Source organism: Sturnira hondurensis, unplaced genomic scaffold, assembly GCF_014824575.4.
Source record: "Sturnira hondurensis isolate 20B ecotype Veracruz unplaced genomic scaffold, ASM1482457v3 Scaffold0001509, whole genome shotgun sequence".
In the NCBI taxonomy this organism is placed as follows: domain Eukaryota; kingdom Metazoa; phylum Chordata; class Mammalia; order Chiroptera; family Phyllostomidae; genus Sturnira; species Sturnira hondurensis.
In genome coordinates, this window is record NW_028074140.1 from 1525885 (window position 1) to 1670063 (window position 144179).

Below are 144179 nucleotides of genomic sequence, written 5' to 3' on the forward strand. Positions count from 1 at the left end.
ATGCCCTGGTGGCCAATGCTAATTGCCCTATATCCTCTTTAGGTTATTAGAGTTGAAGCCAAGATGTCTCCTGTGGCTCTGTTGCCCAGGAGGTTCTGGTACAAGGATGTTTATAATCTTCTGCAGTGATGCTGCAGCCTGAGCAGCAGCTCTGTTGGCTTTCTGCAGTGCCTGTGGACTGGTACCCCATCTGCGTTCAGAGCACGTGCCCATGAGGGCATCATCCTTCTTGTTTGCCTTTGCTGCAAGCTGACACGTTAGCTCTCTGTGACTGCTGACTGTTCCGAGGGATGATTGTGAAACCCATTGCGATCCATATTTTGGGTAAGAAGTAACAGATTGGAGAGTGATGTTAGGTGTCAATGTTAAGAATTCAGAATGTAAGCAGATAATCACTCAAATAATTGATAACAACTGTGAACAGGCCTATGAGGAAAGGTACAGAGCCCCCTGGAAACGCATAACAGGGGCTACCTGGCTTGGCCTGGTAATGTTGAAATCCAAGATTTTAACCGTTCTAGTTTATAAGGTGGGAGAGGGGAGTGTTTCACATTTATGAAGGGGCCCAAGACACCCACTCCTGAGTAGCTGAATAGAGTACAATGGGTAATTTCCAGAGCAGTTATCAGCTTCCTTGGCAGAGAAATGTATGATTAATCCTTTTGTCAAGCAGTCACAGAAAGGAGTCACAGAGAATGAGGATTCCATTTCAGAGGCCAATCCTGATTCATCAAAGAGGGACTTAGTACTGGGTGAAAATTAACTTTCTAAGTGAAAATGAAAATTGTGGTTTCCTGTTCATGGCTGTATACAGATTTGACATGGCCCGTGGCTCATCTTTTTTCGTACAACAATTGGGAGGGAAAGTCTAAAATGACAGGTTGAGCCCATTTGCTGGCAAAGCAACGGATTTGAAAGCACATTTGGGCAATAAAGATTTAAAAGGTAAGAAGTGATTACCAATGATTTGGGAATGGGATCTAGGTCTCCGAACCAGGGTTGCAAATAATAGCGAGACAGACTTTTACCCTGGGGGTGGGGCACATCTTATTAGCATAGAGAGGCACGCATTTGCCCGGTCTACAATTCTTTGAATTAAATATGGAAGGGATGAAGAGAAACATCCAGCCTCCCGAGAAAGACTTGGTTGACAAGAAAGAATTGTGGGAGTGGCTCAGATTTTTGACAAGTGACAGGAGGCCAGATATAGCTCCTGAAGCCTTAGACATCCATCCCTTGTGTAATATGGATAAAGATAGCAAATGAGGTGAATGAAAGGGGCCTGGACCATAACCAGCAGAGAATTCAGGTGCATCACTTGGACAACTGTAGCAGAGCCCCACTGGAAAAGGGCACTGGCACGGTGGGGAGAGAGTAGAGGTGATGTGTGTCAAGAAGCTAAAAGAATCAGTTTACCTACTGATGAAAGCATACTGAAGAAAAGGAGAGAGGATGAAGGAAAATAAAGCATGGAAAGCATCTTATTGCTCTACAAGCAGAGCTGGGGCCATCTGGTGAGATAGAGAAAATGAATAATGCATTCCTGAAACAGGTCATAAAAATGAGAAAATGTATGGTGCAAATGGAGGGTCTCGGTTAGCTTGTCATCCACCTTGATGTCTCACTTAAATAAAGTTAACCAAGTTTTGGTCTGGCCTTATTGACAATAACATTCACCCCCAAAGTTATTTCTATAAACTTTTCCTCATCCAGTGGGGATAATTTGATGGTTTTAGCCCATTGGAACAATATTCTCTACCTGGAGAACCGTAAGTCAAACACCAAATTGTAACTGTCCCAGAATTTAAATAAAACGTGTCTAAGAGTCAACTGAAATAATCTAAAATGCTACTTTCCTTGTTTAGTAAATCCTTTTGTTTGTTGTTCAGATAGTTTCTGCAGTTGCTTTCCTCCTCCTTTTTTTTTAACTGAATGGATGAGGGGTTGTCATTTTCCTTGCAACGTTACATAAAATTTGGAGAAAAGAATAGGGCACTGCAAGAAGGGGAAATGCGAGACATGGTTCTTCAAAATAGAGTGTTGATAAGAAGGTGAAGTGAAGAGGCCAGTTTAGCTCTAGTGGCTGCAGTGTTGGTTCAAGCAGGGAAGTGGTGAGAAAGCATCTTGGGCAGGTAGGAGGCAGTCAGATGCACCAAGCCTTGAGTGCTAAATTAAGTCAGTTGAATTTTATTTTCAAAGTATTGGATGTCTGGAAATGTGTAAGCAGGAAGTATCAAGATGAGAATGATTTTTAGGATCATTAACTGGGTTGTCATAGCGAGGGTAAATTTGAGGGCTAAGGGGGTTGGGGAGATAACGAAGGCAGGGCAAGCAGGTAGGAGAACAGTGTAATAGTTCCAGCATGAACTGGCAGAGGCCCGAAGTGGACTGATGCTCGTGTCAATGGGAAAGAGGGATTATGGGAAAGAGCTGTCAGGACTTGGTAAGGGAGAAAGAGGAAAGTCAACTTGTGCTGCAATTTTGAGTTCAGATGACCAGGATAATGAGAGAGAAGATGAAAAATAAAGTTATTGCTGTATGACTTCCTAGTGCTGGCAGGAAGTCCAACTGTAGAAGTCCAGGAAACAATTTGCGATAAGAGAAGGCAGCAAGGGTCAGAAGTGGAAAGTAGAAATACACTTTGAGTTCATTTTCACAGAGCTAATAGCTAAAGCTGCAAGAATATGAGCTTTAACCCAAACATCCACGGTGATAAGACTATTTTTGCTAACAATTTCTCTTCCAGCAAATGTGGTTTAAGGTATTGTCATGCCTTTGTTAGTCAGAGTTCAGTTGTAGGCAACAGAGTCTAGCCTGTTTCAGCAGAAAGATGATTTCATAATCAAGAGGTTTGTGAAATCATTGTGGAGGAGGGAACTGAAGAAACAGACTCTAGCTTGAGCTTCTAGGAATGACTCCCCACACTGCACTGCAGAACCGGGCAGCCTTCCTCCACTGGGGCCAGCCTGTCCCTGGATCAGGCAGTCCCTGCCATGCTGCTGACTATGGACAATGCTGTGTCTGTCACCAACTTTGCCAGGAAAATGTACACAAAGAACCCTGCCTCCTCTCCATGGTGGTCTTTCTGAATCAAAATTTGAAGGAAACCCTAGATTTAAAGGGACCAGGAGATGTTGTTTCTTGGCTTTACAGCTTCTGAATTCTAGGAGGGAGTTGGTGTGAATGTTGACTAAGCTAGTCCTCAATGTACAGGCTAGTTGAACCTTGGGTTTGTCTGTATGAGTTTTGTTGTTGTTGTTGTTGAGAGAAAGAATGCAAGTTTTATTTCAGCAGAGAGAAAGAATGAGGCCAGGACTTGGGTTCCTGGAGACCAAATCAGGGAGTCAGCCTGGGACAGCCTTCGCCCCGCGGCTCCCCTGGAGGTAAGTCTCCCAGGCCACTGCTGTGAACGAAGGAAAAGTGCATGGATGCCAGGGAACTTGTGAGTGAGTCGCTGTGTACAAGTCATTTTTAAAAATACTTTATTTATTTCTTTTTAGAGAGAGGGAGGGAGGAGATAGAGTGAGAAACATCCATGTGTGGTTGCCTCTTGCACACATGCCCCCAACTGGGGACCTGGCCCACAACCTGGGCATGTGCCCTGACTGGGAATTGAACAGTGACCCTTTGGTTCGCAGGTCAGCACTCAATCCACTGAGCCACACCAGCCAGGGCTCGTTTCATAATACCAGTGAGTCTGCATTCCTAATCTTTCTGTTGGCATAATATAATGATCTTCATATTTTTATTTATTTATTTATTTTTTAAGAAAAATGTTCTCCACAGAGCTACTAGTTCAGGCATGACAGAGAGGGCCAAGATGATAATGTCGAGTCCAGGCTCAGTGGGAAAACGTGCTGAGATTGGTTAATAATTGGTCTACCCAGGGATGGGGAGAGGGCAATGGTGCCTTCTATTTGCCGTCTTCACACTAGCTCATTGTTTCATTAGTGATAAACTTACTGCATTGTGACTATAGATTCTTATACGTAAGAAGAAACGGCCACTCCAATAGTTCTCCCTGCTTCCTCCTATGACTCATCCTCTACCTCAGGGGTTCAGGCCCCTCAGTGTGTACTTTCGGGAGTGGGAAGAAAAGCCACCCAGAACCAGGAAGTGTTGGGTAAAGTTGGAAATGGCCAGCACCTGTGCAACAACTTCCAGTTTCCAAGACCAAGAGCATCACCAGCCTGAAAGAATGAGTGTTTCTGCTGCTACTGGGAGAGGTTTCTTACTTTTCAGGGACCTGGTGAATTCAGATTTAGCTCTTCTGAATGTCTCTCCTTGCCCCTCTATTCATACTGCAGGGTCACTGGCCCTTTAATGCTTTATTATGACCTTCCCCCACCTGACTCCAGACAGAATTAGCCACTTCCCTCTCTGTAGTCTCATATAACAACCATATTGTTTGGTTCATACACTCTCTGTTGTAGCACATACCATATTACATTTTCGTTTTTTATATACTTGTCATATATTCAGATTGAGCTATTCAAAGGCAGAGTCTTTCTTTTAAAAGCCCACCGTTTATTATTTCACATATGTTATCTCGTTCAGTTTTTACAGTAACCCTAAGAGGAAACAGAGGCTCAGAGGGGTTAAATGTCACGCCTCACTGTCAGGTAAATACTTATCAGAAACAGGCTTGAAACTAGGTCCTATTTTATACCTAGCACAGTGCGTGGCCCGAGGTGTGTGAGGGGAAAGTCAATAAATTCTCATCACATGAGTAAGTAGTTAAAGGAATAAACTGTATGCTACGAAATACAAGGAAGCCTTTTGGCCACCAGCTGAAAACAAGTCCTTTCAGTCATTCTCACAGTTCAGGGCATGCTGTACGTGTTAATTCAAACCAGACCTTGATTCCTAGGAGAAGAGGGATAGATCCCAAAGCCAAATTACTGGAAACCGTGTGGCTGACTACCTCACTTAAGGTCATCTACTGAGCCTGGCTTCCCAATAATGTGGTTCTCATTAGGATGATTAGTTAAAGATTCCATTTAAAATGCTAATACAGCAGTGTCAGAAATGTACAAACCTAAAGGAAAGATGGAATCAAGTAAGCTTTTGTTCCATCGTCCGATTGAACTTTGTCATGCCTTGGGTTCATAAGAGGTTTTCTTTTGCTAAATAAGTTCTACCTAAGGAACTTGGACAGAACCACCTCCTTCCCTGTTTGTGTAGTCTTCATTGATTGCTACTTTTTGGTACGACGAGCTTCCAGTTTCCTGAAGGAGTTCCTTGCTGTGATTTTAATGAATGAAGGCATTGTCCAACTAGACCGGTTTTAGGTCTAACAATTCTGTCTGCTGGCATAATTAATAAATGGCAGGCAGGTGCCTGAGTTATTTTTCGGCTTTCCTTTTCAGCTGCGAAGTGGGTTTTTCCGTTACATTTGCTATCTGTAGGAGCTGGGGAGTGGCCATGCACTTCCAGGGTGCCGCACTGGAAATGCTGGCCTCTGTTCCCCTGGGTTCATGAGCTCACCCGGTTTCCATGTGTCACCGCACATGTGTTGGATCTTGGCGGAAAAATAGTTGGGTTTGAGTGGAAATAGTAGGGGGTGGGACAGCTGCATTTCAAAGCCTTTCATTTCCTTTTCCTCTGCATCCAGCATATGGCCCGAATAGGGTTGCTGAGTATAGCGTTCTGGGCAGTTTCCCCCTTCACTTAGTTTTCTCTCTCACCTTTGTGCAAACAACCATCCCTAACCTTAAAAGCCAAATAGCATCCCCCTGTCTGTCTCTGGGAATAATGTTTCATTTTGATTACAAGCAATTAATAAACAACTTAGGTTCTTGGAATTACACTCGTGTAACCGAGGGTTATTTTTCAATGTGATCATCCACTCTGAGATTTTTCTCTTTATCTTCTTTGATAGGAGGGTGGGGGAGGGGTACAGGTTTGGGAAGAGACAGTGTGATATGTGATGGTCATGTGACAGTGGGAATGAAGATTTGTTTTCTGGTCCCAGTTCTGCCTCTGGCAAAACAACTATTTCAGACAAGTCACTTAAACTTGTTGTAGAACAATAAAGGTTAAAACTGATTGGATGGTCTTTGAAATCTCTTCCAGATTCTTTTTTTAAAAAAAGACTCTTGGATTTTATCCATCTGGCTTCAGAATTCTTTCTTTTTTCAGATTTCTCAGAATTTGAGTGAAATAGAATTTGGAGGAAGTACAAAGTGTGAACAGGACTATTTTTATACAGCAAGGATTTTCTCCATTGATTTATTCTTCTGTACTGTGAATCAAATTATTCAAAATTCTCTGTAGTTCACATATTAGAACCATTGGAATGTTATTAGACCCACTCAACAGACTCTCAGACTGACCATTAATGTCTCTGGGACTAAATTAGTTTATTGAAAACAGGGCCTTAGTATTTTCTTAAGAAGATACAGAATCACTTATCTTAGGAAGAAACCTGCCAGAATGGATTAATCTAGGAATCTGTGCTCAGGATTCTAGCTTCTACTTCCCCTCTCCTTATCTTTATTTTTGTATTTGTTTACTACTTAAGGCTTCATCTCTCAAGGCTACAGATTGTCCAACTAATGAACAGTGGTATCATTTCAGAATTATCTAGAATTTAAGGGTTAAATTCTATAACATGTTTTAAGATATTCTGATAAAAGGTGATAAAGACATCTGATGTGAATCTCATTTTCCTCTTCCTGGCCTTAAAAATATTCAATGTGAGAAATGGCATTTCTGGTTTCCAAGCAGAAATCTTGAAAGTGTTGATGGTAAATAGCAACAGTTTAAAAAAAAAATCAATCAGATATTTACTAAGCATAAGCATGAATATCATTTATTACGCTTCCGTCATTAACATTAAGTTTCTCCCTTTTTCTCAGGGAGCGATCCAATTTCTTGGCATATCGTGATCATTAAAGGTATCCTATATCCACTAACAAGAAGGCAACTTCATTTTGTGCCAGAGAGAAACTCTAATTCTCCCTAGAGAGTTCAAAATGTTTCATTTGGTGTAGAGCAGATCAGAAGGATGTTTTTCTTGGTTCTGTGAAGGTCACTTTTATCCAAGGACCTTTATTCCCTGGCCTATTTAGCCATCCACATCCTGTAAAATAGAATAGTATCAGTGATTGATAAATATAATTTGTATAACTAGATATGACTAGTAATAATCCAAAGACTTTGTTCTTTATCTTTGGCAGTGGAATTACAAATCCACAGGTCTTTCCAGATTAATTACTTATCTCAGGAGACGAATAATTTGAAACATCAAAAACTTATTTTGCTTTGAAATGGCTGGTGTGTGAACTAACAGCATGATGGTCATCTCGATCCTTTACTGTTTTATTTTTTTCACGGATTTCAAAAGTTACATCAATTGAAGTTCTGAAGTTATGTCAGTAAGGTGGGCATTTTATTGGCTGATGTACATCCGAGTAAGGGTGAATCCAGGTTTTGGGGGCCAGTTGGAGTCCATTTGCACTGTTCTCACTGAATACCACAAGCTGGGTGGCTTATAAACAACAGAAATTTGTTCCTCACAGTTCTGGAGTCTGGGAAGTCAAAGCCCAAGGCGCTAGCAGAGGGCCTGCTTCTTTGTTCATAGGTGGCTGTCCTGTCATCGTGTCCTAACGTGGTGGAAGGGGCAAGGGAGCTCTCTGAGGTGTCTTTCATCAGGGCACTAATCCCATCCATGAGGCCCCCCGTCACCACCTAATCACCTTCCAAAGCCCCACCTCCTCATGCTGGGGATTAGGCTTCAATATATGAATTGGGGGTGTGGGATGGACACAAACAGTCTGGAGCAGGCCTAATGCTTATATGCTTGGAGGACTCGAAAACACAGAGTAGGTACGATGATGAATATATGTTAATGAAATAGCTTAAAAAACTGATAAATAGCACCAATTAAATTAAATGAAATACCTGAAATTTAACTGACCTTTCTTAAATATTTTTGGATATATGCCTTTTGATTTCCTCTTCATATATCAATAATTTAAAATTTTTATATCATTTTTTAATATATAGTTTTGATTATGCTAATTGTAAGTTGTCCCAAATTTTTCCTTTGCCCCCCTCTACCCAGCACCCCCTACTCCCTCAGGCAATCCCTGTCTCTTTGCTCAGGTCCGTGGGTCATGCATATAAGTTCTTTGGCTGCTCCATTTCCTGTGCTGTACTTTACATTCCCATGGCTATTCTGTAACCACCTATTTGTACTCCTTAATCCCTCATCTCTTTACTCATTCCCCCACACCTGCTCCCAGCCGGCAAAATCAAAACACTTGGTTTCTGATGGGACACTCCAAAGTTGGAATATTTTAGTTTAAATAATAGCTAATGAGCTTAGTAATCAATGCTTGTAAAAGCTATTGTTCCAGGAACTGAAGGTATGACCCACCCTGACTTTGGGAGACCATAAGCAGTTCCACCTTTGGTGACTTAGGAGGGCTGAGAGCATTTGGAGATGGTATCTGAGCCATTGTGCTCCGAAGTGAGATGACCACCACCCAGGACACAGCTAAAGACCTCGGCCTGGGGCACAGCTGAAGACCACCACCCAGGGCAAGAATGCTGCAGTTTTTTAATCCAATTAACTTCTCCCTGAATTTTATACCCTTTATTTACACTTTGTTCTTACAAAAAGGGCCATTAAAATAAAATTTTAAAAAACATTTCATTTTTAGACAGAGGGGAAGGGAGGGGGAAAAACGGAGAGAAACATCAATGTGTGGTTGTCTCTCATGTGCCCCCCACTAGAGACTTGGTAATTTTAAAATGGAATTTAAGACAGTCTGTCAGGGCACACACCCACTGTCTTTCTTCTCAGATCGACAGCCATCTGACTAAAACGCCTACAAAGATCCAATCCTTGTCTCTGTTTATTGGGTCTGGTAGGGAACAGGGAGCATGAACACTGGCTTTTCTGGTTACATATCCATGATTCTGTCTCTGTTCTGCTTGTTCACTTAGTTTGTTTTTTAGATTCAATTGTTGATTGATATGTATTCATTGCCATTTTATTGTTCGTAGTTTTGATCTTCTTTTTCTTAAATAAGTCCCTATTACGTTTCATATAATAATGGTTTGGTGAAGATGAACTCCTTTAGCTTTTTCTTGTCTGGGGAACTCTTAATCTGCCCTTAGGCGAGGTCCTTACTAAGTTCCTTGAGCATCCTTATAACCACTATTTTGAACTCTGCATCGATAGATTGCTTATCTCCACCTTGTTTGGCTCTTTTTCTGGATTTTGTTCTTTTATTTCATTTGGGCCATGTTTGTTTGTCTCTTCACTTTGGCAGCTTCACTGTGTTTGTTTCTATGTATCAGATAGAGCTTCTTTGACTCCCTGTCTTGGTACTATGGCCTAATATAGCAGGTGTCTTGTAGGGTCCAGTGGCACAGCCTCTCCTATCATCCAGGCTGGGTACTTGAGGTGTGCCCTTTGTGTCAGCTGAGTACACCCTCCTCTTATAGATGAGCCTTGATTGCTGTTGGCAGGCCAGCAGGAAGGATTTATCCAGGCCAGTCAGCTGTAAGGACAGGCTGTGACTACTGACCACCAACCTCTGCCCTCTGTGGATGAGAAGCTGTTTAGGGCCCTGCTCCATAGAGCATAACTTATGGGCTCTGGAGCCCGCTGACTCTGCCCCTTGAGTGTTTGCTTGTGAATGTCATTGGGCAATGGTGTTCCAATGTGGTCTATATCTGTCCACTGGGTGAGCAGGTTCTGGGGGTTCCCAGGTGGTGTAGGCCAAGGTTAGCCACTACTTGTGTCCTGTTTGGGGCTACTTGGTATAAGCTGTAAAGTAATCTGCAGATGGCTGCTACTTGTGCTGGGCTTGCTGGTGCCCAAGCAAGACCAGGCTGTGAACCAAGGCCAGCTGTTGTTAGTGCCCAGCCTGGGGCCACTTGGCAAGAGGTATGGGGGCTGGGGACTCACTGAGACAGGATGTTGCTAGTTTGAGAGGATTTAGGAAGATGTGAAACATGAGCCAAGACAAGCCATTCATACGGAAAAGCCACAGTTAACAGCTTGGGTGGGCCTGTAAGCTGGGTGGGGCAGAGCTTCAGGAGATCACCAGGGCAAGGCAAACAGTGTGAGCCAGCTTGATGGAGTCTCAGATATGGCACCTGCCTGCTGCTCTGTTGCTCTGTGGAGGGAGGGTTCAAAAAGGAACAATGGTCTCTGCCCAATATTCTGTTTGGAAGAAAGTTATTTTCCAGCTCTTGCCCTGATGCCAGACACTTTGGTTCCTCCCTTTATGCCACTTGTGCTTTTCAAGCTGCTACCCCAGATGGAGTTCAGAGGGAGTGAGTCTGAGTAAGTCTGTGCACTGGCCCTTTAAGAGGAACTGCTCAGAAATTCAACAGTTTCTCCCACTATCTCCATCCCCACTGGTTTTTACTGCCAGAAGTTATGGGGACTTCCATTCCTGGCACTGGAACCCTGGGCTGGTGGGCCTGGTGTGGCGCTGGGACTCCTCTCTCCCCAAATATCCCTTCTAATTTTTATGTACCCCATGTGGGTGTGGGACCAGCCTGTTCTATGTCTATACATCTCTGTGTCTCTGTTTCCACTCCTCCTACAAGCCTGGATGGGTTTGGTTTCTTTTAATTCTGTAATTATCAGACATCCATTCAACTTGATTTCTGATGGTTCTTAGTCATGGTTATTCTACAGTTAAGCTGTAATTTTGATGTGGTTGTATAAGAAGGTGAGCTGGGTTTACCTATGCCTCCATCTTGACTAGAAGTAGAAGTCTCTATGTGATTTTCTGTAGAGAAAATAGAATAAATTAATTTTTTCACTAGTGTGATTTATTATTTTATTTAGTATTGATAGCGTAAAGTTTGTTTGATTTCCACAACCCATTATTAGTCATGAAGGTTGTTGTCAATTTTGGAAACCTCTAAAAGTTTCATTCACATATGTATTTTCTTAGTATTTCTTCAACTGCAGAAATTGTAATAATTTAATTTCATGCAATTGCCATCAAAATAAAAAAAATTATGGTGGGTTTACAATTGTATATGTTGCATTATTGAGAATATTCCTGACAGAAGGAGAGTTTCTACTTTGACTAGACATTTATGTTTTAATGTTTTATACTGGAACTGCATGTTTTACACAATTTTACCAGTGTGATGATTAGGAGAATTTTCCAAAGATTAGCTCTGACTCCCTATGTTTCCTTCTTCAGCTATTTACTTTTGTCATAGGTGTCATAGGACGTGTTCATGTCACAGGACTACCTCTAGCTCTGCACATTTGTGTGGTGGTGTCAGATGAGTCAACACTGTAGGCATTAGGGATATTCTTGAAAGCCATTCCTTATAGTATGAGGCTAGCAATAATTTATTTATACATGGAAATGATCATGAATCATATGAATATCTCATTTATGCTACAATAAATATGTACTGTATTCAATTTCTCCTTAACTAAATCTTAAACCTGCCTACAGGAAGGTTACCACCATCATCATAAAGAGTTAAGTGACAGTCAAGACATAGTAATGGAAAGAGACTGTGGTCTTCACTGCTGCCATAAGATGTTGAAACTGCCCTGCCTGGTTTCAGGAGCTGTAACCCCGCCCCACCTCCCCCATTGGCTAAGGCTGAGTGAGCGACCTTCAGACCATAAGCCATTAAGGAGACAAAGCTTTTCTTTCTGTCAGAGGCACCGCATCTACTCCTTTTACTTCACCGTGCGTGGCCCCAATGCTTGATCGATTAGCCAATGGCAGGTATGATTCCTTTAGGGAGGGATGACCTAAGACAAGTATGATCATGGAAGGCCCCCAGGGAAGGACATGGGGGGCTAAAGCAAAAAGGGGTGATGGACCCTCACCCCTCGGCTTTGACATAGCCTGAGTCCTCATTCTGTCTTCGAGAAGTCCCCTAAGAAGTCTTGGCTGCCTTCCTTCCCCTGCCTGACTTAAGCCTGAAACAATGCTGGAGGTGGGTGTGGCTCTGTGCTGGAAGGGCAGGTTTCCTCAGGAGATTAGGCCTAAGGATGCATAAAATCCTATGAAACCTACTTTGCTTATACCCTGAATTTAAATAATAAGGGACCAAGTAGGAAGTCAGTTTGTTCCTCAAAGTTTTATGGCCCTTTAGCTATCTGACCCTGACTCAAAATAGGCCCTCAGAGTTCTATGAGTGTTATCTATTGTTTAATAATTTTTGCCTGACAATGATTGGTGAGCTTTACATATACACCCTGTATTCCTGTGCAAATTGAACCCAATAAAAGTGTGTCAAGGCAAGGGTTGGGGTGCTCTTCCCTTGAGAGAGAAGCCTCGCTATCTCTTTTCCTCCACAGGACCTGGCAGTCCGTGTGAATTTTCTCATATCTCATCTATAACACCTAGGGCACTGTGGGCCGGTGTCCGCATCAGTAAGATATCACTTTTCCATATTTGATAGATACTACACTCAATCTTAGCCACAAGGCTGAGAAGTGATTCCTATGTTTTACAGAAATATGATATTCTCTGCGTGCAGTGCTGACATCTGTCCTAGGACCTTGGAAGGTGCCTATGAAAGTGACATTCTGAAACTTAAATGCTGTTAACTTCACAGAAAACCTGACTCTGACCAAGTGCTTGAGTTTTTGCCTTTGGAAATGCTGTTCTCTCTATCTCACTCACAAGGGCTAACACCCTCTCCAGGCACCAGAGGGTGGGGCTGATGGCAGTATCTGCTGTCATGGTAACAGAAGTGGACCTCTCCTCCTTTCCCATTTGTTTCTGCTATTTCCTGAGCACAGCATTATATTCAGCACCCAACGTGTGGAGAAGCAAGAAGATGGGCCCATTCCAGAGTTCAAATCTCACTTTTGCCATTGAATTTTTAAAAATTTGTTTATCTTTATGAGCCTTAATTATAAATTAGAGTTAATAATACATACCTTTAACTATTTCTGTGAGAATCTGAGATAATACATGCAAGTTAGTTCAATTTTTGTGTGCCTTGGTTTACTCATTTATGAAGTGAAATTAGTAACACATATAGATTTATGTGTTTATTAAAAATTTTATTTATTTATTTTTAGAGAGAGGAGAAGAGAGGGAGAAAGAAAGGTAGTGAGCATTGATGTGAGAGAAACACCAGTTGATTGCTTCTTATAAGTACTCCTACCAGAGAACAAACCCACAACCCAGGCACATGCCTCCACCGGAAATCAAACTGGCCATCCTTTGCTCTGTGGAACAATACCCAGCCAACTGAGCCACACTGGTCAGGGCAGTAACACGTGTCTGGAAAGTTTGTTTCCAGAGGATCTGAGAAAATGCACGTAAATTAACTATCACAGTGCTTGGAATATAGATAGATAGTATTGACCAATTAATCATCTGTACTTGTGGGAAAGGCTCACCAAATAGTCTATGTTCTTGTATACTGCCCAGTCTACCTTGTATAATAGTGAGATTGGAGTCATGTGACTAGCTCTGGCCAATGAACTGTAAGGGGGAAGTGGCATTTATAGGCCAAGACAGTGAGAAGCCAGTGTATTTCCTGCATCTCCTGCCTCTGCAGCAGCTGCCTTAGTGACAGTGTAGCTGTAACAGGGGAGGATTCTGGAGAAATGAGTCACTTGCCAAGGAGAACTTCTCAGGACGGATTCTGGACTATATGGGACTGTAAACATGAAATACAAGTTGATTGTGCTACGGCACTAAGATTTTTGTTTGTTTTTTCATTACTACAGCTTAGCTTAGAATCATATCATCATTATTATTGTTGTTGTTTTTATTCTCATTACTATTGCATTGAACAGTACTACTCACAAACATTGTCTCTTTTAGTGGGGCATGAAGCTAAAGTATTGGTTTCTGCCCTCAGAAACCAATAATGGGACACAAAAATATTACTGTTACACATAAAACTCCTAGTTTCTCCCCAAGCACAGGCTCCAGGAAGGTCAACCTAAAAGGAAATAGGAAGGAGAAAAAAGTGCATTAAATTTTCCATTTTTCACCAGCTAATCCTCTTTATTCAGGCCACCTTATTTCCATGAAGCCCTGACACTGAGTCAATGTATATTTTCATGACATTTAGAAACAATATCCTTTTCTGTTAAAGGTTTAGAAATTATGTTTCCTTTCTTCCAGGTTACCTTTAGCCACCAACAGGCAGAGCATCGAGTGAATATTTCTGTTTTTATTTTTGTAGGAACCATCACTTAAACTATATGGAAAACCTCTATCTAACCACTTTTCTTCTTTAAGGTGTGACTCTAAAAATGGTTCCCGCTGCCAGCTCTCTTTAGGAAGACAGGTGGAAATGCTGGCTTGATGGGATGGATGTTTCCTAGATATTGTGCAGTTGTTACCAGGAACGTCCAGAATTAGACATAATTCAAGGAGCCAGTGCAAATCGCCACAAGGGCACCTGAAAGGGTCTAGCACATGCCACCCCAAAACGTGCTGCTTTGGCATACTGATTATTTTGAGCTGAAGGCACTTAAAACATAGCAGATGCAGGAAGAGTTCTCTGACCTACCCCTTTCTACTTAAAAACCAGCCATACAATTACCCATAAAAGATGCCCTTTCTGAACCGTGAGGAGGAGAATGTCCTTATCAGTAGAGACTCAATGCTGAAATGGATCAGTAGGAACTGGTCTTGACATGGATTAGTACAAACAAATTACTAAAATAACCTCATCTTCCAAGTTTTGCCCCTCCATAAATCTAGCCATTTCCCACATTGTACTGTGTCTATCCCAAACCCTTTGCTTTGTTTCTTACAATTTATTATTTGTCTAAAAGGTATAAAATCTTTCTGCTTCAGTTACTTCTTTAGGTCTTCATTGTGTTGTGAAGGCCCCCGTGCGTGTGTGAAATTGTAATAAAACTTGCATGCTTTTCTCCTGTTAATTTGTCTTTTGCCAGTTTAATTCTTAAACCTGGTCAGAGACCCCACGTGTGTACAGGAGCATTTTTCCTCTCCTATGTGCCCCCAAAAATATTAACAATGTCAGGATATGGAAATTGGTGTCAAGCTCTAAAGAAGCGACAAGACCACAGGCCAAAAGGTTGGAAAATAAGGTGGAACACGAGGTGATTCAAGAAGTAGTTCGTGAACCAAGAAAGAGCACTGGGCCTTGTTCTTCCTGGTGCAGCCTACACATCTGGGAAGGGGCAGGTCCATGGACTTAAAAATGGGAAATTATGCTAGACTTTCAATCCAGCTTGAGAAAAGTGAGAATGCCTTTAACATAACAGAAAAATGCTAGAGTTCACTGAACTAAAAGTTGTTATAAAAGAACTATATGCACATGGATTTCGTAAAGTAACATTTGACAGCATTTTTGAGGTTAAGGGGGTTTCATAACCCTACAAGTTTATGTATGGTTCTTGTTTCCAGACAGTTTACGACAGAAAAAAGAGCAATGTATTAAAAAGACCACACATCTGATGAGACTCTTTAAATCTGCAGCTGAACCACTGTGTTGTACAAATACAGGTGCACCATGGCAATATTGCGAATTCAGTTCCAGACAAGGGTAATAAAGTGAGTATCACACTAAATCAAGTCGTAATCTTTATACTGGCAGAGGGTCTTGCCCTCAATTTGTAAAACATGCAACATCTGTGAAGCCCAATAAAGCGAAGTGCAAGAAAAAAATGAGGTGTGCCTGTACTTGGAGAGTCAAAACAGGTGAGCCTCATTTGAAAAGTCTGGACAATGGTAAGATATGAAAACACATTCTGAAAGGCTGAAGAAACCTCCATAATAAATTGCAGATACAGTCTCAATAAGGAGAAATGCAGAGGAAAAGGAGAGGGAGCAGGTACTCGAGAAGCAGGAAGAGTCCTTATGCTGTCTCATTAGCAGATTATTGTTCGCATTTCTCTGCAGCTCTGGTTCACTAACTCTAGCAACGGACAAGAAGTTCCCCTGGGTCAAACGAGAACGTCTCCTGGGGGAGGAGAAGGACACCCTCCCTGGGGCTTCAGTGTTTTCCCCACTTTCCTGAGCAGCTGCCTCCAGCAAGAAGCCTGCCCGTGGTCCTCCCTAGGGTTGTCTCTTTAACCATCTGCGGGCCTGGCTAACTACCTCTGTTCCAGTTCTTTCTGAAGGCCCTGGCTCTCAAATTTTAGCATTAGAATCACCTGAAGGGTCTGTGAAAACAGATTGCTGACCCCACTTCCTGAGTTTCCTAGTCAGTAGCTCTGGGGCGAGGCCTGGGAACTGGCCTTCGGAACAAGTCCCTGGAGGTGCTTGTGCTGCTGGTCTGCTTTCACAAATACAGTGAAGGTATTTTTTTTTATAGTAAATTCTTTGCTAACAAACGTAAATCCTTTTCTGTGACCCTGGAGTATGCTTACCCATCGCTTTTTACTGTGTGTTTTAAAAGTTTCTAAAAATCTTCCCCCAGTTTCCCAAATTGCCGAATCTCAGGTGTTGAACAAACATTCTAGGGCCAGATTTTCTAATTTCTGCTGTGTTGCCTCTTTCTTGGGCTTTAGATACTATTTTACACTTTGCGCTTTAACCCCGTATCCTTGGACTTTGTGGTGCAGACTCTGTTTTCCTCTTCAGTCAGCTGTGACAGTCCCTTCCTTGTTTTTCCTCATCACAGGTAAGGGTGATTGTCTAAGGAATACAGTCAGTTTAAGAAAAGTACTGCAAATACACAAGATATTATTTCATCAGTCCTAATTACGGTCACCTCCCATCTCAAAGTAGCACTACTCAATGCTAGCTGATTTTCTCTTTTGTTTTTTTCCTGGGTGGAAAACATGATGTAATTCTGCAGATGAGAATCTAGTTTTATTTTGTCTTTGTTCTAGTTCTGAAATTTTTTTTTCTTTTTCCCAGGTTCCTTTTAATATCAGTCACTTTCTGTGAGAGGATCTTCCTGCTTGCTCTTGTTGTGTGCTTACATTTGTTTTCATTATACGTATTGATTGTGGTAAAATACACACAATACAATTTACCTTTTCAAACCAATGTAAAGTGTACGGTTCAGGGGCACTAAGTACGTTTGCAGTGTTGTACTACTACCAGCACTGTCCACTTTCAGAACTTTCTCATCATCCTGAACAAACTGTGCGCATTGAACTTCCCATTCTCCTCCTTCCCTGGTCCCTGGTAGCCTCCATCCTATACTTTCTGAATCTATGAATCTGCCAGGTCTAGGTACCTCTTATCAGTGGAATCCGATGATATTTGTTCTTTTTTGTCTGGCTTATTTCAACAATAACATGTTCAGTTCATCTTTGCTTCTTTTTATAATTTACATTTCTTCTTAGACCTCTGCAACACAGCTTGCATTCTCTCTAGTGCCCTTTCCAAAAGGAAGCTCTTCTTTTATATTAACATTTTATTAGTTATATGACAACCTCCTCTCCTCCCACCCTTTAAAAAAAAAAACTAAGGGTGATTATCATGAAGATAAGAACTCTAGGATCATTTCTTTTGCTTGGCTTTTGCTAGCAGGTGAATAGAGTTTTGTGTGCTGGTTTGAATTCACTCTGTGACTAATGTGTGGGCGTCACTGAACTCTCTGCTACAGTCTTGTTCCATGACCGGCCGTAGCAAGTAGCGTTCCAGAACCACTTTCGGTGCCTTAGGATTTTGCCAAGAGCTCTCTTTGTAGATCCTTTCAGGAGTAATTTTTAAAGCCAACAGCCTCAAAAATAGGAAACCACAAAAGTAGCTATTAGAGGTTGTACGGATTAGAATTTATATGCCAGGAAACTACCCCTTGCGTTCTGTCATTAACAAGTCTGTTGTTTTTTCTCATATAATGACTGAGAAAGTAGGTACTAGGGTTGTGAAACAGTTTAAAAGACAGAAGAATCTTTTCATCATCGTTACTTGTACATATCTGGTTTCATAGGCCTGTGCCGTATGTCGAGCAGGGCAGCAGCACAGGACTCTGCCAAAGTGGGAAAGAAAACAACCATCTGATAGCTATGGTTAGAACAGGCGATGGCATGATCTTTGGTTACAGCAGTGTCCAGGATGTGTGGAGAATTTAAAGTTTCCCCCAAGGAAAGTAAAATGTGTAACCAAAGTACCAGATCAAAAGAAATCAAATTTTTACTGATAACAGTGGATTCATTTTTCATCATTTGAAAACTATATGAACTTATAAGCTGCTTGAAAAATAGGCTTGTGTTTGTTCAATTAGTGCTCAGCTGTCAAGTTAGATGATATCAAACATCCAGTCAATCACGTGTATTTGTTTCTAATAATCTCATTAACATATATTCAGCTGCGCACCCATGACTTTAAAAATCTCGAGACCTACTATTTTCTTTTCTTCTTTTAAAAAATTGCTTATTGGCACTAATTAGTGAATGATGCTTTAACAAATAACTGTCGTTTCTTTCCTTTGGTATATGATAAACTCCGTGCATTTAGAAAGAATAGAGACTACTTTGTTTTTATGGATTTGCAATTTAATAGGCTAAGCTTAGCTTCATTTTGAAGTTCAAAATTACTTAAGCAAACTGGGAAAAATAACGTTGCATATACCTTCCGTAGGCAAATGAAATAGAAAGTACTTTTATAGAAATACCAGGCTTAGATATTCATTTTGCCTCAACGCTTGATACTAGCTACCCCCACCCATCATCATGCACTTAGAAAATTATGTTTGAAGAACGGCTCACACTGCAGAATCGAGGAATGAAGGGATGATTGTAGGGATGGAACTTTAACCCCTCTGCCTACCATGAAACTCCACTTCTGGTGAAGAGCTTGAAGCATTCAATCTGCCTTGCTGCTATATTTTCCCACATGGGACTTCTTAATGCAGCCATACCTCAGAGAGATTGCAGATTCGGTTCCAGACCACTGCAATGAAGCAAGTATCATGATAAAGGGAGTCACACAAATTTCAGGGTGTCCCAGTGCATATATTAAAGTTATGTTTAAACTATATTGTAGTCTATTAAGTGTGCAATAGCATTATGCTTAAGATATGTGTATACCTTAATTTAAAAAGTTCTTTATCTCTGAAGAATGCTAACTACCACCTGGACCTGTTGGAAAAATGGTGCCAATGGACTTACTCTACACAGAGTTGCCGTAAACCTTCAATTTGTAAAAAATAATGTCTGCAAAGTGCAATAAACTTGAGCACAATAAAATGAGGTATGCCTGCAGGCATTAAAAAGAAAGTTTTCCCTCTATTTCTAGTTCTTTATTAAGTCTCTTAATACTTTGAGTACTAAAATAATTTGTTTTTTTAATTTTTAAATATATTTTATTGATTATGCCATTACAGTTGTTCTATTTCCCCCTTCATTCCCCTCCACCCCGCACACCCCTCCCCCACCCTACCCCCTTTGGTTTATGTCCACCTGTCTAAAGTTCTTTAGATTCTATATTTCCCCTACTATCCTTGCCCTCCCCCCTATCTATTTTCTACCTACCGTCTATGCTACTTATTCTCTGTATCTTCTCCCCCCTTCTCCTCCTCCCACTCCCCTCTTGCTAACCCTCCATGTGTTCTTCATTTCTATGGTTCCACTCCTGATCTAGCTGTCCTCATGGTTTGCTTTTGTTTTAGGTGTGGTTGTTAATAACTGTGAGTTTGCTGTCCTTTCACTGTTCCTATTTTTTATCTTCTTTTTCTTAGATAAGTCCCTTTAACATTTCATATAATAAGGGCTTGGTGATGATGAACTCCTTGAACTTGACATTATCTGAGAAGCACTTTATCTGCCCTTCCATTCTAAATGAAAGCTTTGCTGAATTGAGCAGTCTTGGATGTAGGTCTTTGGATTTCATGACTTGGAATACTTCTTTCCAGCCCCTTCTTGCCTATAAGGTCTCTTTTGAGAAATCCACCAACAGTCTGATGGGAATTCCTTTGTAGGTAACTGTCCCCTTATCTCTTGCTGCATCTAGAATTCTCTCCTTCATTTTAATCTTGGCTAATGTACTTATGATGTGCCTTGGTGTGTTCCTTCTCGGGTCCAACTTCTTTGGGACTCTCTGAGCTTCCTGGATTTCCTGGAAGTCTATTTCCTTTGCCAGATTGGGGAAGTTCTCCTTTATTACTTGGTCAAATAAGTTTTCCACTTGTTGCTGTTCCTCTTCCCCTTCTGGTAGCCCTATAATTCGGATGTTGGAACATTTCAAGATGTCCTTGAGATTTTTAAGCTTCTCCTAATTTTTTTTTTAATTCATGTTTCTTCATTCTGTTCTGGTTGAATTTTTATTTCTTCTTTCTGGTCCACACTATTGATTGGAGTCCTGGTTTCCTTCCTGCCACTGTTGGTTCCTGTACATTTTCCTTTATTTCACTTAACATAGCCTTTATTTTGTCATCTAATTTGTGACCATATTTAACTGAGTCTGTGAGTATCCTGATTACCAGTGTTTTGAACTGTGCATCTGATAGGTTGGCCCTTTGTCATTAGCTGTATTTTTTCTGAAGCTTTGATCTGTTCTTTCATTTAGGCCATTTTTTTTGGTGTCTGCACATCTATTACATAGTAAGGGGCAGAATCTTAGGTGTTCACCAGGGCAGGGCAACCTATGACATTGTGTTGTGCTGCTGTCTGTGTGGGAGGGGACCGAGAGGGAATGGTGCTGCTTGCTCTGCTCTCTACTGGTTTTCAGTCACTTCCCCCACTACTCACAAACAAATTGAGCCCTTCTGGTGCTGATTCCCGGGTGGGTGGGTTTATGTACATTCTAGGACCCTGTGGGTCTTTCCAATGGACTCTCCTGTGAGGCTGAGCATTTCTCTTGCTGGGGCCTCAACCCTCACAGGTGTTTTCAGTCAGAGGCTTTAAGGCTTTATTTCCCGGCACCAGAACCCTGGGTTTGCATGCTCTGTCTCACTCCCAGTTGTTCCTCCTGGTTTATCTGCACACAAATGTGGGACTGCCCACTCCACCAGCCACCACCTTGCCCTGCCTCAGTCCTCCAGCCGCTGCCTAGCCACAAGCCCTCTCTGCCTGGCTGCCTGTCTGCCTGTCTGCCTGTTTGCCTGTCTGCCTGTCTCTGCTTCTGCTACTGGTCTGGATGAATGTTTCTTCTTTAACTCCTTGGTTTTCAGACTTTCATACAGTTCAATTTTCTATCAGTTCTAGTTGTTTTTTGTTTTTAAATTTGTTATCCTTCTTTTGGTTGTGTGAGGAGACACAGTGTGTCTACCTATGCCTCCAGCTTGGCTAAAAGTCAAGAATGAGCAAATTTGAGAGGCAAGAAACTGAAGAGCACTTTAAATAATAATAACTATTATTATTATTTTGAGTTATTTTAATGCTGCCAATGAGGAGATTACCAGTAAATTTCAGAGACGTTAAAGAACTTGCTTAAAGTCACAGCGCTAGCTCAGAGTCAGGATTTGAACCCATGGAGGCAACAACCCAGATAATTATGTCTAACTGCTATAATTCTTAGTAGGAAGCAGTTCATCTTAGTGCACACAGGCATTTTGGGGGGCAGTAATGAAAATTAAGGCTTTGCATGGAGGTTGCATCTATACTTCAGAGGACTTAAATGCCAGGGTATGGAATTTGGTACTTAGGCTGTTAATGGATATGTATTGACAATTTTGATCAGGATTAATGGAATAGAAATGTATCAGTTTGGCCAAAAAGTCCATTATGTTTTTTATGTACCATGGCTCTAGTAGTGCTTAGTTGTCTAACTTCATTTGAAACAATTTTGTTAGATTGTATTGTGACAGCTCTCATATCAGCATGCGCTTTAAAAAACTTATCAAAAATGGTGAATTTTTGTGAAGCCATTTTAATATTGAAGGTAAAAGAAAATATGCAACATCTTTAGTGTGTTATGCTTTATTATTTCAAGAAAGGTAAAAACACAGCTGAAACACACACGAAAGGATCTGTGCAGTATACGGAGAAGGTGCTGTGACTGACCAAATGTGTCAAAAGTGGTTTGAGAAGTCTTTTGGTACTATTGACATTTTGGCCAAGTAATTCTTTGCTGCGGGGCTGTCTTACGCATTGGGAGGTACTTAGCAGCACCCCTGGCCTCACCCTACTAGAAGCCAATAGCAGGAAATAGCCAACGTGCTCAAAATATCCAGATCAATAAAGTTATTGGTGAAAATGAAAATGTGTTTTTATTTTGTGGAAAAAGCATAATGGACTTTTCGGCCAACCCAATATATAATTAAAAGAGGCAAAAGGGTGGAAGCCTAGTTTCAAGTCTTTTATAACAGCCCAAATGAAAGGAAGTAAACGAGGCGATAGCCATTGAAATGGGCTGAGGCAAATGGAGGCAAGAACAACTTTGCAGGTCGGCTGTGTTGGCAGTTCCCCATCTTTCTACCAACTGTGATTCCGTGATTTGTAATATTGGTTTATGAAGCAAGCTGAATTTAAACAAAGAGAAATGTGTTCCACATGAGGTCATTGTTTTCCTCGTTATAACATATCCAGGTTGTAACTAACAGTTCCCAACCATCAAAGGCTCGGTCCTGGTTGTGAGAAGCACCAAACTGGAGCAAGTGAGTAGATGTTTGAAAATATTTTACTGCTTTCAGTGGCAGGCCGTTGTCACTGTGCCCATATCCCAGGTCAGTCACATGATGAACATTTTAAATTGAAATCCGATCTACATTCATGTTTCAGGAATTCTTCTGATGCCATCAAAAGCCAGTGGAATATTTTCATGGTCCTGAGATAAGTCACCATACTGATGTAAACTAATTCCAGGCAAAACAAAGAAATACATGTGCTTTAATGGGTAAGCATGGCATTTCCATTCAGTGTTGGAAAAAAATGAGTGTGTCTTTCCTGTCTTTACAGTTCTAAACATGCAGGATTTTGCTGCCCGACAAGGTGTGTGGGTGGGTGCCTGTGAGCAGGAGTCAAGGAAGACTCTGCAGGTTCAGGTCTGGACACTTTGGAGGACTGGGGCGTATTGACCAAGACAGGAAGTTTGGAAAGAGGCCCCACGGGGTAGAGTTGTTGAGGATGAGGTAGATGTGGACAGGCATGTTGGGATGTCTTTTTAACTCAGGAACTCAAGACAGGAGTGTGTTACAAATAAGCCCTTATGAAAACATGAAGTACTGAAACTTTCATGAGGCCAGAAAACCCTCATTGATATTTCTCTCCACTGTGAGATCTATTAACCCGATAAACTTCAATCAACTCAGCTAACTGGCCAGGGTCCTGATAAAATTTTAGAATGCAACTTTCAGGTAAAATAAAAGTTTTCTAATGCTGATCTGAGAGTTCCACTTAAACTTTTTGTCAGTGCTCATACCCCTAAGCCCTGTGGAAAACAATTAAAAAGATTGAGGTTTCTTTTAGACATAACAGGAGTAACTGGTTGCAAAGTAGTTAAACAATAGGCCCACGGTAGCTATAGCTGGTGAAAGTGCTCCACAAAGTGATCCATCCGTGCACGATATATCTATTTTCCCCCTCACAGTAATGTCTGGCCTGGAAGTCATTCTCAAAAGCCAGGGAGCCTGGGAGAAGAGCCATTCCCAGAAGCAAATACTTAACAGAGAGCCCAGGAGGGGAGGGGTATGTTTCTCTTAAGTGTCAGTATCTGTTCCATAGCAAATTAAGAAGAGCAATGGCAAAAAAATAACTGAAAAAAAGCAACTGAAAAAAGAGGATACACCTAAGAACAAAGCTTTTATATTATTCTTAGTTACACATAGCTAAATGAGTCACCATTCTCTAATGATGAAAACTTAGAATTTTTAAAGGAAGTAATTCCAAACTTTACATTACTTACAGTGAATATATGTAGGTATGCATGTATTTGCTTAAATTAGCTGCTCGGGAAGCTCTCTTTACTTTATTCCTCAGTGGAGGCTGAGTCATCAACAATTATATTTTCAGTCTCTGTATAGAGGCCATGAGGAGCAGAATCTTTAGGATGTTGCTAACCAGAACTAGGTGGATTCAAGCAGCAATTTGCAGCCAAGCCTTGCTTGGTACCCAGCACAGAGAAATCAGGGAACATCCCCCCAACACCTAAAGCTGCAGGAGCACTCACCCAGAGTCCCTGCAGCCCTGGCAGCTGGTAGGGCACAGCCTGGGACAAGTGGGAGCTTTAGGAATAAACTTTAGTTCAAGGTTAACCAGAGAAACTACAGCTGGGTAGTGCAAGCTGTTATATCTTGTAATTAAACGGGTTTCTGTATAGTTCCTTGACATAGTTGCTAAATGGCTTGCATGAAATAACATGCAGTATTTTGCAGTTGCTGGGCAATTACCTTATATTATCACCGTGCAGTCAAAATACAAAGAGAAAGTACAGGGAAAAACTTTCAACAGCAATTTGTAGCAAAGTGGTTTGGAGTAAGAACACATGGCTTGTTACCACTAGCTCTTATGTTAATCACCTAATTGCAAATTGGCTTTCATTAATGCCTGGATACCATTAAAATTGTCTTATACCTTCTCTATTCTGATATCGTGCTATTTACACTTACGGTGAACATGACTGTACATTCAGATTTTAAAAAAACATTTCCACAGGCATGTAGCAGCTCCATTTATTCCTTTCTGTTTGGAGGCAGGGAAACAAGATTAGTGAACCACGAGTCTGTATTCTGAACCCATAGCTCATGGATGGAATACAACATAAAAACAGAAGTGTTCTGAAAAGCAGTAGATATACACCTTTTTTTTTTCCCCACAGAAATGCCTACCTCCAAGTCCAAAGTCCTAGAAAAGATGCGTATTTGCTGCCTTGAAAGCTGCTTTTTTTCTATCATGGTCCATCCCAGCCCGTGGCCCTCTCTCCTTAGAGAGAGCCAGGCGTAAAGCCACACTTTTCTGGTTATGTTCTAAATGGGACTGGCATCTTCTGTTAGTGGAAACGGACACTAACTATCCATTGCTCATGGCCCTTGTCAGTGTAGGAAACCGAGAGAGCAGCCCGCAGGGTCCTCCCTGGCCCCTGCATGCGGGGCCTTACAGACACTGCCGTGGAACAGAGCATCAACACCTGAATGAGTAGGTGTTTGTTCTGTGGGCGCTAGTTCTTCCAGTGCTCTTCCGAAGGAGGGGAGCACACACAGCAGCGGGTCTGGGCAGGTCTTCTTTTCTTTCTCTTCTATTGAAAACCTGTTCGATACAGAAAAAAATCATGTAGTAGTGGGGTGTAAAAAAGAAAACAAAAATTACCCTTTCCTCTACCCCGAGATAACTGCTATAAATGCTTTGCCGTTCTTTTAGCCATTCTTTTTCAAGATTTATTATTTATATTTTTGATGCTTCTGAATGTAGTTACTATTTCCTTATTTAAAATGAATGCATGTGTTTACCAGAGAAAGGCTTCCAAGCCTATAAGGACTAGATTTTTTAAAACCAAAATTTAGTTCAATATAGCATATAGATATATGGTCCTTTTATGAACTACTGAAAGAGAAAAGGAAGAATTGCATGCTCCATTTGTTGTATAAGATAGTACAAATGTATATCCTTCTAATTTTTATTTTATTTTTCAGCAAGTTGAAATACCCTGGTCATCTTCTTTTCCCATAATTTTGTTTTTCTTAGCACTGGGTTATATATTTGAACTAATTTTCTTAATGAATTTATCTTAGAGAGAACTTAATTTAAAATTTATCTTTTTATAAAAAAATTAAATTATAAAATGCAACCTTAAGGAAATGAATACACTACAGCCAAGCAACGAGTAAGTATGGTGAATGAAAAAGCTGTGAGTGCAGTTTGAGTTCACAGTCTTTTTTAAAAATATATTTTATTGATTATGCTATTATAGTTGTCCCATTTTCCCCCTTCATTCCCCTCCACCCTGCACACTCCCTCCCCCCATATTTTCCCTTTTAGTTCATGTCCATGTGTCATAAGTTCTTTAGCTTCTACATTTCCCATACTATTCTTGCCCTCCCCCTCTCTATTTCCTACCTACTATCTATGCTACTTATTCTCTGTACATTTTCCCTCTCTCTCCTCCTCCCACTCCCCTGTTGCTAACCCTCCATGTGATCTTCATTTCTATGGTTCTGCTCCCGATCTAGCTGTCCTCTTAGTTTGTTTTTGTTTTAGGTGTGGTTGTTAATAGCTGTGAGTTTGCTGTCTTTTTACTGTTTATATTTTTTAATCTTCATTTTTTTAGATAAGTCCCTTTAACATTTCATATAATAAGGCCTTGGTGATGATGAACTCCTTGAACTTGACATTATCTGAGAAGCACATTATCTGTCCTTCCATTCTAAATGAAAGTTTTGCTGGGTAGAGCAATCTTAGATGTAGGTCCTTGCCTTTCATGACTTGGAATACTTCTTTCCAGCCCCTTCTTGCCTATAAGGTCTCTTTTGAGAAATCCACCGACAATCTGATGGGAAGTCCTTTGTAGGTGACTGTCTCCTTATCTCTTGCTGCTTCTAGGATTCTCTCCTTCATTTTAATCTTGAGTAATGTAATTATGATGTACCTTGGTGTGTTCCTCCTTGGGTCCAACTTTTTTGGGACTCTCTGGGCTTCCTGGACTTCCTGGAAGTCTGTTTCCTTTGCCAGATTGGGGAAGTTCTTTATTATTTGTTCAAATAACTTTCCCACTTGTTGCTCTTCCTCTTCCGGTACCCCTATAATTCAGCTGTTGCAACGTGTAAAGATGTCCTGGAGGTTCCTAAGCCTCTCCTTATTGCTTTTGAATTCTTGTTTCTTCATATTTTTCTGTTTGGTCATTTTTTCTTCCTTCTGGTGCACTCCCTTGATTTGAGTCCCAGTTTTATTCCCATCTCTATTGGTTTCCTGTGCATTTTCCTTCATTCCACTTAGTGTTGCCTTCATTTTTTCATGTAATTTGCAACCAAAATCAACCAATTCTGTGAGCATCCTGATCACCAGTGTTTTGAACTGTGCATCTGCTAGCTTGGCTATCTCTTGGTTGCTTAGGTGTATTGGCTCTGGGTCTTTGATCTGTTGTTCCGTTTGAGCCATTTTTTTTGGTCTGGTCGTGCCTATTACATAGTGAGGGGCAGAGCCTTAGCTGTTGACCAGGATGGGGCAACCTCCCCCCACCCCCCGCCATCACTGGGTTGTGACGCTGTATGTGGGGTTGGGGTCAGAGAGGGAACAATGGTTCTTGCTCTGCTCTCTCTTGGATTTCAGTTCCTTCTGTCACTTCCCACAAGCACATTGGGCTCGTCTCATGCTGGTTCCCAGGTGAGTGGGCTTGTGTGCATTCTAGGACCCTGTGGGTCTCTCCAGCAAACTCTCTTGTGAGGCTGGGAGTCTCTCCTGGCACCTCAATCCCTACAAGAGTTTTCAGTCAGCGTTTTTAGGCTTTATTTCCTGACGCTGGGACCCTGGGGTGTGCGATCTGTCTCACTGCCCTTTTTTGCCTGGTTTATCTACACATGAATGTGTGACCTTGGTCAGCCAGCCGCCTTGCACGCCTCAATGGGTCTGCTTACTGCCACCCCATGCCTGTGGTCTGCCAACCCTTGCCTGTGTACCCAGGTCAGCAGCCACCGTTTTCCTGCATCGACTCCTCTCCCCAGGGGCTGCCTCTGCCTCTCTTAGTGGTCTGGATGAATGGTTGTTGGACTTCCATACAGTTCAGTTTTCTGTCAGTTCTGGTTGGTTTTTTGTTTCTAAATTTTTGTTGTTCTTAATTTTGATTGTGCGAGGAGGCACAGTGTGTCTACCTATACCTCCATCTTGGCCGGAAGAGAGTTCACAGTCATAATTGTTTAGTTAAAACCTTCTTTACACTCTGAACTATAGCAAAGGAGCTATTTTTGTTATTTTAAAATCACAGCTGAACATAATACCCACAAAATACTTTCATTCCTTGTAACTAAGAAATCTGGTTTCTCTGAAGGAAATTTTTCTCTTTCTTCCTTATAATGGGTTGACCTTGTAATGATATATTTCAAAGGCTTTCTGAAAAAATAACCTACTGAATAAGGTGTTAAACCCATTTGGTTTGAACTGAAAAATTTATATCTGAAATGTTGAAGGCAGGAAATAGGTTTTGGTTGATAAATTCTAGTGCGACGAATGAAAAAATTCCATTTTTGATGTCTGTGCTTTTCCCAAGTTAGGCTTTCCAGGCTTCCTGGTGACTTTCGCAAATAGATATTATTCTGGAGGTACATGGGTTGACCTGGTTCCCAGACTAGTTTTCTTAGGATACCCGTAAGTCAGGGGTCTTAGGTTAAGCCTAAATTTACTCAGCATTTAGGCACAGATGAGAATGAGTCTGAAACACTTGCAAAAGGAGGTAGGGAAAATGCTGTGTTCACGAGTCCCCTGGGCAAAATTTTATTCCCAGGAAGAAAGGGAGATCAATACCAGAAAAGAGGGGTGATGTGGCGGGTGCCCCCTCAAATCAACCCCTAATACGGGGCTCTGACTAGTCAGTCCCTGCCTCCTATGGAGCGGTTCCGGCAGATTTGCCCAGAGGGGCCTCGCAGCTTCAGACCGCGGCCTTGGCTTGGAGGTCTGCCCGGTCAGCGTGGGGCCTGTGCGCGCTCAGTGCGCATTGCGGCTGGCTGCTGCTTTCGGCGCCCACGGTTGCGGTCCATGGATATTTCCCTCTTTCTAGGACAAGAGGAGCAGGGCACCGACCAGGGACCATCATGGAGACTGGTTTGTGGAATGCAGAGGGAGCAATTTTGGAGACTTTTCATAGTTACTAGGAAGAGCTGAGGCTGACTGGGGCAGAGTCAGAAAATATTGTTTTGTGATCATTGTTTTGACTCTTCATTTTCTGGGTGCAGTGACCTAGGAAACATGAGTCTTCCTCCAACTCAGAGTGTGTGCTAGAATGAAAATGAGCCAAGGTGGGCCCTGGCCGGTGTGACTCCGTCGGAGCATTGTTCTGGAAACTGAAAGGTTGCAGGTTTGATCCCTTGTCAGGGCACATGCCTCAGTTACAGGTATGCCCTGACCAGGACATATATGAGGGACATATATGACTGATATTTCTCTCGAACATTGATGTTTCTCTCTTTCCCTTGTTCCCCTCTTCCCCACTCTCTAAAATCTATGATCATGTTCTCTGGTGAAGGTAAACAAAAAAATGGGCCAAGGTAGGAGGAAAAAAGCATGTGAGTATGCAAATATAATTAGATGTGCATTTATTGTCCAATTTTTATTTAAGTGAATTGCTTGTATTGAAACCAGAAAAAAAAGTTGCAGCATTTGTGTTGCCTGTCACCTACCAGACTCAACAAGAAGAGACAGGGATTGAATCTTTATGAGTGCTTTATTCAGATAGCCACGATCTGAGACGACGATGGGTTTGTGTTCTAATGGACTATCTTAAATTCCATTTTTAAAACGGCCCTTTTTTTTAAGGAGAGCAAAGGGCAGGCAAGGGGTTTGGAATTCAAGGAAAAGTTCATTGGGTTAAAGACAGCAGCATTCTCACCCTGGGCCGTGGTTATCTCACTCCGGAACATGGAGGCTCAGATACCACGTGAATTGCTTGCCGTCCTCCTAAGGCACAAAGGTGGAGCTGTTTGTGGTCTCCAGGGGTCAGGGTGGGTCATATCTTCAGTTCCTGGAATAATAGCTTTAACATATGCATTACCTACTAGGTTTATAACTATTTACCTTAAACTAACATTTTCCAGCCCTTGAGTCCCCTTTCAGTATGTTACTGATCTTTGTGGTCAAGATCTAGTTGGATGCTGGGCAGGAAGTGGCACATTGGAATGTTTATCAGCTAATAAAATATGATTTATTAAAACTTTATGGTACAAGGAACACTATTAAATGCCATAGATCATATGTATTATAGGGATGGAAGCAAGGTATGTGCCCATAACTGTGTTCCACAGTTGTTTTGATGATAGGTGCTGCCTCTTACACAAGTGTGTCTTTCAGTCTTCCCATGAAAAGGCTGTCTAGTCCTGGGTCCCCATAAGCAAGAGCTTAGATGGGGATTCAGAGCCCAGGTAGCTAGTAGAAGGGCTCGAAAGGTCAGCTCTGTAGTTAGGGAGATTCAGCTTTCAAGGAGAGTGTGCTAGATGTATGCTCCCGAAGCCACGGGCCTTATTAGTGTTGTTCACTGTGTACCCCCAGCACTGAGAACAGTGGCGCTCACTCAATATTTGTTAAGTGAATGAATTAGTGAACATGTAACTGGGACATCTCCCACAACTCAGGCAGGAGGGAAACCAGCTTAAAGCAAATCATGGTTCATCTTCAACTGAAATTAGGTGTCAAACTAGAAAAGGACGACACAGTCTTCCCCAGGAGGCAGGAAGATGGTTTAGGTCCAGGGGTAGCTGGACAGAAATATTTAAACCAGGTTCACAGAGAAAAATTTGTAACCCTGTTGGACTTGTCCTCGGCTGTTTGTATCCCCAGTTGCCTCTCTCATGCCTGTAGTCCAGAGAGTCTTGTAGAATATCTACTATGAAAAGGAGTAAAGGCTCTGTAGTTTTGTGAGTTATCCGTTACTGAGTAACAAGGTTGCTCTAAAATGTAGCAGCTTATTTGGAATTCGGGCGCAGCTATACTGGGTGGCTCTGGCTCAGTCTCTCAGGAGAGTGCTGCCAGGCACTTGGCCAGGGCTGCAGTCCTGTCAGGGCTTCCCTGGTCACTCACATGGCTGGCGTTGGCCCTCTGCTCCTCACTGCTGCGGGTAGGTCTGCAGGGTCTGGTCCTGTGGACCTCTCTGGCTGCTCAGACAATGTGCACTGCTTTCCCCCCAGAGCAAGTGTGTGTGTGCGTGCGCACGTGTGAGATGATAGATAGATAGATACTGGGAGACTGTGAAAGGGAGAGAGAGAACGAAAAGTAAGCCATCGTCTTTTATAACCTAATCTCCGAAACGGCATTCTTTTACTTCCGCTGCACTCTACTGCTCACACAAACCAACTTGGGAACAATGTGGGGGACAGCTGTCGCAGTGCAGGGTACAGGGGGTGGGGCCCGGGGTCATCTTTGAGGCTGGCTCAAAGATGAGTAATGGCCATGGGCACTGTTCAGAGGAGTTCAAGGCCATACAGGGGAAGGAGTGGCTTAATCTGAACCCTCGAGAAGTGTACAGTCTATGTTCGGTTATGGAAATATTTGAATAATATTTTTGTAAAAGAGTAAGCTGTCTACAAGTATGAAATTAAATCCAAAGTTCTCACCCGTAGGTTTCTGCTGCAGTATGGAGTGTACCATAGGTACGGAATGCCCCCAAAGCCATCTAATTTTGGGCCCATGGTCAGAAATTTATTGCTACTCTAGCATCTTGGGGTCACTCTTGTCTATTCAACCTTCAGAAGGGGCAGGAAGAAGTCGCCTTTTCAGTTCGGCTTCTATTAGTCACTTTTGTGGGCAGGAGTAAGGGTGACTACTTGATCACTCGGGACCTCCTTTTCTGGCTTGCACCCCCCTCTTTCTGACATTAGGATCATCTTTACTGGAGGGACTTCCTTGAGCCTCTAGTACAGTCTCTGAAAAAATAAGTCTATTTCCATCGAGGCAGGGTTACATCCACATAGTCTTACACCTTTCACAGATAATTCAAAAGCCATCTGCGTAGTGAGGATCTGGCCCTGTGTCACCTGGTGCGCCTGGAGAGATGTCTGAGTTAGAATAAGCAGGGCATAGCAGGGCCCTCCGTGGGCTGAACTCGGTGGACGGTCCCCTGTGTGGGGTGTTTCCATCTTCTCGGGGCTTGGAGAGTGTTGCTCCTGTGGCTACATTTCCCGAGGGGGAAAGTTCTGCAAAATAACAGTCCCAGGAGGTCCTGTTTAAGATCCACTATGAAGCACACCCCCAGGCTAAGTGCAGCCTTCAGCTTGGGCAGACCCCCTACCCCCCTGCCCCACCATCAGACACACAGGCTGGATTGACAGCATTCTATCTCTCACCCCAGCCAACCTGGCTACACCCCAAGGAGTTAAGGCCGTCCCTCCCCACAGAGCCAAGAGCAAGCTTGAAGCAGTGGGAGCAGGGGAGGCTCTAATTGCTTCTCTACAACTGGCAGGGGGATGGGTACGCGCAGTGACCTAATGGTTTTTTTCCACAGCTATTGTTCTGATCACATGAGAGCTATCAGTAGTCCTTATAATCTAAATTTTCCAAACCCTGGCAGTTGTCATGATTTGAGTTTCAATTAATCTTTAAACCACTTTGTTCCTCAGGTCTCTGAAGCCATTAGACAATAAAAGTGCAAGTTGCTAAACTTTGCCTGTTTTGTAAAACCACATTGTAGATAATCATTACAGTGGCCTTTCCCATTGCTCAGATAAGCTCTGCTGGTACGGATTAATAAACTTGATCTCAGCATTCCAGCGAGGGAGCGGCTTTTCAAACCACCGAGTTTGATGCTGGCAACATAATTCGTCATGGTAAAGTTAATGTAGGAAAATCCAATTTTTGCTTAAAGGGATAGTGAGATTCCTTATCAAAATTTTATGTTGATCTAAATTCCAATGTACTTAATACACAGTCTTCAATAGACCTGATCTTAAGGACATTGTCCAAATTATAGACGCTAGATACAGAAACCAGTTCTGCCAAATCTCTAGCTGCTAAGAAAGTCATGATTTAAAGGACAGTTTTAATGTAGGGCTCTGATGAGACAGGAAATAGTGCCTTTACATAACAAATGGGGGGAAAGTGAGTGTTTTTTGGTGACTATGTTCTTTTGTTCTTTGTCTCCAGTAGTTTATTTCTTATGATTTTACACTTGGCCTGAGGTGGGACTGCTTGTCAAAAGCCATTCTGTAGTTTCCAAGGGAATTACACAAAGGTTGTCCTATCATTAATGGAAGTTACTTAGCCCTTGATGTAATGCTCTAAGAACTCTAGGCAAAGCATGACAAAATGACTCGCAGCCCTGGCTGGTGTGGCTCAGTGAACTGAGTGCTGGCCTGCAAACCAAAGGGTCACCCGTTCGATTCCCAGTCAGGGTACATGCCTGAGTTGTGGGCCAGGTTCCCAGTTGGGGACATGTGAGAGGCAACCACACATTGATGTCTCTCTCTCTCTCTCTTTCCCTCCTTTCCCCTCTCTCTAAAAATAAATTAAAAAGCCCTGGCTGGCGTAGCTCAGTGGATTGAGCACAGGCCTGCGAACCACACGATCGCAGTTCAATTCCCAGTCAGGTCACATGCCTGGGTTGCAGGCCAGTTCCCAGCAGGGGACGCACGAGAGGCAACCATACATTGATATTTCTCTCCCTCTCTCCTTCCCTTCCCCTCTAAAGATAAATAAATAAAATCTTTTTAAAAATAAATAAATAAATTTAAAAAAAATGACTGTGGACCTCTGGCCAAGATGGAGGCGTAGGTGGAAACACTGTGCTTCCTTGCACAACCAAATTTAAAGACAGCAAAGTTTTAGTAACAAAAACACAACCAAAACACAGAAAGTTGAACTGTAGGGAAGTCTGACAACAATGAACCATTCAGCCAGACTGGTAAGAGGGGCAAAGTCAGTGGCTGGCAGAGTGAGGTTGCACAGGAAAAAGTGGCCAGACCAACCACAGGCGGTGGTTGACAGATCCCAGGTGTGGGGTGGCAATGAGCAGACCCAGTGAGGGCACAAGGCAGCTGGCTAACTGAGGTCACACATTCACGCGCAGATGAACCAGGCAAAGGAACGAGTAGTGAGACAGACCAGGCAGGCTAGGGCCCCAGCAATGGGAATTAAAGCCTAAAAGCACCAATTGGAAAAACTTTCGAGGTCAAGGTGCCAGGAGAAGCTCCCAAGCTCACAGAGAGTTTGTTGGAGAAACCCACAGGGTCCTGGAGGGTGCACAGGCCCACACACCTGGGAGCCAGCACCAGGGGGGCCCTATTTCCTTGCGGGAAGCAGCAGAGGAGACCAAAATCTGAGAGAGAGCATGGAACAAATGCCATTGCCCCTCTCTGACCCCACCCTCACATACACCATCATAACCCAGCAACTGGGTTGCCCAGCCATGGTGAACACCTAAGGCTCCGCCCCTCATATATAACAGGCACAAACAGACCAAAACATATGGCTCAAGAAGAACAGCTAAAATCCCCAGAGCCAATACTTCTAAGAGACAGAGAGATAGCCAACCTACCAGATGCACAGTTCAAAATACTGGTGATCAGGATGCTCACAGAATTGGATGATTTTAGTCATAAATTAGAGGAACATATGAAGGCTAAACTAGTTGAAATGAAGGGAAATGCACAGGAGACCAACAGTGATGGAAAGGAAACTGGGACTCAAATCAATGGAGTGGACCAGAAGGAAGAAACAAACAACCAAATAGAAAAGAATGAAGAAACAAGAATTCAAAAAAATGAGAAGCTTAGGAACCTCCAGGACACCTTTAAATGTTTCAAGATCTGAATTATAGGGTTACCAGAAGGGGAAGAGGAACAGCCATGAGTGGAAAACTTATTTGAACAAATAATAAAGAAGAACTTCCCCAGTCTGGCAAAGGAAATAGACTTCCAGGAAGTCCAGGAAGCTCAGAGAGTCCCAAAGAAGTTGGACCCGAGGAGGAACACACCAAGGCACATCATAATTATGTTAGCCAAAATTAAAATGAAGGAGAGAATCCTAGAAGCAGCAAGAGATAAGAGGACAGTCACCTACAAAGGAGTTCCCATCAGACTGTCAGTGGATTTCTCAAAAGAGACCTTATAGGCAAGAAGGGGCTGGAAAGAAGTATTCCAAGTCATGAAATCCAAAGACCTACATCCAAGATTGCTCTATCTAGCAAAGCTTTGATTGAGAATGGAAGGGCAGATAAAGTGCTTCTCAGATAAGGTCAAGTTCAAAGAGTTCATCATCACCACACCCTATTATATGAAATGTTAAAGGGACTTATCTAAGAAAAAGAAGATAAAAAATAGGAACAATGAAAGAACAGCAAACTCAGTTATTAACAACCACACCTAAAACAAAAGCAAACTAAGCAAACAACTAGATCAGGAACAGAACCATAGAAATGAAGATAACATGAAGGGTTAGCAAGAGGGGAGTGGGAGGAGGAGAACGGGGAGAAGGTACAGAGAATAAGTAGCATAGACAGTAGGTAGAAAATAGACAGGGGGCACACAAGAATAGTATGGGAAATGCAGAATCTAAAGAACTTGTGACACATGGACATAGACTAAAGGGGAGAGGAATGGTGGGGGAGGGAGTGTGCAGGGTGGAGGGGAATGAAGGGGAGGAATGGGACAACAATAATGGTATAATCAATAAAGTATATTAAAAAGGAAAAAATGACTGCATTTGTGAGTGTGGCTGCATGGATCCTCCACTACTGCCACCATGACTTTGAAAAATGTACCACTTGGTTGCTACCAATGCCTTCATGAAGGTCACTTTATTTATCTGCTAACATTTAATAAGTACTCGTTGAATTCTATGTTGTGCCAGGCAGAGTAGGTGCATTTAACAACAGCTGTGTAGCTTACTTTTAAGAGCTTGGATTTTGGACACTAATTGCACAAATAAGTTCATCTGTCCGACATGTTCCCCGTGTGGCCTTGGACAAGTTACATCACTGTGTGTTGGTTTCTTCAACTATTAAATGGGGATAAGAATGGTATCTGTGTCCTGGAGTTGAGGTGAGGATTAAATGAGTTAACAGAGGTAATGCATTTAGAACAGTGCCTGTCATACAGTAATGCTATATGCTTTCATTATTCTTGCTATTGTGTTATTATTAAAAATCAACATAGTCTCATAGACTATTTTCATCTAAGTATTTTCCCACCCACTCTTTGTATAGCATTTCTCAGGTTACTTTTTGTTTAGTCTAAAGCATGGGTAGCAAACACAAGGCCTGTGGGCCGAATCCGGCCCTTGTTTTATCTGGCCTGGCACCTCGTCTCTACCTGGGGGCAGCACCAAGCTCCTTGCCCCTAGTTAAGGAGTGGTTACATTTGCACAGTCCTAAAATTACCTTCAGCCCTTTGAAGGTGACAGTGAGGCTGATGTGGCCCCTGGTGAACATGAGTTTGACACCCCTGGTAAATTTTCATGAGAGCTTCAAGAATTGCAACTCTTTGCAGCATGAGACCTTACTTTATTGGTGACAGACAGTCAGTCCTGGAAAGACTGTGTGAATGGCTCAAAGTCACAACCTAGTAGGTTGCAATGCCAGGCCTAATATCCTGTTTACAGCTCTAATATCTTAACTGTGGCTTACAGGTCAGGATGGTGTAGCTTCAGGGGCCTGAGCTCTGACCGAGGTCAGAGAGCCGCAGCCTCAATTCCCTCTTGCAATCAACACAGCTCTGTCAAAAAATCAGCATCCATCCCTCCTCCAAGAAAGCCAGGGACTGTGGCCTTGAATCTCCCTAACAGAAGACGTCTGGCCCCTTTCACAGCTCAAGCCTTGCTATAGGTAGCCTTAATCCAAAAGCAAAACGCATGTGAGTGTCTCTGCCTATTCTATGGGCCAGCCATTGCACTGGTGACAGAAACCAACCCAAATTAGCTCACACATACATAAAGGGACGAGAACTGGGGGCAGATGTGGGTAACAAGGCCTGAGAAGTCTCCGGAAGACTAGAACTAGTTCACACTCCATTGGAATTCTCTTTGTCTCCCATCCCTGCTGGAGAAGCAGAGCATTACTTAACTCTCCCAGCCCAGCCGTCTTCACATGGTAGAGATACAGCTGCTGTAGCTCCGCTCTCCCCACTCTAAAACTCTGACGATGTGACATAAGAGGCCTGGCTTGCACTAGGTGCCCATCGCTGATGGGGGGGAGGGGTAGCATTTCAAGGGCTCATTTTATGGGCAGTAGAGCAAAGGAGAAGATGGAATCATCAGTCACCCCTGTCTCTATAACGAGGCTTTCTCCCACATCCGTCAGTCTGGGATTTAAGAGCCCTTCTATAATCGATGAAAAAAAAAAACATAGTAACTTCATATTTATCACCACTTATAATTTTATAAGTGCTTTTTTTCCATCCAACACAGGACAGTCATTGACAAGACATTTTACACATGAGAAAACCCAGGATCTAACTTGCTCACGGTCACAGACTTAATAAGTGATCGAGCATGAGTTAGAACTGCATCATTTTGTCTTGGCAGAGGTTCTTTCCACATGTTGCTAAACCGAGGCAAGCAGGGGCATTTGTTTTTCCCATTTACCAACACACGTTTGTCGGACAAATGAGTGACTTGCCCACACCACAGAGTGAAGCCTCAAGGAGAGGAGGAGTGGAAATGAGGATCTGTGCAGTGGGGAGCCTCCTGCCAGCTTCCCTCGCCGCGCTTCTACGAGGACTGGCACGCTTCTTCAGCACTGGCGGAGGGAAGCTTTCTCTTACTTTCTTTCCTGATTCAGACTGCCAGATCCTAGTGTTTGACTTTAAATTAATCATGACAGCACATCCTGTTTACTTGGATTAGTTCACAATTATTCTTTTTTTCTTCTGTCCTATAACACAAGGTTACTTATTTCACAGCTCACCGGATGCTTAACATGTCCTTTATGTGTTTGAGTTTGTTTAGTTTTTGCAAATATATTTCGCAACTGTATTATTGAACAACTCAATTCATAGGATCAGGGCGGGGGTTGGTGAGTAGAGGAAATTCTACAAGCTCTTTTGCTTGGCTATTAAAGAGATGATTCATTCTTTATTAAGTATTACTTAGAACAATTCTTAAAGGGATCCAATTCACTAATTAGATTAACCATGATGTTTTCACAGAGTTTTTGATTTCCAAAATCAGAACTTGATGCGGTGGGGTCTTGAGAATATAGTTTTGCAAAGAACCTACTTCTGTTTCAAACCTGAGAAACTGCTGACCAGATCTCAGAGAAGTTAGAACTTCTCTGAGATTGTCAGTGAAACCAGTTTTCACTGGTTTAATTATCAGTGAAACCAGTTTTTAAAAATGACACCCTCACCACCAAACAGCCAACAATAGAAGCATTTCATAATTGGCAGCACCTAATCCTTTTCAACTTTGATGGAGATGAGATGAGATTAAAGCTGTAGTTTTTCCTTTGAGGTCACTAAGCTCTTTGTAAAGAACCGAAGTTACTTTTCATTGGCACGAGGGCCCAGTCTATAGGCAATGGAAAATTTCTGCGTACCATCTGGTAGACCCGTTCACTTCGGGACTAGAGAATTTACTATACACAGCGACCGGGTCTGTGACTGTTTGCACGGGTGACTCAGTGCCATCTCATGCATTACATAGCTAGAAATGGACACACTGGGTTGTATACATACCAGCCTTGTACTCAAAAGGAAAACATGTTAGCTCTACGCATAGGGTCTCATTCTAAGATTCTCAATCAATTTTTTTCTTTCAGTGGAAATACATTCACACCTCTTGGCTATCCCTTTGTTTTGAGGAGTTTTCCCCTAAAATCATGGTGGGGTATCAGTAGTTTCCTCAGAGCATGTGGCCCATTTGGGGTGCCTGTTCGGTTCTTTCCACCTTCCTTGTCCTGTATAATTTTACCCTGCATTCCTTTCTTTGTTCTTTTAGTTAGTCTTCCTCACATGTATCCTTTCAGCAAATCTTCTAGTGCTGTTGTTTTTCACCCATCCTTCCTTGAGAGTCATGCTGTCTCTAAAGAGCTCTCTTCAGAATGGTAAGTGGTGATAGAGACGCTTATTCCCAGTAGCCCTGGTAGGTGTGAATTTTGGTTTCCAGAGTCTTAGTTTTTCTTGTAGCCATTCTGATAATACCTCTATGTGTAGAAAAAACTCAGTTTCTGATGGTCCTCAAACAATTGCAGCTCTATAAACCCTGTCATTTTCCTGAAACTTCCAAGAATCAATATTTTTTCATCAGCCTAGTTCTTTTTTGGGGGGTGGGCACAATAAAAAGACTGCACTCTGGTCTCCATGATCAAGTCCAGGGCTAACTCAGAGCGAGTTGTTTGGAAGTGAAACACACTGGCCATGGCCTGCTGTTGGTGCTCAAGTACATCACGTGCCCACGGGTCAGCAGGCCACCCCGGGGGGTCGAACAAGTCCAGGTGTGGACAGTCCGTCTGTGCACGAGACACCCTTCTCAAAATGTGGGGGTGAGCAGGAGTAGGTTCACAGTTGTGAGTACACGAAACAGAGTTTATATTTGTATTATTTATTAGCCATACAAACAACTGTAAAGTTACTTTTTGTCCAGCCATGTATCCCCTAGAATTGCTTGTAACTCGGGCCCTATTCTTTTCATCTGTCTTGGCTGAATTCTCCTGCAAACTCGGTATTAACTTAAAGCCACCATTCTTTTATTCTTTTCCAACAATCTCTTGAGTGTGCATCTGCTCTTTGAGTCTCTAAGAACACTGGGAAGCAAGGAGAGGTAAGAGCTTGGCTTTCCTATCTAAGTAGGGAGGGAAAATGAGTCCAATCAGCTCTCATTGCCTCTGACTGTCATGGGATGTCACAGTTGCTGACTGCTCCCAAGAGAGGTGGTGACTGTCACATCTGCGATGGTTCTACAGTTCCAGACTGGTCTGGATCCCGCCTATGTTGTAGGGGTCCTTCGAGGGAGGCCTATACCACCCACCCTTCAAAAGTAGTTCTAGACTCAGAACTACATCTTCCCTCTCACCGGCGGAATCATTTAAAGAGTCTGATTTCTCTCATACTGAAACAAACAAACAAACAAACAAACACTTGCTCAGTCTCTCTTCTGGGGGAGAATACCTCGGTAACTCAGAGGGGTTTGTCCTCTAAGAAGGTTTCAGAGTGTCCAAGCTAGTCACAGGCATCCTCTTTCAGCTGGGGAGGATCACTGTCCTCAGGGCACGATCTCTGGTGATACCAGGGTGATTGAATGGCACTTTTTAAAGTGATTATATAGTTTGTTTAATTTGTTTTCTAAACTGGGACATTGTTAAAAGGGCTCTATTAATATTTACATCAGGACTTATCATAAAACGAGGCAGAGGAGGATGTTTGGTCAGTATGAACTTTTTGCATTAGCGAGGGAAAGGAAAAGCAAATTTAACCTCTGATGGGCATTCTACTACAATAAACAAACACATACAACTTTTAAAACTTGACAGAAAAAACAAAGTTTGTCAGAGCATGTGGCCCATTTGGGGTGCCTGTTAGGTTCTTTCCACCTTCCTTGTCCTGTATAATTTTACCCTGCATTCCTTTCTTTGTTCGTTTAGTTAGTCTTCCTCACATGTATCCTTTCAGCAAATCTTCTAGTGCTGTTGTTTTTCACCCATCCTTCCTTGAGAGTCATGCTGTCTCTAAAGAGACAAATAAAGGTGGATGTTGTGCTAACCTCACAATGTCCCATAACTAAGTATTCTTTATTTACATAATGGACATTTACTGAACATCAGCTACATGCCAGGTTATGCCAGCCATGGAGGATGTGAATAGACAGTTACTGTCCACTTTTTTGAGTAAAAAAATCACATCACCCTCTACATCTATTGCTTCTCCTGTGAAATTACTAGTATCCCTTACAGTAGATGGTATTAAAATTAGAATTTTATGTTTGGTGCCTTAGTGAATTCCTTCTTTGTTATTATTTTAAATGTGCCTTTATACAAACAGCAGTTGCATCCATAGTTTGGATTGGGGATATGCCAATATTTTATTCCCCTCAGAATTACAGAATGTGATGACTCAAAGTGTACACTCTGGCTTAGCTAGGCTTCAGTAATTGGTTGTTGTGGCTGCATTCAGTGTAAATCTTGCCCAACCTTCCAGCTAAAAGATTAAATGCTCCCAGTTATATTTGACAGAATCCGGAGGCTTAACATTGTACCTCAGGCTGCTTCTGAGTCACTTGTAGGCAGACACCTTGTGTCTGTGGTGAAATTAGATTTAAGAGAGGATAAAAATGTCTGTGTTTATGATACAATAACTCTTGGGAACATTAATAAGCAGTAGGGGCCCTTGTGTTTGCACCCCACAAAGGATGATCTTTTTGTAGAGCTTGCTGTGCAGGGAAGAGTTGGGGGCTCTCTTCCAAGGGGACTCAGCTCTTGACTGGCTGTCCTATGAAATCAGTTACCTGGAAAATAATGTAAATTGCAGTGGGAAGTTACAAGTAGGGACAATGAGCACAGAGGTCATTTGGAATTCGTACCAGCCCTACCTATTAAGTTAGGCATTTAGGTCAACTGGTGACGTCGCTGTAGTGTTCAAGTATGAGCACATCACACTCAAAGGGGCACGGTGCCCACGGGCACTGACTGAAGCCCTACCTCTGCAAGGCATCGGCAGGCAGTGGGACAAGAAGAGCATAAATTTACCACCACTCCTGAAAAAAAAAACAACTTGAAGCTCCCCAAATTCTAGAATATGCCATGCGGTTAAAGAGCTAATTACATGCTGCCTCTTGTTCTCCTTAACTTGTTTCACATATAATAGTCTTAGTTCCCCAAATAGATTGTTAAAAGGCATAGTCCCTGAAGAAACGTGGAAGCGTGAGTCCTCCCCTTCTCTCTCGTGAAGTTCTTTGCCACCCTGGTGGCCCCCAGAGTTGCTGTCTTGAGTCATGTCCTCTTTTCTCTAGCCGAACACTGTACTCCAGTGTGACCTTTCCAGTTAGGCAAACCTGGTAGAATTCCAGCTCGGTACCTACTGGGTAACCCCTGGCAATTACTTATCTCCAGGTTCCCTCCTTCTTATTCAGCTAAAGACATGGGGTAGTTGTGAAGATTAAACAAAATAAGGTGCTGAGATGCTTACATAATGCCCACCACATATTAACAATGTAACAAGCGCTCCTTTTTGTTTCTCCTTCCTCATGTCTCTCAGTCAAATCCTACCTACGGGTAACACTGCGCTCAGGGGGGCTTTCATTGGGCTGGTTCTCATAAACTACATCTAGTAAGTGAAAATTATGCACTTTTATTTTTGAAAGGGCTTTAGAAATGATCTGGACGAGAGGTTTTCAAGGGGTGTTCTGTGAGGCCGTAGCTACCCTGGGAAGCCCGCTGTGTGGCCCAAGGAGAGGGGCGGTGGCACTCTGGCCCTTGACTTGCTTTCACCAAAGAAATGCTGCTTTTATGAGTTTTAAACAGTGCCATTTTCCTAAGATTGCATTTGCAGGGCACAAAAGTGTTCTTTTCAAAACACCAAAAAGTTTGCAAAGCTGCTTTCCCCAGTAGTTCATTTTGTAGACAAGGAAAAGGAGACTCAGAGAGGTTAGCGATCCCTGCCCTTATCCTTCCCTCTCTGGACTCTGTCGTGTAGCCCTTCTGTGATGGCCCTTGACCAAACCCTGCAGTGTTCGAATGTGAGCCTTGGTCAGTACAGATTGATAAAAGTCTAAATAAATAAATAAATTTAAATCTGCACTCCCCACCCCCCCTGGAGTTTCATAACTGTTTAGCATTAAGGCCCCTTCTATGAGTGTTGACAGAATTCGTTCTGAGGCATTGGTGATTGCCAAGGCTCCAAGTTTCATCACCCAAGGTATTTAGATTTTAAAAAGTGAATAAGTCTTTAAAAACATTTAAAGATGATTACTCAGCAATACACAAATACATGGTAGTAGATATTCACACAATGTAGAAATGTTGGGGTGAGGAACCGGAGTGCTTCTGTGGCCCCCAGCTTTCCCCTGAGCAAGACCAGCTAGTGCCCTACCGCAGTGCTGAACCACTGTTGAGTGTCCGCTGCATGGCTTACAAGGTGCTCTTCCATGTGTCTATGTACATTCATGGACAGTTTTAGTTTTCTTCACAAAAATGAAACCAGACTCTATATATTGTCTTATGACTTGATTTTTTCCCTCCTAACAAAAGGTAGAGATGTTTTTGACAAATACATTGCACATCAATGCCACTTTTTTTTATAACACTGACACACTACCTACTGCCCAATGAGGCACCTCAAGGCCACTCTTTTTTTTTTTTTAAGGTTTTATTTATCTATTTATTTATCTTCAGAGGGGAAGGAGAGAGGGAGAGAAACATCAATGTATGGTTGCCTTTCGTGTGTTCCCTGCTGGAAGTTGGCCTGCAGGGAACTGGCCTGCAACCCAGGCATGTGCCCTGACTGGGAATTGAACCCCGATCCTCTGGTTCGCAGGCCTGTGCTCAGTCCACTGAGCTACAAGAGCCAGGGCTTCAAGGCCACCCTTTTAACTGTCTTCACAGTATTTCCATTGTATTTCATGATGTGTCACTAAAAACAAGCAAGTAAATGGTTTCTTTTTCCTCCATTACAAGTATCCTTGCAATGAATATTCTTTTCTATACTTCTGTATGTGTATACATTTGAAAATATGTGTATACATTTGAAAATATATTTACCTGGAAAATTGCAAAGTAAATTTAAAAAATTGGTAGATGTAGTCATACTGCTTTCCGAATATTGACATTCATTTATTGTCCCACTTGTAGATTATGAGTACATTTCTTCACAGTCCCAACCAATACACAATATTGAAACTTGTGTATTTTTCTCTTTTGTTATGTCTTCAATTTCATATCTTTTAGTTTTTCCACTCAGAATGCCTAAAATGATGTCTTCTCAACTTATGTCTTTGTTTATTGGTGAATTGAATGTTTTTGTTTTTGTGTATGCTATTTTCCTTTGTAATTTTTCTGTAAATTATCTGTTTATATTGCCACACATTTTTCTATTGGGTTGTTTCTCTTTTTCTTATTGATTTATAACTTCTTTATATATTTTGGATATGAATCCTTTTTAAAAATATATATACCATATACTTTTTACCTTAATCATTTGTTATATGTTATACATATTTTCCCTTAATTTAACTTTTAACTTTATGGTCCTTTTGACATACATGATTTACATTTCCATATAGCCCTATAATCAGTTTTTCCCTTTCTGTTTTCTGCAAGCCCTGTCATCTCCATCTCAAGCTGAAACACTTCTCTCCATCTTTCTCTCTGACATTCTTGCCCAGGACACTATCCCCTCTTGTAAGGACCACTGCAATAGCCTCCCAACTGATCAGCCAGCCTTTAGTCTTGCTTCTCCACGCCGTATTCTCTACACCTCTTCCACTGAAAAATGTCTATCAGATATCACTCCTCTCCTTAGAAGTCTTTAATTGCTTCACATTACATTTACGATGAAATCCATACTTTTTACTGTAGCTTATCAAACCCTGAATGGTCTGGCCTACCTCTCAGACTTCATCTTGTATGGGTGCAATGCTTCAGCTACATAAGCATAAAGTTCTCAGACAAGTTAAGTTTATTTCTAGTTTATGGTCTTTGCAGTAATTATTCTCCCGGAATAGAAAGCATGTTTTCCAGTTCTCTGAATGATTTGCTTCTTGCCATTCATGTCACAATTTAAATTTAATCTCTTCTGAGATCTTGCTCCAAAAATAGTCAAGGCACATTTTTCTTTTTTCCCCAAATGGGAGCTTTTAAATCCTATTCTTGTCCTTTAGAAATTATTTTAATAATTAAATTCATTGGGGTGACATTAGTTAATAAAAGCATATAGGTTTAAGGTGTATATTTCTATGATACATTATCTTCATACTGTGTTTTATGCCCACCACCCAAGGTCAAATCTCCTTCTATCACCATATATTTGACCCCCTTTACCCTTTTCTACCCTCCCCCAACTCCCTTTCCTGTGGCCAAAATATGGAAACAACCAAAGCAGCTTTTGATCATCACATCTAGCTTTAATTCTCACAACACAGATCACCATTTGATTCTCTTTTTTATTGGTTTGTTGTTGACTGACTGACTAATCTACATTTTACCTACATTGCCACTCAATTACCTATCTACCCATTCATTTACATATCTATTCACCTATATATGTGTTTTCCCAGTGATCTGTCCATTTCTTTTGTTTGACTAATATTTTAAAAGTATATTTGCTGCCATTTAAGTGGAATTTGGGGAGGGAGTAGAGATAGATACAGGGTGGGGAAAAAGTAGGTTTGGGGTGTATAGAAAATGATACAATACTCAATAGACAATATTGCAAGCATAAACACTGTTTTGCATACTCATAGCTGTAAACCTACTTTTGTCCCACCCTATACATGTGATTAATTATAGAATATTTGTAAAATTCATCGTTCAAACCAAAACACTTTCCGGAGTGAAGGGGATTATAATTACACTGGGACAAGAGGTATAACCTGGGACTGTCTCAGGTATATGGTTACCCCACGAACTCTCAGAAGTTTTTTTATTTAAATTATTGAAGTTTTATAACACTTTAAGGTATTTATATTGATCATGCTATTACAGTTTACCCAGTTTCCCCCCTTTATCCCCCCTCCCCTTGCCCCCCAACCCTGCAGCATCCCCTCCTTAGTTCATGTCCATGGGTTGTACATGTAAGTTCTTTGAGTCCTCTGTTTCCTATGCCACTTTTTATCTCTCCCTGTCTATTTTATGCCTACTAATTATACTTCTTCTTCCCTGCACCTTTCCCCCCCATTCCTCTCTTCCCCCTCCCCACTGAAATCCCTACATATGATGTCCATTTCTCTGATTCTGTTCCTGTTCCAGTTGTTTGCTTAGTTTCTGTTTTCATTGCTTTTCTTTTCTTTTACGTTCATTTGTTGATAGTTGTGAGGTTGTGTCATTTTATTTTTTGTATTTTTTATCTTTATTTCTTAGATAAGTCCCTTTAACATTTCTTTTTTTTTTTAATTTTTTAGATTTTTTATTTATTTATCTTTAGAGGGGAAGGAGAGAGGGAGAGAAAAACATCAATGTATGGTTGCCTTTCGTGAGTCCCCTGCTGGGAGTTGGCCTGCAGGGAACCAGCCTGCAACCCAGGCATGTGCCCTGACTGGGAATCGAACCGCGATCCTCTGGTTCACAGGCTCGTGCTCAATCCACTGAGCTACGCCAGCCAGGGCTTTAACATTTCTTATAATAATGGCTTAGTGTCTTGGCTGGTGTGGCTCAGTGGATTGAGCACAGGCTGCACACCAAGGGGTTGACCGTTCGATTCCCAGTCAGGGCACATGCCTGGGTTGTAGGCTGAGTCCTCAGTGGGGGCCACATGAGAGGCAACCACATATTGCTGTTTTTCTCCCTTTCTCCCTCCCTTCCCCTCTCTCTAAAAAGAAATAAAATCTTAAAAATAATAATGGCTTGGTGATGATAAACTCCTTTAACTTGACCTTATCTGGGAAGCACTTTATCTGCCTTTCCATTCTAAATAAAAACTTTGCTGGGTAGAGTAATCTTGGATATAGGTCCTTGTCTTTTATGATTTCAAATACTTCTTTCCAGCCCCTTCTTGCTTGCGAGGTTCCTTTTGAGAAATCACCTGACAGTCTAATGGGCAGTCCTTTGTGGGTAACTCTCACCTTTCCCCTTGCTTATTTTAGGATTTTCTCTTTATATTTAATCTTGGGTAACTTAATGATGTTGTGCTTCGGTGTGTTCCTTATGGGGTCCAACTTCTTTGGGACTCTCTGGACTTCCTGGACTTTCTGGAAGTCTATTTCCTTTGCCAGATTGGCGAAGTTTTTCTTTATTATTTGTTCCAATAAGTTTTCAATTTCTTGCTCTTGTTCTTCTCCTTCTGGCACCCCTATGATTCAGATATTGGAATGTCTCAGGCTGTTTTAGAGGTTTGTAAGTCTTTGTTCACTTTTTTGAATTCTTGTTTCTTCATTCTGTTCTGGTTGGGTGTTTATTTCTCCCTATTGTTCCAAGTCATCGCTTTGAGTCTTGGTTTCCTTCCTGTCACTGTTGGTTCCATGAATATTTTGCTTTATTTCATTTTGGGTATCTTTCATGTGTTTTTTCATTTTTCAGCCAAGCTCAATCAGTTCTGTGAACAGTTCAATTATTAGGGTTCTAAATTCTCCATCAGATAGGTTAGCTATCTCCTCATCGCTTAGCTCTCTTTCTGAGGTTTTGCTGTGTTGTTTCATTTGGGCCATATTTCTTTGTCTCCACACCTGATAGGTTGTAAGGGGGCGGGGCCTTAGACATTTACCAGGGCAGGGCAAACCTCTGCTGCCTGTGGGGGAAGAGCCAGAGAGAAAACAGTGCAGCTGCTTGCTCTCCTCTGGCACAGTTTCCACGGACTCTTGTGTGAGACTGGTAGTTTCTACCACTGTGGCAACTGCCGTAGCTCAAAGTCAACTCTGAGTCTCAGTTTCCCCATAAGTCAGCCCTGCCCGAGCAGTCCCCTGAGCTTGGCACACAGCACCTCCCCCAAGATGCATCCCCGTGGTTTTTCTCAGCTGGCTCCTCCCACGTGGCCTCGCCACAGGTTCTTACTGGTTTGGTTATTCTGGTTGATTTTTTCTTTAATTCCTTGGTTGTTGGATTTCCATGCAATTTGATTTTTCGGTGCTTCTGGTTTTTTATTGATTTTAGATTGGTTGTTCTCCTCCTTTTGATTGTGTGAGGAAGCAAAGGGTTTCTACCTATGCCTCCATCTTGACTGGAATTCTATAACATTTTAATAATAATACCTGATATGCTTTTTATGCCCTTATTTATTCTTTATTTAATAAAGGCTATTGACTAGTCAAACACTTTTGTTCTTCCTAAAGAACTTTACATTCATATAAGCAAATTCACATAAGTGTATGTTGGGCTTTTTCTGAGAATTAAGATACATTTTTAGCAGAAATAATGTTTAGGAACACAACATGTTGCATTTGATCCGAACTGACATTATTAAGGAAAATATGTATCTCCCTTTATTTCTTTTTAAGTATATTTCTGATATTAATGTTTTCTTCATGAGTCCCGTATAATTTTTAAACATTTTTCTAAATTCTTTCATATTTTCCTCTGCTGATGTAAATGGGGCATGTTTTTGTCACTTTCTTTTCTTACATATTTTAGGTATGTAGAAGAGAAAATTAAATTTCTTAATTTTTGCTTATTTTATAAGCATTCAGAGCCCTGCTTCAGGAATTATTTTTATCTCATGTTATTTGTGTACGAAATATATTTTGCTCACTGTGGAAGACTATTTTTCAAAGATGGCTACAGCAAGCTCAGTGGATTGAGCATGGGCCTGCGAACCACACAATCGCAGTTTGATTCCCAGTCAGGGCACATGCCTGGGGTGCAAGCCAGTTCCCAGCAGGGGACGCGTGAGAGGCAACCATACATTGATATTTCTCTCCTTCCCTTCCTCTCTAAAGATAAATAAATAAAATATATTTTTTTAAAAAGATGGCTACAGCAGCATCTCCCATCCACGTGGTCTTCTACATGTGACCTTTCCACTTCTCTACCGAGAGTCCTCTTTCACTGGACCAGGGCTTAGTACTCACTTGTAACTAACTGAATGCAACAGAAGGGATGCTCTGTGACGTTCAGCCTCTGCCTAGTTTTGTTGAAACGCTGCCCCTCTGACATTCCCAGTGCTCCTCGATGTACAGATGCTGTGCTAGGAGGAGTCCCATTACATGGAGAGGCCGTGGCATGTAGGCATTCTGGTTTCTGATCCCAGATGAGTGGTTGTCTTCACACAGCCACCAGCTATGTGAGTAAAGAACGTTCCAGATGATGCCAGCTCAGTTGTTTTAGTCATCCCAGACATCCTTCCTAGCTGTGAGGCCCTGGACATTGAGGAGCAGAGGCAGGACATCCCCTCTGTGCCCTGTCCAAATTCCTGGAGCTCTGAATCCATCAGTACTAAGTTTGGGGTTGTTTGTTACATAGCAGTAGGTAAATGGAACAACATGAATTGGTGCAGAGAATAAGAAGTCATAATACTTCCACCATTTTAGTCTTAAGACCTTCATTATATCAATTAAGCTTTCTCGGACTTACCTGTTAAGTGGGGACATTGTCATCTGCTTTTCCAAAACCATGTAGAGTCGAATGAGAAAATAATGTGAAAGCACTTGGTAGAGATGGGTATGAAAGTGTAAAGCACTCTCCAACGAAGAGATACCTAAACCTAAAGGCTAACTTTTGAGTCAATTATATGCATTTTTTCTAAGGCCAAACAGGTGTGATGATTTCCCTGGGCAGAGCTGGCTGGACAGTGAGGGGGAAAAGGGAAACCTGGCTCTGGGGAACCACATGCTCTCTCTCTCTGATACATGAAAAGAACTCTGTGCTTATTAACCGTAAATGACTGAAATTCCTTCTGGGAAAGGCAAGATTTGTGTGGTTCTGTGTGGGATTCAAGAAATTCAGATAGCTCAGACATGACCCGAGGTAAAACTAAAGCTGCTAGCAAGTATTTCAGCTTTGTTGAGGTTTTTCTTTACAACCTAAGGTCACCACATTAAAAACAATTGAAACCACTTGTTGGGGGAGCCGCTTACTGTGTTACTCCAAGGCCAAGGCAAACCAAGGCCTAAATCTCCACCATGAAGTGCCAGAGCCGTTAATGATTAATGCAAACTCCCCAATTTCCACACAACCCTGGAAAAATCAGAGTTAGAATAAGAAAGCATTTGACCTTTAGAAGAGCGATGATCTCACTCTCAGGGTTTCTACTCTGCTTTCCTGCAAATCTAAGTAAGGAAAGTGTTTATACAGATTTGAGCTTCCTGATTTATATTCCTGGATTGTCCTGGGAACCAATTTCTGCTCACCCTCTTTTGGAGTCTTAGTTCTGCATCTGAAGCAACTGAGCGTCCCTTTCAGTTGTCTTTTTGTTTTAGGAATTTTACAGCTATGAACAGATGAATGAATAGGATTCAAGGCTCAAAGGCAGTGAGATCTACTGGAAAGGACCTTTGCTTTTTGATAAGACCTTGGCTCAAGTCTTTTTGCACACATACCAGCATTAACTCCAGCTCTCCATGTATACTTTTTGAAGCCCAGAAATGGGATACATGGGGACAATAATATTTACCTCCTCCTGTTATGGTGAGGATTAAATGGCCTCATGTTTGCAGAAACAAAGTCATGTTGACATTTTTACCCCAATTTCCCTGGATCAGATTCTCTATGAACATTACTGAGGAACATCCCAACGATCTCCTCTGTTTTCCCCAATTTTCCTCCAGGTATTTCTGACACTTCCCATGCATACCCATGCATGGATCTCAGGCCTCATAAAGTTTAGAATAAAAAGTTGAGAGATTAAAAAATTTCCTCCTTATACTATTTTACTTTTCCCTTCTGACTTCCTGTTCAAGTTCATAACTACCTCTTACCTGTATGTAAATCAGCCCTTGAAACAGACTTGGGAATCAGCAGACCTCCTCCTTCCTCAGCACGGCCAGACCCCGAATTCCGATTTGAACCTACTGGGATACCTAACACAGAGTCTCTCACAGACATTGTCCAAGTTCACTTGAAGGGCGGCTAAGTGATATGTCCAAGATCACATAGCCAGGACACAAACTCAGGTCTTGTGACCGCACTACAGAGCCTCCTCTGTGGGCAGCAGTTAGAGTGAGGCTCTGGAGCAACACTGCATGGAGGCAGCAGCCTCTTTCTCATCAGTGGCTTTGGAGGAATCCACTCTGGGGCAGGAAACTCAAAGGCTATTTTGTGGCTTAGCCTGCTAGCTGCCCTCCATGCAACTGACCTCTGAAAGACATCCTAAAAAATCTGCGATGCCTTCTTAGTAGGAAAAAAAAAATCACATCTTTATTTTTCTCCCTTGGCAAATATTAGAGTGTACTTTTCCAGAGCAAATACTTGTTCTTTGTGTTTAATTTCTATTGTGTATTCACAGTTTCCGTTTATGGGCAGAGTCATGGTTTAAAATAAGTCCACCCCATAGAATTTCATGTTCAATACCTTTTCTTTCCCTTTACCTGTTGTTAAGGTCCTGGGATATTTCCTGAGAGTACTGGCAGAGAAAGTAGGTAGTGCTGCAACGTACACATACAGAACAATCCAGTGATTTCTGGTTCCTTCATCAGAGATGTGGACCAGCTGGCATCCAGGCTGAGGTGCAAATGACTTGCAGGGAGGCAACTTAGACACCCCAGCCAGCTGACTCCAACGAATCCTGTTGTATCTCAGAAAACCACTGGGTTAAAAGTCCGGATAGCAGAGCCCTGGCTGGTGTAGCTCAGTGGATTGAGTGCGGGCCTGTGAACCAGAGGATCGCGGTTTGATTCCCAGTCAGGGCACATGCCTGGGTTGCAGGCTGGTTCCTTGCAGGCTAACTACCAGCAGGGGACGCACAAAAGGCAACCATACATTGATATTTGTCTCCCTCTTTCCTTCCCCTCTAAAGATAAATAAATAAATAAAATGTTAAAAAAAATGCAATTAAAAAAAAAGTCCGGATAGCATTGATTTTTAGTCAAGAAGCTAATAACTGCACTAACATAGTAAAAAAAAATGCAGAGTTGGTTAAAAAAGTCCTTCAGGGTCCCTCATATGAGGGAGGTCTACAGGCCTCCCCAGGTCTCATCCAAATATTTGCTACAGCTTTGGAGGGTCAGAGTACAGACCTCAGAAAAACACACACAGCTCTTTCTTGGCTCTATCCTGGAGACTCCCGAGGAGATAGGAAAATCATAGTTGCATTATATTTTATAAGAAGAAAGGAGATTTCTGTGGCTGAAAATCTAACTATTAAGTTGTAGCCAGAACTTTTATTATTAGGAATGTTTGCTAGAAAATGTCTCCTGAAGAATTCCTTTATGCCCTTCCTCACTGTTCTCATTCAGATTCACTTCATGTCTGTGTCACTATAGACTTTGGGGGCAGGAATTTAAATCAAATGGAAATTTGTATCAAAACCGTAACCGCCACACTAACTTGCTAACCCTGAACTGGAGGTAGATCAATCAGTCAATACTGATTTAGGACACGGGCTAACTGAAAGGGTTTTAAAAAACGTTTTCTTCTTTTTGAAATTCCAATGAATAGGTTAGAAATAAGCCATTTTTTTATCAAGAACTTTGAAATGTTCTCTAAAATACACTAAACAAAATGTATGGATTTTAAATTCCAAGGTCTGCAATCAAAGGGAGAAACTGGGATCACTGCCCAGCATAGGTAAGAAGATCCAGTATGTGTTTTTACTGGAGATGATGGGAAGATTAATGTGTGTGTATGTTTTATTATTATTTTTCTGTAGCTATGCCTCATTTCTTGCCAGTGTCCCCACCCCTTGACTTCAGGAAGTTGACTCTCTGAAACAGACTAACGCCCACAGCACCCTGCTGCTCTGTAGTCTAGGCAGTCCTCCGAATGGCTAGGAAACTGTTAACCAATCAAATCGTTCTTCTTTGAACTCCTATAAGCTCCTGAAGCTTATAAAGCAGATTAGGTACAGCTCCAACTTTCTGAAAACACAGGAGAGGGAAAAAATGTCCGATTTTCAAAAGGTATTGTAGAAAAGCTCTCTCTCTTAGGCTTACATTATTTAAAATAATTACCATAACACCTGCACTTTTCTTTCTCTGATGAGACGGCAGCTTTTTTGTATGAGGTAAAAATAACCCCGAGGACCACTTTGTATGCTGAGATGTGCAGGGCAACAGGACGCCCAGTCCAGCCAGACATGGACATTAGTGTTCAAGTGAGCGAGCACCATGCAGCTCACACCAGGGCCCTCTAGTCTCAAATAAATGTGGCAGGAAACTGCTCCAGACACTTCGGGGGATGATTGTGCCCTCTCCCCACCATCTCTATGTACCAAAAATCCTGCTATTCTCACCTATATTTAGACTAACTCAATACGTGCTACAGATAAGAATTTCCAGTTTAAAATAACAAACAACTGACATTTATTGAGTGCTTACAATGTGCCTGATACTGTGGCAAGCACCATACAAATTCACCTATTTAATGTTTAGCACAAAACCATGAGGGAGGCACGATTGTTCCCATTTCACACAGGAAGAAAGTAGAGGCATAGTGTTTTACATTCCTTGAGTACGCAGGGCCTGTGAGAGCCTGACTTATTTTGCTCACGCTATATTCTGAGCATGTAAAAGAATACCTGGCACATAGTAGGTGTTCAATGAATACTTATAAAATAAATGGTTGAAGGAGTGCACAAACAACGCTAGGCCACGTAATTAATGGGGACCCAGACTCACCCAAAGGTCATCTAGTTAACTGGGACCCAGATCCAGCTGTTGACTGCATGCCCCTGCCCTTCCCATCTTCAGCACTTTGTTACAACCAACCTGGCTACCCTGCAGCCTCACTCAGCTCAGAAGAGGAGCTCCCTTCTCATTGTCAGACCCTTTGTCAAGTCACCAGCCAAAGCAGGGCAAAATTTAGATCCTCAGGGCAGCCAGTGCTGGTTGCTTGGGTTTAATATAAACAGTCTGGTGAACTGACGAGGTAGCATAGTGTACTGGCATCAGATAGATCTCTTACCCTTTGGGTTTTGGGTTCCATTATATGTAAAGTAGACATCAGTATGTTTACCTCATATAGATATTGTGAGGAGTAAGTGGAAAAAATACAGATAAGACACCAAGCAACAATGTCTTGCACATAGCAGGCATTCGGTAACAGCTGACTTTTCCCTGGTCCTATTGCGTCTGAGGCTGTGTCACTCTTTTTTAGATGGGCAACAACATTCTCCACCCTCTTCCTGTCACACAAAATGTGGAGGAGAAAAGCCTAAACAAGGACACTTGCCATGGGGTATGGAGGATGAAATGTACTCAGTTTGTACTGACTGTTTTCCTGCAGGTAAAAAAAAAGTTCCCTTGTAGATATTTCAGCAGGTGTGTGAACTGCTCGAAGATAATTCTGGCATTTGTGGATGTGGAAAAACCTCCAGACTGACTGAAGGGCTGTGGATGCTGGAATAGAGCCTAATTAAAGAGGTTAGGAAATGCTGCAGGTAATGTGCGGAGGCTCTAGCTGTTTTGAGTTAAGGAAGGCAGTCTTTTCAGAATTTTTATTAAGAGAAGAAGGGAGTATATTTAAACATTATGAAGGATTCAAATTTTAAGAAAGCCTGCATTAAAAAATATACATATAGAGCTAAAATACTTGAAAATAATCCTTACAGAAAGAAGATGCTTTCCTACATTTAACTGAGATGACTTTGAAATGATTATTTTTTTGAATACTGTAAGGATTTTGTGTAGACTGAAGAGGAATGGACAGCGCTGGGGGGGAAAAGAGCCAAGATGGGAGCTCACTTGCAGAGTGAGAACCCCTGGGCTGCCAGGCCTGGGTCTGAGGCTCACCCCAGCTGAGCCCTGCAGCAGGGGCAGGTTTTGGAGATAAGCTTTCATTTTGAAGTAGAAAAGGAAAAGGGTGGGTGTTGGAGCAGGTGAAGCAGAAGCCTCCAGTAGACAGGAGTCCTAAGAGCTCTCCTAGCTTGAACAGCTGCTGCTCCAGCCCATTGTGTGTTGCTCTGAGCTTACCATGTGTTGCAGTCTAAATTCAGAAGGAAAATGTCACATTCCAGACAAGCCACTAATCCAGATCCCATGCAAAGTTCCACAGACCGAGAAAAGAGCTCTCCCCTGCTTTCCTGTTTCCTTGACCAAGGTCACCTGAAGACTCACCATTACTGCTAGGTCTCTGTCAAGTGTCTTGCAGATTAGAACAACTGAAAGAGGGCCTTCAGTGAATTTTTTCCCCCTGAAGATGACAGGTAGTAAAGCCAGATTTAGGAATGGGATTTGGGTAGGAATGGGAAAGATAAAGCAAATAGGAAGTACCATTTGTCCTCTTTCTCATTTCTTCCTGCAGGGCTGCATGAGTAGCAGTTTGGGGAGGGATGCGGGCTGCGTTTGCATCTCATTTCCATGGCTGCTTCANCTAGGTCTCTGTCAAGTGTCTTGCAGATTAGAACAACTGAAAGAGAGTCTTCAGTGAATTTTTTCCCCCTGAAGATGACAGGTAGTAAAGCCAGATTTAGGAATGGGATTTGGGTAGGAATGGGAAAGATAAAGCAAATAGGAAGTACCATTTGTCCTCTTTCTCATTTCTTCCTGCAGGGCTGCATGAGTAGCAGTTTGGGGAGGGATGCAGGCTGCGTTTGCACCTCATTTCCATGGCTGCTTCACATGGCTTCCTTTCACCTGCCATCTTCCCTTACTCTTGTTTTTGTTTATCTTCCCAGGCCTGAGTCCAGTTATTTAAGTTTTCTGTCTTCTCTCCTTCTTTTTCAGTTGCAACACTTTCTGAGCTTGACAGGTTTAGTGACACCCGTTTTTTACCACTCCCAAAGGGTCAAATGCAAAATATTTTTATTGGAGAGTTAGTTTAAAATGCTTGAAAATATCAGAAAAATTTGAAACATTTTGAATGTCTTTTGAAATAATTTGATGAAGATGGGGGTGTGGCAAAAAGAGGGCTGTGGATACCAGCATTGGAGGTCTTGGTAGATCTCAAGCAGAGTAAATAAGTTTGTCTTTATTTTTTTTCTTTTTAATATTTTTTATTGATTATGCCATTACAGTTGTCCCATTGCCCCCCTTCATTCCCCTCCACCCTGCACACCCGTCCCCCACCATTCCCCCCTTTAGTTTATGTCCATGTGTCACAAGTTCTTTAGATTCTATATTTCCCACACTATTCTTGCCCTCCCCCCTGTCTATTTTCTACCTACCGTCTATGCTACTTATTCTCTGTACCTTCTCCCCCCTTCTCCTCCTCCCACTCCCCTGTTGCTAACCCACCATGTGATCTCCATTTCTATGGCTCTGCTCCTGATCTAGCTGTCCTCTTAGTCTGCTTTTGTTTTAGGTGTGGTTGTTAATAACTGTGAGTTTGCTGTTCTTTCACTGTTCATATTTTCGATCTTCTTTTTTCTTAGATAAGTCCCTTTAGTTAGTATCATTATAGCCTCACAGAAGATTGAAGTCTAATTTGGAGGCAACCTAACACATTTTTCTGAGGATGGTAACTGACTAAATTGTCACCCTTGTACTTTCATAGTATGATTATCACATTTAATAAGAATTCTAGTGCTCTCTCTGGCAGGACATATTGGAAAGATACAGAGAAATTAGCATGGCCTCTGTGCAAGGATGGCATGCAAATTTGTGAAGTGTCCCCTATTTAAAAAAAATACAAAAGGTCAATGAATCTAAGACTTGGTTCTTCAAAAAGATAAATAAGATTGACAAACTTTTAATCAGGCTCATCAAAAGAAGAAGATAAAGGACCCAAATAAATAAAATCAGAAATGAAAGAGGAGAAATAACAATTGACACCAAAGAAATACAAAGGATTATAAGAAAATATTATGAACCATTATATGCCAACAAACTGGACAACCTGGACGAAGTGGGTAAGTTCCTAGAAACATACAATCTTCTAAAAATAAATCAGGAAGAATCAGAGAATCTGAATGGACAGATTACACCTAATGAAATTGAAGTAATAATAAAAAAAACTCCCAACAAACAAATGCCCTGGACCTGATGGCCTCGCAGGTGAGTTTTACCAAATATTCCTAGAAGAACTAATACCTCTCCTTCTAAAACTATTTCATAAAATTCAAAAGGAGGGAAGGCTCCCAAACTTATTTTATGAGGCTAGCATTATCCTAATTCCAAAACTACATAAAGACACTACAAAGAAAGAAAATTACATACCAATATCCCTGATGAATAGAGATGTTAAAATCCTCAACAAAATATTAGCATACCAGATACAACAACACATCAAAAAGATCATACACCATGATCAAGTGGAATTCCAGGATTGCAGGGTTGGTACAACATTCTCAAGTCATCAAATGTGATTGACCACGTAAACAAAATGAAGGATAAAAAACACAGGATCATATCAATAGATGTGGAAAAATCTTTCGATAAATCCAGCACCCATTTATTATCAAGACTCTCAGCAAAGTAGAAATAGAGGGAACATGCCTAAACATAATAAAGGCCATATATGACAAACCCACTGTCAGCATCATACTCAATAGGCAAAAGCTACAAGTGTTCCTTTTAAGATCAGGAACAAGTCAGGGATGACCACTTTCACCTCTCTTATTCAACATAGCACTGGATGTCCTAGCCACAGCAATGAGACAAGAAGAAGAAATAAAAGGCATCCAAGTTGGAAAGGAAGAAGTAAAACTGTCTTTATTTATATATGACACAATACTGTACATAGAGAACTCCAAAGATTTTACCAAGAAACTACCGGAACTGATAAATTAATTCAGCAAAGTAGCAAGATACAAAATTAATATCCAGAAGTCAGTTACATTTTTACATGCCAATAACAAACTAACAGGGAAAATAAGAAAATCCCACTCACAATTGCTTCAAAAAAAAAAACAACCTAGGAATAAACCTAACCAAATATGTAAAAGACCTCTATAGGAAAAATTATAAGACACTGAAGAGAGAAATTGAAGAAGATACAAATAAATGAAAGCACATGCCATGTTTGTGGATAGGAAGAATAAACATCATTAAAATGTTCATACTACCCAGAGCAATATATAGATTTAAAGCAACTTCTATCAAGATTCTGATGATATGTTTCATAGAATTCAAACAAATATTTCAAAAATTAATGTGGAACTATGAAAGGCCCCACATAGCAACAGCAATCCTGAGAAAGAAGGACAAAATTGGAGGAATCATGCTACCTAATATCAAACTACGCTACAAGGTCATAGTAATCAAAAGAGCATGGTACTGGCATAAAAACAGGCACATAGGTCAATGAAATAGAATAGAGAGCCCAGAAATAAACCCATACCTTGATAGTCAATTAATATCTGACAGAGGAAGCAAGCATACTCAATGGGCTAAATATAGTTTGTTCAGTAAGTGGTGTTGGGAAAATTAGATACATGCAGAAAAATGAAATTAGACTACCTTCTTATAGCACACAGAGAGTAAATTCAAAATGGATCAAAGACTTAAATGTTAGACCCAAAACTGTAAAAATCATAGAAGAAATCATAGGCAGCAAAATCTTGGATATTGCTTATAGATTTTTTTTATTTGGTATATCTTCCCCAACAAGGGAAACAGAAGAAAAAAATAAACAAATTGGACTACATCACACTAAAAAGTTTTTGCACAGCAAAGAAATACATCCACAAAATAAAAAGACAGCCCACAGAATGGGGGAACGTATCAGTTAATATCCAAAATTTATAAAGTACTTACAAAACTCAACACCAAAAACCCAAACAACCCAGTTAAAATTGGTCACAGGACCTTGATAGACACTTCTCCAAAGAGGACAAAGACATGGCCAATAGACGTATGAAAAGATGCTCAATGTCACTAATCAACAGAGAAGTGAAAATTAAAGAATGAGATATCATTTCACTGTCAGAATGGCTATAATCAATAAATCAACAAATAACAAATGCTGGTGAGGATGTGGAGAAAGAGGAACCCCTTTGCGCTATTGGTAGGAATGCAGACTAGTGCGGCCTCTGTGGAAAGCAGTGTGGAGAGAGCTCAAAAAATTAAAAATGGATCTGCCTTTTGACCCAGCAATCCCATTTCTGGGAATATATCCAAAGGAACCCAAAATACTACTTCAAAAGAACATAAGCACCCCTATGTTCATTACAATGGTTTTTACAATCACCAAGATATGGAAGCAGCCCAAGTGTCCATGAATAGATGAGTGGATAAAGCAATTATGGGACATTTGCACAATGAAATACTACTCATCTATAAGAAAAAAGAAAATTTTACCCTTTGCAACAGTAAGGGTGGACCTGGAGAACATTAAGATTAGTGAAATAAGCCAGTCAGAGAAAGGCAAATACCATCTGATTTCACCCATATGTGGAATCTAATGAACAAACTGAACTAACAGGCAAAATAGAGACAGAATCCTAAGATGGAGAACAGATGACAGCTATGGGGAAGGGGGTCAGAGGGTGGAAGGATTGAGGAAACAGTAAAAAAGACTCAGGGACATGGATGACAGTGTGCAGATTGCTGGGGGGAGGAGGGTAATGGATTAAATGGTAATAAAAATACTATAAAAATTAAATTTAAAAAGAGTTCTAAAAGTATTATTTATGTTTCTGTCCTGAGTACCTAAAATGAACTTTAAATTTTTTATGCATAGTTAAACCAAAGCATTTAGTATTACCCTATTATCAAACACTCTTCTCCTTCTATAACATATTTAGGAAAGTGACAATGATACAAAATCCATAATCAGTGCACATAATATAACTAAATGTCTAATATTAATTATTTCATTGGATAGCTACCTTTGGGTATTATACCTTTTCTCTTTTCTGTAATCCTGTTCACTTCTTCTACCCGTCCTGGCTTGGTCATTATTCTGTGGATGCTGAATGCCTGCAAGCACATCATGCTATGTGCTAGAGAGTGGAAACAGTGGTGAACAGACACCCCTGGCTAGGTCATCCTGGAGCTTAACAACTACTTGTTCCTTAAGTGCTTTGTTTCTTCACAGCCTCTCAACGACTTCAAAGAAAAAAGTCAGTTTTTTTTCTTTCTCTCTTTTTTTAAAGATTTTATTTATTTATCTTTTTTTAGAGGGGAAGGGAAGGAGAGAGGGAGAGAAATATCAATGTATGGTTGCCTCTCGTGCGTCCCCTGCTGGGAACTGGCCTGCAACCCAGGCATGTGCCCTGACGGGGAATTGAACCACAATCCTCTGGTTTGCAGGCCCACACTCAATCCACTGAGCTGTACCAGCCAGGACTGTTTTTTTTTTTAATTACATATATTTTTATTTTATTTTTTTAATTTAAATTATTTAATTGTTCAGTTACAGTTGTCTGTAGTTTCTCCTCTCCCCTCCTCCACCTTTTCAAACTCACCTTCCTTATGTCCACCCTCCCTCTTGGTTTTGTCCATGTGTCCTTTATATTCTTTATATTTGTCCCTGAAAGCCCTTCTCAGCACTGTACATTCTGCCTTCCCCTCTGGCTATTGTTAGATTGTTCTTAATTTCAATGACTCTGGTTATATTTTGTTTGCTTTTTTTCTTTTGTTGATTGTGTTCCAGTTAAAGGTGAGATCATATGGCATTTGTCCCTCACCGCCTAGCTTATTTCACTTAGCATAATGCTCTCCAGTTCCATCCATACTGTTGCAAAGGGTATAAGCTCCTTCTTTCTCTCTGCTGTATAGTATTCTATTGTGTAAATGTACCATAGTTTTTTGATCCACTCATTTGGTGGTGGGCACTTAGGTTGCTTCCAGCACTTGATTATTGTAAATTGTGCTTCTATGAACATTGGGTGCATAGGTTGTTTTGGATTGGTGTTTCAGGGTTCTCAGGATATAATTCCAGCAGTGGAATTGCTGGGTCAAAAGGCAGTTCCAATTTTAGTTTTCTGAGAAAATTCCACACTGTTTTCCACAGTGGCTGCACCAATCTGCATTCCCACTAACAGTGCACTAGAGTTCCCTTTTCTCCACATCCTCTCCAACACTTGTTTGTTGATTTGTTTATGTTGGCCATTCTGACCAGTGTGAAGTGGTATCTCATTGTGGTTTTAATTTGCATCTCTCTGATGGCTAGTGATGCTGAGCATCTTTTCATGTGTCTCTGAGCCCTCTGTATGCCCTGCTTCAAGAAGTGTGTGTTCAAGTCCTTTGCCCCATTTTATTTCAGAGAATTCATAATTTATTCTTTGACTATTTGGTAGAATTCAGCATTGAACATATCTGGGCCTGATGCTTTCTGTTTTAGAAAATTATTATTACTATTTTTGCATTTTTAAAAATATATTTTATTGATTATGCTATTCCAGTTGTCCCATTCTCCCCTTCATTTCCCTCCACCCTGCACACCCCCTCCCACCTGCATTCCCCTCTTTGGTTCATGTCCATGTATCATAAGTTCTTTAGTTTCTACATTTCCCACACTCTTCTTGCCCTTCCCCTGTCTATTTCCTACCTATCAACTTTGCTACTTATTCTCTGTACCTCTTCCCCCTCTTTCCTCCTCCCACTCTCCTGTTGCTAACCCTCCATGTGATCTCCATTTCTGTGGTTCTGTTCCTGTTCTAGTTGTTTGCTTAGTTTGTTTTTGTTTTAGATGTGGTTGTTAATAACTGTGAGTTTGCTGTTCTTTCACTGGTCATATTTTTATCTTCTTTTTCTTAGCTAAGTCTCTTTAATGTTTCATATAGTAAGGACTTGGTAATGATGAACTCCTTTAACCTGGCATTATCTGAGAAGCACTTTATCTGCCCTTCCAGTCTAAATGAAAGCTTTGCTGGATAGAGCAATCTTGGCTGTAGGTCTTTGGAGTTCATGACTTGGAATACTTCTTTCCAGCTCCTTCTTGCCAGTAAGGTCTCTTTTGAGAAACTAGCTGACAGTCTGATAGGAATTGCTTTGTAGGTGACTGTCCCCTTATCTCTTGCTGCTTTTAGAATTCTCTCTTTCATTTTAATCTTGGCTAATGTAATTACGATGTGCCTTGGTGTGCTGCTTGTGTGCCTGGGTCACCAGCCACTGCTTGTTTCTGCCGTGACCCCTCTCCACTGGCCACTGACTCTGACCCTCTTACTAGTCTGGATGAGTGGTTGTCGGACTTCCATACAGTCCAATTTTCTGTCAGTTCTGGTTGTTTTTTAGTTTCTAAATTTTTTGTTGTTCATAATTTAGGTTGTGTGAGGAGGCACAGTGTGACTACTAGACCTCCATCTTGGCCGGAACATTTCTATCATCCCAGAAAGTTCCTCTCCCCCACCCAGTCAATTCTCCCTTTACCCCATTCCCAGAGACTACCACTGCTCCAAATTCTCTCACCATGGTTTAGGTTTTCAGTCAATTCTTGGACTTCATATAAACAGAATGAGTTAGTATGTACTTGTTGGTTTTTATATTATGTTTTTGATTCATCTATACTATTGAGTAGATCAGTAGTTCATTCCTTTTTCATTCTGAGTAGCATTCCATTGTGTAGATATACCAAAATTTATTTATCCATTCTACTGTTGGTGGCCATTTGGGTTGTTTTAGTTATTATAGTAGTGCTTCTTATACAGGTCTCTTTGTGGACATTTTTCTTTATTTCTCTTGGGTAAAGACATAGAATGGGGTTCTGAGTCAAAGAATAGGTTTATGTTTAACTTTACAAGAAATTGCCAAATAATTCTTCAAAAAAGTTGTGCTATTTTACATTTCCATAAGCAATGTTCAACAATTCCAGTTGCTCCACATCTTTATCAATGATTTGTATGCCAGTTTTTTTATTATTGATTTCATGAATACTTTACATATTATAAACATAAGTCCTAAGTTTAAAATATTTATTTGAATATTTTCTCCAGATCTCTGAATTTTCTTATCAGTGCTATCCTAAAAGTGTTACAATATTCTATTTATTTTCATGTTTCATCCTCATTTAATTTCGACTTCTAGAGTAGAAAGGCTAAAATTTTTCTCCATCTATTTAAAAATTGTTACAGCAGTTGTTCTCTGAAGAAATGAACACAGGATTCCTTTACTAATTCAATGGAAGAAAGGTCAGGGAATATAAAAAAATCAGGAGGTAAAACTACAATTTTTTCTATTTTTTATAGATGGGAAGAATTTAACACCATTAAAATATTCACACTACCCAAATAGATTCAGTGCAATTTCTATCAAGATTCCAATGACGTATTTCACAGAACTAGAACAAATATTTCAAAAATTTGTATGGAACCACAGCAGACCCAGAATAGCCAAGCAATCTTGAGAAAGAAGAACAAACCTAGAAGAATTATACTTGCTGATATCAAACTATACTACAAGACCATAGTAATCAAAACGGCACGGTATTGGCATAAAAACAGACACATCAATCAATGGAACTGAATAAAGAGCCCAGAAATAAGCCCACACTTTTATGGCCAATTAATGTTTGACAAAGGAGGCAAAAACATACAATGGGATAAAGATAGTTTATTCAATAAATGTTCCTAGGGGAATTGGATAATTACATACAAAAAAAAGCAAAACTAGACCATCTTCTTACACCATACACAAGAATAAACTCCAAGTGGGTTAAAGACTTAAAGGTTAGACTCAAACCCACAAAAATCCTAGAAGAAAACATAAGCAGTAAAATCTCAGACATTTCTTGTAGCACTATTTTTTCTGATATATCTCTTTGGGAAAGGGAAACATGAGAATAAACAAATGGGACTACACTAAACTAAAAAGGTTTTGCACAACAAAGGAAACCATCCACAATATGAAAACCATCCATTGAATGGGAAAACATTTTTGCCAATAATATATCTGGTAATTTTTTTTTTAACTTAAAAAATTTTTTTTTAATTTTTTAATTTATTTATCTTTAAAGGGGGAGGGAAGGAGAGAGGAAGAGAAACATCAATGTATGGTTGCTTCCTGTGCATCCCCTGCTGGGAACTGGCCCCTGCTGGGAACTGGCTGGCAACCCAGGCATGTGCCCTGACTGGGAATCGAACCGCGGTCGTCTGGTTCGCAGGCCCGTGCTCAATCCACTGAGCTACACCAGCCAGGGCTTATATCTGGTAAGTTTTTGTATCCAAAATTTATCAAGAGGTTATAAAGCTCAACACCAAACCAAACAATCCAATTAAAAAATGGGCAAGGACCTGAATAGACACTTTTCCAAAGAGGAAATGCTGATGATTAATAGACATATGTAAAGGTGCTCAAATCATTCATAATCAGAGAAATGCAAAAATCATAATGAGTTATCACCTCACACCAGTCAGAATGGCTATCACCAATAAATCAACAAACAAGTGCTGGTGGGGATGTGGAGAAAGGGGAACTCTCAGGTACTGTTGGTGGGAATGCAGATTGGTGCAGCCACCATGGAAACATTATAGAGTTACCTCAAAAAATTAAAGATGGAACTGCTTTATGACCTAGTGATTCCTCTTCTGGAAATATATCTGAAGACCGTCCATACACTAATTCAAAGGAGTGTATGCATCCACATGTTCACGGCAGCATTACTTACTGTAGCCAAGCTGTGGAAGCAGTCCAAGTGCCCCCTAGTAGACGAGTGGATAAAAACCGGCATTACATTTACACAAGAGAATAATACCCAGTGATAAATAAAAAAGAAGGGAATCTTACCTTTTACAACAGTATGAATGGACCTGGAGAACATGCTAAGTGAAATGTCAGTCAGAGAAAGACAAACATCAAATGTTTTCACTTTTATGTGGAATCCAGTGAACAAAATAAGCTAACAAACAAAATAGAAATGGACTTACTGATACAGAGAACAGACTGATAGCTGTTATGGGGGAGGGTGGTTAGATGGCTGAGTGAAAAAGGTAAAAGGATTAAGCAAGGAAATTAAACCCCTTACACATAGATAACAGTATGGTGATTATTAGAGGAAAAGGGAATAGAAAAGGGTAAAGGAGGGATAAATGTTGGTAGAGGGAGACTTGACTTTGGGTGGTGAACACCCAGTGCAGTATACAGATGGTTTATTATATTATTGTACACCTGGAATCTACATAATTTTATTAACCAGTGTCAACCCAATAGATTCAATAATAATTTTTAAAAACTATAAATGGAATTACACACCATGGCCAAGTAGGACTTAATGCCAAATATTCAAGGCTGATTCAATATTTGAAAATCAGTTAATGTAGTTCATTAACATCAACAGACTAAAAAAGAAAAAAACATATTAATAGATACAAATAAAAGGGTTTGATGAAATTCAGCACCTATTTATGATAAAAGCTCTGAGCACACGAGGGTTAGAGGGGAGTTTTCTCAACTTGATAAAGACTATTTGCAAAGAAACCTATAGTTAACATCATATGTAATGCTGAGAAACTCAAATCTTTGACACTAAGCTCAGACACAAGGCAAAGATGTCTCCTGTCACTCTTCATTTTCAACCTTGTGCTGGAAGTCATACCTAATGCAATAATACAAGAAAAGGAAATAAGCAAATTGAGAAAAAAGGTATAAAATTGTCTTTCTAGATAATATTGTCTATCTAGAAAATAAAAGAGAATTGATAAAAACAAAACACCCTGGAACAAATAAGAGAGTACAGAAAGGTTGCAGAATATAAGATTATTTGCTTTCCAAGAATGAAAAAGTAGAATTTGAAATTAAAAAATAAACCACTTATAGGCTCAATGCAAACCAAACTCAAATCCCAGCAAGTTATTTAATGGATATCAGCAACGTTATTTGAAAGTTTATATGGAGAAGCAAATAACCCAGAATAACAAACGCAGTAGTGCAGTTGGAGAGCTGATGCTACCCAACATCAAGACTTACTCTGAAGCTACAGTGATGAAGACAGTGTAGTGTTGGTGAAAGAATAGACATGTAGGTTAGTGGAACAGAGTGGAGAGCCCAGAAATAGTCTCCTATACATATAGTCAAGTGATTTTTGACAAAAGAGCAAAGACAGTATAATGAAGCAAAAATAGTTTCCCCAAGAAATGGTCTGGAACGAATGGGCGTCATAGGCAAAGAAATGGCAGACCTACTCCCTTTGCAAAACCTAACTCAAAATGGACTCAAGAAAACTACAAAACTCCTAGAAGATAACAGGAAAAAGCCCAGATGACCTAGGGTATGGTGATGCCTTCTTAGATACAGTGCCAAAGACACTGTCCATGAAAAAGCAATTGATAAGCTGAGTTTTATGAAAATTAAAAATTTCTATTCTGAAAAAGAATATCAAGAGAATAAGAAGACAGTCCACAGAGTGGGAGAACGTATTTGTAAAAGATATATGTGATAAATGACTGTTATTCAAAATATACAAAGAGCTCTTGAACCTTAGTAATAAAAAAACCCTAATTAAAAAAATGGGCCAAAGACTTAATAGACACCTCACCAAACAATATGTTTGTTTGTTATGGCAAACAAACATATGAAGAGATGCTCTACATCATTAGTGATTATGACAATGCAAATCAAAACTACGAGATACAATAAAAGCCTATTAAAATAGTAAAAATCCAGAAAACTGACAGCACCAAATGCTGGCAAGCATGCGGAGCAATAGAAACTCTCATACATTGCTGGTGGGAATGCAAAATGATACAGCCTCTTCAGAAGACAGTTTAGATAATATCTTAGAGAAATAAATATTCAAAGACCTGTCCAGAGAGCATCCAGCCACATAATATAAAGAAATAGAGACATTTATTGAAGAAGATATGAGATACAAGGAATGTTGTACAAAAGACAATGACACCCCAGTCCCCTTCAAAGTAGGCACCTTGGGACCTCACACAGTTCTCCCAATCACCATCAGCTGCCCCGTCATATTTTCCTGAATCTCATCTGTTGATCTGAAGGGAAGAGATTCTGAAATCTCTTCCCCTTTAAAGGTAATTTTAGTTTTGGGAAAAGCCAGAAGTCACAGAGCACTGGATCTGGGTTGTAGGGGTGCTGAGTCACCTGGGTGATTTGATATTTTGCCAAAAAATTCTCCAGGAGATGTGATGCATGAGTGGGTGCTGTTGTTGTGATGAAACTGCCAATCGCCAGTTGTCCATAGTTGTGCCCTTCTGAATCTTCCACGTAGTTTCTGCAGAGGAATGTTCAAGTTTAACACAAAATTTGAAGCAGATTGCTCAGTCATTTTGAATGTGGTGGCCCCACAGTACACAAGCTCCCTCAACAGTGTCTATGGCCCCACTGACAAGTACAGTGAAGTCTTCTTTGTTCACACATGAGCATTCTGGTCCACTCTCCTTGACTGCCAGGTTACATTGACATTGTGCAAACCATTTTCATTAAATTAACAATGGCTGGACTTTTTCCAGACAGGTGTTATACTCTTACAATCAGATCAGCAATCATGGTTGTTGGTATTTACCCAAAGGCGTCGAAAACTTAGGGGCGCATATAACCTGCATATGATGTGTAGAGCGGCTTATTTATAGCTGTCAGCACTTGGAAACAACCAAGATGTCCTTTAATAAGTGAATAGATAATATAAATATGTCCAGATAATGGAATATTATTTAGCCGTAAAAGGAAATGATCTATCAAACCATAGAAAAGCCTCAAGTGAATATTACTAAGTGAGAGAAGTTAATCTGAAAAGGCATTCTGTATAATTCCAGCTATATGATATTCTGAAGGAGGAAAACTATGGAGACGATAAAAAAGAGAGGGGTTTGCCAGTAGGGGAAGGACAGGGACAGATGAATAGGTGGAGCACCAAGAATTTTTAGAGCAGTAAAAATACTCTGTGTGTTACAATGGTGGACACACATCATTATGTGTATGTCCAAATCCATAGAATGTACAATACCTAGTGTGAACCCAAAAGTAAGCTGAACTATGGACTTTGGGTGATAATGATCTGTCCATATAGGTTTATCCTTGATTAAAATCATATACAATTCTAGTGAATAAAGTTGATATGGAGAAGGATAGGCATGTGTGGGAATGGGGGATATATGGAAAATATCTGTACCTCTCTATCAATTTTGTTGTAAAAAACCCATTCAGGTGTGCCTTCTTGAAAGTGATTCCTGCTTGTTGACCATCAAGTTCCTGTCCTTTTAAAAACTCTTTCTCCCGGCCCTGACTGGTGTAGCTCAGTGGATTGAGCGCGGGCTGCGAACCAGACGATCGCGGTTCGATTCCCAGTCAGGGCACATGCCTAGGTTGCAGGCCGGTTGCAGGCCAGTTCCCAGCAGGGGATGCACCAAAAGCAACCATACATTGATGTTTCTCTTCCTCTCTCCTTCCCTTCCCCTCTAAAGATAAATAAATAAATATTAAAAAAAAACCACCTCTTTCTCCCTGGTAATCTGTTTTACATTTGGTGCTTCTGATTTTACATATTAAATTTACTTTTGCCTCTCAGCACAGCTCTATGTGTCTTTTACAAAATGAAGTACTAAAAGTAGAGGGGGAAAAAGATGAAGCAAGACACAAGAGATCTTAATGGGGCAGTGGATGGAACCACGTACCTCCTACAGAGCCCCTACTGGTCAGTTGGGAAAGCTCATTTATAAACTTTCAGTGTCTTTTACATCATCTCTTCATGTCTCAACTAAAATTTGCTAACACTTATTGAGTACATTTCATCATCTGCTTGCAGATTCTAATTTTCCCTCAGTCTTGCAATAAATACACTCAGCTATTTTGCCAAAACAGTCTCTTGTGAAGATAAGTTTGAAAAATAGCAAGAAAAGAGGAGGAAATTGAAGTTACTCGAGCTCGGTGTGCAGCAGAGCCCCTAGTCTTATTCTTCTATGAAAATTCACTACTGAATGCCTCTGAATCAGTGTTTGACAATCCAATAATAATAGATTCTTTGAATATTTCTATGCCCCAGTCAGTGGTTATCAACATGATAACCCCGATTTTCTGTCCTATATTTCCTGTGTGGCCTAGGACAAGTGGCTTGTCAGTTGTATCTAGTTTTAGAATTTTAGAATCCTTCTGTAATCTCTTCTTTGTTATCAACTATCTGTTGTCTATTATTACTCTTCTGGAGTCTATTATTTTCCTCCCAACATCAATTCTTCCTTTATTTTGTTTCAGACCAATGGGCAAACAGGCCTTTTCGTCCCCAGGGAAGGCCATGACTTTCTGACCTAGTCCAGGGCTCAGTAGATTGCACTGTTGCAATTTAGTAATAGTGAAGGGAAATGCAAAGTGTAAAATCACTGCCCTCAAGGATATATGCATCTAGTTGGGGAGGTAAGACACATGTGTATGAAAAAACAGCTAACACAGTAGGTTATGAAGTACCTAATGTAGGCTGTGCGTATGTGATGCAGGAATTCGGAAACAGGAGATATCACTGTGGGCTGGGGAACTCAGGGAAGGACAGAAATGGAAGGGCAGTTCAGGTGGAGAGAATTGTATTGTGTTGGCCCAAAAGTCCATTATGTTGTTTCCACAAAAGACAAATTTTTCATTTTCACCAATAACTTTATTGATTTGGATATTTTGAGTATGTCGGCTATCTCCTGCTATTGACTCCTACTATTGAGTAGAGGCCGGGGGTGCTGCTAAACATCTTCCAATGCATTAGACAGCCCGCAGCAAAGAATTATTTGGCTGAAATGTCCATAGTACCAAGAAACATTGCAAACCACTTTTGAGACATTCCATCAGTCATAGCACCTTCTCTATATACTGCACAAATCTTTTTCTGTTTCAGTTGCATTTTTACTTTTCTTGCAATAATAAAGCATAATATGCTGAAAGTGTTGTGTGCTTTCTTTCATCTTCAATATTAAAGTAGATGCACAAAAATTCACCAGTTTTGTAAGTTTTTTATTTTTATTTTTTCCAGTTCCTTTAACTACTTTCAGTAATCTAAATTTAACACAAGACAAAGAAATGCCTCCTTTAATGTTCTTTAAAAATTCAAATGAAAGTGAAGCTTTAATTGCTGGGTGTTAGTAAGTATAACAAAGAAAATTACACTAGGACTATGTTTTAGTTTTTCTTTGGTATTAAGAGATATATTATCAATACCAAATCAAACCTATTATTTTTCTTTAAAATATCAATAATGTAAGGATATTTCTTGGGGAGAACGAGAATATGATGATAGCTGATACCTGCTCTGTGTATCAAGAAAAATGTGGTTACAATTAAGTAATTTACCTCTTATATGATTTACATTGGTGGAAAACCCATTTATATTTGACAATAGATTTAGAGACATTAGATTTTTCCAATTTCTTCTTCTGCAAGAAAATATATAAATATGGGGACATGACTATGGGGACATAATCTTCAAAATGTTATATGATTTCTGTTTCCTTTTAGGTGACATTTATAAATGTTAATGTTCTTTGACTTTTAGTAACAGTACTAAAGTTAAAAATGGAAACAATTTATAGAAAAATATACTGAAACACATTAGTTAATTCTGCATGGTGAGATAAGAATGGGTTTTTCATTCTACTTGTATTTCTTTCTTACATATTTCTACATTGTGTATGTAATAACAGATACCTTTCAAGAGCAAAAGAGGTTATAGTAATGCAGTGGTGTGAGCTTACTTGTCATACAACCATCACAATAATAACTGTCCAATGGCCAAATCTACCATATAACAACCCACATAGATCATTCACATATCTGAACAATTAGGGATCAGACATGAAAAAAAGTCTTGTGATAAAGTCAAGGCTTTAAAGAAGACATTTTCTTAGTATTTTCAACTATATTTTATCCACCTCAGAAGTGGTTTTTTTAAATATATATTTTATTGATTATGCCATCACAGTTGTTCTATTCCCCTCCCCCCTTCATTCCCTTCCACCCTGCACACCCCCTCCCCCAGAATTCGTCCCTTTAGGTTATGACCATGTGTCTCAAGTTCTTTAGATTCTATATTTCTGAAGTGTTTTTAAGACTATGGAGTGTACACAGATTGTAGAATATTTGTGCAGTACTGCTTTTATGTAATACTTCCCATTAAGCTTAATCTAATGACCAATTTTGATAATTTTTTAAAATGCACGCTGATATGACAGCTGTCATAATACAACCTAACAAAATTGTTTTGAATGACATTAAAGACAATTAAGCACAACTAGAGCCATTGTATGGAAAAAACATAATGGATTTTTTGTCCAGCCCAGTACAATTGAGGCACAGAAGTGGAAAGGTGCATGAGTACTTGATGGAAATGATGGCTAGAAAATGAGTGGGGAGCAAGGTTTGCACTTAGAAATGGGGTATGAGTTGGAAATCTTGGGTGGAATAAACAACCATGTAGCTTGATATTTACCAGTCCAGGAAATTTGGAGTTTGTGGTATGCGATGTAGGAAGCTTTGTTTAAGTGGGAGAGAAACATGATAAATTTAAACTCACTTTCTAAATGGTTCTCAGTAGACAAAAGGTTGCCGTTAGCTTTTGTCTTTCAGGCACTATAATTTAAATTTGCTAGATGCAAATTATTAAGTCATGTCTGCATCTTCCTAGAACTGGATGCATCTCTGACCCCATCTCTCATTTTTCTAGGATACACTCGCCACAGTTCAGAGCCTTGAGAAGACCCTGCTGTCTTTGCTTTGTGGCTGGAGATGTTTGGGTAAGAACTTGTGACCCACCTCTGAGTTATTAAGCCGATTTGGGTAAGTGGCTGTGAGACATGAACCACAGGACCCCAGTGTTTGGTATTTAGTTTTCCTCTAATTTTTTCCCTAGTGAAAACTTTTTTATACTTGATGAACTCTTTATTGAAAAGAAGGATCCAACTGCTACTGTAGTATCAGTTCGACTTCATGTTCCAGGACATTTAGGAAATTCTCTCCCACTTCTGATGTAGGCCACCTTATCCCTGGGAACTCAGTTTTCTTTTTGTGCTGTAAAATGCCTCCCAGGGAGATGCTAGTAAAAAGATGGCCCTACCAAGAATTGCTTATGTCTCAGAAGAGTGGGATTTTTGAAGGTGGTTGTTCATGGGAAGAAGAGCAGAAAATACAGCCACATACACTCTTGGATCTGCTATCTTTCTGAGGGACTCAGTACTGGGGGTCACAGAGATAAGCAACCTCTTCGTCTCAGCTGGAGATAACTTCCCTTTTATTTTGACCATCCCCGTACTAACCAGGTCACTGCATCCTGCATTCATGGTCACAAAGCTCTGCTTTTATTCTAACTGGAGGCTGATCTCTATTGAGGACCTTTGTTGTCAATGACCGAGGAATAAAAGAGAGGGGATCTGATGTTGGCTGGGCCAGGCCGGGCAGAGCTGTGAAGGGAAAGCCTCCTAGTCTCAAAACAGAGCTCTCTCCCAGAACACGCTCTCCCCCACCCACGTTGCCCCTAGAGCTGGGAGAAGCAGCTCCTGGTTTCTCATAGCTTTAGGTCCCCCCACAATGTTAATCCTGCTGTTTGTTAGGAGGCTGTGACCATGTCTATAATCTTGTATAAATCCCGTGGGTTTAAATTACTGTGGAAGTACATATAAATAGGTGGGCCTTTGGTGCTGGGAAAATTGTGTCATGTAAACAGCCACTTTTTGGTATATACAATTTATCTATGTTTAGAATTTTAGAGCAGACTGAAACTTGATGTCATTCATTCTAGTCCTCCCATTTTACAAATGAGGAAATTAAGGTTCACAGACTGCAACCACCAATACGATGAACAACCAGCCACTCTGATTCCAGTGCTTTCAGGGCTGACTTGGGAAAGCCCAAGGGAAAGGAGATGTCTGTCACCCCAGCAACCGTTCAACTAGCTCAGAGCTTCATAGCAGTTACTGACACATTGCAGACTAAAATCCATGCTTTCTGTCTATTCCATTGCATGGCAACATAATGCAATAAAAATATCTCCTCAGTCATGAGCAACATATTAAAATTCTGGAATACTCTAGTATCAGTTTGACTTTATGTTCTAGGATGTTTAGGAAATTTTCTCTCACTTCTAATTTAGGCCATCTTACCCCTAAGAATTCAGCCTTAGCACATAAATTTATAACCTAATTTAAGTTTAATAAGGATAGTAGGCTGTTTCTGTCTTATGTGAATGGAGGAAAAGAAGTCAATGAAATATACTGAGGATAGCCAAAGACAGCATTTGTTTTGGAAATTCATTTAGGGTCATAGTTATAGGATCTAAAATATATGAGGCTTGGATAAAAGGCGTAAGGCAATGAATAGGTGTTCTATTCTATTGATAAAAATCAGGACAATTAACCCAAGCACTGTTAACAATTCTTCCAGCTCAAATTCTTGTGTATGTAGTTCTAAAGCAGTAAAGTCAATGCATGTAGCTTTCAAACTGCACCATTAAAATTTATGGGCATCACTCCTTATTGGCTCCTTGTGATGAGGGCAAAATGCCTAAAAACCCCGGTCGACAAAACTTGCTGACCCTACGTGAAGATAGACCTTTATCTACTTAAATATTGGTGATCTGTTGGATTCCTCTTACCTGCTCTGAGTACCTTTCACTCACACTGCGTGCTGCCTAGGGACAAACTCATGCTCATCCATGACTGCAACTCCTGTTTGGAACAGGGTAAGTGAAGGTACTGCAGGTCTGCAGTCACCTCTCCCCATGCCCATGGCACACATTGCTGGTTTGTCCTTGTCCTCATGACACCTCAACACACATTCTCAGTCTAGCACTCTAAATTGATCAAAGTTGGCACCAAATCTATTTTGGGACCCACAATTAACCAGTCTTGGACCCAGATCAACCCCCAAGCTGTGTATCTGAATATATGAGAGCCCATTTCTTCCTAGATTATTTAAGTACCTCAGTTTCAATATGCCCAAACAAAATCCTCATTTTTATTGCTACACCTGCCTCTCTTCTGTCTTCATTACACTTATAATCCCATTAGTCACCGAAGCCTGCACTTTACTTCTTCTTGAGTCCTTTTTGACTACTGCTTCCCTTATACCTAAAGTCACCACCTGATTCAGGTTCTTGCAGAGCCTGCTTGCCTGTATCTCGGACTTCATTGTCCTCTCTTCCTTACACATTGCTACAAGAGGGATTTCTCTCAAAACCACAAATCCGACCACATCATTTCTCTGCTTACAAATCCCCATCATGGCTGCCCCATGGTCTTCAGAATACATTTCAAGCCTCTCAGCCCAGTTTATAAGATCCTGTTAATTCATCTGTATGTACCTTTGCAGACATGCTGCCTTCTTCTCTGTTTTTACATTTGCTGAAATTTTCACTGATTTATTTATCTCTTTCACCAAGACATGTATTTGGTTTGTTTTATTAATCAAATCATTACTATTTTTTGGTTTACCTTTTATAATTACTTTTAATTTATAATTTTTCTTAATTAACTTTTTTAATTTGATACTTACATAATTTATTTTAATGTTTTCATATAAAGTTTTTCGGGCTCTGAATTTTCTTCTCTATATTGCTTTGGTCACATCCTATATAGGTCATGTTCTCCTTGTCATTCACCTGTAACATGTTTATATTTTACTCAGGATTTGTTACAGAAAGATGCTTAACAATTTCCAAGTAAAAGGATTATGTTTCTCTCTTTTTTGTTGTTAATTTATTGTGAATTAGAATCTGAAAAATGTGGCTGAAATAAATGTTCCATTTGGAAATGATTGATTATATAATTATATACGTGTGTGTGTGTGTGTGTGTGTGTGTGTGTGTACGTGCGTGTGTATGTGTGTGTCAACTAATGCATGGCCAATATTGTAAGTGGCCCAAAGCTCTTAAAAAAAGGTATATTCTCTTACTGTTAAGAGTACTGTTCTTTCCACGTGTATTAAATGAAACATAGTGACAGACAAACATTCATTTTGAAAGAGTTTTTCAGTGGCACCTTTCTGACTAAGGATGAGTACATGCTGCCCAAATATTTCCCTTGTGCTTTTCTTTCCTAGATTTTGGCTAGGTCAGGATTCAAGGTTCAGGATGCCTTCCGGAATTGGGATGATATTGTTTCTTTGTTTCCTAGAAACCTTATTTGCTGATAAGTTCAGTGTTAATCTTCCATATTGGTACAGTTTTTGTCTCTCTGAAGTGTTTTAGGATAGTCTCTTTATTGTTTAGGTTCTGAAATTTCACCAGGACAAGCCTAGTGTTGTGTACACTTTTCTTTTTAATTTGAGGCTTTTCACCTGAAAATTTGATAGGAGCCTTATTTTTATTATTTCTTCCTCCCTATTCTCTCTCCTGTTTTTTTCTTTTCTTCAAGAATCCCTACTAAATGGATGACTATTCTCCCTGATCTTTTCCTCATGTTCCTCAGGTTTCCTCCAACATTTTCCACCTTTTTCTCTCTGCATCGTGTGGAATGAGAAGCACTCATCTTTATCTACCAGATGACTATTTGACTCTTCAGCCGTGTATATTTTGCTCTTTGTCCCACTATATTTGATCATAATATTTTAAAAATATATTTTATTGCTTATGCTATTAAAGTTGTCTCATTTCCCCCCTATTCACTCCCCTCCACCCTGCACACCCCCTCCCACCCAATTTCCCTTCCTTTAGTTCATGTCCATGGGTTGTACATATAAGTTCTTTGGCTTCTATCTTTCCCATACTATTCTTACCCTCCCCCTGTCTATTTTCTACCTACCATTTATGCTACTTATTCTCTGAATCTTCTCCCCTGCTCTCCTCCTTCTACTCCCCTGTTGCTAACCCTCCATGTGATCTCCATTTCTATGGTTCTGTCCCTGTTCCAGTTGCTTGCTTAGTTTGTTTCTGTTTTTGTTTTAGGTGTGGTTATTAGTAATTGTGAATTTGCTGTCATTTTACTGTACATGTTTTTTATCTTCTTTTTCTTAAATAAGTGCCTTTAACATTTCATATAATAAAGGCTTGGTGATGATGAACTTCTGTAACTTGACCTTATCTGAGAAGCACTTTATCTGCCCTCCCATTCTAAATGAAAGCTTTGCTGGATAGAGCAGTCTTGGATGTAGGTCCTTGCATTTCATGACTTGGAATACTTCTTTCCAGCCCCTTCTTGCCTATAAGGTCTCTTTTGAGAAATCCGCTGACAGTCTGATGGGAACTTCTTTGTAGGTGACTGTCCCCTTATCTCTTGCTGCTTCTAGGATTTTCTCCTTCATTTTAATCTTGGGTAATATAATTATGATGTGCCTTGGTGTGTTCCTTCTTGAGTCCAACTTCTTTGGGACTCTCTGAGCTTCCTGGATTTCCTGGAAGTCTATTTCCTTTGCCAGACTGGGGAAGTTCTCCTTTATTATTTGTTCAAATAAGTTTTCCACTTATTGCTCCTCCTCTTCTCCTTCTGGCACTCCTATAATTCAGATGTTGGAATGTTTAAAGATGTCCCAGAAGTTCCTAAGCCTCTCCTCATTTTTTTTGAATTCTTGTTTCTTCATTCTGTTCTGGTTGGATGTTTCTTTCTTTCTTCTGGTCCACTCCATTGATCTGAGTCCCAGTTTTCTTCCCATGGCTATTGGTTCCCTGTACATTTTCCTTTATTTTGCTTAGCATAGCCTTCATTTTTTCATCTAATTTGCAACAGAATTCAACTAATCCTGTGAGAATCCTGATCAGCAGTGCTTTGAACTGTGCATCTGATTGTTTGGCTGTCTTTTTGTCACTTAGTTGTATTTTTTCTGGAGCTTTGATCTATTTTTTCATTTGGATCATTTTTTTTGTCTTGATATGCCTGTTATGCAGTGAGGGGCGGAGCCTTAGGGCGGGGTAACCCACATTGCTGGATTGTGACACTGTATGTGGTGTCCATGAGGGAACAATGGCACTTGCTGCACTCTCTGCTGGATTTCAGTCACTTCCCCTGCTTCCTACAGGCAAATCAGGCTCTTCTGGTGCTGATTCCCAGGTGGGTTGCCTTGTGTACATTTGAGGACCCTATGGGTCTCTCCAATGAACTCTCCTGTGAGTTTAGGAGTTTTTCCCACTGCCACCTCAACCCCCACAGGTATTTTCAATCAGTGGTTTGGGGCTTTATTTTCCTGTGCTTGAGCCTTGCCTTATGCGATCTGTCTAGCTCCCCAGTTGCTCCTCCCAGTTTATCTGTGAGCAAATGTGGGACCACCCACTCCACTAGTCACTGCCATAGCTTTGCTGGCCAGTTGCAGCCCTGCACACCCCACTCCACAATCCAGTGCTAGGTCCACCAGCCTCAGCCTTGCCAGGAGACTGTGCTGGTCTCAGCCCTTCCTACCGGTCTGGGTTAGTGTTTCTTCTTTAGCTCCTCGATTGTAAGACTTCCATACAGTTTGATTTTCTGTCAGTTGTGGTTGTCTTTTTGTTTTTAAATTGTTGTTCTCCCTCTTTTGCTTGTCTGAGGAGGCACAGTGTGTCTACCTACATCTCCATCTGGGCCAGAGGTCCTGAGCACCTTTTAACTCATCTCTTATTTTCTTTATTGCAGTGCATTCTTTTCTTTTAAACACAATATTCCTTCCAACCAATTTGAAGGTATTGATTATATTTATTTATGTTTAATTCCTTTTGTTTATATTACTTTGCAGTTTTTAAAGGTTTTATTTATTTATTTTTAATGAGAAGGGAAGGGAGGGAGAAAGGGAGAGAAACATTGATGTGAGATTGCCTCTCATGCAGCACCCCTTTCTAGGGACCTGGTCCTCAACCCAGCTATGTACCCTGACCAGGAATTGAGCCAGCAACCCTTTAGTTCGCAGACCAGGGCTCAATCCACTGAGCCACACCAGCCAGGGCTACTTTGCAGTTTTCTTTCATTTGCTGTGATTCTACGATTTCCCCAGGGGTTTATTCTTGTCTTTCTTGAGTTTAGAATTTATTATTTCTAAAAAAATTTACATGTGGTATGTTTTCTGTTGGTTTTCCTTCAACACTTGGACATCCTAGTTGTCTAACAAACATCACTGCTCAAGTAACACCCAAACAGGCTCTGATCACTGGAGCCCAGCTCCAGGGCTTGTGCGTAGGTGTGTGGGGGACCTTCGTCCCAGTCCCTCCTGGAAGCACAAGCTGTCCTCAGTCCTTGCTCTGCTTCTCCAGCTTCCACCACTCCAGAGTTTCTGGTGCTTCAACCCCCACTTTAGAGAGCTGCTCTCATGGCTTGAAGCTGCAGACCAATCAAGAGTCTGTAGCTCTAAAATGTAACCACTCCCTTTCCGAGGACAGGACAGGAAGGGGCCTGGATCCTGATGTAAATGTTTGTTACCCTTAATGAATCACCTCACCAAGTGTCTTCATCCTGCTCTTTCCCCTAGTTCCCACTGTCTCTGCTCTTTGGATTATTTTGGTTCACAGTTGGGAAAACATACTCTGTTTGACCTTCTCTTTCTTCTCTATAAGATCGTGACTTCCTTAGTTCTCTTAGGTTTTACTTTCAGTCTGGTCTGAGTGGCTCTGTTGCCTCCAGAAATTTGTCTGGTGGCATCGCTTTCAAATTTACCCCTCTGCTAAGATTTATTCTTTTTCTATGTATAGATATTTCTGTGCTGTTTTAGTGAGATTCCCCGCCCCCCCAACCTTTTTTATGAGAAAACCTTGTGTTCAGTTAGCCAACCTGAACTGGAAAATCAACCCTTTGTGTAGGCCTTCTGTGTGTAACCAGGACTTTTCAATTTTATTGTTTCTTTTGCCGAAGAATTTAGAACAAATGTCTTGAGGTCAGGTCTGCGGTATTCTGGCTATGCCCCCAAGGCTCTTCCTGGGTCAGTCCCCACTGAGGCACAAGTGAATGTCTTCTTCCCCGGGGTGAGAATTGGCAGACAACCTCATCTCACCTTGCAGGGAATATAATCACAGAAGCCCAGACTTAGAAAACTATTTCAAAATCTACTTCACATTTATTTTAAGTGATTTCAGGACTTTTTTACAACAAGGACTCCAGGTTGTTTATCTCTCCACCCTAGAGTTTCTGAGAATAAATAGAGATTAGCTTCCCTTAAATTCACTTACGTTGTGGGACACTTTCTGTTTTACATGGACTTTCACATTGATCTTCACTGGAGCCTCTTGACAAGTTTTCTCAGTAGACATGGAATATCATCCTCATGTAACACATGAGCAAACCGATTCAAGGAGGTTATTTGCCAAGTTACACAAATAAAATATCAAGCCCTGCAATTCTCCTAAAATTCTTTGCGTATATATACCTCATGTGAATTTCTTTCTTTCTTTTTTTTAAAATTTTTAAAAAGATTTTATTTATATATGTTTAGAGGGGAAGGGAAGGATAGAGGGAGAGAAACATCAATGTATGGTTGCCTCTCGTGTGTCCCCTGCTGGGAACTGGCCTGCAACCCAGGCATGTGCCCTGACTGGGAATCGAACTGCGAATGTGTGGTTCGCAGCCCGCGCTCAATCCACTGCGCTACACCAGCCAGGGTAGATTTCTTTCTTTAATGACTGAGGTGAGACCAGTGTCTTTAGACAAAAACTGTTTTTAAGTCAAGATGTATACCCCTGAGGTTAGCTAAGAATTAAATAGATTGTTGGGGTTAGATTCAGTATTTAATGAAAAAAAGTAACTGATTCTAAAACATTAGATTTTAATATTTTTAAAAGGCATAGAACCAATTAGTCCTTTAAAAAGCCACACCCCCACCCCACCAAGAAAAACAATTACAGGTATGATTATAGGAATTGCTTTAAGATGCTTGATCACCTACATAAACTCCATTTTTTCTATGTTTACTTTTATAGGGTATATTAGTTATCTATTGTTGTATTGAAAAGCACACTCCCTCCAAGCTTAGTGGCTTGAAACAGCCACCGTTTACTTACCGTTCCTCAGTCTACCAATCAGTGGGGCAGTCCTGTTGATGTATGCAGGCTCGGCTGATCTCGCCGGGGCTCACTCAAGTGTCTTGTTCAGCCTGAGTGTTGATTGGGAACTGACTACTCCACTCATGACTTGTGGCTGGCTGGCTGGCTGGCTGGCTGGTTTGGCTGGAGTGGTGCCTTTCACCAACCAGCAGGCCAAACCCAAGCCTGTTCATGTGGTGACATCCGAGTTCCAAGGCAGCGATTAAAAGCTCACCAAGCCTCTTGGAGCCCAAGGATTAAAACTGGCAAAATGTCACTTCCACTATATTTTTTTTTGGTCAAAAATAAGTCAGAAATTCAGCCCATACAAAGAGTCAGGATCTCCAAAGTCATATTGGAAGGGGCATGGATACAGAGAGAAGAATAACTGGCCTTGTTTTTGAAACTGTCTGCCACACAGACTGTGTTCATTGTACCCATGCCTCTGCTGCTGTGAGTGTGAGCTGCCGAAGGCCCACTGATGCCTCCCTGTTGTTGGTGAATTGCCTGAAGCTGAAGGGGGCTGTGGTGCCCTAGGTATTATGCCCTATCTCTTTTTGTGAGGGGAAGGAGGTGTGTCCCACAGCCAATGAGTGATGGATATGGGAACCCAGATGGCTGATGGCCAGGCCCCCAGAAGCAAGGTTGTAGGTGAAGCAATTTAAGCTCCAGAGCCCCCCTGTGGATCAAGGAAAGATTAGACTTCATCTCAGTTCACATCCTTGTTCTGCTCTTACCTTTTCCCTTTCTTACCTGTCTCACCCCCTTACAGGGTTTTCCTGAAGAGGGTTTTCCTTACAGGGTTTTCCCTCAATAATTCACAGGCACCCAATTCCTTGGCTCAGACCCTACTTCTATGAATCACTCCCCAGGTGGCCATTTTATGATGACATGCTATTAAAAGACAGCAGACACTTGTCATTAGTACATATCTACAAGCATCATTGCATATTCTTAGCTTACCTGTAAGTATCTTTGAGGTTTCAAAATGCTGTTTTACACTTTGGTAAAAGTAACAATGGCTGATATTTACTGAGTGCTTACCATGTATAGACTCTGTGCTCAGCATGTAAAATACATGATCTCATTTAATCCCCACCGTGACCATATGAGATAGCTATTGTTATCAGTGTTTATACTTTCAGTGTTTTCTAAATCATTTCCTACCTGCAATTTTGTTCTACTATTATTTACTCTGGCAACACAAGACTTCTGGGTCTGCATAAAAATAGCCTGTGCCACACGGCATAAGGAAACACCTGACATATCACTGACAAGATAATTTGACCTCCTTTGGCTCAGAAAAATCCGGCCTCTTTGGGTGCCTCGTTGAACAATATTGGTAGGAAAACCTATTGGCCAAGGAAAATTGTGTTCAAAGCAGTAAATCATTTCAGTGACATCAGTTGGTCATTTTGGTGTTCAAGTCTGGTATTACAAAGTGTTGCAAAGTATAAGGTCATTTAAATATGTGTAGCAAATGTTGCAGACATCACAGGAAGATGAGAAGTGAGTCAGTGGCAACTGTTCAAATCAGTAAATTCCTAATTTCAGCAGCTACAGCAGGAAATAGGAAATCTTTTAAAGAGAGGGTCAAGGGAAAGGCATCACTTCTTAGTTGTGTGGCAATGCTTTGTCTTTTTCAGTTCAGGTGGAAATGGCCTTGAACTCCAAGGGAAAACCCAGAGAGGAAGACCAGATAAGACTGGCATGGTGCTCAGCCAGAAACCAAGGCTTAAAGAGGTAAAGAGAACTGTCCCAAAGGTCACACAGCTAGGAAGTGGTGTGATGGGGATTTGAACAAGGGTGTTCCGTGCCCCCCGAATAGCAGGAAATGAAAGACTTGACAATGTGAGGCCACGTGGAGGGTGCTTCCTGGAGAGTAGCTCCTACAGTGCATATTCCTTCTACAGCAAAAGCAGAGGAAACTCCAGCAGGTGGCATTCCATGTGATTCCTCCTCTGTGAGCTAAACCCCTGCAAGTTTTCCTTCTGGGGGATTTCAACAGGACTTACACAATTAAATATATTTGTTACCCAGAAGCAGAACAGACATTTGAAGAGAAGAGGAGCTTGAGGGAGAGACTGAATGAACCAACAAGAAGCTGCTAAGACATAAACTTGGGGGATTATGTCAAGAAAGTTTCTCTGGAAGGTGAATAATTAAGACAATTCTTGCAGTGAAAGATACAGAGCCGAATTCACCAGGAGACTGGGTACCTTGCTCTACAAGGAACCAGAGAGTGAAAGCCACCATCGGGCACTCTGGGAGTTCCCTGGGGGAGGACTCGTTGGTGTGGGGCACACAGTGACCCACTTGTTCACACACCCATGGAACGGAGCTGCAGGAATCACTCAGGTTCCCAAAGATCATTTGTTTCATCTGAGACAAAAGCAGTCACCTCTGAGCCCCACAGTTTATTCTCAACTTTTAGTGGATTTTATGTGTCCCAGTGTCTTGAAGACAAAGCCAACGGACTGATTTTTACATCCGCCAAACTGATCTTTCCCTGCTCTAACCAGGCAGCCAGGGAAAGCAGGTTACTTCTATTACCTCACATGCAGGAGGTATAGTACAGAGCAAAATGAGAAAATAAGTGAGAGCATAAGGCAAAAGGATTGGATGAGCTCAAAAACGAACAATAGGGGCCTGGTGAGCCATTCTCGGCAGGGTGCCCGGAGCAGCTTCAGGAGATGGACAGAGCCCAGAAAGAGAATTTCCTGCTTTGGGTTAAAAAAATAAATCTAACTACCCTCTAAGAGGTGGTCCATTCATCCTGTGCAGCATTAGGTCATTAATTTGAAAATTGCATGTACTGAGGAAAACAGCAGCCAGTCTCTTAACACCTTCGTCACACCTGGGTTATATTAGTATTATCTTGTGTGGGGGAAATTTCCAGAAAGTTTCAATCCTGGTAAAAGCTTGAACATCCTGTTGCTTCTCTAAAACTTCTCCTATATTTCCTGGCTACTTCTGTCTCTCTCAGCCCACACTTACCTCTGATAGAAAATAAAGGGTAATCACCACCTAGGTTAGGAAGCAGCATTTTTTCAAACCCATGATTATTCTGGAGTTAGCAAAATCCTTCTGTCATAGAATCCCAAAGTGGCTTTATATTTTCACTGCCCCTTAGAACTCATCAGTTTCTCTCATAAACAGTACTTTGGAAGTGTTCAAAGCTCCATACTGTGTAGCCAGCCTTCCTTCAGAAAGCTGATAATTCTGGCTTTCTCTTTCCAATTTATCAGCCCAAGAAACCTTGAACTTGGGGAGGTTTGCCTTAGGTGTCCAGGTTTGTTACTCTGAACTGTTTTCATGTAAATTTTCCCTGATGCTCATACAACCTGTAATAACCACAGTCCTTTGCACCCTGAGCAGGTGTATTGTTTTATGGCACACTATTTTGAGATAGAATTTGTATTAATCTTCAGTTAAGCCTCTTTATACAAACCTAGGTGCCAAAAGGACAAATGCAATTCACTTAAAAGTCGTTTGTCTAGTTAACTGTAAGTACGCAAATCAGTTTCCTGTCCACACAAAGAATTTTCTTGTGTTTGAAATCTTTGATCAAGGGGATGTTGGCTTGGATTTTTATAGGGAATTTACAACTTAAATTATCTATAGTGCTCTGCGCGGCAGGATGTGAGGCGACTTAGCAAACAGCTGGCGAGTATCGAGCAATTATATCGACAGAGTTTCTGAAAAGAACCTTTGTGTGTGTAGAGTGAAGGCGTTGCAGAGGGCCTGTGTGAAAATGGAGATTCAGTGCACTGAAAGGTGTCAGGGAGTTGGAGGACAGCAGGAAGGAAACAGAAAAAGGAAAGCCTAGTGTCAAGATAAAATTAAGACAATGGTTTGCATACAGTCCATTTCCCTCGTTTTGTATTCAAGTTTTTCCTCGTTTGCTTTTTTTCCCTCCATGTATTTATTCCCTTTCCTTTAAGAAACCTGAAAACATTTCCATTAGTATTTCCAAAGAGACTCTTGAGCCATAAGGTCCATGGCAGGTGAAGACTGTCTTTTGAAAACAAATTGTGCATGGCAGTCACAGCTGAGGCCTGGCCGAAGCTCTGTAAGGAGGGAAGTTATTTTGGGAGCAGTGCCAACGTGAGCCCTGCATACAAGACAGAGACTCTTCCGAAGCAGTGTAACCCCCAGCCTCCCATGTGTTAATTGATGTACTTTGTTCTTTTTGACGGGCTCTTTAACTTTCTTCTCTTTGCTGGTTTAACCTCCTAGAGACTTCCCTGCAGTCTGGATAAGCTGGACATAAGCTACACGTTGCCTTGGGGAAAGGTGGCTGCTGTGGAACTCAGATAACGAAGGGTGCGTGTTCTCAGTTCCACAAGTCAGAGCTGCCAGTTTAGATGAAATATGGGGAAAAATCACAAGCATCCTTGTAGAACCAGTTTCTCTTGTGGTCAAGCCTGGGAGAAGGTAGATACGAGTAAGTGTACAGTCTGAAAAAATAGAAAGATTTAACCTGGATTTGGACTAGGGGACAGTGATTCTCTGGGAACAGACCCATTCTTCCCATGCCATTCTGCTGTGACAGCTAGTAGGTATTGATGAGAACTGCTGGCACAGTGTGTTTAGGCAGTAGGGGGCCAGGGACAATTTTCTCAACTTTATGTGCACTTGCAGCTGTAGGTGAAGGCACTCAGAAGTCCTTCAAGTCTCTGAGCAGGTCACTGATGTAAGCTGAGGCAAGCCTCTGGGCAGCATGGGCCTTATGGAGGGAATGAAGGCTTACCTCACTACCAGGGGATCGAGACCACGTTTTCATGTTTGCAGATGGACGCCAGGATACTATGTGGGAGCCAGATCAAGGTCTGCAGTCTGTGCACGCACCATGGGAAAAAGAGGGTGAGTCACACCCAGGAGGCCAGCATGGGCCCAACACAGAAATAGACACCTCCTGTTGGCTGCTGAGTAAGTGCCATCTGCTTACATCCTCTCAAGAGTTTGTTAGCATCAACCTGAGGATGAGGATAAATAATAAATATTCTTGATAAAGAAAAACAGACGAAGATTTTTTTCCTGTGAAAATTTTTTACTTGAGATAATGGTACATTCACATGCTGTTGTAAGAAATTATACAGAGAGATGCTGTGTATCCCTTACCCAGTCTCCCCAATGGCAGCAACTTGTGAAACTGCAGTTATCATATCACAGCCAGTACACAGACACCAATACAGTCAAGGCACCAAACACTCCCCTCACTACAAGGAGCCCTCACAGTGACCTTTCATAACCACAGGTACTTCCCAGCCCTTAACGTCTGGCAACCACTGATCTGCTCTCCATTTCTTTCTTTTTTTTTTAAGAAAAAATTTAAAGGTTTTTATTTATTTATTTTTAGAGAAAGGGGAAGTGAAGGAGAACGAGAGGGAGAGAAACATCAATGTCTGGTTACCTGTTGCATGCCCCCACCTGGGGACCTGGTCTGCAACCCAGGTATGTGCCCTGACTAGGAATCGAACAAGTGACCCTTTGGTTTACGGGCCTGCACTGAGTTCACTGAGCTTAGAGGTGTTGGAGCTTAGAGGGAATCAGTCTTGAGCAGGTGAGTCTGTGTGTGTTCTTTAAGAGGAACTGCATAGGGCTCTGGCAGCCTTCTCCACCGACTCAATCCCCATGGGTTTTTGCAGCCAGAAATTGTGGGGCTTTATCTTCCTGGCACTGGGGCCAGGGTCTTTAGAGCATGGTGTGGGTCTGGGACTCCTAGTTCCCAAGTTATCCCTCCCAAATTCTTATCCACAGCTTGTGGATGTGGAATCATCTTGTTTTGAATTTGTGCTCCTCCTATCAGTCCAGACGGATGTGGTTTCCTCAATTCCATAGTTGTCAGACTTCTATTCAATTCGATTTCTGAGGTTCCTGAGTGATGGTTGTTTTATATTTTAGTGGTAATTTTGATATGGTTATGAGAAGAGGTGAACCATGTCTGCCTATGCCACCATCTTGATCCCAGTTACATTTTTATATGCCAATAAGGAACTAACAGAAAAGGAAACTAAGAAAAGAATCCCATTATAATTACATAAAAATACCTAGGAATAAATTTAACAAGAATGTAAAAGACCTGTACTTGGAAAATTATAAGACATGGAAAAAAGGAATTGAGAAAGATACAAATGAGTGGAAGCATATACTGTGTTCATGGATAGAAAGAAGTAACATCGCTAAACTGGCCATACCACCCAAAGCAATCTATAGATTCAGCGTATTTCTTATGAAGGTACCAATGGAATTTTTCACAGAACTAGAACAAATATTCCAAAAAGTTTATATGGAACCACAAAAGTCCCAGAATAGCCACCGAAATACTGAGAAAGAGCAAAGTTGGAGGAATTGTACTACCTGGTATCAAACTGTTCTGGATCCAAAGCCATAGTAATCAAAACAGCGTGGTGTTGTCATAAACACAGACATATAGATCAATAAAACAGAATGGAGATCTCAGATAAGACCATGCGTTTATGGGCAATTAATGTTTGACAAAGGAGGGAAAAACTCACCGTGGGGTAGAGGTAGTCTATTCAGTATATGGTAATGGGAAAGTTGGACAGACAGTGTGCAGGAAAGTGAACCCAGATCATCTTTTCACGCCATATACAAGAATAAACTTAGGTCTGGGAAGATTCAGGAGACTTGCCGGACGCTGAGTAAATGGCAGTGCTGTGCGGACTTAGTGCAGACCCTGCAGGAGTTGGGCATGCTTCAGGACATGTTTAAACTCTATACTCAGCCCCGATGATGAATGCTTTACAGTAGGATCGAGGAATCCGGTACTACAGCATGCCCCTTCCATCTCTTTTGAATCCCTCGGGGCTATCTTGGCGCCATAAATCCGGCGCCGTATAAATGACGTCAGCACTAGGTGGCGCGTCTCGGGAGGCGGAATGCACACGGTGTCTAGAGTTCCTTCCGTCTTGCAGTTGAAGAGCGACCTGGTGTGGTGACTAGGACCCAGATGTGGTTGAACCTTTTAGGGGCTGGAGTAGATCGAAATGAGACTGATAGGAAGCCAAACACTGACTTACTGGAACTCTGTAAACAGTTGCGAGCTAACCAACGTTTCCTGCAGCCCCAGAAGAAGGCGGCGAAGGCAAAACCTGGGAATGCAACTCGGCAGGCCCATCCTGTGTGTCTGGAGGACCATGTGGCTCTGGCAACCTCCTGAGAAGAGGGAGGAGGTATCCTTTAGACATTCAAATAGGGGGAGGGCTGGAGATCGGAGGCCACATGTGGAATTGGCTATCCACTGGACCCCTACAAATGTGCAGTGGGTCCTGAAACTAGTAGACACAGAGGCAGAATGTACTCTCCTGTATGGAAACCCTGATGAGTTTTTGGGACCTGAGGCCTCTATTGATGGTTATGGGGAGGGGGGAGGATGGGGCGGGCCGGCGGGGGGGGGGGGGTGCACAATGTAAAGGTGAAGGCCATGCAGCTTTCCCTGGATATTGGGTGACTGCCCTCACCCCCATGAATATACTGTTTATGTGTCCCCCATTCCTGAGTATATACATCCTGGGCATTGATGTGCTCCAAGGCTTTTGGCTGCAAACCACTGTGGGTGAGTTTTGCTTGAGAGTATAAGTGGTGAAAGCTCTTTTTAGGAGGCATGCTGAGCATCCACCCATTCAGTTGCCATTCCCCTGACGGGTGGTGGTGGTGAAGCAGTACCAGTTGCCCAGGGGACATGAGGAGATCACAGCTACAGAAGGAGAATTGGAAAAGGCAGGGATAATTAGGGCCACCCAGAGTCTCTACAGTTCTCCCGTGTGGGCAGTATAGAAACTGGATAGTATGTGGAGAATGACGGTAGATTACTGGGAAATCAGTAAGGTCATTCCACTAATACATGCAGTGGCCCCTTCAGTGGTGGATGTGATGTTCTGGTTAACCAATGAGCTGGGAACCTACCACTTTGTAGCTCATCTGGCAAATGCCTTTTTCTCCATTGATATTGCTCTGAAGAGTCAAGATTAGTTTGCTTTCACATGGGAAGGTTGACAATGGACCTTTAAAATGCTCCCTCAAAGGTGTTTGCATAGCCTGCCATTTATCATGGGCTCGTAGCAGAAGACCTGGCTAAGTGGCCATGGCCTGCTGAAGTGTACCTTTTCCATTACATTGATGACATTTTGCTAACCAGTGACTCTTACAGGGTTAGAGAAAGCAGTGCTGCAAGTATTGTGACACCAAAAGTCATGTGGCTGGGCCATCATGGAGGCCAAGCTGCAAGGGCGTGGATTGTCTGTTAAATTCTTGGGGGTTGTCTGGTTGGGTAAGACAAAAGTCATCCTGGAAGTGGTGATAGATGAAATTCAGGTGTATCCAACCCCTAGCACTGTGAAATAGCTCCAAACGTTTTTGGGCCTGTTTGGGTGCTGGAGAGTGAGTGTGTGTGCCACACCTTGCCCAAGTTGTTCACCCCTTGTATGCCTTGGTAAAAAAGAGAACGAGCTGGGGTGGCACTCTGACCTCAAAACAAGTGTTCCAAGGAGCGAACGCATCATTAAATGTGCTCAGGCCTTGCATGCTCTGGCTCCTGCTACCTTGTGAGCTAGATGTACGTGTGACACAAGAAGGCTTTGGGTGGGGTCTTTGGAGCAATTGGACCAGCTATGTCAACCCCTGGGATTCTGGTCCCAGCCATGGAAAGGAGCAGAGGTACGGTACTCTCTGATTGAAAAGCAACTGGCAGCAGTGTGTGCTGCCTCGTAGGTCATGGAAGCAATAGCAAGAACTGTTCCAGTAACTGTAAGGACCATGTATCCCATTGCAGAGTGGGTCCAAGATTGGATAGCTAGCCTTGCAGTGGGATGGCTCAGACATCCACATTGGCTAAGTAGGGGGCGGGGAGGGCTTTCCTGCAACAAAGAAGTACTCTGTCAACTAGCCCCCTACAGGCTGAGTTGTAGGTAGTGTTGGGTCCTGTCACCTGTGTAGATGGAAAGTGTACTGTCCCTGCCACAATAGAAGAGATGGAAGCTAGCCCCTTCTGGGAAGGGTGGGCACCTATTCCCCCAGGTGCATAGTATACTGATGGGCCCAGCAGAGGCCAGCCTGCTGTGTGGACTGCTGTAGTAGTTCAGCCAGAGACAGAGACAATCTGGTTCGATATTGGGGTAGGTCAGAGAAGCCTAGGGGCTGAACTGAGAGCCACGTGGCTCATTGTTGCAAATGAAGCGCTGCCCCTGACTATTTGCACAAATGGTTGGGTGGCGTGCTGGGGACTAACATTATGGATCTGTACATGGCATGTAAATAAATGGATGGTTATGCATAGGCCCTTATGGGGACAGGCCTTGTGGCAAGACCTCTGGGAATTAGGCCACCAGAAACAAATCACTGCATATCATGTGACCAGGCATGCACCCCTTGCCTGCCCTGGGAATGATGAGGCTGACACTCTAGCCAAGGTGTGATGGCTGGAAATGGTGCCTACTGGCCTATCACAAAGAGAAATAGCCCAGTGGCCAAACTGTTGCCTCTTACATTTTGACAGAAGACCACGTGGTCTACTGTAAAAGCTTGGGGATTACCTGTTACCTTAGCAGAGGTATAGGAAGCTTGTCAGACCTGTGTTGTCTGCTCACGAGAGCACCCCTGGAGGCCTGTGGTAACTACTGGGCAGGTGGTGCATGGTGCAAACTTAAAAGATATAGTAAACATCTCTGAGGCTATAACACACATTCTATTATTCTATATATAAATTTGGGCTAAATCTAGACTTCTTGCATGATAGACCATATAATAAGTACAAGCTTGTAATAAATACTCAGCAAACATTTGTCAAGTGAATAATGGAACATATACTCTGGCTCTTAATTTATTTTAAAAAAAATAGAGCTCTGGCTAGTGAGACTCAATGGATTGAGTGCCAGCATGCCAACTGAAAGGTTGCCGGTTCGATTCCCAGTCAGGGCACATGCCTGGGTTGTGGGCCAGGCCCCCAGTTGGGGGTGAGTGAGAGGCAACTGACTGATGCTTCTCTCATGCATCAATGTTTTACTCCCATTTTCCCTCCCTTCCCCTCCCTCTAAAAACAAATAAATCAATAAAATCTTAAAAGGAGGGAAGGAAGGAAAGACAGAAGGACTTAATTTTACCAGAAATGGCAGCATGGTGAAAAGATTTCTGCTTTGATTTATAGTGGTGTATAGTTTTTGGAATGGTAGAGGATGATACGGCAGAGGTCGTGGTCTTTGTTTTAGCACAAGAACTCCTATATATGTTATCAGTAGCTGGACTTCTAGAGTTATAATTTTAATTCATCATGACGGATGCCGACATTTATATTAGAAAAATCACAAAAATGACCATTTCATTACAGGAATGGAAAGCACATATCTATTTCTCATTTTTGAGGATGAAGTTGCCATATGTATGGCTGCAGGTGGGCAGGCTGGTACTTAGTGTTCTGTAAAGTGGTGCATATTGAGGATGTTTCCTCCTAAACAGGTATTTGTAGGACTGTTGGTATCCCACAGAAGGTGTTATTTAAGCTCGAGGAACCCGGGTTCTAGGACATATGTTTCAAGTTGATGAAGTGAGACCACATCTGTGGGCTGTTGGGCGGAGTTTTTTCCTGAAGAAGAATATCGTTATCATTAGTCATCCTGGGCGTCCAAATGAAGACTTTTAGACTAGGGGAAGTGGAGGCTTGTTCTTGTCCGGAGGAAGGGGCAGCATGTCTGTGGTGCTGTGCCAAGGGTGGTGGCTGAGCTCCTGGCTCCTGAGAACAAAGCAGGAACTTTCGATCTTAAGTTTAGGTCTATGAGTAAATTGAATTAACTGTGTGATTTTTTTGTAAAATGTCTTGATTATTCCAAGCATTTAATGAGGTTTTGTTAAACACCATAGCGTGATTTAGCTATGCTTTGGGGAATCAAGGGAGATGCTTCTGACTGTGTCCTGAGCTCATCAGGGTGCAGAGTGAAGGGGGTGGACAGTCAGAATGTGGCAGGAGGTTCTCTGAAGCTGCAGTGGTTCAGCGTGAGAATGGCAGACTGAGGCGTTGCACCACCAGTATGGTGGGGTTTCCATGTGTTTCTTGGGGAGCAGAACTGAGTGGAAGGTTTGAATTTCTGGCCGGAGGTGTGGAGCCTTTGTGATTTGCACTTCTAACAAAGACCTTTAGTAGTATGGCTGTGTGAATCTCAATCTGCAAACTCAAGTCTGCATGAATTCCTTTTCTTTATTTTCTATAAGTTATCTAAATATTGATTCTGAGTCCCCATGCCACCAGGGAGGCAGGAAGTTTGACCTCAGTCATTCTGAGTCTTTCCTTCCCTTGGCTTCACGCCAGGGTTCTGGGCTCTGAGACTCTTCTGTCATCCCATGGTGCTGAATCCCCTCTCTTCCTGGTCATCGTGGTCCCTTCAGGTTTGCCGATTGCTGATATCCCAACCACACACAGGTATGAGACCCTTGGCAGGGACTGAAACTTGACCCCAGAATCCAGCCTGCCTGGGGTTCCCTGTGGCTGACCCCTCTGAGGGTCTGCCACACCCCTTCTGCCGTATCAGGGAGCAGCGACAGGCTTCTGCGGCCAACAGTACACACATACCTCCCATGTTCTGTCCTCAGGAGTGGCGGGAACCCCTCCTTTTCTCTTCAAATTGACCTTGATAGACTTTCTCAGCCCTTCTTTTCTCAGTGGACTTAGGCTTGGGGTCAGGGGAAGGCTTAGAAAGGAAGAATCTCACCATCAGCATCTCCTTGTATTTTGCTCTGCTTGTTTTGTACAAAGCTCCTCAGTCCTAGGCAAGGGGGCAGAGAGCTACCTTTTTAATGGGGAAAGAGAATGGGATAAACACAGGGAGGAAAATGTGTTAAAAATCGAAAAAAGCATTCCATTATGGGATAATAAAAGACATGTGAGCTTACATTTTAGCCATGGCTGGTGAGATTTGGGCACCTCTGGGTTACATGTTCCTTAAGATGCCAAGTTGAGAACAAATCTTTGTAAAATGGCTGTACTCTGATCATGGGTAGTAGTCAAATTACAAGAAGAACATTGCTCTCAAGCCCTGTTCTGAAACTTACTAGCTATATGACTTCAAGCAATTTATTTAATTTGCTCTGGACAAGGGGTCCGCAAATTTCTCCTACAAAGGCCCAGATATTTAAACTTGCTGGTTGTAGGTTTCTACCACAGCTACTCAGCTTGGCCATTGTAGTAAGAAAATGGCTCAGAGACGATGGTCCCCAAACAAATGAGCGTGGCTGTGTATCTAAAAAAGACTTAACTTTTAGACAGTAAAATTTGAATTTATGTAATAATTATATCATGAATATTATCCTTTGACTTTTTGTTGGTGTCTCTTCAAAAATTTAAAAATGTAAAAACCAGTCTAAACTCAGCAGCTCTGCAGAAACACTCATGCAAGCCCAGTTCGGCCCGTGGCTGTGTTTCCTGCTCTGGACTCTAAGAGTCTAGGTCTAATGTCTAGAGCTTAGGTTTCCTACCTGTAAAAGGGAAACACACATCTCACAGGGCTGTCAGACCAGCGATGGCATACGTTTTTACTTTGCTTTACAAAGTGAAGGCATTATTGCTACACGTGCTAAATGTACTGAGGAGATCGAATGCCTGCATTTTCATTTAAATAGAAGACAAAAAACAATTAGAGCTGGAACCAGCAGTCTTTGCAGATGTCACTTACAAGATTGTCTTTGCTTCTCCATCTTTGCAAAATAGAATTGCTGCCACTGACCTCAAGGGGAATTTTGTGGATTAAACAGAACGTCTCTGTGTGGAATATCTTCTTTTAGAAGATGTCAGTTCTGGTAGTTGTCATTCACTGACTGACTTGTCCTCGTGGTGTTGTGTAAAGTGACTTTTTATTATCAGAATTCCCTTCCACACAGGACACACGTGAGAAAAGAGAGACTTGGAACTGTCCTGAATGTTGAGGAAGATTCGCTGTGCTCTTGGTTTCACTCCCTTTCCTTAGGTCTCTGCTGTGCTGTCTCCGTCATACCTAGAGGAGTATACATAAACGCTGAAAGGATGTGCTGCACTCATTTTGAATGCAAATATTAGACTGTAAATTAAAAGCTCAAGACACTGAAATTTATGATGATAGCCACAACATACCAAATTGAACCTAGCGTACCCATTGTGAGGCAGACATTCCAAACCCATTTACACACAGGGCCTGGCAGGTAGGGTAACATCTTAAGCAGCCAGACATGGAATTGTGGGCATGGGACAAAACAGTAGAGTGTAGCCACACACTTCTTCAAGGCTGCTTGAAGCCTTTAAATATATTTTTAAAATTTATTTTTTGGTTATAGTTGATGTATAATTATGTATTAGTTTCAGGTGTACAACATAGTGATCAGACTAGGGGTGTCAGACTCATTTTCACTGGGGGCCACGTCAGCCTCAAGGTGGCCTTCAAAGGCCAAATGTAATTTTAGGACTGTGTAAATGTAACTACTCCTTAACTAGGGGCAAGGAGCTCAGCAGCCATGGGCAGAAACAAGCTGCTGGGTGGATAGAACAAGGTGGAAGGCCAGATTCGGCCCACAGGCCTTGTGTTTGCCACCCGTGCATTACACGTTTATATTCCTGATAAAGTGATCATCCCAATAAGTCTAGTTAGTACCCGTCTGACATCATATATCGTTATCACAACATTATTGACTATATTCCCTATGCTGTACTTTACACCTCTATTTTTATAAGAAGTGTAAGTTGCCAGTGATAAAAAAGACATTTACTTTAAAACAAAACAAAACAAAAATACAGTGATCAAATAAAAACCAAAACACTGTTCTGGCTACACCGAAGAAGTCGGTCAGTTGGCCGGACAGCTCTGTGACTCCTGTTGTGGAATTGGCTTGAGAAAGAAGGTTCCCGTGGAAAATTGCTTTTCCTCTACGTAGAAATGAAGGCTGGTCTGAGAAAGAAGGGCAGACAGTGAATATTTTTGTTTTACAACTGTGCAGAGGTGGGGAGTGTCGTAAAAGTTATCCTGGTCTCCGGGCCATGGGCCCTGCCTCTGGTATTTCCCAGTTATGAGTTTGAGATTAGTTATCTAGCTAAAACCTACCTCATGAGGATTATGTATAATAATCTATTCGAAAGTGTTTTAATTAACTGTAAGTTGCCATGTAAATATTAGTTACCCCCCATATACATCATGGAGGGCTAGTAAATGCTGGTCCCAGAAGAGATTAAAGGGCGTCCATCAGAGCTGTGGCTCCCTGTCACCCGCTTCACACCAACTTCGCTGCGATAGGAGCTAAGCAGTAAGGCACGCCTTTTATTACAAGGTCAAGGTTTATATTATCAGCTTTTCCGTTTCACTAAAACTCACTGTTGTCGTGGTTTGGACCCCACAGGACAAAGAGCTAGTGTTGGGCTAGTTCGTTCTGCCCAGTTCTGCTTTCCTTCTTTACCTGTGACTTCACTGTATGGAAAATGTGTCATCAGATACTAAACTGTTGGTGAAGCTTACTTGTGACATTTAGGAAGATGGATTTAAGAGATTTATTAGACCATATGTGGTGTGATTTTCCCATCTAAGAACAAAGGATTGGGCATTATTGACTTTGACTTCTAAGGGCCATTCTTTGTTAAACAAACAAAAAACAAACAAAAAATGAAGGCAAACCTCATAGAGGGAAATGGCCACCTTGCCCCGTCTTGTCCCGTATGATTGGGGATGTACTGAGCATCTGACTACAGTGGTCTGTTTCTCTAGGAAGCTTGGAAAAAGAACTGTTTTCAGTTTTGTTTTGTTTCACTGTGAAAATCCTAATTTTGCTAGGTATGGGAAATCTTGGGGCCTGCTCTGTCTTTTACTGTGAACTTTGTCCCAGTGTACCAGTACTATGATTTTTAAAAAGGTTATTTCCTACTTGAACTTGATTCTCTTCCATTAGCAAAGAAAACTCTCTGTGTCTAAGAAATCTACTTTTTTTCTTTTTATTATCTGGGAGGGAATATTACTAGATGATTAATAGATGATTTTGTTGTAACAGCAGGGAGAAACTATACTAATAATTCTTTATAATTTACTTGATTATTTTTTGGGTTTTGCCTAAGTTTTTCAAATTATGAGAGTCAGACTTTTTGAATCTCAGGATTTTGAGTTTTTAAGTCCTTTAAAAAATCTTTCCTGTATCTTTTGGAACAATTTTGTCTCTGCAGTGCCTATACTTGGTAATTGCCAAATAAATATTATTTTGACTTAGGCCTGCAACATTCACGGACACTTCTCTATTTGTTGCATTGAAACAAAAATTCTTTACTTCATTCCAAGGTAGAAACAAATGATGTGTTTTGGGATAAGCACTGATGAGTTTAGGAGATCATTATGGCTTGATTAAATCATTCTTTCCCAGAAATACATTTAGCCTGGAAGTATTAGAATTACTTTGCTTTTGCCGAATGCCCTTGAATTATAGCGTGCCCCCTCCAGATTTCTGGGCCTGTTTCTTCAATGACTGGCTTTCCTGCTAAACTTTTAACGAGTGTGTTATGATTTCAGCTTGCCTAGTACATAATAGTGAAACTAAATTGTTAAAGCCAACATTTATGTCAATTGGTGAGACATATCAGACATTCAATTTAACTTTCTGAGAAAAATTAATGACGGGTGAAAAGGAAAATTAAAACTCTACATATATTTCTTTAAATGTTTTGAGAATATTAGAGAATGGCTTATTCAAGCCATTACTTGTTAAATATTTTCCTGGATTTCCAGTTAGTTTTGAACTGGACATATATCCTGTGTCTAAGAAATTTTTTTTTTTTGCTTTTTATTATTTTGGAGGGGAACAATAATAAATGATTTGCCACATTTTTATTAAGCAATAGGGTCATCATCATGCCAATTGCCTTGTGAAATTTACACCAGATATTTTAAAGATCAGTAGACTACTTCAATAACCCAGCTTGGACTTTGAGTATGGGCTATAATCTGATTTTTAATTTGTCTGAATCAGGCCATTAGCACAACTGGGCTTCTCGTAAGTAAACATTCTGGAGAGTCCTTGACCTCTTGGGCTGGGTGGGCACTCCATTGGGCTTCCAGCTGCTGAATCTCCTTTTCCTTTTCCTTTAAAGCTTCTTCCAGCTCAGTTATCTTATCAGACTGAAGAGAAACCTGCGGGGACAACTCCATAATCAGGCCAGTGTTCTGGTCACAGTTTTCCACGGGCGGGGGACTGTCACAGGACTCTTCTGATGAGTTGTCTTCTAAAGCAAACAGGAAAAGGAAAGTCTGAGCAATTTTAATTGAATTTCCCAGAATTCAAAAAGAAGGAAGATGAAAAGCTTCATTTCTCACGTTCTTAAAAGACAACACAGATGTTACATCATCTGGTCAGATACACTGAGAATAGAATCTGGACCCAGTGAAAGGAAAGACTCTGGGCGCTCATGAAAAAGAACTTGGAGGGCCCTGGAGAGAGAGGAAACTCGGTTTTTGGCAACTCTTTTTGATATGCATTTAACTTGAATTAACCATGGGAATGGCTATTCTTGAAAAATCCAATCTAAAACCAAAAGCTAACCCAAGTTGCATGTTACCTCTTTCCCTAAGAACCTTTCACAAGAGCTACAATCATAGAAATATGCCTCAATTTGAATTTTTATTTGACTGGAGGGAAAAGGTCATCGCCTCTTCTGGGAGAAGTGATAATGAGAAAAGACGAGTTTCTTTAAGAGTTGGCAGGGTATAATTTGAGGTGATCTAGAAAAACTCTGTTAGCATCTCCCATAGAGGTTCATTTCTTTTAGCTTTTTAGTATTTTTAAATAAAAATCACAAATACTTCCTGGATACAAAAGCTTATTCTTTATCAATTTTTATCAGTTAACCCCCTCAGATAAGGATAAGAAAGAAAGGCACCAATAAATACATGAAAGATTAGTGGCCGCCAGCAGGAAGTCCCTGAAAACAAATCTCACTAGACCATCAAAAAATTCAGCTGCTGAAGCAAACCTCATCCTATTAGACTTTAGCAGTACCATCCCCCTTACCACTCTCATCTCGAAATTTCCACCATTGTAACCATTTTTCTGAATTATAGAGAAGGCCAATTTCAGTTATAAGAAGTAAGGGGGACATCATGTTCCTGAAAACCTTTCCCCCGTTTCCCCCCATTATCCCCTCCCACCTCCCCTCTGGTTATTGTCAATTTGTTCTTTATTTCAATGTCTCGGCTTATATGTCTCTGCTTGCTTAGTTCTTTTGTTGATTAGGTTCCACTTGTAGGTGAGATCATATGGTGGACAAAACCAAAGGCAGGATCAAGGGTAAGAAGTGGGGATGGCTGGGGTGGGGGGGCAGTGAGGGGGAAATGGAGACAACTGTACTTGACCAGTAATAAATAAAAAAATACTGAGTATATGTTAGGAGAAATGGAAAAATACATTATTCAAAATAAATACATTTTACATACATACACACACACAGAAGTAAGGGACATCAGAGCTTGGATATAATTGTCAGAATAATTGAGCCAATGGCATATGGATGAGTCTGACACATGGTCTTGACAGTGAATCGCTGTACTTGGAGGTTCAGCACTCAGTCCCCAGTGAAAGTGACCCCACAGTTGCATGGGTGGTCCGGAGTACTAAAGCCTGCTGCTATTGTTTGCCTGCTAAAGATGAGACGTCTTTGCTGCGAGAGCCAATGCAGGCAGGCAATCACCCATTTCCCAGCAAGTTGAACTAATTTGAAGTCATCACTTCCTCAAGGGCATACAGGTGAAAGCCTGTGCACCGAATTACACAGCCAGTGCTTTGGGCCTCACAAAAGTGTTGAGGGGAGAGAGACTATTCTTTGCTCCTAGAAATTACTGTTAGCAACAAACTAGCTTTCAAGAATCCATGGAGAAATTTTTGTTCTGAACATTCAAAATTCTAACAACACTATTTGAAGAGGTGGTGGTTTGAACATCTTTCTTCAAAAGCAATGAAAAAGATCTCAGATCTCAAAGGAGCCTTTAGTTTGTTACCTCTGCAAGGGGCCTGTGCTTTTAGGCCCAGGCCGGATGTCCGCATGGCAGTAGGCCTTCCCCATCTGCTGGTGTGCCAGGGCCTCCACTCTCCTCTCCCCTGGCCAGACCTGTGCCGTCCAGTACAATAGTCACTAGTCACAGGTGGCCATTTGCCCAGTGAACGCAGCTAGTCTGAACTGAGATGCACTGCCGTTGAGGTGTACATATTTGATTTGGAAGAGTTTTTAAAAATGTGAAATAACATTACATGTTAAGAATGATGTGTTACATGATAATGTTTGGGATCTTTTGTTTTAAAGTACATTTTAAAGATCAATTTCAACTCATTTGTTTTTACTTTAAAAAAATGTAGGTACTAAAAGATTTTAAATATTATCTGTGGCTCTCATCATCTTTCTATTGAATAGTGACTGGATCAGAGTTTCTTTTTAGTTTTTTCATTCTGTTATTTAAAAAAATTAATCACAGTTTATAGTCAATACTATTTTGTATTAGTTTCAGTTGTACAGCATAGTAGGTGGACAGTCTTACACTTTACAAAATGTTGCCCCTGACAGTTCCCCTGCCCACCCGACCCCACACATAGCTTTTACAGCATTGTTGGCTGCTGGCTTCTCTGTACTGTGCTTCACATCCCCATGACCACTCTGTAACTTCTCATTGGTGCTTCCCAGTCCCTCCCGCTTTTTCACCCAGAGTTCCTTTAAGGTGAGCACCCTCTGAAACCCAGGTGGATGTGTTCCTTGGAGATGGCTCTAGTTAATGGGTACAATTGCTGTTTGGGAGGGAGAAGCACTGGCCCTCACCTGTTAGCACCTGGATCATCTTTCTGTCTCCCCAGAAGGTAGAGGCACGGAGGTCTGGGCTTGGGTGAACGCGTTCTTACGGGTCGAAGTGAGTTTCAACGGGAGAGAAGAAAAAAGGTGGGAGTGGCAGAGAGGGGCAAGGGGAAGATGGTGAGGAAAGGAAGGGCGTGTGGGGTGGGGAAGCCTGGCACGAAGTGGGGCTTCAGGCCTTGTGTGTGCCTGACTGTCCCCTTCTCCTTTCTCTTTACCTCTCCTTCAGTGCCCCCCCCCCCCCCCCCCGCCCCCGCCAGCTTCCCTTTCCTTTTAGGAAAAGTTTTCTCTCCCAATTTGCACGGTGAAGAAAGGAGTTCAGTGCCGCTCCAGAGGAAAAACTGGTCAAAAGGTTTTGTTTGTTTGTTAGTTTTAAAAATAATGCCATAGAGGTAGCGTAGTTAGTCTACCTGATTCCAGTGACGAAGGGGCATCCGTGCAGCAGGGTGGTGTTACAGAGGCGCTGTTGTCACTAGGTCTGCATCTCCGCCTCCGGCCTCTCGGGAGGGAGTGGTAGCAGAGAGAGAGGGGCGGGGCGTCTTGGCCAGCTCAGGCGGCCATCACAAAATACCATGGACTGGGTGGTTTAAACAACAGAAAGTGATTTTTTCAGAGTTCTAGAGGCTGGAAGTCCAAGATCGTGGTTCCAATATGATTGAGTTCTGGTGAGAATTCTCTTCCTGGTATGCAGATAGCCACCTTTTCATTGGGTCCTCACGCGGTAGAGAGAGAGAGACCACGGGCTCTCTGATGGTTTTTCTTGTAGAGGCCCTAATCTTATTAAGAGGGCCTCATCCTCCTGACCTCATTTAAGCTCAATTAACTCCCTAAAGAACCATCCCCTAATACTACCACTTTAGGGGTTAGGGGCATAGCACATGAATATGGGGATGGGCACAATTCAGTCTGTAGCATAAGGAAAAGACAATTGGAGAAGGAGAAGAGGAGGAACATGAAGCTAAATGAAGGAGACACGGTATGAGGCCTTTGATGCCTACTGTATTGTTTTATGTATTCAATGGAAATGATGAAGTAAAGAATATGCATACCAAAAAAGAAATTTCTCATATAAGTGCATTTTACTTTTAAATGACCTCTTTGCACATAAAAATATTTTTGTTCTGTTGCTAAACACATTGCAAATATAAAAAATGTTTTAAGCTCTTCAACAAAGTGGGGGACTCCAACAGTCTCACATCCTATTTGCACTGGAAGTAGTCCAAGGACAAGGACAGTTTTCCAGACTCTGCCACTGACCTTCTCATGACCTGCTGTCTCCCAGTTCAGGCTCCCTAATCTGGAAGGGATGTGTGTCCCCAGGGTCCTGACAGTGTTATGTGTCCCCCAATCTCAAACACCTGTGGTCTTTCCTAAGCTTCCCCTAGCAGCTCGGATAACTTTGCCAAAGCCAGAGCTAACCCCTGAGGTGTGAGGTTTTGTCGTCTGAACAGATAGTCTCAGGTGTAACTCCACACCCAGAGAAGCTCAGGGAGAACCAGAGACAAGTTCTTATCCGTCAGAGAGAAGGGGCAAATCTGATTAACTGCAGTCAGGATATGAACTGATCAAATTTGCTACTGTTGTGGCTTTGTGGCAAAGAGGAGACCGGGGGAAGGTGCTGCAATTGGGAAGGTTTAGAAAGGTTTAGAAAGAGGACAGAAAATGGAGCCTTCTGCTCACGGCTGGGCCAGACCTTGCTCAGTTTTCTGTGTCAGCCCTTAGAGACAAAAGGCCTAGGACAAACTGTGATGCTTGCCTTTGACCATTTCCAGATTCTCATTCTCATGCTCTCGGTATCTTCATGCTCTTAGCAAAGTGCCACATGAGAGTTACGTCCGAAACAACTAACTAGTCACCCTTATTTCTGTACTAGTTGGAACTCTGAGTGAGTCAAAAGAACAAGAATTCAGGAAACTCTTCAGTAAATATCTAATGGATCCTAGTACTTACTCTCTTTGTGGTTTCTTCTGATTTCTACCATTGGGGTCAGAGGTTCCATTACAGTCACTAGGATGAATCCCAGGGGGCACATTGAACATCTAGATAAAGTGGGTATGAGTATTATAGAAAAATTAGACCCTGTATCTTTTAGCAATTACCTGAAGAAATACTATAATACTATATGTAGAAGATGCCCCCATTGTAGTGTTATTAAATGCTATCACAGAACTGAAGAATGGAATGAATATGAGCGTTTCCTTTTTGAATTAGGCCCAGTCAAGCCACTGTAGAAACTGGCAGGACAGTTCAGTGAATGATGCAGCTGGAGCACCCCTGGGCCACTGAGTCTCTGGGTCCCCTAGGATGCCACCTACATACTCATACTCTGTTTAGGGTCCCAACCTAGCCCTTATCAAGGTGCTGGTCCTGGTTTGGGGGCATTCTGCAACCTCAAACTAATGGAACTTTCTTCTGTATTGTTTACACATCGTTTAAGGGGCAGCTGGGAAATTTAGAGCTGGAATGTGCTTTTGGGGAGTGATCTGGACTTAACTGTACAGGAGTCATTTCTACAAAATCCCTAACTGATGATTTTCTGAGTGAGTGACTCTCACACATTGATGTCCCTCAAACTCTTCCTAGGTCAGCTGCCAACTGCAATCAATGGATAACATCTGCACTTGGCCGTCATGCAGGTCTGCACTGTTGTAGAGATGCCTGGCAGGTGTGGATGGCTGTGATGCACAGCCTGTGGGGAGAGCAGCCTACAATTTGCTAATCAGAGAAAGGAGCTGTGGTGGAGACGCGGGGCAAAACCCTACAACACGGAAAAGCGTTACCTGGGAATCCAAGAAGTTAGTAGGTCTGTAAACGTGAATACCGGGCTGAAGGGTGGCTCAGTGAATGGCTGGGAAGCTTTCTTTTAGATTTTCTAAATATTTCTTTCTAAAAAGGGTATTCCCCTTTTGGTCCCTTCATTATGCCACCACTCAGAAATGCTCATTGAACAGAGAAATGCTGAGAAGCCCTGATGTAATTTCTGATTCAAATCTCTCCAGCGATGGGAAGCACAGGTGTTCCCAGCTGAGTGTCAGGTATCCTCCACGGTCATCTTGTTCATTCATTCGTTTATGCAGTGATTAGACCCAGGGACACATAGAGAATGAATCAGATGCGTTGGCTCCTACGGTCACAGCTCTGTAGTTATGTAGGGAAGCAGCAACCCAGAGTCAAACCCTCACGGACATTTAGGATTTAGCTCAAACAAACACCTCTGCTGGGTACTCACTTGCAAACGCTTACTTTTCTCTCTGCCTTTCAAGCTCATGAGCAAGGCTGCCAACTATTTACTCAAGAAGAAAAAATCTTACTGGTGAGGTGATTCAATACCTCATTCTGACAGAACCACCCAGGGTTACTGTTTGGCCTGAACGACTGTGTCAGCTTCCTCCTCTGTACAAATGCCCGCCACTGTGACTCACCTACATGTTGCTTTTGAAAGCTGTGTATATTTCTCAGTAACCACAAGTGAGTCCAGTTTCAACTATTGCCATACTTGGGCTTGAAAAACTGGCACATCCTTGTCAAGACATCCCTCTCCCTGTTTGCATAAAAAAACTGACAACAGAACCTTTCCTAGTTTGCTGATCTTCCCTAGACTGCTGCAGTGAACCTTTTTCAATGGTAATTCTCTGGAATAAATGATTCGCTGATTTTTTTGTATTCTTGTAGCACAAATACTTTACTTCTTGCAAATCAGATTAGTTTTACTTCTTGATGATATATCTATCCTCCCCCCTCGGTGCTTTGTTTGCGTAGAGACCAGTCTCTAGTGCCAAAGAACTGAGTCCGAAGGGTTTTCCATTTCTTTCCACTAATGCTGTGAACACTTAGAGTAGGCAGGTGTTTGTGGATTTGGAAAAAAACAACCAGCATTATAAGAACAGATTTAATTGGCAAATAAGTTTGGTCAGTTAAAAGAATTAAAATACAGTGTATATTTGCAGGGAATTTTCCATATGTGTCACAAAACTTTCCATTTCATAACGATGACCATTTTATAACAGGATTATGTTTTAGAGGGAAAATTTGAGGTGTAATGGCCACCTAGAGCAAATAGGTATTTTCACCTAGCAACAGCCCAACCGCGCCCATACCTAAGAGCTTGAAAATATGTTGTAATAAGCGCTTTGGAGCGAACAAGATACTTGGTTGCAAGCATGATGGGAAGGCCACGGCCCTAATCACGTGGGGAAGGAAGTGTCTCGGAGAGCAATGAGATGAGAGAGCCTACAGAACACTCAGTGCAAAAAACACTTTGGAAAAACACGAAGCAGAGAGAATTTGGAGGAAGCACCTGTTGCTTCCAGTTCGCAGGGCCTCAAGCAGACAGAACTCTCCCCAGTCCCCAGACTGGCATAGCTTCACTCCAGCGGTGGTAGCGTGCTCTCAGCATAAGACCTGTGGGGCTGAGCAGACGAGGGGGCGGCAGACTCCCAGCTCCCTTCCTGTGTCATCCTGAAGCACACGCGCATTGTAATGCTCATGCTTAACGTCTTTGAGATGGTTAATTCTCTTGCCAGGCACATGGAATTGAAATATTGCAATAGTGTCAGATCTGACTGCTCTCATTCTGTTCCTGCCTCTGTGGTCTGGTTGCGACTCTGCGCAGGGAGGCCCTATAAAAGTATAAATCGGGTCGTGACACTCTTTTGTCTAAACTCCTCTAGTGATTTTTTTCAACTCAGGCAAGAGTAAACACCCAAGTGCTTACACTGCATGGTCCTGTGTGATCTTCCCGCCCCTACCTCACCGACACGCCTCCTATTCCTCCTCTCCCCGTTCACTCTGCCACATCCCACATCCCACATCCCACATCCCACATCCCACTGTCCTTACCGCTAACAGACCGGGCGTGCTCCTACCCCAGGGCCTTTGTGTTTGCTGTTCCCTCTGCCTGGGTCACTGTATCCCTGATAGACGTACATGGCTAGCGCTCTCAGTTCCTTCAGGTCTGGCCTTTCCAAAGTCACCTTCGCGCAGTGAAACCTTCCCTGGCTGTGTGGCTTACAATTTCAACCTGACTCCAATTGCTAAACGCATCAAATCCCTCTTCCCTGTTTTATTTTTGCTGACATTATATTTCTGGCTACATTTTATTTGTATCCTGTTGGTAGGCTCTCACCCCACACTAGAATGAAAGCTCTATGAGAACAGAACTTTTTGGTTATGTCATTTTTTACGTGAATAAATGAATGAAAGTTAAGTGCACGTATGATACCAGTCACTGCAGCAATGCTGGCCCAAAGACTTTAACTGGTGAACCATTAGGCTGGTTGTTCCATTTCCTTAGCAGGCACATATATATATATTTTCACACAAAGATTATTCATTACTGCATTTTTTTCAGATGATAAATTGCTGTGATTCTACAACACTGCACTTAACACATCCGAGTTTAGGTTCTTTTGTAATAGAAAAATGGAAAAGTTAGAAGAGATCTCTTGCGGAGATTCCACGAGCTATAAAAATGGTCCTCCAAGCTGGCAGTGGAAAGCCTCACTTACACGGAGAATCTAAGGCCTCACTGCTGAAGTTCTGCCAGAGTGAATCTAGGAGGGTACCTGGGAATCCATATTTTTACAAAGCTCTCCAGGTCATTCTGATGATCAGCCAGGTTTTTGCAGTTGAATTTCTGCTGACCTACAACAAGGCATGATGAACTAAGCTTTTGGCTAAATCCAAAAATGTCGGCCAGAAATCTCCCAGGCGAGCCTCTTCTCGACAAGGCTGCAGTCCCCAGAGCAGAAGAGAGCACGTCTGAAACTCCGTGCCTCCCCCTTGTCACCTGGCCCGGCTCTGCCCACAAATGTTACTCGCTGATTGGATGTATCTGTGGTCCTTGAGGCACCCAGTCCTCCTCCGATTAGCTTAAAGCTCAGCAGCCCCCTGTGACTTCTAACTTGGCTAAATTATCTCCAGAATATCCAGAGAAAATGCTGAATGCTTTGGGGTTTGTTTCTGTTTTTGCTTCTCTTTCTATTTTCCAGTGAGTGGGTGGACCCCTTTCCTCACCAGTGGTCTGGAGAGGGGTCTCTCCTTCCCCAACCAGGAGGAGTGAGTGGGTGGGAGAGAGATTATGCCTTGGGGTGGGAGCTCAGAGACCCCCCAGCTTCCATCAGAGGTTACCAGCTACCACTGCCACACGGGGAGAAAGAGAGTGCCTTTCTGAAGATCTGAATCAAGGGTTTTCTCCTTAGAGATTGAGCGAGTCAACTAATATGTCCAAGAAGACTGATAAGCACATTATCACAGAAGGATGTGTGAAACCTTGGCTGGAGCTCAGGGGACTTGTTTGTGTGGCACAGAAGTAAGGATGTTTCAAAGGTGAATATAAATAAATGGATACAGGCTCGCCTGTGGGGCAGAGGCCAGACACCGGCTGCTGGACCGATTGCAGAACTGTTTTCCGTCTTCCATCCACACCCCTAGGGCGAAGTGTTTCACAGCGGGAGGGCAGGATGGCACCGGTTAACCCACAGCCCCCTTTCTGGGCAGGGCACCTTCCCACCCACTTCAGGGCCTCAGATCTCACCAGGTTATTCCACAGGAGTTCTTGGACAAGGCTGAGAAATGACAAACACTGTTAGCCTAATGATTTAGCTGAGTTACGCCAAAAGAAAATCAGTTTAAGCAGAGCTTTATGGAAACTCTTCTACCTCATCCTTTTAGCAGGGCCTAACGTCCCCTTTAAGAATAATGGCTGAACCCAATGACTGACAGCCTGGCCAAAGGGTCCTGGTTGGAGAACAGAAAATTCAAGAGAGGGAGAGAGACCCAAGAGATTGTGAGAAAAAAAGAAAAAGACAAAAGATAAGGACTCTTTCTATGCTTCTCTGGAGTGGAATCAGTATGGACTCAAGTCACTTGGAGGGATAGATGCAGAGATTCTTTCACATCTTTTGGATGGCACGTCTAATTCCAGTGTCTGACAGTGAGATTCTGCCTGCTCTTCCTCCTGATGCCCGGGGGTTATAAAATGAGAAATGCCAGTTTAGTTTGTTTGCATTAATTTTCAAAAGATATTACAGTTTCTGGTGTTGTATAGCATTGAGAAATAAAATGATACCGTAGTAACGATAATATTGGTAGGGTTAGTTATTCTTTTAAACAATGACAATAAAAATGAGCTGTTTTGTGTGCTGAAAGATAGGATAAAAGATTCTTTATTTTGGTTGAGCAGGATTTACTTGTTTAAAGCATGCAGAGGAATGTGGTTGGTGAAGAAGGGTTACAGGCACTTCGATTTGCTGACCTGATATTGCTATTAAATGTCACTGACAACAGAACACGTGGACACACCCACGCCCATTTGTGTGCGCACAGTTTTGCGTGGCATGGGCAACTACACCTCAGTCCGCGTGCTCCAGGTCTTCCTAACACCTGACCCTGTCCCTCATTTTCTTCCTTTCGATTGGCCCCAGGGTGACAGTGATAGTGACATTGAATTGTGTGAGCCCCCTACACAGAGTGCAGGTCTAGACTCGGTACTTCTTGGCTGGACGTAAAGAGTCTGTACAGAAGGTGTATAATCATGCCCTGGCTGGTGTGGCTCAGTTGGTTGGAGTGTTGTCCTGGACACCAAAATGTGAGTTTTATCCCAAGTCTGGGCATGTATGGGAGGCAACCAGTCAATATTTCTCTCTCACATCAATGTTTCTCTCTCTCTCAAATCAACAAACATATTTTTAAATATTAAAAAAAGATATAATCAGTTACAAACAATACTATAGTGACAAAAACTTTTTCCTTCACCAAACCTTAGGCAGGCCACTCTGAGCCTTTTCTTGAATAATCCTCAAGAGCCCAGTTGTACCAAGAATCTTGCTGGGTCACATTAGAGAGAAACCCCCGTGCGTGGTATCTGTTTGCCCTCAATCTCTGATCCAGTTTCTCACCCTCCACCCTGCTCTCAGATGACCTGATCACCTTGGTCCGCCTGGCTTCTCTTCTTAGCCATGGTCTATTGACACATCCCACCTCGGCTGTCAGTCTTCACTTTTCCTTCTCATATTCAGAGTCGAGCAAACCTTTCTTTCCTAATGTGATAGTCTTGACACCTATCACAATAGTTCTGAATAAAGTCTTTTTGACCATTTTAACAAGTGATGGATTCATGTTTTCTTTAAAAATAGCAGCCGAAGGATCACACAATTTATTGGGGCTGTTCATTTATTTCTGCCCTGGAACATCTATAATGATGAAATCAAGTCCTGCTCGTCCTGACCAAGTCTTCACATCACCCACAGCCAATTCTCCGAGTGTTGAACACTCTGCCATTTAAGAAAGACCTTGCTGAAATCCATTACTGAGATTTTCACTTATATAAAACATCAAGTAGTGGAAACTCTTAAGGCCCCGTCTGTAATTCTCAGCCAGTCTGTCAGAGTGCTTGAGAGAAAGGGAGGTGTGGTACATCGGCAGAGTCATCGTGAATGACCTCTGAATATTTGCCACTGTCAACATGCCCCTTACACCCTTCCCTTGACTTCTATCATAGGACACTATTTTCCTCCAAACTTTGTGGCTACTCCTTTGGTCTCGTTTTTTGGGCTCCATCTCAGAGCAATTTCTGCATGGAGATCCCTTGGTTCCTGGCCTTAAATGTTCCTCTTTTTCTTTATAGGTCATTTCAGCAGTACCTGTGGCCTTGGTTAAAATCTGTTTGTGTGAATAATGCCCACATTTTCCACTCCTTGTTAGACCTGAGTTCTGGACCCTGCACTGAGATATCTCATAAACATCTCAGATGCAATATGTACAAGACTGAACTCATTATCTACCCCCCAAAATTGATCTCCTTCCAGGGATCACCAGCTGAGTAAAATGGCATTATCACATGTTCTACTGACTGAAGTAAGAAATCTGAGAGTTACTTTAGATTTCTTCTTTGCTCTTCCACGTTCTTCATCCATCTTATCACAAAGTCCTGTGGATTTGAACTCTTAACTTTAATAGGTTTTGCACTCCTTAGGTAAGGCAATACGCTCCAGCAACATCTTCGCCTCTATGCGCTTGTAATTCTCAGTCAAAAATTATTTTCTTAATCCCTCTGGGGTACTATTTTGTTAAGAACTTTCCCAAACTCCATTACTTCCTCCTCAGCTCTAGTCACATTATGAAAATGTAATCAACAGTCACAGGAAACTACCAAGCTGAAGAGGACCCCTTATCAGAACATACAAATGGGCTTTGTCGGATGATTCACCCGAGCACTTGGACATTCAGTGCTGGAACCTATGGGGTTCAGTGAGCAGAGACCGAGGGGAAAGGAGGTTTCAGAGGAGGAGACAGAGGTGGTCTAAGTGTATGAGAAGGAACAACAGGGTCGAAGTGAGAGGAGGACGTCACAGGGGAGGGCCCTGGCACACCGAGAGAAACAGCTCACGGAAGCAGACACGGCTTGTCAATCTCACTTCTTCCGTTGGTAATCCTATCTAACTGGGCTTTTATTAACTGTTCCACTTTTATTTGGTGCAACTTGCTGTTAGTTTAAATTTTTTAGTAATAAGACAGCAGTACAAATGCCGACTCAGGGACAGATGAGTGCCAGGGATGTCTCTGCTATGCTGGTAAAGAGGCAGCATACAAATGCCGGTCCTGAGGACAGCCTGTGGAACACAGGCCTTTTGATTCCTTTTCCCAATGGAATGCCATTCCAATTTTATCAGCTTGATTATACATTTTTTTGAAATTCGAAGATGTAATTTCATCTTGAAGTTACACAAGATAATTCAAATGTGATGGAGAAATTCCCCATGAGGGAACTCAAACAAACTTTTCTTTATGTAGGAAATCTTCTGATATTTGGTACAAACATTAATTTTCATAGATGTTTCCCCACTAGTTACATCCTTCACCTCATACATTATGTGCCTTGAGAACATTATTAAAGCTAATGGTAAAGAAGTAATTTTCCGGTTGGGCTTAAATCCAATGCACTTTACAGAAGCACCAAATATGGTCTAGAAGAGGAGTAATATACAAAAAAAAAAAAAAAAAAAAGCTTCCATTCTTAAACTGGGAAGTTCCATTGTATTTGCTTTGGACATATTACACAAAATATTACAAAAGACTATTTATAAGTTTTAATGACATCCAAGTACTTCCATAAGTAATGTTTTCCTTTTTCTACAGCCCCCTCCTTCATAATTATAATCATAAGACAAGAGGGAAAAAAAGGAGCACAGGGCAGTGAGGAAAGGAGGAAACATTTACAGAGCTCCTGCTTCATGTCATTTTACTAAGAACTTGTTTAACAACCATAGCAAAGCAGGATGAGTGTTTACCTCTTGTTTCTGTTGTTATGACCAGCACTGCCAGGATCCTCTTATAAGAGTGGGTCTGAAACGTGCAGGCCTCTTTTCACCCGCGCTACCACTCCCTTCCTACCCAGGTACCCGGGGGGGGGGGGCACGGAAGTCTTGTCCCATCAGCCTATCTTCCCGATCGGGGGTTAGAGCATACCCATGGGGGTCATACCCTGAGCATTTTTCTGCTGTTTATGAAACACTCCTGGCTTTAAAAGAATAAAACAACAGTCTAGGTGTCTCATCTCAGTCTTTTTTGTTTCCATCTATTATTAACTTCTGAACTAGAAAATGCTAAAGCAATAGGAATCTTAAGAATTGGCAGCAGGATTGCCATTAAGACATGTGGGCATTTGTTCTGGCTACTTTCCAAGGTGATCCTCCCAGAGTCTTCTGGTTCTAACCACCTGGATAAACAAAGGCTTAAGGACACATTAATGTTCAGCAGGCCAAGTTCTCGTTTTGCCTCTGGTTTCAGATATAGGAGTTTTTTAAATTTAAACTGTATTACATATTTTTGGTCAATTCTATCCTTCCAACCTTAAATTAAACCTTCAAATGAGAAAGTTTGCCTAAGACTGTAAAAGTATCTGTCTTTTTTTTAAGACTCACATTGGATTTAATCAATCAAATAAGGTAATCTTTAGTTGTAATTGACCTCAAAACAGCAATATCATTTGTGAATACATCAGTCAGGGTGATTTCAACCTCAAATACCAGGGCATGTGACTATCAGCAAGTTAGACTACAGGGAGTTTATTGTTGTGCTTGGTGGAGTCTGGGAACTACAGCTCTTGCTCATTTGTGGCTCAAGGACACCGGGTGGGCTTCTGTTAGATTCTCAGGTTTTCCCTGTTTGTAGGGTGGCTGTATTCTTTACAGGGCATTGCCTAACAGTTGAAAGAAAAAGGAAAGTCTTGTCTTTTTTTTTTTTAAGACTTAGAAAGGCTTCCATGATCACATCGGAATTTACCTTATATAAATATTGCATCCATGGTTATATTATACTCCTAAAACAGCCCTTGACAAGGAAATAGAATCACCATGATTGGTTAAGACTTATTTTAACACTCTAGGGCAGGTGGGGAGGATCCCTGAAATACATTACATGACTAAATTATGAATAAAATTGGGCTTCTTCTTAAGAAGAATAGTGTTCTTTGTGTAGGTGATTAATAGTTAGCCACTACAAACAAAACTGTTTTTCTACAAAATGCTAATAATAGTGTGTCATTCACTACCATTTTTGTTGCCCAAACCTGAAAGCCCAACTCTAACTGGCTTAAGCAATAAAGAGAACGTACTGAGTGAGATAAGGCTAATTTTAGGCAAGACTTGAACTAGTAGACCTAATAATGTAACTAAATCTTTTTTGGTCTCTCTGCTCTTTCTTTATAATGTTGGCTTCTTGCTAAGCCTGATACTGTTTTGGAGGTCACATGACTGCTGTTGTCTTCCCACAGTTACCCTCCTTCTATCTATTGCTGGAGAGTATCTTTATATATCTACTGCAGAAAAAATAGGGGGCTTTTCTTTCTCATGAGGTTCAATAAATATCTCTCACAGTCCATTTGCTCTAGACCAGGAAATAGAATCACCGTGATTGGTTAATACTAGCACACATTAATTTTCTGGGGTGAGTGAGGAGGATCATATTAGATGATAAGCTCATCTCTGAACCAATGGATAGGCTATGCAATGGATGTCCAAGCTTATAACATTGTAATCCAATTAAAACAATGAGATTTTAACAGTGATTTTTTTCTGACAGAACTGAAAGGAAGTCAGGAGGAGAAGTGAATGAATGAATGAATAAGTAATGAATAAAGAAAGACCTCTTCCAATTATGGATTTTGTGTTATACCCATTATTCTAATAAGAGTTTCAATAAATTGAATAATTCTTGTAGGGAAGCTTAAAGCAAATCATAAAAATAAAATTCATAAGAAACATCCAGTAAAATCTACACAATTATCAAACTCCTGGCAGAATAAGAATATTATTTTGGATGCTATTTATTGGTTTTGAAAAAGATTAAGAAGTTATTCATTGTAACATTTTAAAACTGGAGAAATTGAATTATATTTTCGTCCAAAGAACTCACGCAAAATTTAATTAATTTAGGTTCAGATTGGCTCTGATATTTGTTTTTTCATCTGAAGAACTTTTTAAATCTAAATAAGTAAGAAATATTTTTAGTAGCATGTACTTTGTAGTGCAAGTTCTTTATATATTTTGGAGATTAAAATTTGTCTGAGGTATCATTGGCAAATATGTTTTCTCATACAGTTGATTCTCTTTTTATTTTAATTCTGCTTTCTTTAGTGGTGCAGAAGCTTTTAATTTTGATGAGATCCCATTTGTTTACTCTTTCCTTTATATTGCTCTAGGGGACATATCAGTAAAAATGTTGCTGCATGAAATATCTGAGATTTTCCTGCCAATGTTCTCCTCTAGGACTTTAATGGTGTCACGGCTTATATTTAAGTCTTTTATCCACCTTGAATTTATTTTGGTGTATGGTGTAAGTCGGTGCTCAAGTTTCATTTTTTTGCACATAGCTGTCCAGTTCTCCCAACACCATTTGTTGAAGAGGCTATTTTTACTCCATTTTATGTTACTGCCCCCTTTGTCAAATATTAATTGCCCATAGAGACTTGAGTTTATTTCTGGGCTCTCTATTCTGTTCCATTGGTCTATGTGCCTGTTTTTATGCCAGTACCAGGCTGTTTTGATTACAGTGGCCTTGTAATACAGTTTGATATCAGGTATTGTGATCCCTCCTACTTTCTTCTTCTTTCTCAAAATTGCAGCTGCTATTCGGGGTCTTTTATGGTTCCATATAAATTTTTGAAGTGTTTGTTCTATGTCTGTGAAATATGCCATTGGTACTTTAATAGGTATTGCATTGAATCTGTAAATTGCTTTGGGTAGTATGGACATCTTGATGATGTTAATTTTTCCAATCCATGAACATGGTATATGTTTCCATTTGTTTATGTGTTCTTTGATTTCTTTCTTCAATGTTGTGTAGTTTTCTGTATACAGGTCTTTTACCTCCTTGGTTAGGTTTATTCCCAGATATTTTATTTTTCTTTTTGCTATATCGAATGGGATTTTTTCTTGATTTGTGCTTCTGCTGCTTCATTGTTGGTATACAGAAATGCCTTTGATTTCTGGATCTTGACTTTGTATCCCGCTGTTTTGCCAAATTCATTTATTAGTTCAAGCAGTTTTTTGGTAGAGGCTATAGGGTTTTCCATGTACACTATCATGTCATCTTCAAACAATGACAGTTTTGTTTCCTCCTTCCTTATTTGGATGCCTTTTATTTCCTTTTCTTGTCTGATCACTGTGGCTAGAACTTCCAATACTATATTGAATAAAAGTGGTGAAAGTGGACAACTTTGTCTTGTTCCTGATCTTAGTGGAAAAGATTTTAGTTTTGCCCATTAAGTATGATGTTGGCTATAGGTCTCTCATATAAGGCCTTTATTATATTGAGGAATGCTCCCTCTATTCCCATTTTGCTGAGTGTTTTTATCATAAATGGGTGTCGCACCTTATCAAAAGGTTTTCCCACATCTATTGATATGATCATGTGATTTTTGTCTTTGCTTTTGTTTATGTGGTGTATTACATTTACTGATTTGTGAATATTGAACCATCCTTGCATCCCTGGGATGAATCCCACTTGGTCGTGGTGTATGATCTTTTTAATGTATTGTTGGATGTGATTTGCCAATATTTTGTTGAGGATTTTAGCATCTATGTTCATCAGTGATATTGGCCTGAAGTTTTCTTTCTTTGTTATGTCTCTGTCTGGTTTTGGAATTAGGATGATGCTGGTTTCATAAAAAGAGTTTGAGAGTCTTCCATCATTTTGGATTTTTTGGAACAGTCTGTGAAGAATAGGGGTTAGCTCTTCCTTAAATGCTTTGTAGAATTCTTCTGTGAAACCATCTGGTCCAGGTTTTTTGTGTGATGGGAGTTTTTTGATTACTGCTTCAATTTCATCTGCTGTTATTGGTCTGTTCAGTCTCTCTGCTTCTTCTTCATTGAGTTTTGGAAGATTACATTTTTCTAGAAATGTGTCCATTTCACCTAGGTTTTCAAATTTCTTGGCATACAGTTCTTCATAGTAATTTCTTATGGTCCTTTGTATTTCTGTGGTGTCAGTTGTAATCTCTGCTCTTTCATTTCTGATTGTGTTTATTTGGGTCCTCTCTCTTCTTTTCTTGATGACTGTACTTAAAGGCTTGTCAATTTTGTTTATCTTTTCAAAAAACCAGCTCCTGGATTCATCGGTCCTTAGAATTGTGCTTTATGTCATTTAATTCTGCTCTGATCTTGGTTATTTCCTTCCTTCTACTTGCTCTGGGCTGTCCTTGGTGTTGTTCCTTGAGTTCTTACAGGCATAGGGTTAGGTTGTTTGTTTGACATGTTTCTATGTTCTTTAGGTAAGCCTGTATTGCTATGAACTTCCCTCTCAGGACTGCCTTTGCTGTGTCCCATAAGTTTTGGGTTGTTGTGAGTTCATTTTCATTTGTTTCCAGAAACTTTTTGATTTCTTCCCTAATTTCATTCTTGACCCATTCATTGTTTAATAGCATGCCATTCAATATCCATGATTTTGAGTGTTTGGAGTTTTTTCCTTTGTGGTTGGTTTCCAGTTTCAGTCCCTTGTGGTTGGAGAAAATGCTTGGTATGATTTCAATTTTCTTGAATTTATTGAGGCTCATTTTGTGTCTTATCATGTAGTCTGTCTTTGAAAATGTTCCATGTGCATTTGAAAAGAATGTGTATTTAGCTTCTTTGGGATGAAGGGCTCTGTATATATCAGTTAAGTCCATTTCATCTAGGACATTGTTCAATGCCACAATATCTTTGTTGATATTTTATTTGGAAGATCTGTCCATTTCTGACAGTGGGGTGTTAAAATCCCCTACTATAATTGTGTTGCTCTCAATATCTTTCTTAAAGTCCTCTAAGATTTTCTTTATATATTTGGGTGCTCCTATGTTGGGTGCATATATATTTACGATGTTAATGTCTTCTTGGTGGATTCTTCCCTTGAGTATTATGAAGTAACCTTCTTAGTCTCTCTTTATGGCCCCTTTCTTGAAGTCTATTTTGTCTGATATGAGTATTGCTACCCCAGCTTTTTTTCTTGTCTGTTTGCTTGGAAAATTTGTTTTTAGCCCTTCACTTTTAGTCTGTGTAGGTCTTTTGTCTTGAGGTGGGTCTTTTGTAGGCAGCATATGTGTGGGTCATGCTTTCTTATCCATTCAGCTATTCTATGTCTTTTGATTGGAGCATTTAATCCATTTACATTTAATGTTATTATTGATAGGTAGTTATTCACTGTCATTTTTGTACCTGTGTTCCTCTCTGTCTCTCTCTTTTCCTTCCTTAAAGCAGTCCTTTTAGCATCTCTTGCAGAGCTGGTTTGGTGGAGGTTTATTCTTTTAGGCTTCTTTTGTCTGGGAAGCTCTTTATTTTTGATTGAGAGTCTTGCTAGATAAAGTAACTTTGGTTGCAGGCCTCTGGTTCTCATTACTTGGAGTATTTCTTGCTATTCTCTTCTTTCTTGGAGCGTCTCTAATGAGAAATCAGTAGCTAACCTTATTGGTGGCGCTCCCTTGTATGTTACTTTCTTTTTCTCCTTTGCTGCCTTTAAGATTCTCTTTCTATCTTGGAATTTTGCCATTTTAATGATGATATGTTTTGAAGTGGGCCTCTTTGGATTCCTCTTGAATGGGACTCTCTGTGATTCCTGGATTTGTGTGACTTTTTCTGTTATCAAATTAGGAAAGTTCCCCCTCATTACTTTCTCAAATAGGTTTTTTATCCCTTGTTCTTCTTCTTCTCCTTCTGGTATTCCTATTATTCAGATATTATTACATTTCATATGGTCTTGCGTTTCTCTTAGTTCCTCTTTATTTTTTCTGAGCCTCTTCCTTTTCTTGCTCTTTCTATGAGTTTTTTCCTACTTTGTCCTCCAACTCACTGATCCGATCTTCTGCTGCATCGATTCTGCTTTTGATTCCTTCCACTTTGTTCTTCAGTTCAGAAATTATATTCATTTCCTCTTGGCCCTTGCTGATAGTTTCTTTTTCCTTTTTCATGTTGATATAGTACACAGTGAGTTCATTGTAGCTCCCCTGTAGTTTTTGGTAGCTCATTGTGAGCTCTTTGAACTTCCTGATAACCAGTGCTTTGAATTCAGTATCTGATAGCTGATTTGCCTCTATTTCATCTAACATTCTTTCTGAGGCTTCCTCCTTTCCTTTCATTTGGGGATTGTTTCTTTGTCTTCCCATCGTTTGTGAGACTCTTCTTGTTAGCCTCAGCTTCTTAAATTGATGTGTTTTGACTCCATGGATTTAAGGTGTGAACTTCTGTGGTGGAATGTCTGTGAAATTTAGTGGTGCAGTCTCCTTTGGTTATCCTGGCATTCTCCGCTTCCACCTACTCCTTTGTGTGTGTGTGTGTGTGTGTGTGTGTGAGAGAGAGAGAGAGAGAGAGAGATCAGTTGGAGGGGGAGACAAAATGGTTTATGACAGTGGGAAAGTATTTTATGATATTTACAGTCACAGTCGGTAGAGAAGAGATAGAAAATCTTTAGGCCTATAGCCTATAGTATTAACTGTAATCTTCAACCCAACTTGCCACTTTTAAGAAAGGATGGACAAAAGATAAGTCTCTTGTTGGAGAGGGAAGGCTTGTGAGTTGGATTTAGAAAGCAGTGAGGTTGTGGATGGTCAGATTCTGAGGTAAGGTAAGAGTAAAGGATAGTAAATAGGTGTAGTGTGTGAGCAAATAGAGTTAATCACTCCAATAATAGAATTCAGGAAACTGTGAAGTGGACTAAGATCCAGGAAATGTGTGGTGAAGTATTCACAGTTGTATAGAACAGCTATTATTTACAATAATATTAGAGCAACAATCATATGACAGACTCTATGTAATCTGGTTAACATGAATAGGGGGTATAGAACTTTGGGTAGTGTGCTAAATGAAAACAAGTGGTGAGACTTGTAGAAATTTGGCAATACACTGTGGAGGAGAGAGCAGGGGAAACCTGTCAAATGATACAATATAACCAGCCAAGGAAAAGAAGCGTATTCAGAAAGAGGAGGAATACAAAGATACTATTAAAATATAAAAAGAAGTGAGAATAATGAAAAAAATAATACAAATAGGCAGCAACTTGTGGGTTCTCTGCTATAGCAAACTGAAATTTGTCTCTCTGTCTCTACGGTTGGGATGCCCCTTCTTTGGGTCCAACTCTGGTCTTTTCACAGTTCCAAGTTGTTTGTGTCACTTGTTGGTAAAAGAAAAAAAATACAGGAGAAGGGAGAAAAAAGCGGTAAGTTTGGAAAGAAAGGAAGAAGGAATAAAACAGAAAAGAAGAAAAGAGAGAAAAAAGTATTGAAAGATGAAACAATAATGTAATTAAAAAGATACAATATTACTTAAAAAAAACCCCCATCTCTTGTTGGTTTCAAACTCGCCAAACCGGTTTTTCTGGCTGTAGCAGGCTGAGGGGCGATTGGTGTGGTATTTCTGGAAGCACTCCCCCAAGAGCCAACCCAGCCCCTCTCCCCAGCGCCCCACCAAGGGGGTCTAGGTCTTCCTCATAGCACTCTTTTCCCAGGGGTCATCACTGTGGGCTGGCTTGCAGGGCGTGCATGCATGCACGCAACAGCCAGGCTGCCTGGGCCCCATGGGTTCAGGTGCAGACCCGTCCCAAATCTGTGGGGGAACTCCAGGCCCTCCACCCAACTTTGGGTTCATGGCCAGGCTGGGTGGGGAGTAGGCCAAGCAGCTGTCGCAGAAGAATCCTTCAGTTTACTTTCCAAAAACTTTTTCCTTTAGAAAGCCTGCCTCTCAGCACAGCTTAATCCCCCAGCCAGACTGGTAACTATTGGAGTCAGAGCCCCACACCGCGCCTCTCAATCCTCCCAGACTGGTGACCACAGATTCTGTGGTTGATATTGGCCCTTTGTCCTTATACCCTCTCTGCAAACTCTAGCAAACAAGTCTCTCCCAGTGTCCAACCTTGCTTGGCCGGGAAGGGAGGGAGCTGATATCCCAGCTCTCTTCCATGGACCCCTCAGCAGGCCTGGGGCTCCCAACAAGTCCCGGCAGACACACCGGGGGCTGGTCCTGAGCGCTGGGCATTGGCCCAGGCATGCCAGGGGCTGGCCGAGGTGTGCTGGGCACTGGGATTTGGGCTGTGAGCCAGCTGAGGCCACTGCTACTCCTGTCTTTGCTCTGGTCCCTGAGACTCTACTGTACTATGGCCATCCCCTTACTGTCTACCTTTTCCATGACCATTACAATTTCTGGTCCCTTATTTTCATATATGCTGGGGAACTGTTGGCTGTTTGCACTGTTCCTGTGTAGATCGGCCAGGATTTTCTCCCATGTGTAGGGGGAAATGGAATCTGCTCCGTCCTACTCCATTGCCATCTTCGTGAACAGGTTATTTAGCATTCCTCTAATGTCACTATGAGCCTAAGTACAGAAAAACAGCCAAAGGACCAAAGGTGGGGAGAAATAACTTAGTTAACGCTTCATTAGCTTTTTCAGCTTCCTGGGCATTATGAGCCTTATTGGTGATAAGCCAGGAAGTTACATATTTGCATATGAGGGTGAGTCTCCCCAGTGGCGAAAAGAAAAATTTGGTCAAGTAAGAATTTCAATGAAAATTGGGGGGAAAAAGATTCTTACAATTGGTTTAATGTCAATAACTGGTATAATGATGTTGGGAAAATACATAGGACAACTTAAATCCTCCTGTTATCATCTGTCCAGAAGGGTGGTGTAAGAGTGCAGGTGTGTGCCCAGAAAGAAAGTCGATAACATGACACAGGAAGTAACAGAGGGTAAGTGGCCACTATTCAGTGACGAATCCTTTACCTAGACTTACGCCACCTGAAAGTGGCACTATCAGAATGGTGGGTCTTGTTCCCACAGTACACAGTAAGTAGAAGTAACAGGGGCACAGGGGAGGGGGAGGGGACGGGAGGGGAGTAAGATCTAGTAAGGCCGCCGAGTTGAGGGGAAAACTACAGAAATGAGCAGTCCTCGGACAGTTTTGAAAGGATACTTTGAAAAATAGTGACTCTGAAGTCCTGCACTGTCCCGTGCAGTAGGAAAGTAGAATTCTCTCACATTTCAGTGAGAAAAATGTCATGCTTTAAGGGAGAATTTTGAACAACTGCTGATAGACGGAGAATTCTCTGCTTTGAGTACAGAAGCTCTGATACAAAAGAGTGACGCCACCTCATCCAGTCTGAAACTGGGACAGTGAAGGACCAAGGAGAGCACAGTGAATCCTGTGGAACCACGGCAATGAGGCAAAATAGGAACAGGACTGGAAAGGAGCTGGTTTTATCCATACAGTGTTTTTTTTAAAAAAAAAATTGATCAGGTTTTATCTTATTTTTTAAAGATTTTATTTATCTAGGACTTCCGCCAAGATGGAGGCGTAGGTGGAAACACTGTGCCTTCTCCCACAACCAAGTTTGAATACAACAAAGGTTTAGTAAACAAAGAACAGAAAATTGAACTATACTGAAGCCCGACAACAACGAACCATTCAACTGGGACCGGTAAGAGGGGTGGAGCCAGCAGCAGAGCAGGGACAAGCAGGAAAGATACCCTGACGCAGGCAGCCGGGGTAGCAGCGTGGACCCAGTGAGGGTGCAGGGCAGGCTGACCGTGGTCACACATTTGCGCGCAGATAAACCAACAGTGGTGTGAGCAGTGGGACGGACTGTGTGGCCCTGGTGGTGGCAGGAGGTGGCAGAGGGAACCGCCATTGCCCCTCTCTGACTCCGCCCCCACATACAGCGTCACAACCCAGCGACTGAGTTGCCCTGCCCTGGTGAACACCTAGGGCTCCGCTCCTCATACATAACAGGCATGAACAGTCCAAAATATGGCTCAAGAAGAACTCAAAGCCCCAGAGCTGATAATTCTAAGCCACCAAGACGTAGCGAACCTCTCAGATGCACAGTTCAAAATACTGGTGATCAGGCTGCTCACATAACTGGTTGATTTTAGCCACAAATTAGAGGAACATATGAAGGCTAAACTGATTGAAATGAAGGGAAATGCACAGGAAACCAATAGTGATGGAAAGGAAACTGGGACTCAAATCAAGGGGGTGGACCAGAAGGAAGAAAAAAACATCCAACCAGAAAAGAATGAAGAAACAAGAATTCAAAAAAATGAGGAGAGGCTTAGGAACCTCCAGGACATCTTTAAAAGTTCCAACATCCGGATTATAGGGGTACCAGAAGGGGAAAAGAAATAGCCACGAGTGGAAAACTTATTTGAACAAATAATAAAGGAGAACTTCCCCAGTCTGGCAAAGGAAATAGACTTCCAGGAAATCCAGGAAGCTCAGAGAGTCCCAAAGAAGTTGGACCCAAGAAGGAACACACCAAGGCACATCATAATTACATTAGCCAAGATTAAAATGAAGGAGAGAATCCTAGAAGCAGCAAGAGATAAGGGGACAATCACCTACAAAGGAGTTCCCATCAGACTGTCAGCTTATTTCTCAAAAGAAGGGGCTGGAAAGTATTCCAAGTCATGAAATCCAAAGACCTACAGCCAAGATTGCTCTATCCAGCAAAGCTTTCACTTAAAATGGAAGGGCAGATAAAGTGCTTCTGAGATAAGGTCAAATTCAAGGAGTTCATCATCACCAAGCCCTTATTATATGAAATGTTAAAGGGACTTATATAAGAAAAAAAGATGAAAAATATGAACAGGGAAAGGACAGCAAACTCACAGTTATTAACAACCACACCTAAAACAAAAGCAAACCAAGAGGACAGCTAGATCAGGAGCGGAACCATACAAATGAAGATTACATGGAGGGTTAGCCACAGGGGAGTGGGAGGAGGAGAAGGGGGGAGAAGGTACAGAAAATAGCATAGAACAGTAGGTAGAAAATAGATAGGGGGGAGGGCAAGAATAGCAGGGGAAATATAGAATCTAAAGACCTTGAGACATGTGGTCATAAACTAAAGGGGGGGAATGGTGGGGGAGGGGGTGTGCAGGGTGGAGAGGAGTGAAGGTGGGGAAATAGAACAACAACTGTAATGGTATAATCAATAAAATATATTTAAAAAGATTTTATTTATCTACTTTTAGAGAGAAGGGACAGGAGGGAGAAATAGAGGGAGACAAACAACAATGTGTAGGAGATACATTGATCGGTTGCCTCTCTCACTCCCCCAAGAGGGGACCTGGCCTGCAACCCAGGGAGTCGAACAGGTGACTTTTCTATTCACAGGTCAGTGCTCAATCCACTGAACTATACTAGCCAGGACTATCTGCAAATTCTGTAATGAAGAGATTATACATTAGTATGAGAACTACATGGTTTGCTTAAGGTAATTTTAGAAAACTGTATATAGTATGTTTTATAGTATGCTTTCAGGCCTTATCAGTCCTTTCATTTTTACAAAATTCTTAATAAAAAAACCCTTCAGATATTGTTAGAGATAAACATGGGAACTGGGTGGATGCACCTGACCCTAGCAATCAAGTACCTGGAGTGGTAAAACTGGAAAAGCAGCATCATTTTCCAAGCTCTGCTTGAATAAGGCTTGATTCTATCTGGATGTGTCACCCATGCCGGATGCACATGGAAGCTCACCACACACCTACCCATTCGCATGACCCAAGCCAGGAGAGACCAGGTAAAATAATGCCTTCAGCAAAATGCAGAGTCGCTAACTTCCCCTCCATCAATACTATACTTTTATACAAAACAAATCAATATAAAAGTTTTATTTCAGAAACAATTCTAATGGGTTAACATCAACTAAGAAAAAGTATAAATAAATAATAGAAATTAGGATTTCTAAATGGCACACAGTTTTGGGGGGGACTTTTGGAGATTTGGACTCATTCATCTCATAAAGTGTCTATTACACACAAGCATCTAAGTTCGTCTTTGGGGGTGAAACTGATTATAAACCAGTCTCTATCCTCAAGGAAAATTTTTTAATGCTCAGTTTTTCTTACATTATTATAATAAGCTTGTCCTACAATCTGTTAATCAGTCCAGTTTCAAGATAAAGAATTGCACATGTTTTCTAATTCAAAAGACATTCCCTGAAGAAAGCAAGCATCTTGAGACATATATAGTAATTTAAAATGTAAAATGTATCCCTCAGTTTCCTATAGTTAAAAGGAATTAAAAGGAATGTGAGTAGAACTGTTTTCTTTGTGTAGAACATAAAATTATAGTATTGATATTCAGGGCAGTCTGTGTGCATCTGTAAGTTACAAATACACAGGCATATAGTCACCTGCTGTACAAGCTTGGAAGAGTTGCTTAAACTTTCTGTGCTTCAGTTTCTTCATCTGTGGGTAGGCCTATCAATACATCAACACAGGGCCTCACAGTGTTGTGAGAGATACATGAGTTAATCATGTTAAGCTCTTAAAATAATGCCTGGTGGGTAATAATTGCTCAAGAAATGTCAACTATGTTATTTTTATTGTCTACCTGCTGGTTCTAAGTGCATTCCCCAAATCTAAGTTCCCCATCTTCCCATAAATCGAGTGATGTTTCTCTTCAGTAGAAGGGTTGAGTAGAAGTGTCCACTTGTACAGTATAGTTCACAGTTCCACAGCTTTATTTCCAAAACAGCTCTGCAAAATGAGAGTTTTTTGTGGTACGTCTGGTGGCAAAATCCGACCTGATCTGATTTGAATTTATTGGCAACAAAATTTGATCTGAAATAATGGGAAACTATTTATAATATTTATATAAATATTTGGTATAAATATTGATATGTTTGATTATGGAATATTATCCCAGACTCTATTGGGGTTACCTTTCAAATGCAAAAAATTCTGTATTCTGGAACATATTTTGCCCCCAAATAAGACATTGTAGACCTGTAATAGGGTAGACTGTACAGAAGAAATTTCCATCTTTGGCTCTGCAGGCAAGATTTATTAAGCAAGGATGTGAGTTTCCTCAATTGTAAACAATCTGAACAAATCAGCTCTCCAAACCTAAGAAATGTGGAACTTGTTTCCCCCATGACATTTATTATCACTAGGCAAATCTTTCCTCCTCCTTGTTCCCTCTGCTATCATTTGCAAGAAGCAGTTATTTTAGTTTGGGAACATGTATCAAGTTATAATAACTGTACATCTCTTCTAATTATGTTTTACCCCCTTTCCTCCAGTCTCTATCCACATTCATACAAATACACCATAAAGAATGGGTCAGAACAAACTCATATTATTGTGTGTAGATATGTATGTCCTCAACCCTGTTCTTGATTGCTTTTTCCATCCTCCTCCCCCACCCTCCCCAGGGACAAGTCAAGGGCTCATGAAGGATGAGTCTTGCGGAGCACGGAGCACGTGTAACTCTGTTGTGCCCTCCAGCACGTGTCCCTCTGATGCCTGAGACACTGGTTGGAAGAACTGTCTAGTCTCCAGGCAGTTCATCTGGTTTTATCTCAGGAAGTTGACAGTAGATCCCAATCTAAAATACCTATTTTTATTAAAGAGCCCCAAGATCTCCAGAGGTACTTGGGAGAAAATTCTTCTAAGGCTCTTTCCTCTCCAACTCCAGGGAGTCTGAAGTTATGTGTTTAAAAATTCTCCAAATAGACTTAATCTCCACATTAAATTTAACCACAGTAACTCCAGCTGGGTTTAAAAATCTGCCCTCACTCATGTGACTAATGGAAAGCAGCAGTCTAGGTAGAACTGAACCTGAAAATCTCTTTTCCAGTGCACTCAGGATGTTTTCTTTCTCTTTTGTGGTCAGGGAGACTTCAAGATGTAAAACTACTTAGTTACCAAGGTGGCCAGCAGTAAAGAGGTAAATACGGGTTTATAACAGATATTAGTCTGAGCGAGTAGAGCATTCCAGCCCCAGTGAGGTGGAGGCCCTAGTTCAAAGGATATATGGTAAAAGTGCATCAGAATTCTGCCTGGGCCATTTACTCATTGTGTGTCATAGAGCAAACCACTTCATTTCTTTGGGCTTCATTATCTCAGTCGTGCCATAGGCATGATAATAGCTGCTTTTGCAGAATTACCCCAGGTCAGGGCAGAAAATTACTGACCTAGAATTCAAATATACATCTGTTTGATTCCCCAAAGACTGATCTTATCCTTACATCATGCTGTCTCTAGAAAGTTCCCACATAAGACAGAACATTCCTCTGCTGCTGAACAACCACGGCCAGCTCTGTACACAGCGTGGAAGAGCTTCTGGATGATTTAATTTTCGATGGTGGGACCTGGGTCAATCAGGGCTACGTGCAGACTGCAGCTGCGGCGTTAAATTTAAAAGACTTCCTTTGACCTAAGTAACAGGGTGACAGGAAGGGCAGTCTGAGTTGGCTGTGGTTCTTCTATGGTTAGAGGTACACCTGTGGTACCACGTAGTGAGCCTTAGGAAATTTTATGGAAGCACTGTGGAGTTCACAGAGAGCTGAGCAGAAGAGGAGAAACTGCAGCAGAAATTTTGGTCGCTTAAAAAAATCTCAGCAGAGAGTAGAGTTCCCCTTCCCCAGCAACCCTGGGTATCTGAGGCACCCGAGCTCCAACCAACACCTCCTTGTCACCAAAAGGAATCATCCCTTACTAGAAGCCTCCCAGTATCTAGAAGCCAGTTTTCTCCTGTTATGTCTGCCAATGCAGAAGCGCTTGGCTTCCAGGGATACTTTAAGTTCCAAAGTCTCTTTCGTATGACTTTTCAACATCACACTGAATTAAGTGTCAAGTACAACTTCTTCCTTTTCTCCCTAAACCCAGGAACTTGTTCTCCTTGGCGACAACAGGACAACAGTTTTATAACCCACTGGACACACTGTTATGCTTTGAACAGCCTGAAGACACTATCTCAGGTCAGTGGCACTTCCTTACTTGATGTTGTTCCTTACTTGATGTTGTTCCTTGACAAAAGATTTTTTTGGTGGCAGGTGAAGAGGGGCCTGGGTAAAGGATAGGGGGGCTAGAATGTAACATAAATGGATAAATGGCTTAAAACAGGGAACTATAGTGTTAATTCTCTTCTTTCTCACTTATTGTACATTGTCATCCCCTCTGTGGACCCAGAAGAAAAAGTTCTCTCGATACGCACTCATATCTATCGATAAATGCATATAAATTGTGGAATACACCTACTTGTGATGCTGGGAGGAATACACAGATATGCACTTTTCACTGCCCATGATTGATTTGCAGGCAAGGATGTGAGACATGTCCAGGCTCTTGAGGCTTCCCACGTTTACACAGCAGCAGCAGGGTTATTTCCCAGCTTCTCTTCCAGAACACGGGGGATTATGGTTAGCATCTGCCTGTTTACATCTCTGTCTCCTCCTCTGGCACACAAACCCCTGGGAGCTTCTTATCTCCAGGTCTCACACAGTCTCATGGCAGGTGTTCCACAAATGTCTGTTGACATCTTTGTGAGATTATAGGACTCAACATACGCCTTATGGAGTTAAAGTGGTCTCTGTTTTGGGATCTGATGATTAGACTGATGGTGAAGGAGCAACGTTGGGAGCTATTTTGAGCTCTTATTGGATGACTTGCTATATATAGCTTGAAGGTCACATCTCACGTGAAAGTATCAGTTGGCTAATGTAAGTCATTCAGAGCAAGTTTGTTTATGTCTCATAAAATTACGAAATGCATGAAGCTACAGGAAACTCACGTTCTGTCTATCCTCATTCTCTAGCTAAATTAGGCTCTAAGAGAGGAAGTAGTCTTCTCTCTCACAGTCTGCCACTTCTAAACAACCTCAAAGGCCTATTCCCTGTGGGTTATGGTTTGGCAGAACACTGCTCTCAGCCTGTATGCAGGGTCATGTGAAATACTGTGATCAGGAAAGGCAGTGGGCCACGGTTTCCTACTGGCTACCTCCATTCCTATGGCTCCTGCATGGGAAAAGAAATCCCCGTGTTTATTGCAACGGAAAAAACAATGGGAATGGTCAGGGGAATTGTGCTACCCATAACTATTCAAACTCCTGTGTACTCAGTTCTGAACAATTTCTAGTTTATTGTTTTCTGAATTTCCCTGTTATACACACGGCCATTCTGATGCACAGCTGAAGTTGCCTTTTCTGTTGCATCATTCCACAGGACTCAGTAGCTAATTAAAAATGGAAACATTAGCAAATCTGAGAAAGGTACAGCAGTAGCTTCATCTGAACATGAATTCCTTGCAATTATTTAGGAGCCAGTATAAAGCACCACTGCCCATGGTCTGGCTTTTGCATTTTCTTTCTTTTTTAAATTTTTTAAAGATTTTATTTATTTATCTTTAGAGAGGAAGGGAAGGAGAGAAGGAGAAAAATATCAATGTATGGTTGCCTCTCGTGAGTCCCCTGCTGGGAACTAACCTGCAACCCAGGCATGTGCCCTGACTGGGAATCGAACTGCGATCGTGTGGTTCGCAGACCTGCACCCAATCCACTGAGCCACACCAGCCAGTGCTGCATTTTCTATTGAAGTGAGGATGTCAAAGACTCTTCTTGGGACCCACTACATATTGAGGTCCAGTTTAAAGGTAAACAGAAGATTTATGATCCATCACCTTGAAAGCGATAAATATAGATGTCACTTTGTAGATGTATAAACAAGACAGGAAGGGTCTGGCCCCACTTTAGGCAGGAGATGCAGATCTGAGATCACTTTGAGGATATGGAGCCTCGGAAAGGTCAGCTTTTCTTTGTAGCACATTCTTTTTGTAGGCGTTTGTAGGCGTGCCTGTAAGTTCTGTCTCAGTTTGACATAATCTTTCACGCAGGTACTTGTTTTTTTTTAATTTAATTTATTTATTTATCTTTAGCGGGGAAGGAGAGAGGGAGAGAAACATCAATGTATGGTTGCCTTTTGTGCGTCCCCTGCTGGTAGTTAGCCTGCAAGGAACTGGCCTGCAACCCAGGCATGTGCCCTGACTGGGAATTGAACCGTGATCGTCTGGTTCACAGGCCTGCGCTCAATCCACTGAGCTACGCCAGCCAGGGCTCGCGCAGGTACTTGTTGTGGCAGACAAGTGGATGTTAAAAAACTGTGACAAATTAAAATGAGCACATGTGAAAACACTGAAATTTGATCTTGTATTGATTCTTTTTCATAGGAAAGGTAAAGATAAAAACCATCTTAGAGATGAACTGAGATTCTGGTTATCTCTAAGAATTTTTAAAAAGTACACACATATATATATGTATTATTAGACACAGTAATTTTTAAACACAAACAATATATATCAAGTATATATATCAAATATATGTATCTATTCTATAAAGTCTTGAATTTGCCTATTTATCTTGACCAGAAAAAAATACCATTTATCATTAGTTTAGTAAACTTTAGTACATCATTGTCTTAGCACTTTATAACTTAAACAGACAAACAAACAAGTAAAACTCTACCCAAAAAGCATCCTGGACCAGGTGTCAGATAATATGAGTGTTGCTCTAGTTCTTTCTGTAACTAGCTAGTGACAGGGGAAGAGTTGTTTAATTTTACAAGTTTTAGAGCTGTTGAGATTGGGACCATCATATACTAAGACTGAAAATTAGGCAGCAAATGTAAAAGTTGCAAACATGTTAACAATAGAAAAAAATTGTTTCCCAATAATGGATTTTGAAGGACATGTTTATCTAAGTGTAGTGTAGTATACCTCAAAATTTATTGATTTTTTTATTAAAAATATGATTTTTTTATCAATCTCATTTTGGGGAGAATAGTGAACTTGAACTTGGATAACTATGTCCTTGCAGTTTAAAACAGTCGCTTCCCAGTCCCTATGGATGTAGGCCAGTCAGTTCTGAGAACCCATCTTCTCCTATGTCTACTTTTTGGTGATAAAGTCTCCCAGAAGTTCATACACCACACCGCTTTGTGTAACAGAAAGATGTCCGGTACTTGCATAGTTCTGCTGTCCTGCGTCCTTTGCTAATTAGTGTCTGTTTTGCCATGGTTGGTTTCACCTGCTTTTCACATGTGCTGGAACCGGGCACCAAAGCCCTGGTTTCTGACACAGCCCATCTTCTCCAGGTCTTAATGCCATCCATCTCCTTGTCCCAATTCTGCCCCTCTTCAGGTCTCAGCTTTTTTGCCTCTGACCCTCTATCCTAATTGACACACAAGAGGACTGTATTTCTTTAATGGTATATGTGACACATGGGAAACCAGAGTGCCCCTACTTCTGGCCACTGTCTCGAAGGGCAGACCCCTCAAGGCTCTGTACAGTGAATGGTGAATTAGCCTCCACTACAACTAGGTGTTAGTGCCTCTGCCCTTTGCGCCGCCCACCCCCCCACCCTGCCCGGGCCTTGACCTTGTGTCTGTCTTCACAGACCTTTTCTTTCTCTTCTCTCTTTGGCTTCCCCTGCTGGCAATGGTAACTTAAGGATGTTCCTTCCTTTTTTTATGGTATAGTCTAGGGCCAATTTTCCAAGCTGGGGTTCTGGATATATATTATAGGTTTAATAATAACATACTTCTATTTTTATAGTTCAAAAATGGTGGACTACTAGAAGTTTCATGTGACTTAATCTATAATAGTGTGATTTTGAGAATTTGAGAAAATTTCTCCTCAGAGTTCAATTTTCAAAACTATTATCTGCCTATGGAGCTTAAAAATTTTAGTTTTAATGCCCGAGTGACACAGTCACTCTCTGTGCCACGCAGCTGCTCCTCTGGCCTGTCTTGAGAATTAAGCCTCGGACTCAAGGTCTACGCTGAATGGCAAAGGAAAGTTTGAGGGAGAAATAAAAATAAAAGTAAATGACTGAGACTCAAAATTATGTTAGAGGATATTTCAAAACACTTTTCTACCACTGCAAAAAGTCAAGGCTCTAATCTATGTAATAGTTCTAAGTTTCCTTGAGGAAAACTCAGGGGAGTGATATAATAGCATTAATGTACATATGTTTTTTCAGGAAAAAGTGGTATTAAAACTTACTTATGATCTAATTTATTTGAAGTTTTTATTCTGTTTTGGGAAAGTGAAAGATGAAATAAGAATGACTGGCAATATAATTTTAAAAAATAATATTCCTTTAAACTTCTGTAAAAATCATAATGAAAAAACCTCTTTCATATAAACCATATTTTATTTTATTTTTGAAAGTGAAATATAGTTTATGTCAGAGGATATTAAAAAGTAGATAAAATATAGCCTGTAAGAGATTTTCATTTTTAAATTAAATTTTATTTAATTTTTAGTGAAAGAACACATAAAATTACATCAGAGAATAGTGAAAATTAAAAAAAGTATAGCCTGTAAGAGGATTTCATTTTTAAATTAAATTTTATTTAATTTTTAGTGAAAAAATAAATAAAATTACATCAGAGAATAGTAAAAATTAAATAAAATATAACCTGTAAACCTCTAAGTTCCTAAGGGAGAAATGAGTTGGGCCAAGTTAAAGAACTGTTAAATTACATAATCAGGAGAAATGACTGGACTTAGACTATTAGTATGTTGTATTTTCCTCCTCAAAATAACCATCTATCCTGGGGAAGAACCATAAAGTTAGCTCTCCCAGAGCTGAGTAAGATGTGAAATGTGTAATTCGTTTGTGTATGAGATGAGGCATTAGATGGCATGACTCTTTTATGGGAGAGCAAAATGATACATTAAGCCACTGAGTTGTGATTATATCCTTAGGAAGTACCAACATTTAGCAGACGATGATCTCTTTGCATTCCTTCACAAATACACTTCCAATTATTACAGCCTGTAGATTACCCCATCTACAGGGTTCATAAACTGTTCCCATTGTGTCCAGAGAAGCAGAATGCTATGAGTATCCAAATCAGCTATCGGCTTGTCACTTTATCGTAATTCAACTGACTGTAGAAGGGCTAAGCATTCCTAGAGGTTGCCTTGGTTGTGCCATTTAGAGACGAGTCACTATCACACCAAAGGTTTCTGGTGATTTAATCTGTCATGCTGTGTCTAGTAGTTTTAGCTGCTGGTAATGCACTGAATGGAAACTTAAACCTTTTGAAGTAAAATTAAGCTGATTAAGATAAATCCAATATGAAGTTAAATTTTGATATAGTTGTCAGACTTTATCATCTGTCTATATCAGTTCCTCAAGAAAGAAAATGATTGAAAGATTTTTTTTTAAAGATTTTATTTATTTATTTTTAGAGAGGGGAAGGCAGGGAGAAAGAGAAGAAGAAAAACACCAATGTATGATTGCTTCTTGTGCACCCTCTATTGGGGACCTGGCCTGCAACTCAGGCATGTGCCCTGACTGGGAATTGAACCTGAGACCCATTGTTTGGCAGGCCCATGCTCAATCCACTGAGCTACACTAGCCAGGGCTGACTGAAGGATTTTGTCATAATCTTCCCTGGCTGCTGTGGCTCAGTTGGTTGGAGCATTGTCCCATGACAAAAGATTGCTGGGTCGATTCCAGGTCAGAGCCCATATCTAAGTTGTGGGTTTGATCATCAGTCCAGGTGCATGCAGGAGGCAACCAATTGATGTTTCTCTTGCATCTGTGTTTCTGTCTAAAAGCAATGAAAAAAAAAGATTTTGTCAAATCTAAAACTACTATGATATACTGAATTGTAATAGCTAAAAACATAAAATGCAAAACATGTTCAATTACTTAATTTAATAATTTAAATTACTTGAGATAAATTTATAATCTAAATTTGATGTTTTAAGTTAAGTAAAACACTTCAATTTGTTCTAAAAGAGAAAGTTTGAAAAAATTAGCCTGCAAATAAATGGATTATTTTATTCGCTTGTGTTAATTTAAAAGGATTAAAATGATTGCTAACTTGCAGGTTAGTTGGACTTTGTTAATTATTATAATTCCTCTTGAAAGTGACAAGGCAATCATTTTCCAATTGATAGGAATGAACGACAACAACAAAAAGAGGCAGGTTAAGGCTTCTCAGTGGTAAAAAGATGTAATTTTTTTCCAAAATGACAATGAGATAACATTTCATACCTGTTAGGATGGCTATGATCAAAACAAGCAAAGCAAAACAGCCCCCCAAATCCCAGAAACTACCAAATACTGGCATGAATGTGGAGAAATGGGACCTTGCTTGCGCCTTGCTGCTAGGAATGTAAGACAGTGCAACTTCTGTGGAAAATATATGGCAATTCCTCAAAAAAATGAAACACAATTACCGTATGAACCAACAATTCTACTACTTCCATGCCCAAAAGAACTGAAAGAAGGTACTCGGACAGATATCTTTGTGCACCAGAGGTCATAGCAGCATTAATCACAGTAGCCAAAATGTGCAACAGCCCCAGTGTCCACGGACAGATGAATGGCTGGACAAAATGTGGGAGTTTTCCAGATACATCTGGAAACTCCAGTGACTTAAAACCTAAACATTTATCTTTCACTCACACAAGTCTTCTGCCAGCCCAGTGGTTGTCCTGGCTGCTTGTTTCCAGCCGTATTTCAGGGACCCAGGATGTCTGCTGTGTCGTCACCATATCAACACGAGCCTCCCAGTTTGCAAGGTGGGGAGTACGTGCTGAGGTATTTCCTTGTCTTAGCCTGGGAGATGACACATTTACTTAATGTCACAGTCCATGGGCCAGAGAAAATCATGTGACCCTACCTAACTGCACGAAGACTGGGAATGGTGGGTGACATGTATATGCAATAGGCATTAAGTAAATGTCTCTGCCAGAATGAGGTTCTTCCGTCTGAGCCACGTCCCAGGAATTTAGCCTGGAGGATGTATGAAAGGGCCCAAATAGCTGCTGGGTTAGTGTTCTGCTCTTGGACTAACAGATTCCACGAACAGCAGCTTAAACAGCACACGCTGACTGTCTTACAGGTCTGTAGGTCAGAAGTCCAACGTGGTCTCAGTGGACTTCCATCAGGTGATGGTGGGCGGCCTCCTTCTGGCATCTTTGGGAGATTATCTGTTCCTAGGGTTTTCCATTTTCCTGACCTGGTTCTCTTTCTCTGTCTTTAAAGCCAGTAACATTGCAACTCTCTGACCCTCCATGGTCACACCTCCCTCTGACCAGAACCAGGCAAAGTTCTTGGCTTTTAAGGACTCGTATGATCAATCACATTAGGCCTATGTGGATAATCCAGGATAGTCTACCCATCTCAAGGCTCTTCGCATTAATCACATCTGCAAAGTCCCTTTTGCCATGTAAAGAAACACAGTCACAGGTTGCAGGGTTTAGGATGAGGACATCTCTGGGGGTCATGGGGGGAGGGACCATTACTCTACCTGTCACAGTTACTTTTGTTACCAGAGTGAAATTCACTTTGTAAAATGTGATGTTAATAAACGGCTGCCACTTTAGAGCAAAACAGTGTTTAATAGAAGCTTCTGGTGTCTTTTTAAAATCTCTTTAAAACTACTGATTGGTAATTTGGTCACATAAGACCAGCTTCAAGACCAAAGTGTTAGCATTTCTATTTGTGGTGGAGAATGATTTTTGTGTTTCTGTCAGGTAGTCGCATTAGTAGCCATGCCATCCCAGTTTTGGCTGGGCCTGTCTCTTGTCTGTTCTCAGGCTGTATAATTTGGCTGCTGCTGACCTTACACAAGGCTCTGCTGGCCCACAAAAGTTTACATCATCCAATCACAATTATTTATAATAAAAAAGTTGCCCCAGGAGAGTGTATTGCAAGACTTGGGTGAGATTGTTGTGAAAGAAGCGTTCTGAGCACACCGGGGCTGTGAAGCATGTGTGATGCCAGTGCGGGGCTGCTGGTGTGCGCCTCTCCACGCAGGGGAAGAGCACACCTGAGCACGAGCCACTGCAGCAGAAGGCAGGGCTGCAGGACAAGACGGAGTCCTGGCTCCGATTCACATCGTCCAGGCGTCTGGATCTGGGCATGCCTGTGATTTTTATTTTGAAAGTCTACACGGTCTCTTTTTTATTTAAGCCACTTGAATTCAGGTGCCTGACGCTTGTATCCACATGAGGCTTGACTGATAGAGGCGACACAGTTAAATAGTGGTAATAAAGTGAAAGTCACATGCTCTGGAACAACTTCAGGTCAGGAAGAGTTTTGACCCTCACAGGTTCTACCGGCCCAGAATACCTGGTGTCAGCATTTAGAAAAATCCCACTGCTAATTGCCCGGCAGATGATGCCTCCTCTGGTGCTCCACAAACCCGGAGAATTGTCTGTAGCTATGGCAGGCAGGGAGCTGGTAGGTATTTACTTCTCACTTTAGAGTCATGCAGGGGTTGCGTGCTCTGCTGAAGGCCGGGCCAGCCACGGTGCATCACTTGACTTTCACGGCCAAGGAGGATCTGTATTCCACGGGTTCACACAGATGGAAGGGATGTGAAAACTGGGGACGATGAGGACCAAGTAAGGGACATTTATGAGAGTGAACTGATGAGCACTTAATAAACTTTGAATGAGGGCAGGAAGGTTGCTTTTTTTTGTTTGTTTGTTTGTTTTGGGTTATTTTAGCAAGCATGTGTGAATGTCAGGACCCAGGTCCAAGAAAATGGAAAAAAACTTTTTTTATAGCTTCCTGCTCTCATAGTTTTTCTAGATTATTTGGCTATTATTGTTGAAAAATTTATATTCCTCAATAAGTATTTGCTTATATATACAATTGATTCATCATGTTTAAGAACCCAACAGTACTAAGACTGAAAAAACTTATTAAAATAGAACACAAAATATAATATTTTGAATATATAAATGTGTATATGTACAAAGGGTTCTAACATGAAAAAACAATGTTTTGTTGGAGCAGTGAGATTATGGGTAATTTTTATCTTGCTTAAATACTTGGTTAATTTTATTAATAAAATATTTGTTAAATACTGTATTTTGGGTAGAGATAAGCATAATCAGCTTACTTGAAGAATGTTTATTGAAATAGACTCTGGTCACGTGGGCGCATGTAGCGGCTTCACTGTGAGCCACTGACCTGACTAGACTGCCGTTAATTTCCCAGTCCCGTTGCCTTTCTCCTGTGACATTTTCCCTGACCTCTGGTTCCCGGGGGTCAGAATTAACATGGTCTTGGGAACCGGTCCTCGTTTTGCCTCTTAAATTCCCTAATGACTTCTCAGCAGCTGTGTAAGAGGAGATAGAAAGCTGTTTTGTATTGATCCCTTGTCCTAGCCATCAGACATAGATGGGGCTCTGGAAATCGGTTTGTGGACGGCTTGCGGGCAGCCCTTTGGCGTACTTAGAGAGAGGGCCGGAGCTGTTCCCCAGTCCCAAGAGGTTAAATGTAGCCATCTGCCATATGAAATCCCTGCTTTTCTAACTTGATTTTTGATTCTGACCTGAAGTAAATTAGGCAGAAGAGGTTTCCAGAAGCATCTGTTAGCAAGTCTGATATTTGAGAGGCTGCTGGTCCTCTCTCATCATGAAACCCAGAAAGCTCTCAACCAGGGAGTGAATATAAAATTCCTGGTAGGGCCAGTCCGGTAGTAAGTATGAGGGAGTGAAGGGGGCTAGTGAGGATTATGGCGGACTCCACCGCATCCCGTCCCCCCATGGGAAGGAGGCTGCCACACAGCTCCAGCCATTCCTCACTGGGCTCGCATGAAACATCCCTGTGCACAAAGAAACCAAAAACCTGAGAATTGTTTGGAACCTTCTTAAGCATGTGGATTCTACACCCCAAATATTCTAATTCAGCTGGTCGGAGGTAGACCCACGATTCTGAATTTGTGTCTCATTGTTTAAAAGAAAGTAATGATTAGCATTTATTGTGTCAAGCACTGTCTCGTTTTGATGCAATCAGTCCCAGGATCATTGTTTGAAAAACATTCTCAAAAGATATTGAGTGAATGATTGGACAGAGTTTTTCAGGTTTTAACTGATAGCTAGTGGAGGGATCAGTGTGCCACCCCAAAATATGCTGTTTTGGCGTACTGCTTATTTGGAGCTGAAGGAAATTGAGAAACAGGAGGTATAGGAAGGGCTTTCTGCCCTCTCCCCTTTTACGCCTAGAAGCAGAGCTCAAATTTCCCCTGAGATAGGTGCCCTCTCTGTACCGTTATTGTCACGACAGACAGGGAGTTGGCACTGAGATTGATCTGTGCAAACACATCTACTAAGTGACCTTTATCTTCGATTACTATTCCTTTTTATTTACTTTCCCTCAATTTACCATTCTAAAAGCCCAAACCCCTCTTCTTTTGTCTTCAATGTATCATCCTTTCTTAAAAATGGTATATATGCTGTGAGGCCTAACCACTTACTGGAGATTTTCTTTTTTTTTTTTAAATGAAAATGCCTGTGTATTAACATCAGATACATTTTCATACTTTTTTCCTGTTCACCTGTCTGTCAGTTTAATTTTCAGCCTCCAGTCACTCAACCTAAGAGGGTGCAGGACAAACCTTTCCTCCCCTACATTAGTATTCGCCTAGTTGAGGCGCAAACTACCCTCCAGCCCCCTGACCACCTTGCCTGAACTGTTTAAGACCATTATCTGTCTGTGGTGCAACCCTGGGCTTCCAACTCCCTGGGCAAGATGTGTATGTGGCAAGGGGGCCAGGGAAAGCTGAGTTTTGCTTGTTTTTGCTGAACTAATACTGGGGATGGCACCTGGTCAGTATCGCCCGCTTGAGACTTTGGCCTTAGTATAGGAGCATGCCCCAAGGATCTTTATAAAAAGAAAAGCTTGAGGGAAATTCAGATTTCCCTCAATTTAAAATAAGGTTGGAATATTGTAGCAGCCTCAGGGTGGGGAGGTTTGAGATGAACCATTGAAGATGTGTGGCCTGGCCATAGATAAAAGAAGGCTCAACTGATTTCCAAACAGGAAGAATCTTCCGAGGAGGAAGACCCTCAGATGCTATGCTCCTTCCCTAAGTTTTCTTTGAAACTGGTGCAAAAAGGACCTTCCCTTCTCTCAATCTTCAGTAATTATTTAGTGATTTTTTTGTTTAACTTCTATTGTGTTTGCTTTTCTTATCTATATTAATGGCTCACCAGTTTTCTCTCTTAATTTTCAGACTGTATTTGTTCACTTTTCTAATCAGTCAACTTCAGTGGGGACCTGAGTATAATGTTACAATGTGCACATTACCACACACACATCTTATAAGTAAAACTTATCATTAATAAAAATATAAATAAGAGCTAGGTTTGGTGATACCCTCCTAAGCATTCCGTCTTGAACCTAGGTTTATGTAAAATAACTGGAAATTACTGATGATTATTCATGTCATTCTGATTTTTGGAGTCATTGATTTTTGCCATTTGGAATAGAATGATTTTTCATGCCATGACTTGGCAGTGTTAGGATTTAACAAGCCAGTTTAATTTCTTGAGGAATATTCCAGACCAACATGGAATGAGTCTCATTAAATAAGCTTCATGAAAGCAAGGAATACATCTTTTCTGTTTACTGTAAGTAGATGCTTAATTTTATTGAGTGCAATTAAATCGACTATAATTTAAATCCTGACTCATTTTTTGATTTATCAAAGACTATTTAAAATTAAAATTTTTTTAAAAAATTAGAGTTGACATTCAATATGACATTAGTTTCAGGGGTACAGCACAGTGGTTAGACGTCTGTATAACTTATGCAGTGATCCCTCAGTGAATCTAGTGCCCACCCGGCACTGTGCACCATTATCACAGTGTCATTGACTGGACTCTGTACGTGGGTGCTATAGGGAGTACAGTCAATGGTATTATAATTTTATAACTGCCAGTTTGTACCTCTTAATCCCTACACATTTTTTACCCACTCCCCATCCCCCCTCCCATCTGTCAGCCATCAGTTCTCTGTATGTGAGTTTGTTTCTGTTTTGTCTGTTTATTTATTTTTTTAGATTCCATGTATAAGTGAAATAACATGGCATTTGTCTATCTCTGTCAGACATATTTCACTTTGCACAATGTCCTCTAGCTCCATCCTCACAAATGGTAAGAGTTCCTTCTTTTTATGGCTGAGTAATATTCCTTGTATGTGTGTACCACATATTCTTTATCCAATTGTCTATTGATATTTATGTTGCTTCCATATCTTGGCTATTATAATAATGCTATAATGAACATAGGGTGCTTATATCTTTTCAAATTAGTAATTTGGATTTCTTTTTTTTGTACTTTCTTTTTTAAAAATATATTTTATTGATTATACCATTACAGTTGTTCTATTCCTCCCTTCATTCCCCTCCACCCTACACACACACTTCCCACCCTTTCCGCCTTTAGTTTATGCCCACCTGTCTCAAGTTCTTTGGATTCTATATTTCCCCTACTATTCTTGCCCTCCCCCCTATCTATTTTTTACTTACTGTGTATGCTACTTATTTTCTGTCTCTTCTCCCCCCTTCTCCTTCTCCTACTCCCCTGTTGCTAACCCTCCATGTGTTCTTCATTTCTATGGTTCCACTCCTGATCTAGCTGTCCTCTTGGTTTGCTTTTGTTTTAGGTGTGGTTGTTCATAACTGTGAGTTTGCTGTCCTTTCACTGTTCCTATTTTTTATCTTCTTTTTCTTAGATAAGTCCCTTTAACATTTCATATAATAAGGGCTTGGTGATGATGAACTCCTTGAATTTGATCTTATCTGAGAAGCACTTTATCTGCCCTTCCATTCTAAATGAAAGCTTTGCTGGATAGAGCAATCTTGGCTGTAGGTTTTTGGATTTCATGACTTGGAATACTTCCAGCTCCTTCTTGCCTGTAAGGTCTCTTTTGAGAAATCTGCTGACAGTCTGATGGGAACTCCTTTGTAGGTGACTGTCCCCTTATCTCTTGCTGCTTCTAGGATTTTCTCCTTCATTTTAATCTTGGCTAGTGTAATTATGATGTGCCTTGGTGTGTTCCTTCTTGGGTCCAACTTCTTTGGGACTCTCTGAACTTCCTGGATTTCCTGGAAGTCTATTTCCTTTGCCAGACTGGGGAAGTTCTCCTGTATTATTTTTTCAAATAAATTTTCCACTCGTGGCTGTTTCTTTTCCCCTTCTGGTACCCCTATAATTCAGATGTTGGAACATTTAAAGATGTCCTGGAGGTTCCTAATCCTCTCCTCATTTTTTTGAATTCTTGTAACTCTACTTTTTCCTGTTTGGTCATTTCTTTCTTCCTTCTGGTCCACCCCCTTGATTTGAGTCCCAGTTTCCTTTCCATCACTATTGGTTTCCTGTGCATTTCCCTTCATTTCAATTAGTTTAGCCTTCATATGTTCCTCTAATTTGTGACTATAATCAACCAGTTCTGTGAGCATCCTGATAAACAGTGTCTTGAATTGTGCATCTGAGAGGTTCGCTATTTCCTGGTCACTTAGAGTTATCAGCTCTGGGGCTTTGAGTTCTTCTTGAGCCATATTTTGGATTGTTTGTGCCTGTTACATATGAGGAGCAGAGCTCTAGGTGTTCACCAGGGCCGGGCGACCCAGTCGCTGGGTTGTGACGCTGTATGTGGGGGCGGGGCCAAAGGAAGGTAATGGCAAGCACCCTCCGCTTCCTCCCGCCGCCACCACAGGCCATGCGATTTGTCCCACTGCTCTCGAATGTGTGACCACGGTCAGCCGCTGCTGGGTTCGTTGCTGGGGGCTACACAGTCCGTCTCACTTCTCACTCCCGCCGCCCCAAGCCCTCACTGGGTCCGCAGGCACTACCCCGGATGCCTGGGTGCCTGGGGTCGGGGGATCCTTCCTGCCAGCCTTGCTCCACTGCTGGCTCCACCCCTCTTACCGGTCTGGTAGAACGTTTTGTTGTTGTTGGACTTCCGTATTGTTCAATTTTCTGTTCTTTGGCTATGTCTTTGTTCTCCAAACCTTTGTTGTATTCAAACTTGGTTGTGGGAGAAGGTACAGTGTTTCCACCTATGCCTCCATCTTGGCGGAAGTCCTAGTAGTTTGGGTTTCTTTAGATAAATTTCCAGAAGTGGAATCACTGGGTCATATGGTAGCTTTATTTTTAATTTTCTGAGAAACTTCCATACTGGTTTTCCTGGTGGCTGCACCAGTTTGCATTCCCACCAACAGTGCACTGGGGTTCCCTTTTATCCACATCTTCGCCAGCACTTGTTGGTTTATTGATGATAGCCATTCTGACGGGTGTGAGGTGATATCTCATTGTGATTTAAATTTGCATTTCTCTGATGATTATGGACGGTGAGCATCTTCTCATATGTCTATGGCCATTTGTATGTCCTCTTTGGGGAAGTGTCTATTCAGGTTCTCTGCCCGTTTTTTAATCAGACTGTGTGCTTCTTTTGTGTTAAATGTGTGAGTTCCTTATATATATCAACCCTTTATCAGTGTGTCATTGGCAAATATCTTCTTTCAATTAGTCATTTGTCTTTTAATTTTGTTGATGGTTTCCTTCACTGTTTAAAGTTATGTCTTATTATTTAGAGTAATTTATATTTCTGCTTAAAAAATAACTGATACAGACTTAAACATTTTTTCAACCAAATGAGGCGTTCTCTAGGAAAAAAGTTTTATTCTGAACTCAGAAGTTAAAGATTTTCTCAAGTAAGTTCTTTTTCAGAAGAGAGGCCAACTGTTTAGTAAGACTTGAGCCACAAAGCAATATCAGCTTTTATTCCCTACTGCTTTAATAAAAAATGAATTTATAGAAAACATAATTAAATATAAGAGTCTGTTTTACCCCCTTACTTGTTAGCTAAGCCTGTAGGACCACAGGGTCCTGGCTCAGGAACCTCGTCAGTTTCTGTGAGTCGTAGGTATACTTGTGATTATGTTTTACAGTATTTAATGTGCTTTTTCTCTTTTGTTTTCCTGAATCCAAAAATCCTCTGTACTACTCCACTGTAAGCAATTGTCTGCCTGAGGAGAAATTGGGATTTGTTACAAAGAAAATACCAACAGGCTATACTCAGCTTTTGACCTTCAAAATTGGGTTATGCAGCAAGCCATGTGTGGCTGACCATATTTTCCGAAGATGTCCAGGGCAATGTGCCTCATCCCACATGCTCTTCTGAAATGTGAACCAGCCGTGCCCTGTGAAGAGGTGAAATCTGGCTCCCCATCCCTGAATCTGGCTTGGGCTTAGTACTTCCTTCCTTATTACTAATAGAGTAACCATAATTCCATTTTACTGGTCCACTTGAGTTTAGGATGAGTTGAATTATGTGACCCTGCATTGTGTGTGTAGCATATCTAAAAGGGACAGACACCTGCAGGAAAAGGAAGGAGCTGAAGGAATGGTGCGGGAGTTGCCATATGTTTTTTTCAACAAAAGCTTATAACACTAATCCGGCTTTAGAGCAGTGAAGAAACTGAGGCACAGCCACATGTTAGACTCAGCAGAGCTGGGACTCAGAACCCTGCTTCTCTGTCTCCATTGTTTCTCCTGAGAACAATGAGATAGTCAAGATAAATTCTGACAAATAACAGAAAATCCTGCATGCTATCCTAAACACCTGTGAATGTTTTCATTTTGGAGCTGTTTTCTCTAGGGATATGAAGCCATCACTTAAGTGTTGATGGAAACATGAACTTGAGAGTAACCACTGCAGAGACCTGTGGGCTCATACAGAATTCAGGCCCTGTGCCCTCTGGTTATACCCATGGCTGGTCCTATGGAACATGCCTGCACTCAGGGGATTGGGTCAATATTTGAAGATAAATGTGCAGGTTGTTTTGATAACTTATTATAATTTTTAAAAACAGTACAAGTTGCGAGTCTGGTCCTGCAAAATCGGAATCACACCTGACTCTTTAAACTGAGGTCACCCAAGCCCACAAATGAGCTTTAAGTCACCAGATTGTATACTGGATGATTGGGTTGTAATGGCCAGCGGTTTAAGGCTCCTTCTTCTCACTCTGTCTGTCTGTCTGTCTGTCTATCTTTATGACAACATTTTGCATTTATGGCTGGCAGCTGAGGGGTTCTGTTTATTCCCGTTAAGTTCAGGAGCGGACCCTTGGCTTGTTGACAGAGCAGCTTTATGACTAAGTCAGCCCCACTGTTGTCCCAGAAACCCTGCAAACATTCCCTGTCCTGCAAACAGTGTGAGTTCAATGGGGCTCAGGCTCAGTACAGGGCCAGGGTTTCCACTTCCAAAGGTGCCTTGACCTTTCCACTGCTTGTCTTGTACATCTTCCTTTCTCAGGCTATTTAGAAAGCTTTTCGGTCCTCTTTTCATATCTGTATTAATGCATTGTGGTTTTTTTTAATTGGAAAATAATCACTCCCCCACAAAATGTAGAAATAAAGACATAGATCTAACCCTTTACGCTGGAGTTTAAAATGATCAGCATTTTATAACACTTGTAACTAAATTTCAAAACATGTCTGTGCCTTGTTCCTTATTTCAAAAGTTTTTACTTTCTTCCTAAGAAGATAGCTGACTCTAGTCAGCTAGAGATAGTCCACTCTTTGGCTGTTATCACTGCTTTGGAATCCACAACAGTCACCCCAAAGAAGGCAAAACTGAGGTCAGGAACCTTTGCTCACAGTGAATATCTGTCCTCATTAGCTATGACCCATATGTTCCAGGGCCACAGGGGTTATTTAGAAAATTAACCTAGGTACTGAATTGCTCCAGATTTACCTAGAACCATTCAGTCAGAACAATGCTGAGGAAGGAGTGCTCTGTGCAGAGCTGGGGGCTGGAAGGCTGCGGGGCTGGACCTTCCACACCCTGGGCATTTCCTGGGCCAGACAACCTTCTACCCATCTCCTCCCTCTCTATCCTGCTTTCCACCTTCTTCCCCCTCCTGCTCATTCCTGCAAAACAGGACTACTTCTGCCTTAAGTAGGGCATATTTCAGGGGTTTTCTTAAAAAAATTATTGCACGTATAATCATCATGCTATTATATAGGGAACTCTGAACCGAGTTAACAACCCAGCTCTCCTCTTCTATTGGCTGATGATACTTGCACAATATTAGGGATCCATTCAGGCCATTGAAATATTCTCCAGCCTGTTTTTAAGTTCTCTGGCTCCTAACATTCCTAGGTTAGGATAAAGCTGAAGTTAACACTTTCAAGGTGTTACTGTTATACTTTCCAGAATATTATTAAGCTTCTCATTTGATAGTAGGGAGGGTCTTAATTACTAGATAGAATTATATCAATTAATTACTTCTATAGCACATTAATCTCTGTTCTAGTATGATAAAAGTTACTTTTGAGATAAAATACATTAGAAGCTGAAAAAGGCTTATTTTCACATTCTCAAATGTTTTTTTTCAAAACTGTATTTTCATAAAGTAGAGCACACATTCTAATACAAAATTTTGATAAAGAAGGAATGAAAAAACTCTTTAATGGTTAATTCCTAGGAAGGCAACTAAAAAAAAGAAAACATTACATAGACATATTGCCAACTTCTAAAATTGTATTATTCCATATATACATAAATTTGGTTTCCATAAATAATGTTAACATTTCTCCAAGTTCTTACACCTTATTAAAAGAATAGCCTGGTTGTATACGCCTGCTTTCACATCAAGAATTACTTTATTGTCTTACTCATAACCTGAGAACCTTAACTTCCACTTTCAGAACTATCCTACTGGGAATTCGACTCAGTGCTGTAACGAAGTCTTTCATCTCTATCTTTCATAATGTGGTGGTACTTCTGCAGAGTTTCAACGTGGGTTAATGGGGACAGGTCATATGCCCTTTTGGCAGCCTTTAAGAAACTTTCTTTTTTACTTTTTTGGACTGAGTATATACTTATTCTCTTTAAAATTGCTGTGAATAAGATAAACTTAAAAGGATTCTGATATAATATGGCATATGAGATGTAGTTCAATTTGGTGGCAACAAATAAGGGTGACATGTGAGGGACCTGCTGTGTAACACTATTTATTTCATTTGCTGGGTTATATTAAAAGTCTACTTAAAGGGTGTTGAAGATAAAGTACAAAACCTTTAGTGAAGAAAAGTTTTAGGGCAGAAACACAAACCAAGTTGACCTCAAGTTTCCAGCTGAAGTTATATGAAACTTATGGTAAGCTTGGTTCTGGAAAACTAAAGGAAATTTTTGTTTTCCATTTGAACTAAATTATTTTTCTCAATTCGAAGGAAGCATTCTTTAGGAAGAGGAGCAAAGTCAGTAGGATGGGTAGGAGATATTGTATACTAGTAACCTGGTCACCATGGTAAAAACATTCAGCTTGGATGATTACATTTGGGTAATTACATTTAGGTCCTTCATATTGTACCAGCCATGATAACTTCTTTGGGTTTTTCTTCATAAACCACAAAGCAGAAAACACAGAAAAAGAAAGAGTCAGGAACTACAGGGAACTTCTGTTCTCTGAATGACGGGGTACAGAGTGCCCTGATTAAAGGCTGGAACTTAAGATCAGAACTGAGGAAATGCAAGTGACCTCTTGCTTTGATGAGTAAATGTAACAAACACTTGTGAAACTCATCAAAAATGCAAATTCCTGCATCTTAACATGAACATACTAAATCAGAACCTTTTAAAGAAAGGCTTAGGAATTTCAATTTCCCTAATTCTCCAAGACACTCAAATATGTATATGTTAACATTTGAAATCCAAATAAGGCCAATTTAGAAATTTTTTAAAAATTACACAAGGCCAGTTAAGCCTCCTTCTAAGAATATGTTTGTGACCTAAGATCAAGCTAAGTAGCAACTCGTAATCAATAATATTTTATATGAGGCAGCACTAATTGTCACCTAAGTATTTAATTTCTTGTAACTCTTGCTCTAGATTATATTTTTGTATTTATCTCTTAGGAAGTGGCCAAAAAAACTAATACGCATTAAAGACTTTCTAAGATGGAAAAAGATGTCGCTGAGTAGAGGTCTTCGGGAGCCAGCTTCAGCCTCTTGCTCTCTCTGTGCTTTGGTTTTTCTACTCTGTTGAATGTGGGTTTGGACTGGATCAGGAGCTTGAAGGTGAGTGGAACTGGCCTGGGTGCCCATCAGGAGTGACGGAGAGAGCTCCTTGCATCTAACGCTGCCGCGCCGATGTTGTGCTCTAACCAAATCCTGACAGGGGAGAATTCAGATGCAGGATGACCAGTGCCCAGCTTTTCAAGGGAAGCTGGAGATCCTGCCTGCGATGTGAAATCTGATCAATAAAAAACTGCAACGAATGCCAAATATGTAATATATAATATATAGTAAAAACAATTAAAACACTTCGATGGCTGGGTTTAGCCTGCAGGCTAAGTTTTGCCCTTGTTTAGATCCTTTCTAGCTCCCAAATCCTATGTATCTCCTGCCTTTCTCAGCTTTCCAGAATCATATTACCATATTGGCAACTCTAGGCACCTAGAGACAACCTAAGTAGAGACCAGGAGAAGCTACTTACAGGGTTTTTCCTTATGGACCTAATCCTACTTCATTGTAAAATATTCTTATTAAGTTTCAAAGTGATGAACCTAAGAAGGCACTCAGCAGAGCAGATGCCTGGTTGTGGAAACTTAAACAGTCCATCCTCATTTAACATGCAATGGCTGCTGACTCTGTAATGAGAGTGAGATAAAATTGCATAGGTCTGAAAGGTCTGGCCAATCAGAATGCCTGTGATTCATTAAGTCTGTCCCGTGCACCACAGGGCCTATATTTCCGTGCCATGTACACTTACAATGGAGACAGCTAGTCAGGACAAATAAACGTGTTAGCTCTACCTCACTGTTTTATAAATCATAAAGGCTTCGGGAGTCTTCTTTCAACTCTCTGTGTAACTCCTTCAGTGTTTGAAGGTTTAGAATTTAAAAAAAATGTTAGATACATTTAATGCAGTTTTGCTGAATTAAAAAAATAGGTCATTTTATAATTTACAAAACCCGCTCTGGCATACGTAATACAGCACTGCCACTCCATCCCCACACCTACTTAGTTATGAAAGCTCCAGCTTAGAAAGACCCCTGCAGTAGCATTTAGAAGTGTTTTCCTGAAGTTACTAGGTTTTGGCCCCTTGTGTTGAACTATTGTTTACTTTGTGGAAGTCCTGGAAAAATTTGGAAGTTCCATCTGGCATTTTATACAATACTGACTCATTTGATATTTCCAGATTATTAAAAGTGTAAGTATTTATTGAAGGGTGTACCACCCTCTCGGCTCACCCACTCACATTTTGGGGAAGAGCTCTGCTGACCAGGGATTTCTAGAGGTGCCGTGAAGACACGCTCGGATTGAGGGGGTGTCCCTGCTCTGCCACCAACTACAGGCTTTAGGTAAAGAGTCCTAGCGTTTGTCGGTTCTCTGGGCGTCAGATGCTTTGTGCACATTATTCCTGATCTCACAACCACCCCAAAAAGTAGCTCTTCTGATATCACAGTTGAGGAAATTGAGGCTCAGAAACAGTGAAGGACTCGTCTGAGTGCCTGAGCTGGGGTCCGAAAACGTTTCCATGTGGTTCCAGTGTCCATATTCTGTTGGTTGCTTCCTGGCCCCTCCCAGGGCCGCGGAGTGGAAAAGAGGGATTTCTGGGCCCCCGTTTTCTCGTGGGAGTTGAACGAGATGGCCATTAAGTTCCCTTTGATTTCTAACATCCTACACTGGTATTTTTGGGCTTTCTGTTGCAGAGAATGTGACTCATTCTTAAGTGAAACCCCCTTTCTGTGCTTTTAGATACCTCTGATCCTGGCTCAGAGTTTCAAACAGGATGTTGACAGATATACTTAATGTTAATCTTGTCTCCTGTGGCATTTGGATTCCTGCCAATTCTTTGTCACTCTAAACAATGGAGAGCATTATTTTCTCTGTTATTTTATTTTCATATAAACTACTTTATACTGTTTCTTCTTCCAGCCCTGAACCATGAGGTTATATTTAACTGGATTGTTGACATTTTTTTTTTTGCACATTTGATCAGTTGTAATACAGATTTCTAAATCCATTTTAAAAGCCCATAATTATGTGGCTTCTCTTTAGGACATCATATAAAACAATGCCACATTTTTATAAAACTGGACAACAATGATAAGATGATGTCAGAGGACCACACTGCTAGTTGCCAAGGGAACCATTAGAGTTGTGTGTATTACATGCCAGGAAGTAGGCTCAGACTCCTGGCCACCCAAGAATGAGTGATGTCCACAATGCCCTGTCCTCAGAAGCCCTGGTCAGCTCCTGCAGACTCATGCCTGTGGCTTCTTTCATGGAGTCAAACCACCTCATCGTTGGTCTTCCTTTTTCCCTGCTACCTTTCCTAGCATTATTGCCTTTTCTAAAGAACCCTGCCTTCTGCTGATGTGCCTGAGGTAGGAAAGCTTCAGTTTTGTCAATTTGCCTCCAGCAAAGATTTGGGCTAAATTTGCTCCAGGACCCACTTGTTCATCAGTGGTTCCCAACAGT

General features: G+C 41.3%; 1 pseudogene; it reads left to right on the forward strand.

The window, feature by feature from the left end:
* Window positions 1-55602: 55602 nt before the first annotated feature.
* LOC118975477 (uncharacterized) lies at window positions 55603-55698 on the forward strand (annotated as a pseudogene).
* Window positions 55699-144179: the final 88481 nt, after the last annotated feature.